This window comes from Petromyzon marinus, chromosome 31 (assembly GCF_048934315.1).
Source record: "Petromyzon marinus isolate PM22_M1 ecotype Great Lakes invasive population chromosome 31, UKy_Petmar_22M1.pri1.0, whole genome shotgun sequence".
NCBI lineage: Eukaryota > Metazoa > Chordata > Hyperoartia > Petromyzontiformes > Petromyzontidae > Petromyzon > Petromyzon marinus.
In genome coordinates this window covers 15,506,223-15,647,737 of record NC_133697.1, presented here as the reverse complement: position 1 = coordinate 15,647,737, position 141,515 = coordinate 15,506,223, and the positions used below count along the sequence as shown (strand labels likewise).

At 48.8% G+C, this 141,515-nt stretch overlaps 7 protein-coding genes and 2 long non-coding RNA genes across 16 annotated transcripts in view; 5 read left to right on the top strand and 4 right to left on the bottom strand.

The window, feature by feature from the left end:
- LOC142929588 (uncharacterized) overlaps positions 1-1,171 on the bottom strand; it is a 13,144-nt gene extending 11,973 nt beyond the window's left edge. Inside the window, exon 1 of the long non-coding RNA XR_012945749.1 lies at positions 146-1,171. This is a non-coding gene — a long non-coding RNA (uncharacterized LOC142929588). The remainder of the gene's footprint in view (positions 1-145) is intronic.
- Positions 1,172-1,520: 349 nt separating this feature from the next.
- On the top strand, positions 1,521-6,815 carry DLL1 (delta like canonical Notch ligand 1). Its single transcript, XM_032964223.2, has 10 exons — positions 1,521-1,839; positions 2,177-2,464; positions 2,615-2,672; positions 2,809-3,066; positions 3,490-3,550; positions 3,694-3,824; positions 4,201-4,370; positions 4,483-4,699; positions 4,898-5,748; positions 5,867-6,815. Exons 1-10 carry the CDS (start codon positions 1,783-1,785, stop codon positions 5,870-5,872), a joined length of 2,097 nt encoding a protein of 698 aa, XP_032820114.1. The 5' UTR covers positions 1,521-1,782; the 3' UTR covers positions 5,873-6,815.
- Positions 6,816-17,846: 11,031 nt separating this feature from the next.
- On the top strand, positions 17,847-33,571 carry ERMARD (ER membrane associated RNA degradation). 5 transcript variants are annotated; one of them, XM_032964222.2, is made up of 18 exons: positions 17,847-18,214; positions 22,115-22,296; positions 23,062-23,201; positions 24,224-24,256; positions 24,394-24,483; positions 24,604-24,701; positions 25,057-25,196; positions 25,857-25,971; positions 26,165-26,267; positions 27,148-27,177; positions 27,341-27,406; positions 27,800-27,970; positions 28,901-28,984; positions 29,280-29,359; positions 29,642-30,013; positions 31,043-31,234; positions 31,940-32,053; positions 32,912-33,571. In XM_032964222.2, the coding sequence occupies exons 2-18, from the start codon at positions 22,131-22,133 to the stop codon at positions 33,084-33,086; spliced, it is 2,169 nt and encodes a 722-aa protein (XP_032820113.1). In that variant the 5' UTR covers positions 17,847-18,214; positions 22,115-22,130; the 3' UTR covers positions 33,087-33,571. The 5 variants fall into 5 exon arrangements, with proteins under 5 accessions (XP_032820113.1, XP_032820109.1, XP_075927275.1 ...); XM_032964218.2 differs by having other exon boundaries at positions 17,849-18,214; positions 24,155-24,256; XM_076071160.1 differs by lacking the exon at positions 17,847-18,214 and adding an exon at positions 18,682-18,836 and having other exon boundaries at positions 24,155-24,256.
- A 1,021-nt stretch (positions 33,572-34,592) lies between these two features.
- VPS18 (VPS18 core subunit of CORVET and HOPS complexes) lies at positions 34,593-42,505 on the bottom strand. The gene is made up of 6 exons (XM_032964217.2): positions 42,334-42,505; positions 40,629-40,743; positions 39,497-39,638; positions 38,602-38,693; positions 36,399-38,263; positions 34,593-35,778 (listed from the first exon to the last, which is right to left on the bottom strand). The coding sequence occupies exons 2-6, from the start codon at positions 40,714-40,716 to the stop codon at positions 35,068-35,070; spliced, it is 2,898 nt and encodes a 965-aa protein (XP_032820108.1). The 5' UTR covers positions 40,717-40,743; positions 42,334-42,505; the 3' UTR covers positions 34,593-35,067.
- An 8,306-nt stretch (positions 42,506-50,811) lies between these two features.
- LOC116947912 (tripartite motif-containing protein 14-like) lies at positions 50,812-67,926 on the top strand. The gene is made up of 8 exons (XM_032964215.2): positions 50,812-50,972; positions 54,164-54,786; positions 56,406-56,501; positions 57,515-57,754; positions 58,343-58,511; positions 59,265-59,303; positions 59,442-59,600; positions 63,211-67,926. The coding sequence occupies exons 2-8, from the start codon at positions 54,175-54,177 to the stop codon at positions 63,744-63,746; spliced, it is 1,851 nt and encodes a 616-aa protein (XP_032820106.1). The 5' UTR covers positions 50,812-50,972; positions 54,164-54,174; the 3' UTR covers positions 63,747-67,926.
- Positions 67,927-68,115: 189 nt separating this feature from the next.
- PGBD5 (piggyBac transposable element derived 5) lies at positions 68,116-90,002 on the bottom strand. The gene is made up of 8 exons (XM_032964209.2): positions 89,562-90,002; positions 83,504-83,686; positions 82,674-82,921; positions 81,517-81,672; positions 79,998-80,184; positions 78,971-79,168; positions 76,919-77,033; positions 68,116-76,704 (listed from the first exon to the last, which is right to left on the bottom strand). The coding sequence occupies exons 1-8, from the start codon at positions 89,998-90,000 to the stop codon at positions 76,389-76,391; spliced, it is 1,842 nt and encodes a 613-aa protein (XP_032820100.2). The 5' UTR covers positions 90,001-90,002; the 3' UTR covers positions 68,116-76,388.
- A 4,113-nt stretch (positions 90,003-94,115) lies between these two features.
- On the top strand, positions 94,116-116,909 carry COG2 (component of oligomeric golgi complex 2). The gene is made up of 18 exons (XM_032964208.2): positions 94,116-94,335; positions 95,036-95,197; positions 97,408-97,473; positions 99,217-99,297; positions 99,640-99,746; positions 99,900-100,008; positions 101,067-101,246; positions 101,742-101,866; positions 102,918-103,047; positions 103,607-103,746; positions 105,654-105,715; positions 106,081-106,232; positions 107,304-107,606; positions 108,867-108,942; positions 109,752-109,894; positions 114,058-114,197; positions 114,775-114,964; positions 115,712-116,909. The coding sequence occupies exons 1-18, from the start codon at positions 94,258-94,260 to the stop codon at positions 115,814-115,816; spliced, it is 2,349 nt and encodes a 782-aa protein (XP_032820099.1). The 5' UTR covers positions 94,116-94,257; the 3' UTR covers positions 115,817-116,909.
- Positions 116,910-119,641: 2,732 nt separating this feature from the next.
- Positions 119,642-130,582, top strand: LOC142929587 (nectin-3-like). Its single transcript, XM_076071159.1, has 7 exons — positions 119,642-119,875; positions 120,316-120,666; positions 122,054-122,359; positions 123,212-123,326; positions 123,683-123,828; positions 125,848-125,952; positions 129,727-130,582. Exons 1-6 carry the CDS (start codon positions 119,824-119,826, stop codon positions 125,937-125,939), a joined length of 1,062 nt encoding a protein of 353 aa, XP_075927274.1. The 5' UTR covers positions 119,642-119,823; the 3' UTR covers positions 125,940-125,952; positions 129,727-130,582.
- LOC116947909 (uncharacterized) lies at positions 130,143-135,278 on the bottom strand. 4 transcript variants are annotated; one of them, XR_012945745.1, is made up of 5 exons: positions 135,140-135,278; positions 134,357-134,455; positions 133,852-133,950; positions 132,853-133,041; positions 130,143-132,422 (listed from the first exon to the last, which is right to left on the bottom strand). It is a non-coding gene; the product is annotated as an uncharacterized LOC116947909 (long non-coding RNA). The 4 variants fall into 4 exon arrangements; XR_012945747.1 differs by lacking the exon at positions 135,140-135,278 and adding an exon at positions 135,069-135,123; XR_012945746.1 differs by lacking the exon at positions 135,140-135,278 and adding an exon at positions 135,025-135,051.
- Between the last annotated feature and the right edge of the window lie 6,237 nt (positions 135,279-141,515).

The following is a 141,515-nucleotide window of genomic DNA, read 5'->3' as shown; positions in this document are numbered from 1 at the left end:
GGCGCTTCTGCCACAACCCCACCACCGCACCGGGGCGGGGCGGGGCGTATCCTTATCAAACACATCGGCTCATGCTTATTGTGTGCGTGCGTGTGTGGGGTAGGGTGGGGGGTGGCGAGTCCCTGTGCTGGAGTGTTCAACCCACCGGGTCAAGTCGCCTGCCATGCAAATCACGGGCGCCGTGGGGGAACAGATGGCCGCGGAAGAAAGGAGCGCGTCTGGGGAGGAGCGCTCCATTGGGAGGCCGAGACGAATCGCGCTCCACACGCCCGCGCTGCGCGCACCTCACGCGGGCCCGTAACCCCCCCGCTCCCCCCCACCCCGAGGCGCGCGCCACGCGGCCCAGGTGTGACCACGGCACCTGCGGCGAGAGCGGCCACCACCGCCATCGGCCGAGGAACCCCAAACGGGGGGAACAAAAATCACGCGCAGGAGTTTCGCAGAGGCCTTCTGCCCGATTACAGGAACACAAAACTGGGCACACGAATTAGGATACAAAGCCGAGGGGTTTGTCCCTTGACAGAGAAGCGCCTTTGTGCACACTGACACGCTTTGCTGCAGAAATCGGAAAAGCTGGGCAACGTCAGGATAATGTATACAGGCATTCTCTCCTTTGTGTTGATTGTAAACGTCTGTTTCTCATTCTTGGGTTAACTTAAACAATTGCAACTATTTAAATCCCGGAGAAATAGATCAAAAAACGCATATACATATTTCAATCGCCTTGCACTGCCTTGATGTTTTATTGCACTGTACCAACTCACCGACGCAAATCGTCTGGTGATAGAGCGGTGCGGGGTTTGATGCCCGCGTGTGGCACCTTTGATGTGGGTCACAAAATCCGAACCGTGCGGTGGGCACGGTGGGCACACCGGGCACACCGCATCGGGTCACGCTAACTGGGGGACTGCACTGGGATGCACACTTTTGTTGTTGTAGCAACTTGTTGCAGAAACTTGTTGCACACATGTATGTCGAGTTGTCGCTTGTCCGTGTGCGTAAAATAACTGCACAGCCCTCGACAGTGCACCAGTATTAGTTGCAGTAACTTTACGCGTAATAGGCTTTCGCATTGTGTCGCAGGCCACTCACTGTTCCATAATGACGCGAGACCTCTCGCACCGAGTGTAGGAATGACAGAGGACAGCGCGGTCCACCTGGCGCCCTCGGAACAGAAACCCGATTTCGGCTCTGGAACGAAGAGGCGAGCAAACTCACCGCGCTGCACAGATGTAACGGCAGCGAGCTGTTCATCTGGGAAGCCTGAACACAACAAAAATCATTCCTTTCCAGAGCTCACGCACTCCTTCCAGCCCTCCCCGCGCAACTCCCCCCCCCCCTCCCATCTGTTGTGCAGCGCAAGCATCTGTCATTACTACAAGTTAATGTATTCACATTTGTGAATACGGCCCGGAAAGGCAGTTGGGAGCAGGCGGGCCCTGGCTGCTCACGCCGCCCACCAGCTCACGCTGCATTGGCTCACGGCCTCGGGGCCCTCGCATATAAAGCGGGCGCGGGGTGAGTGCTCAGAACCACAGAGATCCTGACGCTCGCTCGGCGTAGCTCCTCCAGGATCCTACTGGGACATTGCTTCGCACGTTCCGAGTGAAGACGGCTCTTGAGTGAAACGCATGAGCTAGCTTAACCATCATCGCATCAAAACAGTTATTTTTTACAAAACACCCGATTTTTAAACACTGGACAGGAACATCAGTAGGACGCAGCACTGATGTAAATACCACACTGCGACTCTTCCTGGGAAAAGAGACATTGGATCTAAGGATGGCACTCTCGCACCTCCTGCTCACTTTGGTCGTCTCTCTCTGCCTGGTGCAGCTGGTAAGTTCCTCTCTTCCTCTGGGGTTGAAGTAGAACACCACGCGCTTGAGATTAATTTCATATTTTTGTCACGTCTAAAATACATTTTAGAATAAATTGTTAAAACGTTGGCTAAAAACATGGACACAAGTTGGGAATGCAATGAGAAACAGAGAATCAAGACGCTCATGCACAAAACTGGCAGGGTTAAACAAGATCACTGGATGCCACGTTACACATCGCGTGCAGGAGCACAGCGGACGCCTCCTTGTCACTCGGGACCGGTTGTTGAACGCGCCAGGACACGGCCCTGTGCTTCTGCGTGCGCCCTGGAACTAACGCACGCTGTGATTCACAGGCACTATCCGCTGGGATTTTCGAACTCAAACTGCAAGAAATCATCAACAGCAACGCGTTCCGCGCCAGCGGCGCCTGCTGCAAGTCTGGCTCTCCGCCGTCCTCGTTCTGCGAGTGCCGGACCTTCTTCCGAGTGTGCCTCAAGCACTACCAGACGCACATCACGCCCGACTCGCCGTGCACCTTCGGCAGCGTCCTCACCCCGGTGCTGGGATCCAACTCTTTTCGCGTCCACGACGTGCGCGGCTTCGCCAACCCGATCACCTTTCCCTTCAGCTTCACGTGGCCGGTAAGCAGCAAACTCCCCGTCCGTGGAGTCTCCCCTCACTAAATATTCTCGCGCACTCGAGCACGGGCATGGCACCGCGTGCGGTGAGTCTGAGGGTCTGATGTGCTCCGCGTCTCACCGTGATCCCTCCCAACACCGCTCCCGTTACAGGGAACCTTCTCGCTGATCATCGAGGCCTGGCACGCGGAGGCGTCCGATATGTCCACCGGTGAGTCTGGGTGTTTGCGTCTCGTCGCAGGCCGCGCACATTACTCGGTACCGATCCACTGCTGCACCGCCGCATATGATCCATTGCTCGATTTCCCAGAGTGGTGACAATAACCCCGCGTGTTGTGACCCCGCAGACCACCCGGAGCGCCTCATCAGCCGCCTGGCCACGCAGCGCCACTTGAGCGTGGGGGAGGACTGGTCCCAGGACACGCACGTGAGCCGGCACAGCGAGCTGCGCTACTCGTACCGCGTCGTGTGCGCCGAGCACTACTACGGCGAGGGCTGCTCCACCTACTGCCGCGCCAGGGACGACACCTTCGGTCACTTCTCGTGCGACGAGGCCGGGCAGAAGCTCTGCCTGCCGGGCTGGCGAGGTCCCTACTGCTCAGAAGGTGAGCACCACCCCCCACCCACCACCCCATACAACCCCCTCCCCTCCCTCTGTCCTCCTCCTCTAGCACGCAGTTTAATTACGAGCCGTAAAGTGGGCAGAGCCGCGCGCGTGATAATGGCTCCGAGCGATGGGGGCTCTGTAATTAGAGCGCGGCGCGTGCCCGGGACGCGCCGCGGATTGGCCGCGCTCTGAGCCGCAGCTCTGTCAGAGCGACCGCCACACAATGGGGGGACGGCAGCTGTCGCGCTCTCGGCCCGGGACTCGTCTCGCAGATGCCCCTCGCTTTGTGAGGCGGTGGCGACGACGCGAGCCCCGATGGCGCTCCGCACTCACTCCTCCCTCCCTCCCTCCCCACTCACGCACGCCTCCTTCCCTGCCCGCTCGTTCGCTCACTCACGTCTCCCTCTCTCTCTCGTTCCAGCTGTGTGCCTGCCAGGATGCAGCGACTCTCACGGATACTGCGACAGGCCCGGAGAGTGCAAGTGAGTGTAACATCGCAAAACACTCGTGGAATCTTCGTCGCTCGAGACTCGGTTGATCGCGACCTTCTTTCCATTTGAGTCTTGGTGATTCTTCGAGGAGCGCTTGTGGTTGACGGTCCTGCTCCGTGTGTCGCCTCTCCCAGGTGTCGCGTGGGCTGGCAGGGCCGCCACTGCGAGGAGTGCATCCGCTACCCGGGCTGCGTGCACGGCACCTGCCAGCAGCCGTGGCAATGCACCTGCAAGGAAGGCTGGGGCGGCCTCTTCTGCAACCAAGGTGACCATGCCGCGCCATAGCTGCTCTATCATCGTCAACATCGTCACCATCATCAGCAGCAGCAGCCACGATCTATCCACCGCTTCATTTAAGTTATCCCCCAAATCATCACCATCTCGCACAGCCAGGCGACGGAACAATCCACCTCGTTCCTGCACACGTGCTGATTTGTTCACTCCATCTCCTGCGTCGCACGTCCTCTCGGCCGTGTTCCCTGCTATGGCTCTCAACCCTCACCACCGGTCATCATCCCCGTTGAGCGACGATTCCCTGCCCGAGCACAAGCAGTGCGCGCTTGCTACGCCACTGTTCGCACGGTGCGAGCACGAGACGCGTGTGCGTGACCACGGCGCTCTTCCCTGTGGCCGCTCTCCAGATCTCAACTACTGCACGCACCACAAGCCGTGCCAGAACGGCGCCTCCTGCACCAACGTGGGCCAGGGCAGCTACAGCTGCATGTGCAAGCCGGGCTTCACTGGCACCAACTGCGAGGTCGACACCAACGAGTGCGAGGGGAACCCGTGCCGTAACGGGGGCAGCTGCCTGGTAAGCTGCCACCGCGCTCACCACGCGAGCTTCACGCACCACGGCCGCCTCTCGCTGTCTCTGTTGCCGCGAGCGGGCCGCTACATCCCTCTCGCTCCCCTCTGCCGTGCAGGACCTGGACAACGACTACACCTGCTCGTGCCCGCCGGGCTTCTACGGCAAGAACTGCGACCTGAGCGCCATGACGTGCGCGGACGCCCCCTGCTTCAACGCGGGCAGCTGCCGCGACCGCCCCCAGGGCGGCTACTCGTGCGCGTGTCCCCCCGGCTACACGGGCTTCAACTGCGAGAAAAAAGTGGACCAGTGCAGCAACAACCCCTGCGCGAACGGTGAGCGCGCCCCCCTCCCCACGCACACCGCACGCGCGCAGCGTCGCGCTTGATCGACGCATCGCCCGTGTTGAAGTCGGAGCGGTTTGCGCAGCGGTTAGCGCACCGCGCCGTGGCTCCTGCCACGACGGCTACGATCGTGACCGTGAAGGGTCGCTCTCGCGCGGTGACTAACCGGGCGTGCCCTCGCGACCGCAGGTGGGCAGTGCGAGGACAGCGGCAGCTCCTACCTGTGCCGCTGCAGGGCGGGCTTCGCGGGCTCCCGGTGCGAGCGCAACGTGGACGACTGCGCGCGCCTGCCGTGCCTCAACGGCGGCACGTGCCACGACCGCGTCAACAGCTTCGTGTGCAGCTGCCCCTCGGGCTTCACGGGCAGGGAGTGCGCCGTGGCCGTGAGCCCGTGCGCGCTCACGCCCTGCTTCAACGGGGGCACGTGCCTGCCCAAGCAAGGCGGAGGCGCGGCCTGCGAGTGTCCCCTGGGCTTCATGGGCTCGCGATGCGAGGAGAGTCTCATGTCGCCGCCGCTCGCCGTCGAGATGCCGGACGCCGAGAGGCAGGAGGCGGACTCGGGCTCCGTGTTCGTGCTGTGCGCCGCGCTGGGGCTCGTCTTCCTGCTGCTCATCGCCGCCGTCCTCACGTTCCTGCTCCGACAGCTGCGCCTTCGCATCTCTTCGGCGACTCACGCCCCGGACACGGAGACCATGAACAACCTGAGCGACTGCCAGAAGGAGAAAGAGCTGGCCATCAACGTGATCGTGACGTCCGAGCTAAAAAACACGAACAAGCAGCTGGGCGCCGAGGGAGACTGCGGCGCCAGGAAATCAAACTATAAAATCAAATACCAGGGCATCGACTACAAGAGCAGCGTCTCGGAAGCCGCGAGCAACCAGGCCGAGGTGGCGGAGAGCAAGGCGGCGGGGAAGAGCAAGCGGGCGAGCTTTGAGTCCGGCTGCACCGAGTCGTCTTCCTCTTCCTCCTCCTCAGCGCCGAACCACACGTCCGTGTACATCAGCTCGATCACGCAGAACGAGTGCATCATTGCGACGGAGGTGAGACCGCGGTCACTGCTCCCACTGCACCATCACCTGCCCACAATGCGCCGCCGCGTCGAGCCACCGTCATTGCCGCGGGCAGGTGGACTTAACGCGCTCGTTGTGTCTCTTGCAGGTGTGAAGACGGAGAGATCTGGCGACGCCTGCCTCCGTGTGACGCCGCAGAGCGCTCGCCCCACGCGCGGCGCGCGATGCGGGATGAGCTCATCGCGGTGCCAACGCAGACGCGGTCACGGCGCGCTGTACACGAAAGCATGGCTCCCCCAACACACACACACCCGCGCCTCCTTAACTATGGAATTGAATAAATATTTATACAGAACGAGTGGGCAGTTCCCCTGGTGCATTTGCACTATCGTGAAGAGACTGCAGCTTCTCTGGATCACTACTCTCAAAGCCAGGAGACGCTGCCCATCACCGCTGTTCACCCGACACCAAACTTTCACGCGAGAAGTGCTCACGGCACTTGCCGGGCTGCGCCTTTGCTCAATGTGACTTGGCCCTGCCGAGTTTATTTGTTTGTACAAACCACGCGAAGATGAAGACAAAACGCCGACCCGCTACTCCATGAGCGAGCAACGATGATGACATTGATTATGACGATATTGATGATGATGATGACATTGATGATGATATCGATGATGACGATGTAATTGTGAGATCTGTCATTAATGCAGAGACAAATGTCTTAAAGACGATTGGATATTTGGGTATTTTGTCAGTTTAATGAAATAATTGTAATATATATGTATATTTATTTGTAATATTTATGTAAATGCAAAGTACTGAAGCTTTATAAAAACAAATAAAAAATGACAAATGTAAATGTAAGTTATTTATTTTTGACTATTTTTGAAAAGAAACTGTTTTTAAAATATTTCTTTTATAGCTGCACGTGTTAGATGTTTAAATGCCTATTTAAATTATGAATAAATGAATAAACAAACATTTATGTGGCTTTACTCGTATGTATGGGATTCGTGTGTGTGTACGTAGGCTGTGTGGAGTTTGTGTGTAGGGGGTGTGTATGTGTATAATGTGTGTGGTGTGTGGTATGGGATGTGTGTGTATAGTGTGTGGTGTATGTGTGTAGTGTGTGTGGGGTGTGTGTGGTGTGGGTAGTGTGCGGTGTATGTGTGGGATGTGTGTGTGGGGTGTGTGTGTGGGGTGTGTGGTGTATGGTGTGTGGGGTGTGTGTGTGGTGTGGGTAGTGTGCAGTGTGTGTAGGGTGTGTGTGGGGTGTGTGTTGTGTGTGGGGAGCGGCAGTGTAGCGGTTAGCGTGCTCTGCTACGAACCTGGCTACCCGGGTTTGATTCCCGCTCACGGCCAACACCAGTGACGATTATTCGAACCGGTCCTGGGCCTCCCCTAGGTCGATTCAGCCTCAAATGAGTACCAGGTGCGATGTGTAAGCATCGTCACTGTGGAGACAAAGGCGGCCGGGCGTCGTGCTGGTCACCCACCCCCTCGCGTGCAGCGCCTTCATAGGTGCTCGCTAACAGTACTTGCCCCAAAATTCTGCTAAGGCTATACGGGGGAAATTTGTCTTTTGTTTATGCGTGGTGTCTAAGTGTGTCTAAGTGTGTGTCTGTGGGTGTGTAAGTGTGTGTGTAAGTGTGTGTGTGTCTGTGGGTGTGTAGTGTGTGTAAGTGTGTCTGTGTGTGTAGTGTAAGTGTCTGTGGGTGTGTAAGTGTGTGTCTGTGGGTGTGTCTGTGGGTGTAAGTGTGTGTGTAGAGTGTGGTCCTTGTGAGCCAGGACAGTACCAGCGACCAGTGGGATGTGAAGCTGCCTTGGCCCCCTGTAATTGATCCCAGTTTCTTTATGGCCTTCTTCCTGGGTGCTCAATAACAGCACGTGCCCCAAAAGCATAAATTGGGTCTCTTCTCGGTGTGCCACAACACTCCTTTCCATGCTTAGAATAATAATTATAGTCAAGGTGTCTGTAACTTGTCATACATCCACCCGGTGATTATGCATTGTATCAATTTCGGCAGTGGGGAGACGTAACCACGCGTGCTGTTTTTGTCCAGCCCCAACACTGCCTCGTTGTGGCAGCCCTCGGACAGGCTCTCCGCCGTAGAACACCTCCCCCCAAGTTCCACTGAGACTCGAAGAGCGCGCTTGTCGGCCACAATTTCAGCCACCTGTACATCCGTGCACGAGGGAATTGATGTGGGAAGCGCAGGCGGTGATCAAACCCTGGCAAGGTAATTGCAGTGAGCGATCTGCCCACGCAGGTGTAGGGTCCCCGTGTAAATACGACCGTATCAAATGTCACTGCGTTTTCTGGCTCGAGTTGATCGTGTGGCTTATACACGTCATGGAAATTGATCAGAGCGTTGTTGGTATTTGATGTTGTCGTGTGAATAGTGACAAATGCTCCTCTGATCAGTCGAGCCACAAACATCGCATCAGTCTACACGACTCCACATGCAGCGTCAGTGTTTCGACTATTTTGGTCCAAGCAAGTGCCCAAAGACCGTCGTTGTGAGCATGCCGTCGTATAACGAACCATGTTCGATGCTGCGGTCTTTAGATGTTTACAATTCCCGCCATACTTGCCAATACCATTCACGACTCAGCTATGCTTTGCTCAATGAGCAGGGAGCATCTCACCCCGTACTGAAGAACCATAAATCCGTTCTGACGTGCACTGGTAACCTCCACTCCCGTGCAATTGTGAGACAAACACGAATCCCATCGCTTCCTCCACAGGACTGGATTACAAGTCAGAGACTCCTGTGTGTGTGCGGACGCGTTTGGGTTGATACTTTTTGGTTCTTTCGGTAAAGTCACATAGGTAGAACAAATAATAGATCACAACGTTTCGATCGCAACAACCAGCGACCGTCTTCAGGTGCGATCGAAACGTCGTGATTTATTCCTGCAGTCACGAAAGCTTCAAATCAAGACCGTTTGAGTTGAGTGTGTTTGATTTGTTGCACGGATGGTCCCGCTTAGTCAGTTAACCGGTTGTTTTACACGGGAGAGCCGTGGTGCGTGAACACAGCAGCAACCAAAACGAAAGAGTAACACTGCAGAGAACGAGTACGGGATATTGCACCTCTTACCAACGAGGTCTTTGACTTTTGTGAACGAGGATGGTGATGTTAACACGTAGCCTTTCGCGACCAATATCATTCATAATACAGGTTTATTTGGCGTTAGATCGCGTAAATATAAATGTGTCGTTAAGCCCGGCACCACCCGACACAGCCAATTAGTAAGGTTTGTCACGTAAGCAGAACATGCCGATTCGCTACTAGTACATCACACCGGTGTGTTGGAGAGGAAATCACAACATTTATCATCTGAGTACGACGCTTCGCCAGAAATTACAACTAGCTTCATCAGGCGGACAAATCTGGCTATCCGTTGTGGATTTGCTCTCCAACACACCGGTGTGCTGTACTAGCAACGAATTGGCACGTTCTGATTACGTGACACACTTTACTAATTGGCTGTGTCGGGTGGTGGCGGGTTTAACGACACATTGCTATATTTACGCGATCTAACCCCAAAAAAACCCCTCTATTGTGGAGGATGATGACGGGGGTGCGTGTTGTGGCCACGCTTGTTTACACGTACGCGGTGAGCAGCGAGGAGCTTCTCTCCCGCAGGTGCAGGGCAGAGATTGATCCGGCAAAACAAACACCGGCTTGGAAATTCATCACCTGGCTGACTACAAGCACGCTCAGCAGTGGGTGGGGGGGGTGCGCGCACGCACGCGCGCGCCTGTTTACAACGCGCACGCGCACGCACGCGCGCCCAATGACTCCCGGGCGGGCCCTCGCGCCGCTCCGCAGGTGCCTCCATCGCACGCGGCGGTCGCTCGCAGCGGGCGCGGCAGGGCAGGTGAAGGGTGGATTACGGCAGCTTACGACGTGTTCGTGAACATTCGTTAATTCATTGGAGTCGGCCAAGTCGAGTTCGGTGCGAAATTCTTCTCGTCAGCCGGGGTTAATGGTTCGTCTAGAAATGGTTGGGTACAGCAGTGACGCCACTCCATATTGTTGTGCCGAGACGATTAACCTCAATTTGTGAAATCTTGTATATGAAGCAATAATGTGATCATTTACAGCCCTTTGTTGATAAGCTACTTTAGAAAGTCCTCCCCATGTTGTGTCGGCCATGACCATACTTCACCACGCTGGTCACTGGACTCTCGAAGTGGGGGCCCACTGAGCGCATGGCAGGCACTTGAGTGATCACAATAGTGCAATGTCCTTACCACGTGTACGAACCGGCATATTCCATCGTGTGAAACGCCATTTGACTCGGTGGAAACTGATGCAAGTGTTCCAAAGCCTCACAAAGCGAGACCTGAATAACACGTGCAGTGATTCACAAACTAGAACAGTGACAACCAGAGTGCAGTTTTACGGAATCATTAATTGTATAAATAAGTAATAAAGGCGTAGATCGCAATAGAAAAAAAACACAAACGAACCTTCTTAGATTTGCTGATGACAAAGTCAGTCATTAGTAGTGTAGCTGTATAGGTAGTGGACTAACTGTAGTCCAGGCTTTAGTGTATCTGTGGGTAGTTCATAACTTTAGGTCAGGCTTTAGTGTATCTGTGGGTAGTGAATAACTATAGGCCAGGCATTGGTGTAGCTGTAGGTAGTGAATAACTATAGGCCAGGCTTTGGTGTAGCTGTAGGCACAGCTGCTGCTGCAGCAGCAGCTGGCCGGCGCGCCGCTCTCCAGCCCAGCAGCAGGTGCGGCGTGACCGGTCGGACGGCATCACAGAGCCGGGGCTCATCTCGCGTAATCGCCACGTGCGGGGCCCGCAGGTGTTGCGAGTCCTGTGAATGCATCTCATCGTACACCCCACTAAAACAAACAACCACTATAAAAGTAACGTAACGCAGCCCCCCTCCCCCACGCACCCATCCACCTCTGCCCCCACACCCCCGCCTTTGTGAAGCTTGACACAAAACCAGAGCCCTCGCGTAAAGCGGTGTCTTGAGTCGAGCCCACGTGGCTTGGGGGACGGCGTGTGGATGCAGCGACCCCGTTGAGCCACGCTTGGGGTCCCTGCAGTAGTCACGATCGTGGGGCAGGCAGAGGGTGCCTTGGCCCCCCCTGGTGGCCAAAGCTACGAGTTGGGGCCCCCTTGAGAACCACCGTGAGATTTGTTTTCAACAAGAGCGGCGTCAGAGAAACGACGCTTTGTGTCACGACGTGATGAGGTCAGAGCAGCCGGGATATACACAATAGCCTAGGTGCGACTGTCGTCGTTACGTCGTGACTACGCCACTGATGACGTCGTCGTTACCACGCCACTGATGACGTCGTCGTTACCACGCCACTGATGACGTTGTCGTGACTACGCCACTGATGACGTCGTCGTTACCACGCCACTGATGACGTCGTCGTTACCACGCCACTGATGACGTCGTCGTTACCACGTCACTGATGACGTCGACGTTACCACGCCACTGATGACGTCGTCGTTACCACGCCACTGATGACGTCGTCAGTGACTACGCCACTGATGACGTCGTCGTTACCACGCCACTAATGACGTCGTCGTGACCACGCCACTGATGACGTCGTCGTTACTACGCCACTGGGTCGCTGGTATTGACGCCAAGTTGTGGGTGGGAGCCGGAGTTCACTTCTCTTCACATCTGGAGCGTGCCCAACACCTCTCTGTGTGTGCTGTGCCGCAGCATTGTAACCTCATGTTGCTTGTACAGCATTCGCAGTGGAGTCCGTTTTATTTTAATTTGTGTTTAAAGTCAAAGATACGAAACTCGGAACAAGGCAAGCTTCACAATAACCCTTTATTAATCCACTGCTGGATGAAGGCCTCCTGACTCCTGTTGCACATGATGACTGTTTGACCATACTTCACCACGCTGGTTTGTGTGGGTTGAAGAAGGGGTGTCCAGGATTGGTTCAAATGTCACCGTGGCACTGATGTTAGCTGTGGCCGGGAATTGAACTCAGGTCGGCGAGTGCATAGCTGCAGTGCGCTAACCATTTCACCACCACTCCACTCACTGTAAAGTTAACAACGCGACGACACTGCACTAGTACTGAGGTGTGACGTATAACACGTATTCTCTGCCTATACTTCTAATTGTTAAACCATTTTTAATTTACTTTCACACCTTCTGTTGGAGTTGCTTACTTTGGCCTCAGCGATTCTTTTATTTCTCCTGCCCCAGTGTCTCCTTGACACAAGCGGTGGGTTAATGAGTTCTCAGTCAGTTGGGTGATTAATATTTAACACACGACTATACGCCCAGACTGAAAGCATATATAATAAATCAAGCCGATTGATTTAAAATACTTCTTACCCGTGCGGTTCATGGAGTAATGGGCCAAGTTACAAAAACCTGCAAAACGTAGAAACAACCGTCCCTGATGTCCTCTCTCGTTCCCAGCTGGAGGTGATGGTTTATCTCATCTCCCGACAGAGCAGACCCCGCTGGTATCCATCTTTCAGAAATCTTAAATCCATCTCTAGTCCTGCCCTTTCAGCCTCTCTTGCCAGAAAAATATCCTCCTCCCCCCCACCCGTGACTGACAACCCTTCCGACCTCACCAACTACTGCAATGGAACACTTTCCACCAGTCTCGATCATCTGGCTCCCATCACAACTAAAACTGTCTCATTCACTCACTCTGCTCCCTGGTACACTCCTATTCTGCACAAAATGAAATCCCGTAGGCGTCAGCTTGAAAGGCTCCATAAGAAAAGTGGTTTAACTGTTCATCTACAAGCTTACACAGATTACCTTCAGCAGTATAAGGAAGCTCTTAACACTACCCGGTCCACCTACTACTCACACCTCATACATTCTGGTTCTACCAACCCGAAGGCTCTTTTCTACACAGTAAATAAACTTCTCAAACCCAGTGACAATATCGTCAACTCATTCACAACTGATAAATGCAACGCCTTTCTATCATTTTTTCAGACTAAAATTGACACCATTTACACCAACCTGTCCTCTTCTTCTGCCACCACTGTCTGCCCTGTCATTCCATCATTTGTTCCCCCCCTACACCTCTCAGCCACTGTCTCAGTTCTCCCCAGTGTCGCCGGGGGAGCTGTCTAAAATCTTGACAGGGATGAAAACATCAACATGTGTCCTGGACCCCATCCCATCCCACCTCATCAAAGACTGTTTACCAGCTATCTCCACACTCATCACAAAAATCATTAACTCCTCTCTCAGCTCTGGCTCAATCTCACGTTCACTCAAACTGGCTGCTGTCACCCCCATTCTCAAAAAACCTGGACTTGACCCCAACATTATGCCAAACTTTCGGCCCATTTCCAATCTCCTCTTTCTGTCTAAGATACTGAAACGCACTGTCGCCAAACAACTCAAAACCCACCTCTCCTCAAATGACCTGTTCGAACCATTTCAATCCGGCTTCCGTTCACAACACAGCACTGAAACAGCCCTCCTCAGAGTTACCAACGACATCCTCCTCTCTGCAGACTCTGGTCACCTCAGCATCCTCATCCTCCTGGACCTCACTTCAGCTTTTGACACTATCAACCACACCATTCTTCTCTCTCGCCTCAAATCTACCCTCAACATCACTGGCACTGCCCTCTCCTGGCTCCAATCTTATCTCACCGACAGACAACAGTTCATCCACATCAACAACTGCACCTCCTCCACCGCTCCGTTGTCCCAAGGTGTCCCCTAGGGCTCGGTGCTTGGTCCTTTGCTCTTCATACTATACCTGCTTCCCCTTGGCAACGTCATTCGCCACCATGGTCTTGACTTTCACTGCTATGCCGATGATGTCCAGCTCTACATTTCCACCAAATCCATTACCTCCGCCTCCCACTCCACTCTCTCTAACTGCCTCGCTGAAATTAAATCGTGGATGCACACCAATTTCCTTAAACTTAACTGCGACAACACAGATATGATCATCATCGGTTCCAAATCTATCACTTAATCCATTCGCAGTTTCTCCGTCACTGTCGACACCTTCACCCTGTCTCCATCCTTTCAAAGTCACAACTTTGGAGTCATTTTTGACAATAACCTCTCCTTTGAACACCACGTAAAATAAATCACCAGAACTGCCTTTTTCACCTCAAAAACATCTCCAGACTTCGCCCATCACTCTCTTTCTCCGCTGCAGAAACTCTCATCCACGCCTTCATCACCTCCAGAATCGATTACTGCAACTGCATCCTATACGGCATCTCAACCAAAACATTAAATAAACTCCAGTACATCCAGAACTCTGCTGCTCGTCTGCTCACTCACACCCGCACCGGTGACCACATTACCCCTGTCCTCCAGAACCTCCATTGGCTCCCGGTCCCACAACGAATTCAATTAAAAATCCTCCTCCTCACACATAAAGCCCTTCATAACCAGGCCCCTTCCTACCTCACTGACCTGCTCCACCGCCACAACCCATTCCGTAGCCTTCGCTCATCTGACGCCAACCTCCTGACTCCACCTCTCAGGACCAAGCATCGAACCTGGGGCGACAGAGCCTTCTCTATAGCTGCCCCCTCACTTTGGAACTCTGTCCCAAAACAATTCCGTGACTGCACCGACCTTCCAGCGTTCAAATCATTGACTAAAACTCACCTTATTAAAATTGCTTTTAATGTTTAGCTAAGTTTGATGTGTTTTTAGTGTTTTTAACATTTGATGTTGTTTTTGCTGCTTTTATGATTTTATGTAAAGTGTCTTTGAGTATTCAGCAAAGCGCTCACAAATAAAATGTATTATTATTATTGTCCTGTCTCGTGTTGCTCATCACGTGGACCTCCATGGATTCCTGCAGCCACGCGACTTCGTCGCAGTCACGAGCCACATCCCCCACTTCCAGTTTCCTTATCACGGCCATCCTTGCTCATCAGAGCTTCATAGCTCATCGGATTCCTCAAGTCTAAATAACGATGTTGATTCTGAGTTACCTATCACTGGTATTCCAACACGTGTTTAGTTGTCAATAGAGGCAATGAGGGGTGAGCTCTGTATTTGTGGTGCATTGTGGCGACAGTGCTTCTCAAGCGTCGAGTCGATGTAAACCGGTGCTGGCTGCAGGATTGTCGTCTCATCTGCTGGCTGGGTGTTCACACTTATCGAATATATATCGGCTCGTACTTTTTTTGTATGGTGGGGGGAGGAGGAGGAGTGGGGGGAGCATTTGAGCCTCTTCTTCTTCTTCTCCTTTGCTGGAGTGTTCAACCCACCGGGTCAAGTAGCCTGCCATGCAAATCACGGGCGCCGTGGGGGAACAGATGGCCGCGGAAGAAAGGAGCGCGTCTGGGGAGGAGCGCTCCGTTGGGAGGCCGAGACGAATCGCGCTCCACACGCCGCCCGAGAGCGAGCGAGTCCCCTAAAACCCGCACGCTGCCACTGCCTCACTTGCCACGTGTAGCCCTTGCCACCGTGGGTGCATCACCGTCGTCGTCGGCAGCACGGGCAACATCTTCCTAAAGTTACTCGAAATTAATCTATCAAGCGGTGAAGATCACTTGAGATTTCGTGCAGGAGTTTCGCAGAGGCTTTCTGCCCGATTACAGGAACACAAAACTGGGCACACGAATTAGGATACAAAGCCGAGGGGGTGGTCCCTTGACAGAGAAGCGCCTTTGTGCACACTGACACGCTTTGCTGCAGAAATCGGAAAAGCTGGGCAACGTCAGGATAATGTATACAGGCATTCTCTCCTTTGTGTTGATTGTAAACGTCTGTTTCTCATTCTTGGGTTAACTTAAACAATTCCATCTGTTTAAGCTCTCAACAATCAGATTCAGATATCTGCAAATGGAGCAAAAACAAATCAGTGCAAACCTAACGGCGGCTCCGTTATAGTGTTTCAATTACGGCCGAAGTTTGACGAGTTTCATGATAAACTTCGCGTTTGTGCTATGTATGCAAAATAATAATCATTTGTGAGTAGATAAAAAATAATCGTAAAGAGAACCTGAATATTTATATTATTAAATGCTCAAACCACATAGAAAAAACGTGCAGTCTGTCAAGGTCGAAGTATTTTATTTTACGTGATATTTGTTGTTACAACTGATGGCACAGGGACCATTTTACAAAACAAAAGAGCATTTTACAAAGCAGCACAAATCGCACTCGACATATGGTGCCATACAAAGGCAAGTTGTGTTTCAGATGTTCTGTATAAAGTACATCCGATAATTCCTGATTAGGCAATGTAACGATTTTCCGAACTCACACGTGGTGCGATCGATAAGTGGATGAATCGCACACAGCTCGAACGCCACATGGCTCCGCTTGCGACAATGGCTTGCGACGGCAAGGCAAAGAAATGCTGTAGCCAGGGCAGCAGGTGTGGGGCTGGCTTTGTCTGGCATGGCCCTATCCATTGATGGAATTCATGCAGTACTCGGCCCCTTGATTATTAATGCCGTGGCCAATTTCTCTTCGATCCTGATACCACAATTACATTATATAAACACGTACAACGACGCACACTCGAGTGTGTCTAAACCCTCTGCACCCTCAAACGTGTATCTGGTGCACCGCCCCATCCCTGCACAACTCCCATCTGCTACGCGACGCACAGGCAAGTGCCAATAGTGACCCTGTGTTGACATTTGTGACCGCTCGTCTCGAGGGCCTCTCGGGGTTGGGGGGAGTGCTCTGATCGCGTGGCCTCGCCTCCATTGGCTGGCCACATCGCAGACGATGATGATGAAGATGGTGGTGATGATGTTGGTGGTGAAGATGGTGATGATGTTGGTGGTGAAGATGGTGATGATGATGGTGGTGGTGATGATGGTGGTGATGAAGATGGTGATGAAGATGGTGATGGTGATTAAGATGGTGATGAAGATGGTGATGGAGATGGTGATTAAGATGGTGATGAAGATGATGGTGATGTATAAAAATGAAGCGTGTCCAGATGTCGGGTTTTGTGTTGTCGCTATTTCTTACGTTTAAAAGGGGTACTTGAGATGTACTGTACACATTCTGAGTGGAGATGCGTGCACACCGCTATACACGTCGATGCTACAGTTGTTTTTGTCAGTACATATAACACATTGTTGACCTTCAATTTTGAATGATATGCAATATAGAGCACCTTTTATTTTTTTTAAACTAACATTCTTAGACACAGACACTACTAGGCTATGTGCCGATGTTTGATGACTCATTCCATTTGTTTCATCTGGTCAGTGCAGGATCTGTTTGAGACGTAGACATTGAATAGAAAAATGTCATCCTTTTATAATTAACATCAGCCATGTTCGATGCACTCCTGGATGACCGCAGACTCTTTTTGTTCACCATCTTCCATGGTTTCTGAGATGATACAATCCGTCTTGCTCCTGCACACGGGTTGATTTCATCACTCCATCTCTGCCGTGGTCGTCACCTCTCAGGCAATCCACTCCGTTGGCTGACATTCTATCCATTCACTCGTCTTGTCCATCTGCCATCTCCCCTTCTCGCTGTGTCCTGCCCAAGTCCACGTTTTATAAACAATCAATGGCCTTGTCTCTTCTTGGCATGTTCTCTGATTCATCTGTTCCACTTTCTGTCTCTCAGTGTCATTCCCAGTATGCTGCTGTGCATGCTTCAGCTTTTATAAAATGTTGTTCTTTCACATGGTCCATGTATCCGATCCATGTGTCACGGCAGTGACGTTTGTGCAATGACTGAAGTCTCTCACCTTATCTTGTTTCCGATTATGAAATACATTCTCAAAATCACCCATTCTGCTGTCACCTCTTTCAGTTCGTATTCTGTCACCCCGGTCCGCCTGTAACGATGCCCTGCAGATTTAAACTTCTTGCGCGTCTTTAAAATCGAAGTCCTCGCAGACCATGGAGCGTGCACCAACACGGAGGAGGAAGAGGAGGAGGAGGAACAATAGGAGGAGGAAGAGGAAGAAGAGGAGGCATCCCCATCACAGTGATGATGATTCACCCCTCCGCTCCTCCTCGTGCATTCACCACCTGGCACATTCACCTCCTCAACGCGCAATCACAACATCACAGCTGTTGCCGCTCACCAAATCGGTGCATTCATCACGAGACAGGAAACGGTTATCGGTTCCTGACCTTTTTTACAAAACCGGTAATGAATTATGAAAACGGTTACCGGTTTTTCCTGCTGGGTGTCCCCTAATCGGTCTCAGAGCGGGGTGCGGTTTGCCGCGGTCCCTCGCCCCGCGGGGAGACCCCCGCGACTGCACCGAGTCTCACACCACAGACGAAGATCCCCGGGTAGCCTGAACAGACTGCTGGGGCAAGTGCTGTGAGCGAACAGCACCAGCAATGAGGGCCGACACGGCACACGAGGGGGTGGGTGGCCAGCACCACGCCCGGCCGTCTTTGTCTCCCTAGTGGCGATGTTTACACACCGCGCCAAGTACTCATTTGAGGCTGAGTCGACCTAGGGGAGGCCGAGGAGCGGTTCAGATAATCGTCACCGGTGTTGGCCGTGAGCGGGAATCGAACTCGGGTCGCCAGGTTCGTAGCGCAGCGCGCTAACCACTACACCCACCGCTCCCCTACTGTGCCACAGCACTCCGACACTCACTCGTCTACAGTCTCATCTACAGTCTCAGTCTCACTCGTCTACAGTCTCGTCTACAGTCTCCTCTACAGTCTCACTCATCTACAGTGTCCTCTACAGTCTCACTCGTCTACAGTGTCCTCTACAGTCTCACTCGTCTACAGTCTCCTTTACAGTCTCACTCGTCTACAGTCTCACTCCTCTACAGTCTCCTCTACAGTCTCATCTACAGTCTCAGTCTCAATCGTCTACAGTCTCACTCGTCTACAGTCTCATCTACAGTCTCCTCTACAGTCTCATCTACAGTCTCACTCGTCTACAGTCTCACTCCTCTACAGTCTCATCTACAGTCTGACTCCTCTACAGTCTCATCTACAGTCTTACTCGTCTACAGTCTCCTCTACAGTCCTACATGGTTACAGTTATACACAGTTACAGTCCTATAGAGCTACACAGTCCAAAACAATTAGAGTCTTCGCGAGCTACAGTCCTACACAGCTACAGTCCTACACAGCTACAGTCCTAGCGAGTTACAGTCCTACTACACTGCTACAGTCCTACACTGCTACAGTCCTAGTGAGCTACAGTCCTACACTGCTACAGTCCTACAACACTGCTACAGTCCTACATGCTACAGTCCTACACTTCTACAGTCCTAGTGAGCTACAGTTCTACACAGCTACAGTCCTAGCGAGTTACAGTCCTACACTGCTACAGTCATACACTTCTACAGTCCTACGCTAGTCCTAGTGAGCTACAGGCCTACACAGCTACAATCCTACACAGCTACAGTCCTAGTGAGCTAAAGGCCTACACAGCTACAGTCCGATAGATCTAGTCCTACACAGTTAGTCATAGTGAGCTACAGTCCTACACAGCTACAGTCCTATAGATCTAGTCCTACACAGCTAGTCCTAGTGAGCTACAGTCCTACACAGCTACAGTCCTATAGATCTAGACCAGTGGTTCTTAACCTGGGTTCGATCGAACCCCAGGGGTTCGGTGAGTCGATCTCAGGGGTTCGGCAGAGCCCCCGCCACGGAGGTCCGGACACACTTGAATTATTGTGTAAATTTGTGATGACACACACGGCCCGCTTGGCCATCACTGGCTGCAGATGATCATGCTACACTGCTTGGCCAATCAGCGCTGCGGGGAATTTAGTGCGTACTCAGTAGTCAACGTGTGACTGTTGTTGTCGTACGTCGTGTGATTTCTATAATATTTTATTCATACTAACTATGTCGGGCAAAAGAAGAAAGTGGTCGGACGAATATGTACAACATGGATTCTCATGTATCACGGAACGTGATGGGAGTGAGCGTCCTATCTGCATGATTTGCAACGCCAAGTTGAGCAACTCTAGTCTTGCACCGGCAAAACTAAAGGAACACTTCTTGAAGCTGCATGGAGACGGGGAATACAAGAACACAACACTTGCTGAATTCAGGGTGAAGAGAGCCAGATTCGATGAAAGGGCCACTCTGCCTGCTCTTGGATTTGTACCTGTTAACAAACCGATCCTGACAGCATCGTATGAAGTTGCTTACCTGATCGCAAAGCAGGGCAAGCCACACACCATTGGTGAAACACTTGTGAAACCAGCTGCATTAAAGATGGCGAATCTGATACTCGGAACAGCGGCCGAAGGTAAATTATCCCAAATTCCCCTTTCAAATGACACCGTCAGTGACAGAATAGAAGACATGAGTAAAGACATCTTGGCTCAAGTAGTCGCGGATCTGATTTCAAGCCCGGCAAAATTCAGCCTTCAACTCGACGAAACCACAGACGTTTCTGATCTAAGCCAGCTTGCTGTTTTTGTACGCTATGTGAAAGACGACATGATAAAAGAAGAGTTTTTATTTTGTAAGCCTCTTACAACAACAACGAAGGCAGCCGATGTGAAGAAGCTTGTGGATGACTTCTTCAGAGACAACAATCTTTCATGGGATATGGTTTCTGCAGTTTGTACGGACGGAGCTCCAGTCATGCTGGGAAGAAAGTCTGGTTTTGGTGCGCTAGTAAAGGCCGATGCACCACACATCATTGTGACGCATTGTATTCTGCACAGGCATGCGTTGGCAACAAAAACCTTACCTCCAAAAATGACAGAAGTATTAAAAACTGTGGTGGAATGTGTGAACTATGTGCGAAAAAGTGCTCTGAGGCACCGCATCTTCAGTGAGCTGTGTAAAGAAATGGGCTCTGAATTTGAGGTACTTCTGCTCCATTCTAATATTCGGTGGTTATCCCGGGGACAGGTGCTGAATCGTGTTTTTGCCATGCGTGTGGAATTAGCCCTGTTTTTGCAAGAGCACCAACACTGCCATGCAGATTGCTTCAAAAATCCTGAGTTCATTCTCATTTTAGCGTACATGGCTGATATATTCGCAGCTCTCAATCATCTCAATCAGCAGATGCAGGGTGGTGGAGTCAATATCATGGAAGCGGAAGAACACCTGAAGGCTTTTCAAAAAAAGCTACCGTTATGGAAACGACGAACAGAGAACAATAACTTCGCAAACTTCCCGCTTCTGGACGACTGTGCAAGTAAGATCGAAGATGTGTCTGGAATCGGAGATATTTCTGTATCCACGGAACTGAAGCAAACAATTGCCACGCACTTAGATGAGCTTGCAAAGTCTCTCGACGGATATTTCCCTACAAGAGAGTCATATCCAGCATGGGTGAGACAGCCGTTTACGTTTGCTGTTGAAACAGCAGATGTCAATGATGAATTCCTCGACGAAATCATTGAAATTCAGCAGAGCCAGGTTCAACAGCAACTCTTCAGAACAACAACACTCTCAACGTTTTGGTGTCGACAAATGAACAAGTATCCAGTTATTGCTAAGAAAGCCCTGGATTTTTTTATACCATTTGTTACAACATATCTTTGTGAGCAATCCTTTTCGAGGATGCTGGACATAAAAACGAAGAAAAGGAACAGACTTTGCTGTGAAAATGACATGAGAGTGGCACTTGCCAAGGTGAAGCCACGCATATCTGAACTGATCTCTCAAAGGCAACAGCAGAAGTCACATTGATTTCCAGGTATGTAATTTGTTGTGAGTTTATGCATTGTGTTGGTTTTATTCTTTGAACAAGGTAATGTTCATGCACGGCTCATTTTGTGTACCAGTAAAAAACATATCTATATCTTGAATTTGAAAAAAATCACATTTTATTTTTCACTAAAGAGGGGTTCGGTGAATGCGCATATGAAACTGGTGGGGTTCGGTACCTCCAACAAGGTTAAGAACCACTGATCTAGACCTACACAGCTAGTCCTAGTGAGCTACAGTCCTACACAGCTACAGTCCTATAGATATAGTCCTACACAGCTAGTCCTAGTAAGCTACAGTCCTACACAGCTACAGTCCTACACAGCTACAGTCCTATAGATCTAGTCCTACACAGCTACAATTCTCTAGAACTGCAGTCTGATGCACTTCAGCACGAATTCCAAGTGGATATTAAATTTGGTAAAAAAAAATTTAATTGTAAAAAAAAAATGAATCGAGCATTTACACGATGAAAAACTTGTATGTCGAAGTTAGTTTTGCTCATATAACAAGTGTTAACTAGTAGCTCTAGATCCTAGCGAGCTAGAATCGCTTCGATCTAATTTCTTGCTATCAGAATGCATTGTGTAGTTAGACGCGGCATTCTCCACTAGTAGCCCCAAGACCTGTGACATGTTCACAAAACTAACTTCACCTGCAGTCATGAACTACTTGCACACTTTACTCAGGTTGCCATGAGTGTGTTTTTTCTGTTTTGCGAATGCACGTGTTGAATAATTTTTTAATATTAACGATCGATTTTTTTTTAAATCTGCTGTGTATCAGACGATGCATCCTGGATATGGCTGAGACGAAACGTCAGACCTTTCTGTCTCCGTCTGTACGACGCATGGTGTGTGAGCTGGGATTTGAGGACGTGCGGAGGTTCACCACTGAAGATGTGATCACCTCGCTTGGACTTGTCAGCTGGGATGCTCTTCAATCTCATGTCAAATACCATCCAGACGGTACACCATCCGCTCTCAAGTCTTTTACCAAATTTAAATAATACGCATACTGTACTGTATATCCAAGCTCTGCACTATGCACTTTAAAAGTTGAATTTCATGGGCATCCCAAGGTTTTTGTGTCATTGTGTCTTGCAATATGTATTTTAGTAGCTACAGTTGTCAACCGTGTATTGCAAGGTACCTTTAATGAGAAATGAATTACCACACAAATATACAGGCGCTGAATACAGAAGTGTAATGTGATACAGTTGTTTATGTAATTTGTTCTATTAATCGTTTTAAAAGTGATACTGGAAATAGCTTGAATACAACAACTCCGTTTGATAAATTCAAAGGTTTAAATATGCGGTGCACTGGCCAGATATTCCATTGTTTTGACAGAACGTTGAAAAAAAAATAATTCTCACAAATATTTAGCACTCTTGCAAAGTTTCCTTCATAGAAGACAAATTAATCTCTAATCTCTGTGTGGAATTACCTACCGAGTAGCAAACAATACAATAAATATCTGGTAATGTCATTACCAGAACAGAGACACTCGTGTGCTGCTGCTCTGTAAGGCCATCGTAGCGCAGCGTTTTCTCAACCCTGATGGAGGATGTGTAGCTGTTACAAACTATATTATCAGTGCAATCAAGTAAATCTGAGGCCGCCAAATCGGTATCAATCAGATCTAGCCTGTCTATGAGATCACATTAAAAAAAAAACATCATCTTGAGTAACCAATGTGTCATGTTTATTTTTGCATGTTCAATATTCCAGGTGAAGATGTGGACTTTGTGGAAAGCGTCCGGGGTCTGGGCCCACTGTGGCGGGCAGCGCACCGCTACCTGACGTCTCTCACGTGGCCCCAGTTTGGCAGCGTCTATCATGAATGGCTCAAATGGACCAATTGCCCACAGGTGAGCTTCTGTGTATTAAACTCTGCACGAGGTAACGCGGTTTAATAAACGTTCCAAATACTGTTAATAAATTGTGACTTAAAACTTTCGTGACAGGAAGGAATTCATATTCTTTGGTTCTTTCGGTAAAGTCACATAGATAGAAGATAATAAAATAAAATATCTAATAAAAAAGCAAAAACTCAAGACGTTTCGATCGCAACACAAAGCGGTCGTCATCTGGCGGAGATGAAGACCGCTTGTGTTGCGATCGAAACGTCCTGAGTTATTGTTTTTTTTAAATTATATTTTCTATTTACGTGACTTTACCGAAAGAAACAAAGAATACTATTAATAACTGTTTGATATGTCATATACAGTGTATGTTTTGAGGCTGCGCAGCCCTTTCTTTTAGTTTACATTCCCCCCAAGCCCGTGTATTCACCTCTATACCAGATATTGTTAGTTACAGACTTTGCTCAATGTGCCAAAATACATTCCTTTGTTGATAGGCTTTTTTCAGTAGCTTCATGCTTTTCCTCGCAAGTCACGTGTTTATTGAGTGACAATTGAATCTTGGAATCACAATTGAGGGACAGAAATCGTATTTTATTCTTTTTGTAAATTATACATTGTGGTGATATTCATTGTTCATTTTTCCATATTCATTGCTTAACTTAAACTTGTGTTTATCCAGATTAAACATTTTCAATACTAATTTTCTAATCTTAAACCTGCTTTACATCATATGTATGTGCCATCAGTTGCTTACACTTTCCTGTTATGTTAGAATGTGCATTATGTTGTGTCCAGATTTCTTGCAAGATATACTGTAATAGCACTCTATCTTTGTTAAAAGATTAAACATTTCCCCTCAATTTTAACTGTTTTACGAAGTTAAACTGATCTTTTTTGCAAATTAAAACTAAAATAGGAAATGCAAGGCATTTAACTGCTCGTATGTCTTTTTATAGGAATTTGTGAATTGCTTTCAACTCCTCGATGGTCTGGAAATCACGGGAACTAATTTATGTCTGTTGAAGGTGACTGCTTTCTTGGAGAGAGCACTTGGAGACGTGAGTTCTCAGTTTCCTCCTTTACTTAATAGAGCCTTGCAACAATTAGGTTTTATTGCACGTTCTGAGTACTCTTCTGAGTCTTGTGCATTTGTGTTTTGAAAAAACGATACTAATTTCCACAATGCAATGCACAGGCCTTCCTGTTGGTCGGTAAAGAGTGCCCTTTTTTGCTTCGTGACTTGCTGGCCTCAAGCGAACTGGCTTCCATCTTTGGCAAGAACAAAGTGAGTAATGCTTTGCATCACCGATAGACCATTTTGTAATAATTGCATCATGCACAAGTGATGAATTAATGTTCTACTTTGAAACGTGCTGATGTAGTACTCCATTGCATCTGCTGTTAGATGGACGTTTTGCGAGTGCTGCTGGGCTCTCCACAAAGCCTGAACCTCCGGAATGTTCTGTGGCATGGATTTGCTGCCCCAGGAGAAGTGGCCCCTATGTGAGTGAGAATGCACCGCCATGCAGTGTTATCATGAACGTTAGGCACTTATAACCATCATTTACTACGCTAGACTGCATTACCACACACCAAAATAACCATCATTCAATAAAGTACATTACACGACCATGGTAAAGTATGCTCAAGCACCCTCCGTTACATGGCGTGGATGGGCCTTCATCCAGTAGTGGATTGACAAGGGCTTTACATTATTTTAATCATTTTAGAATTGACTTTCTCTTAGCTGTAACTGACATACCTCTCTGGAACACTGTGTGAAATGGTGTTAGAGTGATTGATTCGCCCTGTTGTTTTGGTAATGCGTATGCGGCATGCGTTTTGCGTTACGCTGTAGGTACGGGTCAGCTCTCCTCTTGATTGCAGCGAGTCTGGGATTTTGCCTGGGAGAGTTTCTTAGCCGGCAGAGGGCCTTGACGCTGACTCACCGGCCTTTCTTCACGCTGCCACACCTGAGCGAGATGCTTGTTTTCCCAGGTAATGCTCCTTCAGAATCTTCTGGATGTAAAATCCAACAGCTTTATTGACACTTGCATCCATGTTCGGGTTAGGGTCTTCGTCTACCAAAGATACCTTCTCCTCCAACCGACGCAGTAAGCTACTTTTCGATCCAACAGGTGGCGGAGAGACTACAACCCTGATTGCTGTTTTACATGGGCACACAAAAACGCACAGCCCCTGCACGCAACACAAAAAATCCTGCCAGACTTCCTGCACAGCCAGCTTCACCAGCCTTGGTCCACATTGGGATTGCAGTTCCGTTGGTGTCGTTGAAACCAATAACTCGATGGAATTTCCGGACAGCGATTTTTCCAAAATTCAATGCCGAAATTGAGGACAAGATTGAGAGCCTCGAACCTGACCCACAGAATTTAAACGGTTCTTTCAAGCAATCAAAGCCACTGCCACAAATAACAAATCCTGTGGCCATCGAAGCCTATTCACAGTGTTGGCTCCCGGGGAATTACGTCCACACAGGCTACCCAACGCAGCATTAAAATCAGCATACGGTGTCAAGCTCTACATGAGTGTGTGTTTTGAGAACTACATACAATATATCACGCAGCTTTAAATACGAACAGCCTACAGTCCTAACTAACACTCATTTTCATTGTTTCTGCTGTGTGTCCCTTTCAGACGTTGGCGAGGAGGAGTTGTGTGTGATGGAGAAGCTCATCGGCAGCTCCACATTCGTACCCGAGCCGATGGAACCTCAGTGGAGAGCAGCTGTTCAGGCCTACAGGCATCACAGGTACTCCACTTTGGCCCTTAAAATAGTAAATGCTATATGTAACAAACAATAATTTTATCTTAACTCCTTCTGATGTGTAGCGACATCACTTCTTTCGGAGTGGAGGAAGGCGTTTTACTGTGACTTCTGACTTGAAGTGCCGTTTAATTGAATGATGCTAAGAATGTTGTTCTACTCGATGCTTGCGTGCCAGGTTCTTTGACTGCGTGGTGCTGCTGCTGCCTCAGCTAGAGATGGGGCTGAGGGCAACATTCGCGCGTGTGAATTCCTGCCCCGAGAGGCTTCTCACAGCAGAGGTGAGGCTTGTTTAAACGCACTCGCTGCTGTCTGTGAACTCAACATGGCCTCCAATCACATGGCGCTAAATATTTCGCTTGAACCGGGAGGGTGGAGGAGCCTATGGCCAAGTCACCGGGAATGCGCCCGATCTCGTCAGATGTCAGAATTTAACCAGGAGTTGAGCCTGGATAGTGCTTGGATGGGCGACCACCCTACACAGCAGGTTGTTATACATTGTCGGGCTAATTGGTGGGCACCAGAGGGTTGTACTGCACTTGTAGTCTCCCTGCATTCACCAACCCAGCACTGACCAGCGTGGTAAGGTATTGTCAAATAACCCCCATGACCTGCACAGTGTAGGGAGGCCGTCATCCAGCAATGGATTGACAGAAGGCTTAACACGTGCAGAGTGAAGGTTGTGTGTTTAAAGGGTTTAGTGCATCAAATGGCATTATGTTCAGAGCTTGCCCACTGTGTGGTACGCGTGCTCACAGGCGAGTTCACTTGTTCTGGTTTGAGACACTTGAATGACCGTATAGAAATTTTTCCTTTTGCCATCTTTGCTTGAAGTACATTGCATTTCCACTGCATTACTAGTTACTTGCTAAAAACCTACACACTCCAATGGTGTGAGCTAATTATTAAATGACTATTGTTGACTACTCACAAAGTGGTACCCATCTTATAGGCCCTGGAGAGATAATGGAATGGGTCCACTCCCGATTAGGGTTTGATACCACAACTTTCAGACGGCGAGGCGGGAGCGCTGCCGCAGCTTCACGTCACTCGAGATGCAAGGTTGAAGGCCTGTATGGAAGATACGTTAAGGGAGACACTTGGCATAATTGTGATGTATAAAATGACTACAGTGGAGCAGATGTACTTTCTCTCTTCCAGAGCACGGTCTTGTACACAACGTTTGACGAGGTGAGTGCAACATGGTTTTTGATAAATCTGAACAAATCACTTTCTTTTTGGGTCGGATATTTCAAGGAAACGATTTGCCCCTGTTCCATGTGTGGAAAATGAATTTGATATTACGTGAGTCGTGATGCTTGTAATAATGATTGTTGTATGATTGTGTATTTAGATACTGGAGAATACGTTTAACGGGAGCAACAATCTTTTACCAGAAGAGCTGGGAAATCCACTCATGGTAAACTTGTATGAATGTGTGCTCATAGATATGTATGTCCCCAAATTCTAAATCTAACTTTCCCATGATCTTTTTATTTCTCAAATAATGTGCTGTTCATTTTTTAAATGATTATACTTGGTTTGTGTTTCTTTAAAAGTTAGAATTAGTCCCACAATTCACGCACGATGTACATAAAGTTCTCATCCTTAAAGCTACCTGAGGCAGGCTGGCTCACAACTGCTGCATGTGAGATGCCGTTAGGGTCGTGGTGAAGACGGAAGGGTCCTGTACGCACGTTATAGCGAAAACACAATGGTCCTCTGCGGGATTTAAAATGGAGCTAATATCCAAATGTGCACCACTGCCAACACAGTAACACCCAATCATGTGTGTTGCTTTGTGTGTGTGCAGGACATTCTCTTGGATCTGCTGAGTTACCAGGAAGGGCCCCGGCTGCGTGACCACCTCAGCCATGGGGAGGTTCCCGTGCCCACAGTCCCCATGGCTGTGGCTGCTCACATCCTGTCGGTCGCTCTGGTTCTGATGTGCAGGTGCTGTACACGAGGGCACGACAGGCTGCAGGTGCGACCCTTGCACCTGCAAACATTGTCTTATCTTATATAGATTTTTTTTTTAAATAGCGCCATATTCCAAGGCAGTTTACAATTATACAATTGTACATGAGATGGTCGTGGTTGAGATAAAGGGTGGGGTTATTAAGAGTGGTGGTGTATATATATACACCTGATGATGACTGTTTGCGTTACAGTCGAAACGTCGTGATAATTTTATTGTTTTATATATTATTTTGTTGTTTCCCTTCAACGTGAAAGAACCAAGAATATGAATCACTGCAGTCACGAAAGCTTTAAATCAAAATTTAGTGGTGGTGTAGTTATGATGGCAGGAGATGTGAAGGAAGGGTTGGGGTTGGCCTGGTCAAGGCTGGGGGCGTGAGGGTAGAGAGTAGCAGTAGGATGGCCGAGGGAGTAGAGATGGGAGTTGTTTTAAGGGAGGAACAGAAGCAGGTTCATGAAGGTGATTGTACATTCCCACTCGACGCGTTTGTTATGAATCTGAGGAGAAATCAACCGACGGGAAAGAAGGGTGGTGTTGTCTCATTATTTCATAAACATATGTGTGTGTATTTTGTGTGTATATTCTGTATGTGTTGTGTGTATTGTCTTTGTCGCTTGTGTTTGTGTATTGTGTGTATATTGAGTATATTGTGTGTATTGTGTTTGTGTATATTGTGTGTGCATTGTGTATTAATTGTGTGTTTTATGTATATTGTGTATGTGTATATTGTGTGTATTGTGTATACATTGTGTATTGTGTGTATATATTGTTTGTGTATTGTGTTTTATTTGTGTTTGTATTGTGTATTGTGTGCATTGTTTATATTGTGTATTATTTTGTGTATTGTGTATATTGTTTATATTGTGTATATTTTGTATATATTTTGTGTGTTTTGTCACAATGTTTTTAATGGTTACTTTCATCTTGTTTCAGGAAAATGGATACATAAAAACGCTCTTGAGCGTTACGGACACATACCGTTCTGTTTTCCATCCTGTTGGGAGACTCGCACAACAGGTGAGCCACCTGGGCAGGTGAGGAGCGTAGCTGTGGCGCTGGCGACGCAGCGCGGCGTGGGCTAGTGCCAGTTGCTTCTCCCAGCGCTGCAACTCCGTGGGAGACGCTTCACCGCGTTGCAGAGAAACTTTTTAATCTTGATTTGAAGCTTTAGTGACTGCAGGAATCCATACTCTTGGGTTCTTTCGGTAAAGTCACGAAGGTATAAAATAAAATAAATCACGGCGTTTCACGTGAGCAATAATATGTTTACATGTTTATTAATTTGCTTGGTAACCTTGTGCACTTTGTATAGATATTCGAGTGTGTGTCTTCGTTGAGAATGTGGAAAGACATTCATGGACCGAGTGAGGAAAATTTGGATTCAGAGTGGAGGTAGGAAGCACGTTATCCGTGATCCGCTAGTTACACATGGCAGGTGACGTTTTGGGTAATCACCCTTCTTCAGAACACGCAGTGTTATTGACAAACTTGTTGATTTTTTAAAAATATTATTTCAGATTTTTGCATCACTGCCAATGCAGCAGTTGTACCAGATAATTTGTTTAAATAGTACACATAATCATTGTTCCATTTACACAAGAGATGTATACTGATCATTGTGTCTCTAGCCTAAATAATGCTTTGCAATTTCATTTGGGTTTGTTTTTCCCTTAGCAATTTTCCAGAAGTTTTGTGCGCTGAAGGAGAAGATTCCACGCGGAGTTGTGTGATGAATATGTTAACGTCAGCTCAGGAGTCTGTGCCCTGCTTAGTAACGACGGAGGCGAGCGACTCCTGGCTACGTGACTGCGGCGATAACGAGCGGACGAGTTCAGGAGATGAGCGACGTCGCGCTGCCACCCATCAGGGACGGGGCGGCTCAAAGAAGCACAGAGCGGAGGAGTGCCCCGCTGCTCCAGAGGAGCAGCAGCAGAAGCGTCCCTCCGCTCAAAGACGCTTATTAGTCAACCATGGGCAGTGGCTTGTCCAGCCAGAGGAAGGCCACCGTCTCCTTGCCAGCGTGCAGCAGCACGCCCAGCTCCTCAGGTCTTGTGCCATGGCTATGAGTTGTATTAGAACATGGAATAAGGCGCTGTATAAATCTGTATATACGATAACATGTTTTTGTGGGCAGGAAGTGTTACTGAGGAAGGTAACATGATTGGCACAGATTTAATAAAAGAGTTTCTGATAGTTTGGCATTTCGGATACTCGGCATTTTTATTTTAAAACCAACATTATTTGTACACTTTGTACTGGTTTGAAAATTAATATATTATCAGAATATCCTTTGAGTTCATCAGCAGTGGATTGACAAAGGACTAAAACGTATTATTAAGAAATGGTAAATTACTGATGAGTGTAATTAGCAATGCATTTAAATAGCCGATTGTTTTATAATGATGTATTACCAAAGTGGAAATTCATTCCTGGATAAGTCTACGTCCAAATCAGTTGTGTGCCCAATATCAGATTGCGAAAGAAAAGTTGGGTTAGTACTTAAATCAGGGATTGCCTGAGGATGCCGCTCATGTGAGCCATGGCTGGAAATTGAATTCGGGTCAACCGTTCATAGCGCAGTGCACTTACCGGTACATCACCGCTCCCCAATTTATAATAATTTCATCATCCCAATCCATACTTATTGGGCCAAAAGTTATATACGGTAAGTCCTCGCTTCACGCGTGCTCACACGACGCGTTTTAGCTATAACGCTGTTCTTCCATTCGGGACCACTACGCACAATACGGGACGCGCACCGTTATAACAGTTTGAGCGGTTTACGATTAACTTTCTTGAGCTGCGCAGCTGAGCGGTACGATACAGAACAGGGAGTGATACAGTAACGCAGCGGTGTACTCTCAGTTATTTGTCCCGCCATCTTATTGTGTGCGTACAGCGTATCTCCCCAAACTTTGTTACTTTATATATGGGGAAATCGTTTTTGCTTAACGAGGCACTTTTCAGGCATGCATCTACCGCGTTAAACGAGGACTCACCATGTGACTATCTCGTATATAAAGTTGTGTAAACCTGGAACAGTTGTGCTCCGTGGTTTGACCCTTTGACGTGCAGCTTCCCTGTTCCGCCGACTCGGCAGCAGCCGCGAGTGGCGCTGGAAGCGGTGGCGTTGCTGCGGAGCGTGGCGCGCCACTGCCTCGCGGCCTCCGCACACACGGTGGACGGAGCCGCCTCACGGCACGACCAGTGGCTCAGGAAAGAGCTGCGCTCCCGGCAGAGAACCAACTACGTGCGCATGCTGAAGAGGTAAGACACGTGCTCTGACATCAAAGTGGGGTGTGCCTCCATTCTCGGGTGACGTTACAAAACGTTGTAATTTGTGACTGTGAATGATTGGCTTAGGACCTCATTGTGGGCCCCAGCACTTCACGTTCCATCTAAAACGATACATTATTTGGGTTGAGGTTACCTTGGGGTTTGTGATAAAATTGTCGGCATCAGCCAGGCTTGATCCGTGCCAATGTAACTGTGATTCATACTGCAAGCAAAGACAGTGCAGTACTTCCTAAATTGCAGATCTGGGGGGCAATTCATGTGGAGGAAATCGTCATTTTCTCACCTACTAGAAAAAAACAAGTTTGGAAAAATGTCTGCATTTGTGGAAAATATTTGCAGAAATATTGCCTGAAACCAGCACTGCCATGTTGTGGACTTGTACATTTGTACTGTGGCTAAATCTAGCTCTGCAGTTGTCGCATTTCGTGCTGACAAATAATCCATTTAGCAACCATCACATTTCCCATAACGTACAGCATTGGCAAAAATTGTTGAACTACAGTGACGATTCTTCATGCTTTGTTACATCATCTGACGCCAATTGGAATGCTTGGATGTCGCCACGTACTTACCTCACATAGTTCCAGGCATATCTTGTTACAACGGCCTACCCTCAAAGTGTAAAATTTGGCTTGTGAGCGTGAATTCACGCACGCTTCGCGATGACTCCCCCAGTGTCCCCAGCCTGTCGCGTGCCCTGTGGACGGTAACCGCCACTGTGGAGTGGCAGCTTCACCGCCTGCCTCGCCTGTCTACCTGCCACCCACGAACCTCACAGAAGCACATCAGGTACCTTGAGTGGTCGGAAGATACGGACCATGGAATCTATAATCTAATTTATATTTAGAGCGCCTTCACTCAACGCGCTTGACATAGCTTACAAAATGGTGACACAGAATGGAATGATGCAGTTGACCGGTGGTATGTGCAAGGGTTGAAAAATGTGGTAGCGGTGGAGGGGTACTTAGAGATCACAAAAGGGTAGAGGAGGGATAGGAAGGAGTGGAGTGTCGAGGGGAGGGAAGCGGTGAGGCTTTAATAGAGAAACGGAAGGAGATTAAGGAGGGGGGGATGCTTTATGCCCAAGGGAAGTTTATTCCAGTGGAGGGGTGCAAGGAGGGAGTAAACGGGATTGGGCACGTGGAAGAGAGATGGAGAAGGTTGGGAAAGAAAAGGACGAGAGGGGGGATATAGAAGCAGATGAGGGAGGCAAGATGAGGTGGGGCAAGGCCATGAAGAGATTTAAATACTCGCGTCCAGCAGCACCCTCGCCCACCTCCTATGGGCCAGGGTGCTACTGGGAGCAACCGAGGTCCAATGAGTGAACACAATGAGTGAACACAATGAAAGGATTGCCCTGGGAAATTCTTGAGGGCCCACGACATCTCATCGTCCAGCAAGGACACTTTTTTTGAAAGGCCGATTGCATGGAATCAAAAACTTAATTGTGAAGCTCATTGTGCAGCCAGTCTGTGGGGAGATGACAATAAAATAACGGATTTTGAAGTGGTCGAATAAAGCAGGCCTGGGTTATCGTAAATCACGAAAGCGCCAAATCAAGTTTACATGTGGGATATCAAGTGTTTCCAGAACACCCTCTCAATTACGTAATTTGCTAACATGTGATGTTGCTCCTTTACATTCTAGGTTATTAAAAGGGGTTCTTCAATGCATGGAGAACCTGGTGAGCTATACCAGCCCCAGCAAGAACAAGTGGGCAGAAACCGCAGAACTTCTCGACAAGCTGTACACTGCTGTGCACCGGTTGCTGCATCACCTCCCAAGCCAGCACGAAGCCGGTGGTGTTAGTGCTCCACAGTGAGGGCACCACGGCGACTTGGTGTGCATCGCTTGGTTCTTAATCCGCCCATGGAAATGGTTGTACACGTCGTTCGTAGGCATGAAATAACCCAATGTCCTGATCCTTTGAGTTTTAATTCACTGTTATTTGGGGTTGTGATCTTAATCAAGAATCTATTGTCTGATTTTGTAGTCATGTTGGTTCCATAGTGACCTCTTTTCAAAAACCGACTGCATTCCACAATATGGAGGGACCTTTTTCTAAGTTAATCTTTAATGTACTCAAAAAATGTTCATCATGCTCATCTCCTTGTTTGTACCAGATTTAAATCTTCATAACCAAATACATCCTACACAAATCTCAAATTATATGCCAATAATCAACACGAGATTCAGATGCTCTTTTGTTCATACTTAACAAACCTGGAATAAGCTCTTCTAAATTTAGCAATGTCCTCTCAGTTGGTTTTCTACAATAAACTAGATTTGATGCGAGTATAATTTTAATGTAAAGCTTGATTGGCGTTTTAGTCTTCATATTACAGATTCGTGTTAATATCTTGCACGGTAAAATGCTTAACTAGTATTGTGTATAATTTAAGGATGTGGATATTTAGTTTTTATAGTTTGCTCCTTAGTTGTTTTTGTAGTAGTTTTGTATCATCACATTTTGCACCTTTGTTAAAACTGTTTTGATGTCGCCACCCACTGGGCATCTTTTGAACATCAGCGACTTCCCTGGAGGTCTCGGAATGTGCAGTTTTTGGGGTGGGGTGCACAGCACGGGGCCCCTCCACTTCCTCTCCCCGAGACAGCTGCCCCACATCGTGCCTCACGAGCAACAAAGCCATTAGGAGACACTCCCTCTCCAAGAACACTTTTTTGGAGAAGCGGAGAGGTTGGAATCACACGATTTTTGTTTAGGTGTCAATGCCCCCAGAAGTGCGAAAGAAAACCGGGGTGGTCCAGAGAAACCAACGCATACAAGGGGTATATATTAAAATGTGCCACAGACGGATTCATGAACCCGTTGCTGTAAGCCACAATTTCTGGTCACCTTGCTGGCCCAGTTGATTGAGACACTACACAAACACGATACACCATTTAAACCAAAGTGTGCACCAACATGTGGCTCTGCTGATGACACAAGTTTGAAGAAAATGTGATCACGTTGAATTTAGATTTCACGCTATACATCGTTCCCACTTGAAAGAAATTAGGTGAAAGTATTCTCTATAATGCAACCATATGGGTTCCAATTGGGGATCACCTCTTTTGCATCAGATGCTTGTTTCCGTGGCCATTCAGGTGCCCTGCAATGACAGGTCACTCATATTGTGCATGCCATTTTATAGTTTGTGTATTGGGAATTTATACAAAGATTCTTGAAAAAATATCAGTGTTTAATGTCCGCTTTCCCAGAGACGTCATAATTTGGCAATCCACAAAAAATATAACAGGCATCAAATTCCACAACACAATGGGTTTCCAAATGTGTGAATACATTAAGTTAACATACTTCCCAAAATGCATATGAAGTGGATTTATTTGACAAAACAAGTGTAAATATACATCCTGGTATTGAGTAAGATACTTATTTGCAAGGTTTTTTTATTTTGTCTAATAAATGACTGGAGCAGCAGGAAAGCAGATGAACCCCGGTGCTACCCTATGGACGGACAATCCATTCACTTGTTCAAACCCTGATGTACGTGGTTTCTAAAACATGTACAAGCTCTGCAAATAAAATTAAAAATTCCATCAAACATTTTAACAATTACAACTACAAGAACACAAGCGAGTTCGTTAATTGCTGTTAAAGGATGTTTTTTTGAGAATCATCCGCTCAAATCGTTAATTTTTTCAAAACGTGCAAGCTGTGATATCACCATCTCAGTCATACATAAGCAGCATTCATTTGCTGCTGCTGCCACAAAGATTACAATTACTCTCTTTCCTGCACTTATTTTTATTTTATCGTTCAGGAACAGCTTCATAACGATTTACAGCCACTCCTTTGCATCAGACTCATCTATGAGAGGTTTGTCAATGGACTTGAGCATTATTTCCCCACAGTAGACGCACTCGACTGCGACGATGTCATCCAGCTCTTGCTTCAGCGTCTCTCGTGACTGCTGGGCATTGCTGGTGCTCGCCTCCTTCTGCTTGTGGGAGCGTCCCGGGGCGTCTCGTGACGTCTCCCCCAGCTTGCGCTGAATGTCGTCCAGCGTGGCTTTCTTGCTGCTCGAGAGATGTGGGTACACCTCCCGCACCAGGCAGTCTCCGTGGAACATGTGTCCGCAGGGGAAGAGGTAAAAGCCCCGATTGAGCAGTGGGAAGAGGCAAGAAGCGCACTTCTCTTGAGCATTCACCACACCGTACTTGTTCCTCATGTCTTGGATGTCCTGACGGATACGTCTAGCGCTCTCCGTCGCCTCCTCCATCTCTTCCTTTAGTTCCTCAATGTGCTTGTTGTATTCTTGCAGTGAGCTGCAGATTGCTTCTTTGAAGTGGTCAATGGTGACGAAGTCTGGAAAGAAGGGGAGAATATCTTCGATCTTAAGCAGATCACAGTTAGGCAGACATGCCATTGCCTTCCTCACATCCTTCTCCTCCTCCACCACGTGGCGTGCAATCTTCAGCCACAGCTTCTTGCGCAGGTCCTCGTCATCCTCCGGGCGATCCGCGTTCAGCTTAGCCAGTTCGACATCCTCCTACAAAACAAGAACACACGTGTCCATTACCGCTGCCTGAAGCTGGACACAGCATCTGTAATCACACGTCTGCTCCACTTGTACGTTTTTACGATGAAGTTTATTCATAAAGCCAAATCCAAAACGACTTCTGATTCATTATCCTCTTATCAGCAGAGAGCAGCTGTCAACCGCAATGCAATCATGTGCAATATTCTTGGCATGGGAAACGTTATTTAATAAACATTTTACATGGATTAAATTAGTTTTTCGAAACATTACATTTAAAAGTATCAATGACGTACTGCAGTATTCTCACTTCCTACACCCATATCTGCGAATAAAGTGGAAGAGCCTCATCTCTCACCAATGCCATAAGCCGAGCATTTGGAAAATTCACCTTCATGCCCAGAGTTCAGCATCAAGTGAAAACTGCCAACGGTTCTGATGTCCCAGCTAATCTCTTAGCCCTCACAAAACCTGCATCTGACACTCCATTCCATTACTCCTTGGCCTTCTACTCTTTCAACTCCCCGAGGTAGATTTTCAATATTTCACACCAGAACACAATTCGGTAAGCATGAATTAACAGTAAAATGAAATGTTAAGTGATGCATCAGCAACATTCAAAGCTCACGAACCTTCAGTGCCAAGTCGACAGCCTCCTCGTACAACTCCATAGTTGTGTAAATGTGCACACAAGCACGATGTAGGTTGTGCTCTGCACACAACCGCAGGGCGTACTTGAGGTCATACCCGACGTTCTGAGCATTCTGCCCCTGGCTTTCCAGGTACGTAATCAACTGGTGGGGTGCGTGCCGAGCGTAGAGAGACAGGAGGTAGTTGTGGATGGCCTGGTCTTCCACGTGCAGCTGGTTCACGCAAAACTCTAGATAGCAAATTGCCTGGTTCACTTGTTCATTTCCCTGAGCCTGGTGATGGCTAACCAGTGCTGGAATGAGCCGCCTGGGCTCCAGACGTCGGCCCATCTCTATCCAAGTCTTCACGAGCTCTCGAGGCACGTGCTGCATCAGCACGGGGGAGAAACGGTACACAAGGTCCCTGTCCCCATGCCTGGCCAGTACCTCCAGAGCTAACGTATAATCCTCATGCTGGATATGGTGCGAGAGGACACGCTCGTAATCTTGTATCAGGACTGCAAAAAAGACCAGGTCCTCCACATTCCCATGACTGGCAATCAATTCATAGATTGCTGTACGGTTGTTTTGAAGGCATTCTTTTAGCTTGCTTTGCATCAGGAACTTGTGAAATTCTTCCTGCGTAGCAGGGAAACTCGAGTCTCGGTCGTCTTTCAGCTGTCCAAGCTTGTTTAGATAGAGCTCTATGATCCAGGTGACCAGCATGGTCATCTGTGTCTTGTCTTCTGTCTTCAGGTTCGTGAGCTTCTTCGTGAGAAACACTTTCAGTGCTTCCTCTTGCTTGGCTTCGATGAATTTAAGAGCAATTTCTTCAAAGTAGCTGTGGGTCAGTGCATAGTACATGGCACTCTCGATGTACTTTCCAGTCTTAAAGTAATGTTCGGCCTGTTTTGTCTGAACCTTGTCCAGGCATTCTGGTCTGTCCTTGCAGTATTCCTTCGCGAGGTCAAACTTTCCCATGCCGAGATACATCTGCCAAACATCTCTCGACTCGCGAGCAATGTAATACCGGAAAACGGCATTCTCCGTATAACTCCAAACTGTGCCCTTCGTTGGGTCTTTGATCATTCTCAACAGGCGGCCAAATTTAACGGGGGCAATATCCTCGTAGGTTAGCTGACCATTCAGTGTGCATATTGCAGACATGCGATCAGGGAACATGAGCAGGAAGTGAAACTGAGTGAGGACGATGGAATTTGGCTGCTTCGTATCGCCATCGTTAGAGGTAGGGTAGGGCCACTGCTGTGCATCGGCCAGCATCGAGCCCTGCCGATTGTAATCGAGGGATCCAAAGTAGACACCGGAGCCGGTCATCCAAGCAAAGGCGCGAGGGGATGAGCGCAGCTTCTGGGTGTACAGCGCCAGATCCGAGTACCCGACCTCAGCGGGAAACTCAAGGAATCCAGGTGGCTCCTCCATGTAGTTGTTGAAGACCGACTGATACACTGGGTTCTCGCCTCCTTCGGGCATAACCGCAAAGAATTGGTAGAGGCGTTTATTTGTGGTAGCGATGATGAAGCACTTTCCCTCAACTATCCTCTCCACTTCAATGCAGCACACTGGGCTGGGACTGTCAACCTCCCCCAGGGTATACAGATGCTTGAAGTACTGATCTGGGTTGCTTCCAAAGAGACCCTGATCGGCGGAGCTGATCTCAGACTCCCAGATGGTGCCAGTGCGCGTGCCCACCAGAATGGGACCCGTAGAGACTTCGTTTCCTGCCAGCTTGTTCCAGCCGACACACTCAATCAGGTGGCTTCTCCATTTGGAGAGGTTTTTGGCTTTGCGGGAGTTTCGGCTGAGGTACAGGCACTCCTGTGATTCTAACGCAATTAGGAGATGAGAACCTGCAACAATAAACATCAGTTTCGATGGCTGTATCACAGTGAAAATATATGAACAGCAAGCATATGAACTTTTTAAACAGTCATGAATAATTATAAAAGGTAATTGATAACCACATATAATATTGTAAGATATTTTCTTCTTATTAAAAACACCCACAAATGTACTGTGGCATACAGTGCAGCAAATGAGTTCCATACTGATGGGTCTCTTGGTAATGCTGCATTGGGGAGACATGAGGTTTTCTTGACTACTGGGGGAAATGGATTTGGCAGTACCTCTAAAATCTTCACCAATTTTATTTTAATGAAACTGGTCAAATCTCAGCATCAGACAATACCTGTGGGATCCAAGAAGAGTTTATGTATCTTATCATCCTGGGCCCTGAGGACCTCCAATTCATCAATCTTGTCAGGGTTATCCAAATCAATTCTGAAACAAAAAAAATCACCGTTAATGTTCAATGCCCTAAGTGCAAGTTTCACATTTTTGGAATGAGCATCGACATTTAAACCTTCATTTAAAATCAAGGCAGTCATTGTAGCTGAGTTTTTTCAAGGCAGATCTAGGATAAAAATGCATGGTGATCGGTCAGAAGTGATAATCGTTTTTTCCTCTTTTCTCCGAATTATATTCCACTTTTGTTATGAGAAGAACAAATTGATATTCAGCACGCCAAATAGCGAGCACTGCGCCACTTTATGTGAATCATCAGTCCTGAAGATTACACCACAGACGTTTTAAGTCCCCTTGGCAGATATGACCATCAGCACAATGGATACCACCTGATATATTCCCTACAAAAGTGTTCCGTCACATGGCAATCACGCCAAAATATTTATTCTGGCAGCCAAAATAGCCATCACGAGCTGAAATAAACTGATTTTTTAGTCCCATCATTAGTGACAGGCAAAGACTATCAACTCGCTCTACCTGAGAACCGCGATAACTACGGGTGGTTGAGACCTGAAGTCAAAGCCAGGTTCCCAGCAGTGTCAGCTCAGTACAGCTCCCTGAGGGGGGCTACCTGGCCACCTCCGGACACAAAGTTTTTATTTTATAAAAGGCTTATTAACAGATAACAAAAAATACAATTTAATATATATTACACTGTTGCCCCGAGAAAACATTCCCACCCAGCGTATCTTCCATCTGAGATGATAAAATGCAAGTAGATAAAAGTGTTGTTCTATTGAGACTAAAAAGCTATACAATGATAAATAATTCTTATTCACCTCAACAGCATATTCTTCCCCATCGCCAGACACAGTTGGTTGTTGGAAATGACCAGGTAGGTGATGGGCTGGGTGGGTGTGAAATTGATCTTCTTTTTGCTGAAAATGGGCGTTTCATCCTCAAGCCGTGCACTGACAATACCTAAACAAGCCCAAACAAAACATCACAATTTAACAATGAACACTACAAGATTCATGTGTTGTTCAAACTATGTAAGAAATAAACTAAAGTGTGCAAAAAAATAAATGTTGTCACACAATTCCACAAAACAAAAGTTAAATGTATTAATTTATGTTAATCAGAAATTATACCGCAGCAGTGTAATTAGGATATTTATTAATATTCAGTGTTAAATAATTTTACAAGTTGGAGAAAAAAATGTAATGCCAGATGTAAGCCACACGTAGCAGCGCAGCACGCGTATTTGGATAGAAATACAATGACAAATGATTTGTATGATCATTAATAAACCAATGCATACTTACTGAAGTGGTTTACAATTGTGATTTGCTAAGCTTATATGGGTTGTTCTTAGATATGTGTATGACTACACACTTTCTATCTATGCTCTGCATGCAAGCTGATGTTATCGCTCCACCACCAACCGAAAGAGCTAAGAATATGAATTACTGCAGTCACGAAAGCTTTAAATCAAAATTTAACATTCAAGGGTTTATTGGATCATAATTTTAAAACTCAACTCTTCAGTTTTTCACAAGTTGTTAATTTTGTGTTTCAAACATAATTTGCAAAAGTTCAACAAAATTATGAGCAAATGCATATTTATTTTAAGAATGACTTTTGTGCAGTGATTTGCAGCCTGATCGAATCTTGTTAAAACGGCCAAACACAACTGATAAGTTTCCTTCATTCAAATGGTCATCTCAAGTTTAAACCAGGCCAGGGCAATACGAACTACGCATTGAGCATTACAAATAGCCCCTTGGAGCAACAAGGTCACTGCCACCAATTATGCACACTCCCGTGAGTTGCAAGGATTTAACATCTGACCAGCACAGAAAAGCAAAATTTCAGATCCACCTGTTTCATGCAAAATTAGCGATTATGAACTTCAAATGGATCATCAGCCAATAATGAAAGTGCGTTGTCTTCCTTGCATTTCGCGCGTACCAGACTGCATGAAGGGCTCGCTCGCCCGCTGCTGCTGGTACCCCGGCCGCGACTGCGCATCCTCGTATTGGTCGAACAGCGAAGCCATGACTGCGCCTGACGCAGCGCGGCAGCACTGTCAGGACACACACACACACACGGCACGTAGAACGAACCTTCATTATTACTCCGACTATTTTTAAAAGCTACCTTTAACCAACTGCCAAATGTAATGCTTAAATTGAAAGGCTTTCTGGAAAGGCATAAGGCTGTCCCTGCAATTCAGGAAGCATGGGACTGCAGCAGCAGGAGCAGCACGAGGGTGGGAGTGGAGGCGTGGCACGTTCAGCCACAGGCAGCGCCTCTCAGTTCTCCAAGCACAGAGCGGGTGACCGAGGTGCGAGGGACGGAATGTGGAAGTTTGCGGTCTGCTGTTGGAGTATTCGGTTCGCGAGGCACTGGGGGACGTGTGTGGGGGTGCTGTGTGCTGCACACACAACTATTCACGTGCACAGGACCCCCACTTTGTCAGGGGCCACACACTCGTCTCCCTCCTGTGGCTGTCTTACGATTACTTGTGTATGTCTTAGCACTGTAGCATTCTCTTCACGTCTCTCTGCATAGTTTTCCTTCTTTCAGTTTAATATATCCATGTTTGTGTCTCTCCTTTCCAGCGTTGTCCCTCTACTTATTTGTCGCTATCAATGTGTTTTTTCCCCCTCAATGCCTCTATATGGATCTCTATTCATTTTCGTTTGTATTCCTCCATACGTATTCCTCTTTATCCACGTCTGTCCCCGAGTCCCTCCGTAGATGTCAATATCTGTATGTGTCAATCTTTATTAATGCATCTGTGTCTAGACAGAGAAACTCAGGTGCGAGGAACCACAGACAAGCGGAAAGGCAGCAGCTGCGCAATGAGCCGGCGCAAATTATTTCTCCAAGTTCTGCGGTCCTCTACATATACATCTCTCTCCAGGTTTCCGTCTCTTCCCGTGTCTGCAGAGGACCCCCAGTCAGCTTTTGGTGCCTGCAGTCAGCACGACCAGCATGGGCCACTCGGGCAGCACAGGGAGAAAGAGTGGCGGGCAGAGTGACGGGCAGCGTGTTGAGGGCAACGATGGGCAGCACGGGCAGCGCAAAGCACGATGGGAGAAGCACGGGGCCACAGTGGCAGAGGGAAGAGCAACGAGCAGAGAGAATCAAAGACGGCGCGGCGCACGGGGAAGCACAGAAGGGCTCTCTTGCTGCACTGCCAATACCCGCCAGTGACTGTGACGTCACCACGGCGCCTGTGCCAGGCTAGGTACACATTTGAGGTTGCACTGCAGCACCAACCACCGCCATTCGCCACTAAGTGGCGGTGACGTCACCACGGCACTTGTACCAGGCTACGTGCACGTTAAGGCCCTAACTGTAGCACCACCCAGACTTACACACGTATTTGTACAAAGATAGCCAGCATAGCCTCGACATACTTTTGGGGCAAACGTTGTTAGCGACCAGCGGCTATGAAGAGCGGCGCGGCACACGAGGGCGCCACAAAGACAAAGATTCCCCGTGCAGTCGGCACGCACTGTCGGGGCAAGTGCTGCTGGCGAGGACCACGCCCGAGTGACGGGCGCCGTGGTTCGCGCCCTGAACCCCGCGCCACTCCGAGCTCCACTCCCGCTCACGGCCAACATCAGTGGCGAGCGAGCGAAGCGACTCAGCATTAATTGAGTACCTGGTCGTGGCGTTATAAACATCAGCAATGGGGAGACAAAGGCGGCCGGGCGTGGCTCTGTCCCAGCCGTGCCCCTCTGGCCGTGCCGCCCTCGGCAGAGCGACGCGGGAGACGCGGCGGGCCGAGACGCGGAGATGGCGGCCCCGGTCACGTGATAGCGCGCGCACGTGACCGCCGCGGACCGATTCCGCGATTCCAGGTCGAAATCGATTCCCTGTGAATGATGATTCGGAATCGTTAGAAAATAATCTTCATTGAAGCCCGCAGGAAGAATCCGAGGAGCTGTGAAGCTTTTTCTTGGGATGTCCAGTCGGGGCGGGATTGAGTGGGAGGAGTTGAGCGGCGTTGTCCGTGTGGGCTAACGGATGAGAGATTGAGACTGTATGTTACACTAAGACAACGATCCCCGTGTAGCCTTAACCAGACTATTCTTTGGGTATTTCGGTAAAGTCACGTAGTTTGAAGAAAAAAATATGACAGTAAAAAGAAAAAATGAAAATAAAGTGAATAGAAATAATAAAAATATCACGACGTTTCGATCGCAACACAAGCAATCGTCATCATCTGATATTTTTATATTTTATTCACTTTATTTTCATTTTATCTTATTTTTTCTATGTGACTTTACCGCAAGACCCAAAGAATATGAATTCCTGCAGTCACGAAAGCTTTAAGTGAAGACTTATTTATACCAGACTGTTGGGGAAAGTGCTGTTAGTCAGCACCGATTAAAGGCCGGTACGTCACACGAGGGCGTGGGTGGCTCGCACCACATCTGGCCGCCTTTGTCTCCCCAGTAGCGATTTTGTTTACACACCGCACTAGGTACTAATTTGAGGCTGAGTTGACCTAGGGGAGGCCCAGGACCGGTTCAGACAATGGTCAATGGTGTGGGTGGCCGTGAGCGGGAATCGAACCCGTGTGGCCGGGTGCGTAGCGCAGCGTAGCGCTAACCACTACACCACCACTCCCCACCACCACCACCACTCCCCACCACCACCACCACTCCCCACCACCACCACCACTCCCCACCACCACCACCACTCCCCACCACCACCACCACTCCCCACCACCACCACCACTCCCCACCACCACCACCACTCCCCACCACCACCACCACTCCCCACCACCACCACCACTCCCCACCACCACCATCACACGCACCAATTGAACCAATTGCCTGTTGAGGTGACGCACTCCGAGAAGGGACGTGTGGGCTGATGGGATGTGTACAAATAAAATGTTATAATTTTTGTGTGTGGAGGGACTGATATGGGGGTGGAGGAGATGATGATGTCTCGTTGTTTATTTGGCTCATGATGATTTTGATGAGAATGAATGCAACTGAAGCTTTATTTATTTAAACGCACCGTGGCGCAATATAATCCGTGTGAATAAGCACGAGCAACATCGAGCCAATGGGAAGCGATGCTACACAATGACCTGGGATCGAGCATGGGGTCGAGCAGGAATCGCTATTTCTGGTGTAACACGCAGCAGGCTTTCGAGATCAATATCCATAATAAATGTGTCGTTAAACCCGCCACCACCCGACACAGCCAACTAGTAAGGGTTGTCACGTAAACAGAACGTGGCCAATTCGTCACTAGTACAGCACACCGGTGTGTTGGAGTGCCAAGCCACAACATTTACAATCTGAGTACTGTTTTATTTCTAGACGGCTGTTCCAAACTCCTATGGCCAAGAATACGCCCAGGATAACCTTGTTTGGACATAGGGAACCTACTTTATAACGTATCCTTACATCTGTAGTGTCAACAATTCAGAGACAGAGTTTCTAGGAGGCACTTTCTTTATTAACAACTTTCACGGTCTTGTCCGCACACTCTCCACAGTAGCTTAGCCTAGCCTGTACACAACACCGGCCGTCTAACACTGACGGCGCTGACTGAGATAGCCAACTCCTCTCCTTCGTAGCGCGATGTCTAGCGGAGACGTTCAGCGACGACGGCGACGAGTCCACTCCCAGCACCGGCAGCCCCGAGCCCCCTCGCTCTCGGCTCCTTTTATGCTCCCGGCGCAGCCCTGGCCCCGCCCTGACCACGCCTCCCTTCTCGAACCTGCCAGCAGCAGGTTCCAGGGGCCTCCATCCGTGGTCCTCCGTGATCCTTGCCCCAGTTCCTCCGCTCTGCCCACACGCCGTGCTCACGCCCTCCCCGGCGCGCTTGCTGTCTGTCCACCACAGCTGCCGCTGCTGTCCACCAGCCGGCGCTATAACGCTAAACATCTATCACGGACTCATGCTGTACTTTACAGCTTCTCACCCGATTGCAGACTGGACCAGAATATATCTCGGAATGAAGCCCGCCTCTCAGACACAAGTTATGCTCGTGTGTTAGAGATAACTAGTGTCTTGTGTTGGCTCCCTTCAACCGTGCGTTTTTTGTAATTTTTTTGAGAAGTGGGAAGTCCCCGTCACGGTAAGTTACTGAAAAAAGGACTTTCGCATTCGAAGAGCTGTGACTGTAAGTGCCTCTCTGTCCGTGCCACGGCACCCAGTGCCGGCCCTGCTGGGACATCCTGCACGGACTTTGACGCGCTGTGGCCTGTCGCCAGGTAGACTCGCTTAAAACAAACGCTGGCGAACTGCCAGATGTTTGCCGGCACGTACCGTATCTGTTAGATATGGGTCGATATTATTGATTGTTTTTGTGTTACAATTAGTCGTGCTCTATCCGCTCCTCGGTGCACCGCTGACGTCTCTGACCGTGTCATCTCTACGTTCGGCTGGCGGCTATACGGGACACGGATATTCGGATTTATCTCTGTAAACTGCTGTCTGTGAAATAATGTGGGTGATAATATTCTGTCTGCAAGTTAAATAAAAACACGTTTCGTGAGGCATAGACTTGCTATTGCTGCGCTGCCCTCTGGCGCCCAGCACGAAGGGCGCGTATTGATCCATGGCTGGAGTCCTGTTCACCTCTAACGCGTGAGACGGGCAGATCGCAGAGTTTGTGGACGCTTACAATCACACTGTGTTTGTCATCTGCGCTCATTTTACAAAAGGCGACAGTGGTTTGCGCGGACAGACTTGACCCCGCCATGGGAATGTGAATTCACCAGTGCAGGTGAGCACGGCCCTACTCGCGGCTGAGCGTAGAGATTGTGTTGATTTGTTAGCGGTGATAACACAGCCCTAATGCGGTTCGAGCAATATAAAATATAACACATTCTTGGTTCTTTCGGTAAAGTCACGTAGAAGGGAAACAATAAAATAATAAAAATATAAAACAATACAATTCTCACGACGTTTGTTTCCCTTCTACGTGACTTTACCGAAAGAACCAAGAATATTAATCCCTGCAGTCACGAAAGATTTAAATCAAAATATAACACGTACTGCAAAAATAGTTTTCGATGTGGGTCTCTGCTAGTCAATAGTTTTAATCTGGGATGGTAAACACCACCACCATTTCACTCTCATGAATCGTAATTGTCCTTCCCCGGCACCTCCGATTAGCACGGTCGGCTACGTACGGTGCGGAAGAAGTTCAACATACGCACACACAATCATGAATCATCGATGGCGTCAGGGAAGACAGCGACTATGTCACCTTCATCCATTACCGTCATCATAGCCAATGCACTGGGTACAAACAAGAGACATGGGGATATTGAGAGATATATAAAAGTCATTGCCAATTGTATCATTCATCATTTGTGTGGCCAAGTTGGCGTACAGCTGCGTGGGCGGTGTACAGTGTGAGCACAAGCGTGGCGAGCAGCGGAAGCCATAAGCCGTGGGTACACAAGTCATAGCTACCCGGGCACTATACAATACCACAGCTGCACTGTACCATGACAAGCCTGCCCTACAGAACCCAGCACTGGCAATTTAGATGTTTGTTTGCCAAGGTGCACTGCAGAAGTCGTTTGTGAGTCTGCACTGCGAGGCTCACCTGTGCGACCGTGGAATGGAATGTGCCCCTCAACTCGCTCTGCAACCCTCATCCACAGGTATGAGAGGTATGTCATGGTTGTGTTGAATTAAAGTATTTGTTTTAACACAAAAAACCCACAAAAAACTTGATAAGAACAAAATATGTTCGCCCCATTCGATTATGAAGATGTGAATGCAAAGGGATGTCCTGTAAAAAACGTAAACCCATGTACACAGCATCAGGATAACCCATGCTGCTCGCTTCATTGGGACACTTCACAATCCACATTCGTATGGCTTTCATTGCATATTCTCATCACACAGATAGGCAAACAAAAAAAACGTAACATTCAACTTTACTCATCCACTTAATCTGCCAATTCTCAACAAAAATTCGCGTTCTGAACAATGTGGGTTTTGGGGGCTTACCACGCATTTTCAGCACGTGCCAGTTGTTCACCGTGCGGATAGCATTATTATCGTTTTCAATGTCTTGCACACGCATCGTCCCAAAATTGTCACGAGCAAAGGTCAAAATTGATGCTCAACTGCTTTGTCGGCCCTGGTCGAGTGGTAGAGTGTCCACATTCCTATGGCAGAAGCGAGTCAAACTATAATCGGGGTTGTCGATACAACCCGTCATCCCCCCTGAGTCAATAACATGATAAGCGCTGTGCAGGTAGCCAACAGCGGCTGTCCTATGGGTTAATCCGTTCCTGCCATAGGAATTAGGAATGACCACCCTGGTTCAGGGCAGTATGTGTGTACGTTGAACGTCTTTCGCACCGTACGTAGCCAACCGTGCTCATGGGAGGTGCGGGGGAAGGACGATAAACGAGAGATGAGCACTGACTCAGGGCTGTGAACACCCTACGCACCATACTCTTTGGTTCTATTCGGTAAAGTCACGTAGGTAAAAAATAAAACAACAAAAATCACGTTTCGACCACAACACAAGCGGCCTTCATCAAACCCTACGCACCGTCGACGTGACACTTTTGAAAACAAAAATAGCGAAGTGTTTGGTGCAATACTACGTGGGTTTATAGCTGCCTGGGTGTGGTGGTGCACATCTGTAAGGCAGTGGAGTGGAGACAGGGAAGTGGAGTGGAGACAGGGAAGTGGATTGCACTGAGACACTGTGCATGAGATGCCCCCCTACAGGAGCAGCAGCAGCAAGGCGGCTTCATGAATAACTACATCTACGTAGATGTTTAAGTTGATTTTATTTTCTCGTAGGTTTTCTCCCAGAACAAACTTTGATTTATATTCATGTTCAGAAATACTTTACGGAAATGTACCAATCATTTCAAGCAGGGACACTCCTTGTTATAGTCTTACAGACTCATTGAATTGGTTCTGCGTGAATGTCATTGATAATGTGGTTGTAACTAAAGAAGAGAGATCACAGGAGGAGAGGCTGGGGGGTTACAAGGCTCAGGGCAATGTGGGAGAGTGTTGTAGATCATGTGCAGCGTGGTACGTATACAGACAAGAGCAGAGACGCCTTGTTTGCGTGATCACTGTGAAGCTGCTGCAGCCAGACTGGGCTGGAGCACGTGGAGTTTGAGGCTTTTAGGTTTCAGGAATGGAAATGCGCGAGGCTATCTCTTGTCTCCAGCAGCACTGGCTGGTAAAATCTTCCATCGACGTTGCGGTGAAGGGGTGGCGATGAGTGCGTGTGTGAGTGTGACGATGGCATGGATGTGTGTGAAAGTTCGTGGCGCATGATGGTTGTTGTTGATGTGGGAGGGTTATGTGTGCGTGCGAGGGCGGTGGACCGCGTGAGTCTCGCACACCGGGTGAGTCTTGACAGCCCCTGGCAGGGTCTGTCTCCAAGGAGACCCATTTTGACAAATCATTGCTGTTCTCAAGCGTACTAAATTGCTACCCCCTTTCACCTGAGACGACCCCAGGACGAGTCACTCACACGGCGACATGGGGTCACTGCAGCGACGAGGCACGTGCCCCACGACATCACTCGCCTGGTCATGTTCTAAAGCATCCCCTTACATTAAAGCAACCCCTTGCATTAAAGTGACGTGTTCTACTGAAGAGTTTGTTTGGAACGAGGTTTTTATCTAATATTGCTCCGGAACCATATCCCCCAATCCTAGCTTTCTGTCCAACGAAGCACACACCGTACACCTTCAAGGGGCACGCGTTGGGTAGAGATAAGATTTGGTCGTGCGGGGAGGGAGGGGGTTGGGGAATCTAGCAGAAGTGGCCGAGGAAACGGGGCCTCATTTACATCCGAGGCGTGGGGACTTCTGCCCGAGTGCTGCGACTGAGCCTTGAGCTGCCTTCTCGGCGAGCACATGCTCAGGCATGCACTCACGCGGTCGTAAACTACTCGGTCAATAAACAACTGTACAAGAGTCTCACGTGTGCAAGAGTCAATATGGTCATCGAGCGAACATAGCTGGTCTTTAATATCGGCTTGAACGAGAGGATCAGGTCATGACTGCTGTGATGAGCGGAGTGGGTGCCGGGTCACGGGAGCCGCAGGGGAGCAGGTGGGGTGGGTTCATTGGGAGGATTTGAGATGCGACGTTGCTTGCTGGAGTAAAAGGGAAGCAGAGGTGAAAAAAATAAAAATAGGTTTTCTGTATCGACACAAGCACTGCTTCCCCCTAATGTTCTGTTTGGAATTGATAAAAGCTACCATACTGCCTCTACTTGACTACTGTGACATTGTGTATAAATCAGCACCAAGTACTGTACTGAAGAAGCTTGATTCCATCTATCACTCGGCCTTAAGATTTGCATTGAACTGCCCATATAGGACTCACCACTGTGATCTCTACATTGGGTCAAACTTAACATCTCTTAATGTTCGACGGCTTGTGCACAAGATCTTTTTTATTCACGATGTACTTACAAAAAAAATCCGCAGACTACCTGCTGTATCTCCTCTCTGTTTCAAAGAACAAATTTGACCTCAGGTCTTCGCTCATTTGCCTGCTTCACATTCCTTATTGCCGTACAAAAACCGGAGGAAGAGCCTTTGATATTGATGCCCCCAGGGTCTGGAATGCTATTGCCAATAAACGGCAACTTGAATCACTACCTAGCTGCCACTGCTATTCAGTGGCCTAAAATATAGCTCTAGGGTTTGGTGTTATAATTTATTTATGTAGTTTATTGTTAAAAATTCGGTCACAGTCCCTATGATTACTGTTACATTGCATGTATGGCTTTTATTTTGGTGATTTCGAAAAGTTTTCTTGGTTTGGCCATGTTTTTGTTTATTGTAGTACGGAGTTAGACTGATGGCCTAAATCTTAGTTGTCTTGTGGTTGTTGTTGTTTGACTTGCATCCCACTGGGATATTTGCACACAGCGTTGGTGTACGGTGCTATTTCAGAAATATTTTGATGTTTTTTTCCTGGATTTTCTGTTTACACAGTCACATAATCACTTTAAGATGTTTTCTTGTTCATGTTTTTGTTTTTTGTTTGTTGCGGTTGCACCCGATTCAAGAGCCGAATGGCTCACAGGGCTATACCAAATAAATGGAAATGGAACTATGGAAGAAGCGTGAGGCAGCATGGAGCAGCACACCCATACCGTCAATACAGGACTTAAACAAAAAACACTTTTAAATAATACATTTGCAGAAAACTAAATTATTACACGCAGATCTACTTTGGCCAATAGCCAAAAACCGGAGATACGTTTGAATTGCCTCCTGCTAGAATCCTGGACACGAGAGCGGACTCCTGAACTGTCAGCATCTTAAGCGGAGAGGTCACTGCCCCACATGATGCTGTCGTCCAACCACTGGGAGGCACTCGGGCACGATCACACCCCCACATTCACAGATAATGAAGGCACTGACTCAATTATACATTTCCTCGAGATCAGTTTCATCATTAGACCGTGCACGTGACCATCCTTCACAGTCGTGCAATGCCACAAAAGTCGTCCAACGTCTACGGCTGAGCCTATCTCATCGCTCATCCTCTCAGATGGGGTCATCCCTTCTAGCTATGATGTGTCCTGCCCTGGACAACTTATTTATCTTAAACTTCACAAAGCGATGTTTCAAGCTTGCATGTGTTCCCCGATCCTGTGCTCCGCGTGTTTCTGCCTCTTGGAGATCGCCAGTGGTGGGTTTCGTGATATCCACTGCTCGGTTTTATCATCACCAGTTGGAGTTCGAGAGCAAGGCAAATGCGTTGTTTACATCGCTGTGGTTCAGGGATCACGCTGTGCACCGAGGCACGCTGGACTTTAATCAGAGGCCTAAGTTCAATACCGGCACGGCGATAACGTGAGTGGTAAATGGTATCTCGCCGGCCTGGCTCCCCCACAATCGTCCCCTTCATTGGCCTGCACTCAGCAGGGTGGCCAGCTATGGGCAAGCAGCCATCATGACTGACAGCGCGGGATATACGGATGGAAATGCGCCTATTTCGCGTAGCTCGTGAGCGAGACGCACGTGATGACACGGAGAGTGGGAGGGGAGTCCCGTGTCGCGCGCGTGAGAGTGGGAGGGGAGTTCCGTGTCGCGCGCGTGAGAGTGGGAGGGGAGTTCCGTGTCGCGCGCGTGAGAGTGGGAGGTGAGTCCCGTGTCGCGCGCGTGAGAGCGTCGGAGCTGAGCGGGAGGAGGAAGAGGGCCCCGTGGGTGTCGCGCGCGTGAGAGTGGGAGGGGAATTCCGTGTCGCGCGCGTGAGAGCGTCGGCGGCGGTGGTGGCTGTGCGGGGTGAGGTTTGCCTGCACGAAGCAGCAGGTGAGGCGAGCTACGGTTGCTGTGAGCGTGGCCGCTGGTGAGCACGGGTGAGTGGATGGAAGATGCTCCTTCGGTGAAACTTGTCACCTGATTGATATCGCTAGACGGTGACGAAGTGCGCGTGAACGTTTTACCCCGGGGCGTTTTCTTTAACCGGACATGTGCAGAGAGACGGAGATGTGGAGTCGCCCGTGCTGTCTGTGCCGCTGCTGCTGCTCGCTGTGGCTCTGTGCAGCAGCAGCAGGCGCCGCGGGCTGGGCCATTGCAGTGGCACCGCGGGCGCTGGCAGTGAATATGAAAGTGGAGTTGTGGAGTTGTGGCGTCCGGGGTGATTGACCACCATCGCACTGCGCTGCTGCATTGTAGCATCAGCATGAGAGTGTTTTAGTGTGTGCGGAGTGAGAGTGTTTTAGTGTGTGCGGAGTGAGAGTGTTTTAGTGTGTGCGGAGTGAGAGTGTTTTAGTGTGTGCGGAGTGAGAGTGTTTTAGTGTGTGCGGAGTGAGAGTGTTTTAGTGTGTGCGGAGTGAGAGTGTTTTAGTGTGTGCGGAGTGAGAGTGTTTTAGTGTGTGCGGAGTGAGAGTGTTTTAGTGTGTGCGGAGTGAGAGTGTTTTAGTGTGTGCGGAGTGAGAGTGTTTTAGTGTGTGCGGAGTGAGAGTGTTTTAGTGTGTGCGGAGTGAGAGTGTTTTAGTGTGTGCGGAGTGAGAGTGTTTTAGTCTGTGCGGAGTGAGAGTGTTTTAGTGTGTGCGGAGCGAGAGTGTTTTAGTCTGTGCGGAGTGAGAGTGTTTTAGTCTGTGCGGAGTAAGAGTGTTTTAGTGTGTGCGGAGCGAGAGTGTTTTAGTCTGTGCGGAGTGAGAGTGTTTTAGTCTGTGCGGAGTGAGAGTGTTTTAGTCTGTGCGGAGTGAGAGTGTTTTAGTGTGTGCGGAGTGAGAGTGTTTTAGTCTGTGCGGAGTGAGAGTGTTTTAGTCTGTGCGGAGTGAGAGTGTTTTAGTCTGTGCGGAGTGAGAGTGTTTTAGTCTGTGCGGAGTGAGAGTGTTTTAGTCTGTGCGGAGTGAGAGTGTTTTAGTGTGTGCGGAGTGAGAGTGTTTTAGTCTGTGCGGAGTGAGAGTGTTTTAGTGTGTGCGGAGTGAGAGTGTTTTAGTCTGTGTGGAGTGAGAGTGTTTTAGTCTGTGCGGAGTGAGAGTGTTTTAGTGTGTGCGGAGTGAGAGTGTTTTAGTCTGTGCGGAGTGAGAGTGTTTTAGTGTGTGCGGAGTGAGAGTGTTTTAGTGTGTGCGGAGTGAGAGTGTTTTAGTGTGTGCGGAGTGAGAGTGTTTTAGTGTGTGCGGAGTGAGAGTGTTTTAGTCTGTGCGGAGTGAGAGTGTTTTAGTGTGTGCGGAGTGAGAGTGTTTTAGTGTGTGCGGAGTGAGAGTGTTTTAGTCTGTGCGGAGTGAGAGTGTTTTAGTCTGTGCGGAGTGAGAGTGTTTTAGTCTGTGCGGAGTGAGAGTGTTTTAGTGTGTGCGGAGTGAGAGTGTTTTAGTGTGTGCGGAGTGAGAGTGTTTTAGTGTGTGCGGAGTGAGAGTGTTTTAGTCTGTGCGGAGTGAGAGTATTTTAGTCTGTGCGGAGTGAGAGTGTTTTAGTCTGTGCGGAGTGAGAGTGTTTTAGTCTGTGCGGAGTGAGAGTGTTTTAGTCTGTGCGGAGTGAGAGTGTTTTAGTGTGTGCGGAGTGAGAGTGTTTTAGTCTGTGCGGAGTGAGAGAGTTTTCGTCTGTGCGGAGTGAGAGTGTTTTAGTCTGTGCGGAGTGAGAGTGTTTAGTCTGTGCGGAGTGAGAGTGTTTTAGTCTGTGCGGAGTGAGAGTGTTTTAGTGTGTGCGGAGTGAGAGTGTTTTAGTCTGTGCGGAGTGAGAGTGTTTTAGTCTGTGCGGAGTGAGAGTGTTTTAGTCTGTGCGGAGTGAGAGTGTTTTAGTGTGTGCGGAGTGAGAGTGTTTTAGTGTGTGCGGAGTGAGAGTGTTTTAGTCTGTGCGGAGTGAGAGTGTTTTAGTGTGTGCGGAGCGAGAGTGTTTTAGTCTGTGCGGAGTGAGAGTGTTTTAGTGTGTGCGGAGTGAGAGTGTTTTAGTGTGTGCGGAGTGAGAGTGTTTTAGTGTGTGCGGAGCGAGAGTGTTTTAGTCTGTGCGGAGTGAGAGTGTTTTAGTCTGTGCGGTGTGAGAGTGTTTTAGTGTGTGCGGAGTGAGAGTGTTTTAGTCTGTGCGGTGTGAGAGTGTTTTAGTCTGTGCGGATGTTCTCTGCCTGTTCTGTTTGAGTTTCATCCGGACCGTGTCATCTGGTTTCCTCCTACAAGACAAGAAAACCCCACACTGTAAACAGCATTGGCTGAACAACCACTGCTGAAAGATTACCTAAAAATCACTCGATTGGCATTAAACATAGAAACGACATCAAAAAACTTGACAGGACCCTCCTGAGGAGGGGTCTTGAGACTCGGCGAGACTTGCCTGGTTAAACAAGCGAAGTGATAAATAACCACGATAGCTGTGGTTTAACTGGTTGTCTCTTTGTTCATGGGGAGCGGTGGCGGAGCGATCAGCGTACCGCGACAGGAACCCGGCCACCCGAGTTCGCTTCCCGTCCACGATTATCCGAGCTGGGCCTTCCCTAGATCGACTCAGCCTCAAACGAGTACCTGGTGCGGTGTGTAAACATCGCCATCAGGGAGACAAAGGCGGCCGAGCGTGGCGCTGGCCACACCCACCCCCTCGTGGGCCGTGCCGGCCTTCATCGGTGCTCGCTAACAGCACTTGCCCCAACAGTCTATTAAAGCTATACGGGGGATCTTTGTCTTTGTCCACGACGTCTCGAGACAGAAGCAGCACCTCTGCTGCCATGCGAGCGACGTCCAATCGCAGGGCCGCCGCCGTCGTGATCGAGCTGGACACCATGGCACTCGCCCCAATTTCCAGATACCGTTCCTGTACGGTACTAGAGGAGCATAGACGAGCGATATGTGAACCGGTTATGATGATACACCACCCACTCAACTTCAGCCAACTCAGGTTGACCAGCGTGGTGAAGTATGGTTACACAACCCCAATGACCAACAGGGTTTGGGGGAGGAGACCTTCATCAAACCGTAGCTTTTGTCTAGCTTCTGAATCTGATCCCCGATGCTTAATCGAGCATCGCACATTGGACGAGTTTCACTCGGGAGTGTCTCTGTTGACAGGCGTGACGAGAATGGAGCACTCTTCGGAAAGTGGCTCGCCCTGTTCCATCTGCGAAAACGTTTCCACGAACGCAATCCGATTGGACTGCAACCACAACTTCTGCTCCCAATGCACCAAAGGCATTTGCACCACCGACGCGGCCGGCGCGGGCAGCAGCAGCAGCAGCAGCTCGTGCCCTCTGTGCCAGGGCGACGCGAGGGCCCCCCGGCGCGTCGCCCCGGAGGAGGGGATCGTCCACGCCGTCGCTGCCGCCGGCTTGGACGATCGCCCGGGCGGCTCGGGCCACGACGCCGCCGGGTGCCCTGCGCCGGACGCCGGCTCCCTCCCGTCCTGCGACTTCTGCCTCGTGAGTAAGCTGCCGGCCGCCAAGACGTGCCTCACGTGCCTGGCCTCGTACTGCGAGATGCACGTGCGTCCCCACTTGCGCAGCCCGCCGTTCCGGGGACACAACCTGACGGAGCCCGTGCGCGACCTCAGCGCCATCCGCTGCCCCGAGCACGGCAAGGCGCTGGAGCTCTTCTGCCGAGACGACGGCGTCTCGGTGTGCGGCCTGTGCCCTCTCCTGGGGCGGCACAAGCAGCACCGCGTCGTCACGGTCGAGCAGGAGTTGCTCGACAAGAAGGTGAGAGGTGCCAGGACGCGGTTGGCATAAGCCTTCACTTCCAGCGCCTTCAGCGGAGCGGCTGACGAGTCGAGCGTTTGGGAGGGGCGGTTGCACCAGGCCGGTGTGCTACAAGGGCCTGGGCTTGGGTTTTCTTGTTCCTTCCCCACACCTCGAATTAGCACGGTTGGCTGCGCTCGGTGTGAAAGCAGTTCAACGTACGTACGTACATGCCTGTCCTGAGATTGCCCAGGATCGTCCTCGTTTTGAGGTGGCTCTTCTGAGACATCTGTTTCATCTCTCCTGGACCTTAAAAGTCCAAAGATTTTATTTAATTTTAAAAACAGTTGCTGAGCAGAGGCCCAAATGTCGAGTGAGATATGTAATAATAAAATAGTAATGTAGAACTCCCCTCTTACAGTATTCTCACCATGATGTGCCCCAGATATGTTTACACATCAGAGGTGGAAAATCTAGCCCAGGTGCGGGGCTACAAAGAGGGGGATAATGGACAGAGGGGTTGCCCCAAATCATTCCTTGTAACAGGGCCCACGACAACCTCGCCACGCCACTGAATGCACTGATGGCTACACCCACCCTGCTCAAGGTCCTCTTCTATGGCTTAAAACCATTGGGGGACCTGGGGAGTTGATGACAGCTCTAGAGTCTGGATGGGACCCTCAGAGGTTGTGTGCATTAGCTATAAACATGGCCTGAGTCTGATCCCCGGCCATGGCACCCCCGATTAACACGGTTGTCTACGTATGGTGTGAAAGAAGTTCAACATACATACATTGGTGGCAAGTAATATTTAAATTTATTCTGGGCTTCTGTTCTGCACCAACCTGTACCAACCTGCACTTAGCAGTGTGCTTAAGTGTGGTCAAACAAGCACACAGATCAGCGATAGCTTCAGTCAGCAGCAGTTTGACAAAGGGAAGAAATCTAAATGTATTTATCCAGGAATTCCTCACTCTCTTTTTCATCGAATGTCATCATCACCTGCAAGGGAGTAACGCTGAAAGGTCAACACGGAGCTCGCAAATCCACTTGCTCGACTTTCATCTCTGCCCAGTGAGCTTGTGTATTTCACAAATTTCTCTGTGATCCATCACCCCTTGCCTCTGGAGCGCTCGATCGCAGGTGTGCGCCACCACACCTGGCTCACATCCTCCCCGTCCTGTGTCGGGGCATGGCTCCAAAGTTTGTTTTGTCCTTCACCCCAAATCATATCCCCGTGGAGCCTCAGAGTTCCCATCAAGCAGCCTCTGGTCCAAACAGTAGGGGACGGAAATATCTCAGAGAGTTGTGTTCATCGCATAACGGTCAAACCGATACTTTCAACTTCTTAAGACTTGACTTTAACGAAATAAAGTGCAGAACCAAATTAAATGTGTTACAAAAAACAACAACCGTGCAATCATTGATGAACGGGCGGAGGGCATCCCCTCTTCACTACACTCGAGAATGTGGTTTTAATCACAGGAGGCAGCCGCTCTGATGCTAAGCCGGGACCTCAGCGGTACCAAATCAGTGCTGTAATGTTTGAGCCGCCTGGCCAGCTATGAGGGCGCCGTAGTTAATTAACAAGTTGCTGCATTCAACCCGTGACTGTTGCTGCGTTTGTGTCTCTATTCTAGAAATCGCTGCAAACCAAATTGACGTTTCTGGATGAGACTTCCCACAGGAAAGAGGAGAGCATTTCTCAATTGAAGGAGATCACAACTGGAATTAACGTAAGAGTGCACCCCCTGTTACAGGAGTGTCGATATCTGCTGTCGTATGTACAAGTTACAAAATAAATCACGTGTGCATACAGGCCTGTGGCCATGTTATGAAGTCTTTCTTCCAATTTAAATCGAGTGCTTGTGATCTATAGATGGTAACAGCAAATTACACAACCTCGTTTCCTCTTGTTTAAGAGAAACCATAAGTCTCCCATTGTTGTGATTATGCTTTGGCTAAACTCTGGAAGTTAGAGTACATTCCGTAGAGCTCTGTGTTCCCACATGCGGTAGCTATATACTGTACTTCCGTAGGGTTAGTATATTGGAAATATAACCAAAAATATATATTGCTGAATTCTACCACGTTTAAAACAAATACGGTAACATGCTAAGCTGATGTTTTTATATATATAACTACGCTGTCCTCCCAAGTAAATTCTAGTTGTGTCATCGCTGTCGCGTCGTGAGACAAGGCGTCCACTTGGAGATCTCGCAAAGCGGAGAGTTAGAGCAGCTCTTCCCAACTGGTGTGCCGCGGTAGACCGGTATGCCGTAGGAGACGGGTGTGCTGCGGAAAAGTCCTTGGTGTGCCGCGGTATTTTCGGAATGATAGTAAAGAAAAGAACCTCATCACTGTAGTTCAGAACGGACGAAGTCTCCTTCGTGCCGTTCAGTGGCCGATCCGACCCCCACTCCCGCACCTCCCACCCTCCCCTCTCTGTTGGTGGCGCGTGTGCAATCCAGCAGCAGCAGCAGACAGCCGTCAGCCCCAACCCCCGGCCCTCTCAACTCCGTCGCCGTGGAATGAGCAGGGTTGAGAAGCGGAGCGTCAGGGGATTAGAAGCACGCCCTGAGTTTGGCCCTCAGAGCAGGGAGAGAACACAGCCACCACACAGAGATGCGCCCGAGTCGGAAATACAACCCAGGAACTTCTTCTTGTGAGGCACGAGTATCAGCACTGCACCACTCTGCTGTCCTGAAACTATAATCGTGGCTGTGTGTGTATGTGTCTTTATCTGTAGGTGTCGTGTGAAGGCTTCCACGGTAAGCTGTTAGTGCAGTTTCAAGGCCTGCAGAGGGTACTGGAGGACTATGAGAGATGCACCATGAAGGCTGTTGACATGGAGAAGCAAATAACCCAATTAAGAGTTGACAAGGAGATCAAGAAACTGACGGCACAAAATGCAGAAATATCCGAACTACGGAATAGGATGTTGAATGCGCTGGCAAGCATCAACATTTGGAATCTGGCCAGCATCGAGGTACGTCAAAGTGAACAACTTGAACTTCACAGCAACTTTTACCTGTGTGGTCATGAATACGTCCAACACTTTAGTAAAACAAACATGAACTAACCTTGTAAATAAACACAAAATGAAATTTTCAAATTCACCAAGTATAAATAAAAAAAATCTATAAATTTAACAATCTCAATATGGAAGCTCAGTTACCCTTTTGTTTCTCAAGTCTGCTTGAGTTGAATCTAGTATCAACTTGAATTAAAAAAATGTTCAGCCATGTGACAATCCACTGCTGGATGAAGTCATCCCTAGGCCATGGCGTTTACGGGGTGATTGACCATACTTGACCATCAGTGCGGATTCATGAAGGGGACGTTTCAGGGCCCGTACAGAAATCACATGCTACTGATCATAACCATGGCCAGAAATCACATGCCACTGATCCTAACCATGGCCAGAAATCACATGCCACTGAGCCGAACCATGGACAGAAATCGACCTCTGTTCACTGGGTTCATAATGTTGGTGGTTTTTGTTATTTTTATTATTAACATGGACAATGATGAGGAAAATAGAACCGAATGTGAAACGATTCGTGTCACCGTGCAGGACTTTAGCGACGCGATGCCCCCGGAAGCCGAGGATCTGGAGGTGCAGCGTTTCTCCCTGGAGAGTGTGAAGCTGCAGAAGATTCTGGAGGCGGTGGATCACTTGGAGGCGTTTTGTGGGGACCACGTCAGCCACCCCAGCCACGGACAGAGACACCCATCCAGCAGAGGTCTGCGGCAGTGCAAATGCTGAAATCACTAGGTTCTTATTAACTTGTATTCTTGGTTCTTTTGGTAAAGTCACATAGAAGGGAAACAATAAAATAATAAAAATATTAAACAATAAAATTATCACGACGTTTCGACTGCAACACAAGCAATCATCATCAGGTGTGAAACCCACAGCAGTCGAAACTTTGTGAGAATGTTATTGTTTTATATTTTTATTATTTTATTATTTCTCTTCTACTTGACTTTCCCGAAAGAACCAAGAATATGAATCCCTGCAGTCACGAAAGCTTTAAATCAAAATCTTATTAACTTGTTAAACGATTCCATTGAATTATTGACCTTGCCATTGTGATCAGGAAATGCAGACGTGAGAGTTTAGCCTTTCTCTTCAAATAAATGTAAAATCCTTAAACGGGATGAAATTCACGGGGATTATTGGTCCATTAGGTTGGTGTTCCCAGGAAACTGGGAAATTTTTCACTCGCAGAATTGCCTGAGTGGCATTACTTTAAGAGGCTGGTTTTGAAAATACTTTACGAAGTATTTTTACTGCGACAGAAATTAACAGAGCAAAGCCGGAGTATGTGTGCGATCAGAGTATACTTCAAACCAGCTGGGATTGGAACCAGACTAAACATGGCTGAGTTTGTTTGGACACCTAACCCGCACCCCAAGTTTAATATATCTCCAGAAATGTTTGTGTGGCCAACCAGGAATTGCGTGACGTTAATGCTCTGCGTTGTGTCGTGCAGAGCCGCAAGCAAGTTCGGCGCAGGAGGTGCCCGAGTGCGGTAAGCGCTACCCCTGCATCTCCTCCACCGTCACGAAGCGCACAGTGGACATTAAGAAGCCTTTTCATACGCACAGGCATTGAGCGAACGCAGCGGCGGGAAGGTGACACCTTACAACTGTCGATTGTTTCTTGACAGCTCAAGCGTCCTCGCGTAAACCGGCACGGACGATGAGGCACGGCCATGGGGCACGTCCGACCAGGGTAGTGGTGGGAAGAGCTCATTCGACCGGCGACTGCGAGCCGCCCGCCGCCGCTGCCGCCGCCGCCACCACCAACCGACAGAGATACCTGCAGTGTGAGAGACCCCATTGATTCCCCTGCCGCTCCTTCGTAGAGTTACGGACGTGATTGGCGCAGGGCTCCATTGTGGGCAGCAGAGGGCAGTGCAAGAAAAACAATCGTCGTTGTATAGTACTCTTCTCTACTCCAAAACAACCTCGATGCTCCCCCCACGCCTTCCCCAACCGTGAAACGGCCCTGGGTCCCCTCCGCCCCCAACCCTTTATCAATCTGCACTCACCAACGTCGTGAAATATGGTCAAATTAGGCCCCGGCAAGGTACGGTAATTTACCCTTTTCACGGGGTAAAAGGGTAAAGGTGTCGACCATGCCAAGGAGTAACGTAAAGGGTAGGGTAAAGGTAGCGCGAAGTATTACCTGGTAAACACCTTGTTTACCGCTCGCTAATAGCTCCGTGGCGCAGTCCGTGGCCTCCATCTTTAATTGTAATCATTGATGTGGGACCAGATGGAGACGGACCACGTTCTTGAGGTAGAGGATGAGGTCGAGGATGCCAGCAACGGCATTTCCGGGGCCGTTGCGAACAGCAATCGAACGAGGCAGCAGCATGCGTTCCCGTGGGAGGACACTCACGATTGGATGGAGGGTGATCCCCATGTGCGGCAAGGAAAGCGGCAGTGCGTGCACTGCCACGAGTGGTTTTCCTCCCACACGAACGCGTCGGGGTGGAAAGCCCACCTCAAGAAGCACAACGTGCTCGCCCCAGGCAGCGAGGTCGGGACGTCGGCGTCGGCGAGCCGCCTAATGCGGCAAACGCTCAGCCGGCCAGCGATCCCGGATCGCCTCCTGGTAAAGTTTGAGAACGTGGTGGTTGGATTTGTTATCCAAGGTGCAATCTCTTTGCGAGCCGCCGGCAACGACAAGTTCAAGACCTTGGTCCACACATTGACGCAGGGATACGGGGGCCCGTCGACCCGCACCATCATTCACAGGATTGTGGAGCATCACGCCATCATGCTGCCCATCGTCGGGGCGTTCTTCTCCAACCTGGACGTCGCTATCTCGCTCACCATCGACTGGTGGTCGAACCGCAACCTGAAGGGATTTTGGATGGTCACGGTGCACTGAATCGACACCAAATCTGGTGCGTTGAAATTCATGCTGCCGACGATCCTCAATGTGCAGTCCTGAAGGGGTGTTGGCAAGCGCATTGGCACCGCTCTGTTTGAGCACCTCCAAAGCCTCGGGCACAATGTCTCGATCAAGCTGTTCGTTGTCACCAGCGACAATGGCTCCGATGCGATCAGTGCTGTCAAGACTTTGTTCGCCATGGTCAGCGTGGACGCCAGATATGAGCAGTTGCAGGCTTGCCACCATATTCGCTGCGTGGATCATTCGGTCCAGATCGGCGTCGTCCAAGTTCTCAAACTGATCAAGTCGACCAAAGCCGAACTGCGCGAGGCGCTCGTCAATATCACGCGCAGCAAGGTCGTCCGGCAGTCGTACCGCTGCGAGGCCGAGATCGCCAAGCTCGCCAGCAAGGAGCCGACGCACCAGGACTCCCCGACCAGGTGGAATTCGACGTTTTACCTGGGCGACGACGCCATCAAAAAGCGTGTCCCATTGGACATTATCATGGCGCACTTCCAGGATGTGATCGGCGTCGGTGCTTTCTCTGAACTGCAGTGGGCAAACATCGAGGGCGTGACAGCATTCCTGCGAATGCCGCGCCAGGTCATGACCTCAGTGTCGGTGGACCGCAAGTCGACATTGGATCTCGTGCCGGTGACGATGGAGCACCTGGTCCGTCATTGCGATCGCGGTGAAGCCGTTCTTAGAGCGCTCGATGAGTCCTTGACCGCGACAGGGACGAAGGCCGAGCTGGTGCGGTACCGCACCAGCCATTGTGGCATCCTACTTGAATCCACAGCTGCCGACAACGACAGACCAAGACGAGCTGGCTACACTGAAGGCCATGATCCGCTCTGTCCTGCGGCATCGCTACTCGGACGTGCTCACGATCCCGCCGACGGCAGTCGCTGCCCACATGGAGGAGCGGTCGCTGGTCAGTGCCCTGTTCAGCAACGTCGGCAGCTCCATCGACGACGGCGATGAACTCGATCGTTTTCTGAGCACGGACGTCACGACCGCCAGCGCCTTCATTGACGTAATGCAGTGGTGGTCTCCCAGCAAAGAGCTGCTCCCTGTCCACTGCAAGATGGCCTGCGACTGCTTGGGAGCGCCGGCGACGTCAACTCCCTGCGAATGTGCGAATAGCGGAGCCGGGCGAGAGTTCACGCGCGTTCGCCAGTCGCTGTCGTCGATGCTCTTCATCCAGTCCATGTGCTTGCGCTCGTGGATCGAGCCGGAGCGGCGCAGGATCTTATTGCCCGTCGTTCGTCCGAGGACGATGACAATGACGAACTTGATCAGGTTGTTGATGAGATTGTCATCGACCAAGATGACTGGGACGAGGAGGTTATGGAGGACGGTGTTGTCGACAGCCTCAACGCCCGATTCGAGAGTATTCAATATGAATAAAGCGCTCTACCTCGCATTTACCTGTTATAAAACTTTTTAATGTGTAGTACTCCGGTAATTACCCTGTAATCGGGTAATTTGTATGGGGTAAGGGTAAAAGGTAGGGTAAAGGTAGGCTCGTTGCTTTTACCTTTTACCTTGCCGCGGACTAGGTCAAAGAACCGGCGCAACCTGCGCGACTTGGGGAGGCCCTCATCCAGGAGTGGATTTAAAGGAAGGCCGTGCGTGTTGCTGCTGCGTGTACCGAACGGCGTGTTGTAGTACACCTCCGGGCTGTCCGACGCGCTGCCAGTTTGAGGTTTCGTGCATGAGCCGAGGCAGACGTCACGGTGGCCGTGGGCCGTGCCGGAGTGAGTTGGCGGTGCCATCACTGTCGTTGTCGAGTTACGGCATCACCACGGCGATGGCTGCCAGGCTGTGCCCGTGAGTCTGGTTCCTCACGTCGCGTACGAAGCCTCAATCTAGCGCCAGCGCAGGACACACGGCCTCGGTGAGGAGCTGAACGATGCTCGAGCTGTTGGTCTCATCTTCCTTTTCGCTTGCCACCCTTCACATGTTTACGTTAGTATGGGACTGCATGTCAAAAAGCTACACAAATCAGTGAGATGCATTTACCACATGCAAATATAGGCGTATAGGTACTGTATTATACATGAGTCAGTCTGAAGCAGACGAGAAGCGGATGGTCTCAATCCTGGAATTGAACAGGGGCAGGAAGTCGAGAGCAGGGAATGGCTGAGGAAACGGAATTACAGACCTCGCGGTCAGCACAGGAAAAGGAGCAACCTCCCAATGAGCACAGTGGGTCTACAGTGCTAATATGCAGCTTCTGCTGCATTGTGTTTGTGATAACTGATTACGTTTTGGGGTGCGGTACAATCCCCGTAGAGCAGCGTTGTTCATTGCAAAGCCCACGGGCCACTGGCGGCCCCTGGGAGCTTTTAGTGCGGCCCTCGACAATACACAAATGTGAAAACACCCTCGTTTATCGTGCTGTCAAACCCAATGGTTTCAAATGTGTGGTGGCCCTTACACCGATGATATGTTGTCGCCGAAAGTGAAGAACGCTGCCGTGATGTAATGACTATCGATATTCCATGCCACCCCCCCCCCCCCTCCTGCAGTCATCACGGAGGTGAAGCTGAACCCGCGGACTGCTCACCCCAACCTGACGGTCACCCCCGACAACAAGATGGCGTCGTGCGGCCGCTTCCGCTGGTTCTGCGACCGCGCAGCCGAGCGCTTCGAGAGCGTCATGCAGGTTCTGTGCGCCCAGGGGTTCTTCTCGGGGCGCCACTACTGGGAGGTGGACGTGCGCGGCGCCGGCCGGGGCTGGTGGGTGGGCGCCGCGTACGGCTCCATGAGCCGCAAGGGCAGCGACGACGCCTGCAGCCTGGGCCGCAACAAGATGTCCTGGTGCCTCAAGCGCTTCGACGTGGAGTACTGGTGCTTCCACGACAACCAGAGGGTGCCCCTCGTCATCGACGAGGAACCGCAGAGGGTCGGAGTCTTCCTGGACTTTGAAGAGGGGATTCTGTCCTTCCACATTGTTTTTCCTCAGATGATTCCCCTCTATTCTTTTAAAACCAAGTTCACAGATGTTGTCTATCCTGCCTTCAGGCTATGGGAGGGGTCCGTTAAGCTTCCTGTGAGTCTCTAATAATCACCATTATAATCATCAGCCGGGTTCCATCCACTGCCGGACGAAGGCCTTCCCAAGCCGTCGCCATCTCTCACGGCCTTGCGATGCGACCGAGCTCCTGCGCGTGAGATGATCCCATTGCTCCGTCTCCGTGGTGGACGCTCTTCTGGGGCAAGCTCCCTTCTTTGGTTGCCGCTCTGCCGTCAGTCTCGACCCACTCCTCTCGAGTCATCGTATCTGCAGCAGCACGACCATAGCGCTAACTGACCAGTGGTAGAACCGTGTTCTTGTTCGTACAGATGACCCCTTTTCAGTGCCGCATTAGGGCAATGGCACTTCTTTCGCCTTTGTTTTCAATTTATACCAATGCCAAGCTAAAAGGGAAAAAGTATTGCGAGCTTCTTTGTGCCATGGCTGGTCGTTGCTCAGGGGCCTGATCCCCGTGGCCGCCGTGTGACTTGCTCCCCATGTGACTGGCTCCCCATGTGACTTGCTCCCCATGTGACTGGCTCCCCATGTGACTTGCTCCCCATGTGACTGGCTCCCCATGTGACTGGCTCCCCGTGTGACTTGCTCCCCATGTGACTTGCTCTTCGTGTAACTTGCTCCCCGTGTAACTTGCTCCCCGTGTGACTGGTTCCCCATGTGACTGGCTCCCCATGTGACTTGCTCCCCGTGTGACTGGCTCCCCATGTGACTGGCTCCCCATGTGACTTGCTCCCCATGTGACTTGCTCCCCATGTGACTGGCTCCCCATGTGACTTGCTCCCCATGTGACTGGCTCCCCATGTGACTGGCTCCCCATGTGACTTGCTCCCCATGTGACTGGCTCCCCATGTGACTTGCTCCCCATGTGACTGGCTCCCCATGTGACTTGCTCCCCATGTGACTGGCTCCCCATGTGACTTGCTCCCCATGTGACTGGCTCCCCGTGTGACTTGCTCCCCATGTGACTTGCTCTTCGTGTAACTTGCTCCCCGTGTAACTGGTTCCCCATGTGACTGGCTCCCCATGTGACTTGCTCCCCATGTGACTTGCTCCCCGTGTGACTGGTTCCCCATGTGACTGGCTCCCCATGTGACTTGCTCCCCGTGTGACTGACTCCCCATGTAACTGGTTCCCCTGTGACTTGCTCCCCGTGTGACTTGCTCCCCGTGTGACTGGCTCCCCATGTGACTGACTCCCCGTGTGACTGACTCCCCATGTAACTGGTTCCCCTGTGACTTGCTCCCCGTGTGACTTGCTCTTCGTGTGACTTGCTCCCCATGTGACTTGCTCCCCGTGTAACTGGCTCCCCATGTGACTTGCTCCCCATGTGACTGGCTCCCCATGTGACTTGCTCCCCGTGTGACTTGCTCCCCGTGTGACTTGCTCCCCATGTGACTTGCTCCCCATGTGACTGGCTCCCCATGTGACTTGCTCCCCGTGTGACTTGCTCCCCGTGTGACTTGCTCCCCGTGTAACTTGCTCCCCATGTGACTTGCTCCCCGTGTAACTTGCTCCCCATGTGACTTGCTCCCCATGTGACTGGCTCCCCATGTGACTTGCTCCCCGTGTGACTTGCTCCCCGTGTGACTTGCTCCCCATGTGACTTGCTCCCCGTGTGACTTGCTCCCCATGTGACTGGCTCCCCATGTGACTGGCTCCCCATGTGACTGGCTCCCCATGTGACTTGCTCCCCGTGTAACTGGCTCCCCATGTGACTTGCTCCCCGTGTGACTGGCTCCCCGTGTGACTTGCTCCCCGTGTGACTTGCTCCCCATGTGACTTGCTCTTCGTGTGACTGGCTCCCCATGTGACTTGCTCTTCGTGTGACTGACTCCCCATGTGACCGACTCCCCGTGACTGACTCCCCGTGTGACTGGCTCCCCATGTGACTGACTCCCCGTGTGACTTGCTCTTCGTGTGACTTGCTCCCCATGTGACTGGCTCCCCATGTGACTTGCTCCCCGTGTGACTGACTCCCCATGTGACTTGCTCCCCATGTGACTTGCTCCCCGTGTGACTGGCTCCCCGTGTGACTTGCTCCCCGTGTGACTTGCTCCCTGTGTGACTTGCTCCCCATGTGACTGGCTCCCCATGTGACTTGCTCCCCGTGTGACTTGCTCTTCGTGTGACTTGCTCCCCATGTGACTGACTCCCCATGTGACTTGCTCCCCGTGTGACTGACTCCCCATGTGACTTGCTCCCCGTGTGACTTGCTCCCCGTGTGACTGGCTCCCCGTGTGACTTGCTCCCCGTGTGACTTGCTCCCTGTGTGACTTGCTCTTCGTGTGACTTGCTCTTCGTGTGACTGGCTCCCCATGTGACTAACTCCCCGTGTGACTGGCTCCCCGTGTGACTGGCTCCCCGTGTGACTTGCTCCCCGTGTGATTTGCTCCCCGTGTGACTTGCTCTTCGTGTGACTTGCTCTTCGTGTGACTTGCTCTTCGTGTGACTTGCTCCCCGTGTGACTTGCTCCCTGTGTGACTTGCTCCCCATGTGACTGGCTCCCCATGTGACTTGCTCCCCGTGTGACTTGCTCTTCGTGTGACTTGCTCCCCATGTGACTGACTCCCCATGTGACTTGCTCCCCGTGTGACTGACTCCCCATGTGACTTGCTCCCCGTGTGACTTGCTCCCCGTGTGACTTGCTCCCCGTGTGACTTGCTCCCCGTGTGACTTGCTCTTCGTGTGACTTGCTCTTCGTGTGACTTGCTCTTCGTGTGACTGGCTCCCCATGTGACTAACTCCCCGTGTGACTGGCTCCCCGTGTGACTGGCTCCCCGTGTGACTTGCTCCCCGTGTGATTTGCTCCCCGTGTGACTTGCTCTTCGTGTGACTTGCTCTTCGTGTGACTTGCTCCCCGTGTGACTTGCTCCCCGTGTGACTTGCTCCCTGTGTGACTTGCTCTTCGTGTGACTGGCTCCCCGTGTGACTGGCTCCTCGTGTGACTGGCTCCTCGTGTAACTAGCTCTAGTGACGCTCCCAGAAGCGCGTTGGGGTCCGGTGCCATTACTGCAGCCTGCTGACTGTGGACCCCAGACTGCACACTGCTGCTGCCCTCCTGCACCTCCAGATGGTGGTCGGCTGCCAGGGCAAATCTTGGAGGTTCGATGCATGTCTCCTGTGCAGCAAGCTGCAGGATCTAGCGGAGGAGAGAATGCATTGGTAGCAAGGAGGTGGCATCAATGGTCGTGGCCATGGTGGCATCTCTTGATGCTGGAACCACCGCTATTTTACGGTTGTCGTGGGGTCCGTGGGCCCCAGTTTAGAACCCCCGAAGTGGGGGTTCCCTAAATGGGAGGAAGGGTGGAGCCCTGACACGCGCCAGAAATGTCATCGGTTGGATACGGTACTCTACTTACCCTCCTGAACAACGGACTCCTCCATTAAAAGCGGATTGGTACGGGCCCAAGGTTACTGAAAGACGAGCTGTTCAATAGCCCTTGATGGCATCTCAGTGCCTAAGAATGGACCGGTTAAAAAACTGGGCGAGTTGAATTTTCATTGTGTGAATTGAAGGTTGTGATATGCTAGCGGTCGTGTGAAGAGGTTTTAATTAAGCTTCGTCCCGAATTGAATGAACAGGATTCACTGGATTGTCTGTTAACCAAAGGGTAAATGTTGCAAAACAAACAAGAATCTGCTGATTGATTGATGTCAAATTCGTGCAATTTTAGCACCAAGCAATGCATGTAGTAATGCTGATGTATCCATGTGCTGGTTTTATTGGAAATATATATTTACGATGTGTCATCTATGAAAGATGACTGAACTATTGTGACAATTTCAGTATTTACTATATGCTGGCTTGTGCAATATTTTGATAAGTAGATATCGTGAATGCGAGCAGCATATGGACAGAAATTGGTTACCATTGCTTCTTTGAGCTCGGACATGTTTGAGTTTAACGTAATATTGACTACAGCACAGTGCGTACATCGCAGCAGAGTGTATCAATGTTAGCGGTGAGTCTGGCTACGGTTTTTTCCATATCAAAATAATTGCGTGCCTTGGTTTTGTTGCAAAAAAAAATCTAATTATATGAATGTGAAAATACTTACCCAAAGTAATCATTCATACTGCCTTCTCGTGGAATAATTCGCAATCAGCTGATGTCCCAAGAAATGGGCAGAGCTGAGAAAAAATTGTGGCTTGGAATTGAAGATGGAATTTTACAATACTGCCATAGAAATAAATGAAATTTGGGAGGATAGCAGCCTGTGAAGTTTTATCTGATTACTCCCACGATTATGGGATTGAATCATCCCACGATCATGCGATTAATCCTATTATGTGATTTCAACCCATGTTTTTCTATTCCACGGGCAGACGCTTTTGACCAGGGAATCCAGTTTCAGGGTTAATCTCTCAAATCAGCAAATTAGAACCCGTCACCAACGCCTCAACATCTAAATTACATTTTATTCATCGGAGGCGTGATTCCACATTTCAGCAGTTACAACACTGGACAGCTCCATGTAATTACAGTGGCACATACTTGCACAAGGGCTGGAAAAAAACACCAATCGTTCACACCTACACCACGCCGGCGGATATCACAGTTTACCGAGTGGGAGATGCACGCGTGCACAGGTGTCCGTATCTACATGGCACGAGTCCATGGCACGTGTAAAGCCAGAAGGGTCACAGAAACGTGAGGAGTCTGAAAAACGCTTCGCTTGCAAAAACTCACGAGTTTACTGTTCCATGTGTAGCGAACTCTGTTATGGAGAGTGCAGATATTGCCATACCAGACATTGCTAGTTTTTGTAATATGTGAACATCTGCTTCGTAAGTGACTCGGGTAATTTAAAATGCGCAGTTAATATTGCAATCATAATTCTCCGAATCATGCCTGCCTGTTTAACAAATCGCCGTGCTCCGTAAACCTGGAGAGCCTGGTAACTACTGTGTACGAGGAGCTTTATCTTAACATAGGACTGGCCAACTACAACTCTCACAAGCTGCACATAACCATCATGTTCTACCAACATGGTCCATTTACTTGTGAAGAGTGATAATGAATTACACATCCCTGTTGATCGACTTATACCAACAAGTGGTGTTTTAGTCCACAGAGGCGAAAACCTTCCCATCTCTTAAAGTAACAGTTATGACCCGAGTCCTCGCCATCCTTCACAAACGTTTCACATCATCGAACATGACCCACACGTATAGCAATCAACGTGAGCTGGGCAGTAAATATCGAACGGGCCGCTTAATTGTTTGACTTGCGAAGCTGGGCTGACGGCTCTGGGGCATGGTGGTGATGAAACCGAGAACCACTGCTCCAGTCCCATCGTGGTTGTGGTGATCACCAAGTGTGTGCCACCATACATGGATTGAGTATATGGCTTGATCACTGCCCCGGCAGCCCTGCCACACCGACAGGGCCATTATTGCACAAGACGACGACCGCTGCATGCAGACCCGTGGAGTGGCGGGTCGCGTGGCTTGACAACATCGACCTCTCGTTCCCCCCCCCCCCCCACGCGGTCACCGTCACGGCTCTCACCCGGCGGTCCGAGCGAGCGTCACCACGCGGTTCAACACGGGCAGCGTTCACTCGTTTCCTGCGCGTGTGGCGTTGGAGACCGCACGGAGGGCCTCGCTCCCACTCCGCGCACAAGACCGTGGTTTCTCTTCATGGCTGCGGCCGGACATTGGAATGGGATATATTCTCATGGGATAGATTCCCATGAGCAAGATTCCCATGAGCAAGATTCCCATGAGCAAGATTCCCATGAGCAAGATTCCCATGAGCAAGATTCCCATGAGCAAGTTTCCCATGAGCAAGATTCCCATGAGCAAGATTCCCATGAGCAAGATTCCCATGAGCAAGATTCCCATGAGCAAGATTCCCATGAGCAAGATTCCCATGAGCAAGATTCCCATGAGCAAGATTCCCATGGAATAGATCCCCACATCAGCCGATAATTGACAATTGGCAGCAAGCAATGCAAATCCCACGTTCATAATCTCAGCGAGCTGCACCGTGACGTCTGTGCAGTGGCTGCGGAAACTCGCTGCCTTTTTACAAACGACAACATTTACACAAATCATGCAAACACAGGCACACTTACAGCAACAGTGGTCAGCACCAGCCACCAAGTCACCGATGGGCGCACGCGACTCTACACCGATCCCTACACATGGAATGCTTCACAACCGATCACTACCCGCTACGGTGCTGTACAAAGACTGATTCGCTAAAGTGACGCAGCTCGTGGAGGTAACGGTGCAGGCGATCGCCACGTTGGGAACCTGTCGGGGTTGCTAGAGGCGTGCGTCTGTTTCTATAGCCCCCCCCCCTCCCATAGCCACTCGTGCGCTTGTTTTTTAACCAATTGCATAGCCGATGCATAATGCCGCGAGCCTTCGATTCCGCGCAGCGTGTCCAGGCATACGAGAGCGTTGCACGCTTTCCGGGATGTCCCGAGCACGCGTAACGACGCAGTTGCCGTGACCGCAAAGAACCGAGTCGCGCCAGCGAGATCCACGGACGGCAATCGATGTCGGCGCGCGCTGGACTCGCGCGTCGCTCTGCACGTGGAGAGCGACGCGCGAGCTGGACTCGCTGCGCTACGGCGGTGGAACATGCAATGTGCTTGGCCACCGTCGTAGCGAGGGGTGGGCGTGGGGAGACCTTTCAACCGCACTCCGTTCACTTATTGTAGAGGCGGAGAGCAGGAACCGACTGGAGCGGGAGTCCACAGGGTCAAGGTTCACCATGCACACGTCCGCGCGCACTTGGGCGAGCACGGTCACAGGGGGCGACGTTGCTACTCATTGTAGTCGACTTCCAATGTGCGTTTTTACTCTCACTCGCAGTCTCCGGCGAGCGATACGTTCAACCCACAGACGAACTGAACACACTTCATGGGTAGACGCAAGCGTCGCTTTCTTGTAAAAGGGGAAGTCAAAGACCGCCACTGACGTTAGAGACTGCGGTGAGCGCAAAGTGTGGCGCTGAAGCGGTCTGACAGACACCACGCCCCAGTGGCAACAGACAACGATCGGTGACTTTGCACGGTACAGGGACGTGACAGGCACCAGCGAAAGCAAAGAAGTTCACTGGCCTCTCTGAAAGCTGCACTCTGGGCCAAGGCCGCCAGACTCGAGAGGAAGCGGCGCATTGTGCTGCTGTGCGTCTCTCCGCTTGGTCGGCTCGCCAGTGACGCCGTTCAGAGTGCCCGCGTCTGCCCACTTGTGACAGGAAATGTGCACTGGTTTTATAATGGGCTCGTAAAAGTGCACCAGTCCCGAGGGGCCCTTTCTTACATTTACCCAAGAATGTCAGTGTGCAACGCGCCTGACGTCACTCCATCAGCCCCCCCTCATTAATAATCATGAACAGGTTACGTCCTCCACATGGACCCGCCCACCATTAATAATCAAGAGCGAGTGACGTCACTCCGCATAGAGAACCTTCATTAATAATCACGAAGAGGCGACGTCTTCCAAATGGACACCCCTCCATTCATAATAATTAGCGGGTGACGTCACTCCACATGGGGGGGCCGAGGCGCCTCCTCCCCCCTCCTCGGCGTCACTTCCAACCCTCACTACAAAGGCAGAACCCTCACGTCATCACGTGATCTCCGTCACGCTGTTGTTGAGACATCAAAGTAAAAAGGACGTCGTGATGAACAAGGGATTAGAACCTTTAAATGAAATAAGTCTTCTTGGTTATTTCGGTAAAGTCACGTAGAATGAGATTAAAACAATAAAACAAAATAAGACAATATTCTCACGACGTTTCGGTCACAACACAAGTGGCCTTCTTCAGGTGACGAAACAAGTCTGTCACTGCGCCCTGACAAATTGCACACGAATTGATGCAATGAATATATATGACGTCACGGTCTGATTTTCCTTTGCAAGTTTCACATTTACTACAATGCACCCGTCCTTGGACGGACTAAAGGCTCGTTTTCCTTACGAGTGGAACAGGAGAATAAAACTAGCGCCACATTTAATTCCTGTTTGCATCTCTTGAACATAAACAAGATGGCAAAACTAACAACATCTCCGTATAATCTTTGGCTCTTTCGGATAAGTCACGTAGATACAAATTAATAAAAAATAATAAACATAAAATAAACAAAACTACTACGTTGCGATCACAACACAAACGATTGTCTTTCCTCCTGATGACGACCGCTTGTGTTGTGATGGAAACGTCGTAGTTTTTTGTTATTTTCTTTCAACCCATCTACGTGACTTTACCGAAAGACCCAAAGATTATCTCCGTAGTGAGCAAGGCTTACATATACAACAAATTAATGTGTAATTTGATGCAACGTTTTGTTAAAATAGTAAAGTGCATGTTGGGTAAAAACTAAGTTTGAAGTGATCATTATGAAATAGGTGAACGTTGGAGATGTTAAAATCACAAAACCGAACAAAATTGACTCCAACTGCTTGTGGATAATAATAATAACAACGATCTAATGCGCCGTACCGCATTCACCATTTTCACGACTTGAGGCTGACCAACTCGCTCGTGGGTTACTGCCAGCGTCGTGGTGGACAATTCCCCGCCAGGTGATCTCTCTCTCCCTGCTGTTACCAATGGAGAGATTTGTGTTTGGATCAGCACATTCAGCACTCGGGTTGCATTGCCAAGGCCTCAACCGCAGAGGGTATTGCTCGCAATTGAAGCAAACCCCCGGCAGCAATAATTAATTCATGTGCTCTTTCCGTGACAAACACCCACATTGAGCTTACTTTGGTAGCCATGGCTATAACATTGGAAGAGCGCCAGCCAACGGACGTTGTAACATGTTACACGTGTGTAACATCAAGTGCAAAATACATGTGCGGTTCACTAACGAAGTGTGCGGCGACGCACGGCAACACGCACCGAGTGTGGACTAGCCAAGCTCCTTTATTGCAGCGACACGGGCCGGCGCTGCGAGCGTCTCTCGAGGCGTCGTGGCCGCACAACCGAGCGGCAACGCCGAGCCACCACCTCCCTCGGGGTTGGAGTCAGGAACAACGCGCGGTGCCCATCTCGGATTTCCACACCGATCCTCGCCGACGAGCGCATATCCATTGTCGGCAGGACAAGTACCGACACGCTGAGACACGTGCACGCTGAGACACGTGCACGCTGAGACACGTGCACGCTGAGACACGTGCACGCTGAGACACGTGCACGCTGAGACACGTGCACGCTGAGACACGTGCACGCTGAGACACGTGCACGCTGAGACACGTGCACGCTGAGACACGTGCACGCTGAGACACGTGCACGCTGAGACACGTGCACGCTGAGACACGTGCACGCTGAGACACGTGCACGCTGAGACACGTGCACGCTGAGACTCGTGCACGCTGAGACACGTGCACGCTGAGACACGTGCACGCTGACCAATGTCCCCTCGCCTGTGGAGCCTGCTTGGTCTCGTGGTTATGCATCTTAGCTCCACACTTTCCCAGCTCGTGCCCCGATATTGAAATGCTATACATTAAACCAAAACATCCGTAAGGGAACTGCATTGGCAGTCGTGGATATATTAGATTTCGCGATATAGATCAGTAACTGTGCAATAGAGCGGGCAGAAGTAATGGGCAAATGCTTAGGGCAATGTCCCTGCCGTTCTACACCAAATAAAGCAACTACCCAACACTTGAGATTATCATCATAATTTTATCATGATGATGAAAATAAGTTTACAGCCTTTTGTTAATCCACTACTGGATGAAGACCTCCCCACATCGTGTAATTGAGGGGGGGGGGTGACTGACCATACTTCACCATGCTGGTCATAGTGGATTTGTGAAGGGGTGCGAGCGATGACTCGCCACCTGTGGGAGCAGCGGCCGGGGCTCATACCCAGGCCAGCGGGTTCGTAGTGCGGTGCGCTAACCGCTGTGCCACTACCCTACCACCTCATGTGTGTTTTTTTATGAGGCAGCAGTAATGATGAATGTGGCAGTCACGTGTGGAGCGGCGGTCTCTCTCGCTGTGCCGTGGTGCGGCCGCAGGGGACGTCGTCGCTTCTGCCACGAGGGGGACAGGCGCGGCTTCCAGCGATTCTGCGTCCACGCGGAACGAGCGAGGGTGGCACTCCAGCATGAGCCGCACTACTCCCTTCCACAGAGGACATTACGAACACGGTCACCACTCGAGTACAATGTACAACAGAGACTTGATTTTTTGGGAAATCACACGGTATAGGATACACATTTTTTTTCATTAAAAAAAATCTAAATGTTTTATCTTCGAATTGAAAACCATGGCACTGGGCACCTGTATAAATTAACAGACTTAAAGAAGCATAAACAAACCCGCGAAATTAGCAGCACTTTTAAATCTAGATATAAAGAAATGTTTTCAAACAGCTTTTTGTGTTTATTTTGTTGCGCTTCCCCCGCACCTGATTATCACGGTTGGCTCCATATGGTGCGAAAGAAGTTCAACATACAACAAAGGGGGAGTGCTGAGTATCGGTGTGTCTGGATTCATCATCAGCCATGGGGAGATGATGATGATGATGAGGCTGGCTGAGGCGCAGGCACTGCACGGACTGCTGCTGTTGCCTCCCGAGACCGTGAGAGTATTGACGCCTCAGGCCAGCCTTGATGATGAATGGTCTCAGAGTTAACGAGGTGAGAAGAGCCCATTTAGAAATTAACGACCATGTTGGCAAGCTCACACGTAATTATGCAGAGTTCTTTAGTGGCAATTATTCATGTTTACAATTTAATTTTGAGGTTAATGTTCAAATTTAGGACTTGCAGGGACAATGACATCAGCTGTGAGCCACAAAGCCACAGTGATCGCGGCACGGCCGACAATCGCTTCAGAGCGCCCTGCAGACACCGCGTGGTGGCATGGGGTGGGGGGCAGAGTCGCCCCCCCCCCTCCCGCCCCACATGACTGCACTGCCCGGCCTCTCACTCATGGAGAGGCCCACGGTGACACCACGAGGCAGAGCCACAGGACGCAGTGGAGACCGAGGTCCAGATGACCGTAGTGCAGGGATCACACGCTAATGCGTAAAGACAAAGATCCCCCGCATAGCCTGTAACAGGCTGTTAGGGCAAGTGCTGTTAGCAAGTATCTTTGTGTTACACACACACTAGAATCTCAAGGCAAGGCGTTTTCTGACATGGAAGAGGGGCGCTTTTGACGTTACTGTAGATGCGTTATGGGGGCATTTTCCACTTAGGATAGAAGAAAAGTGGAAATCCAATATTCATAATTTTATCCGATTTATAATCGGACCAATAATTCTGTCATCGATTACTTGCAAAAATGGGAGAGCCCAGCCCCCTACACGCACGCGCTACCACTCGCCTGCAGCCCTCTCGTGCAGTCGTCCATGATCACCACCAGACAGGTACCGCCTGTGGCGCATCGTGTGGGTATAGCGTCTCTCCGTGCCATGCACCGTAGACTCGGCATGCAAAGGTGATCATCGGGTTTGCCGGCCGCCGTGACGTCTTGCTCTCCTGCCGCGCTCACAGAACCAACGTACTTCCTCAACGCTAGATTTTGCGTCAATTGCCTAAACAAATATAATCGCGTGGGGAGTAGTGGGACAACGGTTCGTGCACCGTGCAAACAGCTGGCGACTTCAATGCACTGCACCAACCGGCATGGTAAAGTATGGTCAAACAAACCTGGTCACTGAAACGGCATAGGGAGGGCCTCATCTAGCAATTGATGTACACATTTCTGAGTTATTTTTGTAATTATAAAAAAATTGAAATAACAAAAACATTATTTATCAATCCAGTAGACGGTTTATATAAAACACAATTCTGGTATAAGGGCAGCATAGTGGCACAGTGGTAACGTTTGTGCCTCACAGCAAGGAGGGCCTGGGTTACATATCTGACTCTGGTGGCTTTCTGCGTGGAGTTTGTGTGTTCTCCCTCGTTTCTACATTGGGTATCCCCCCTCTCTGGGTTCTCTGGTTTCTTTCAATCGCCGAAAATAAACTACACAACGCCACCGGTATTGGTCAAACATCCCAATGCTGAACAATTACCTGCAAATGACTCAATTGGGACCACACACAGCAACATCGCCCCCTACTGTGCAAACTTGGCAGGACCCTCCTGGAGTCTTGAGACTCAGTGAGGCTTTCCTGGGTAAACAAGGACCATAATATTCACAAGTGTAAATAAATAAAGACATCCTTACGTTACACTGATGAGAGGCAGGTGGGGAACGGCTTCTGATACAAGCACACTATTTTGGATATAAGCACACGTGGCCTTGCCACCCGAGGTGTGTGTTTATATCCAGCCTCTACTAAAAACCTCTCAGACGAGTTTTCAATCACGACACAAACACACGGCCGCTAGTTCCACCGAGCCGAGATGTCTTTGGGACCCAGAATGGGAATTCAGAGAAACGCAGAGCACGCGATAAAGAGTTGGATATGCAAGACAACACGAGAGAACGAGCTCCCTGTCAGTCGCACGTGGCATGGTATAATTGTAAACCTGGCGATAGCTTCTCTGCCCGTTAAGCGTTGCATCCCAGACGCGGCAGAGCGACGAAGACTCCGCGCTTCGCACAGCGCCGCACGTGCCACCCAAGCGGCGGCGCGGACATTTTTTTACGTTCGCTTTTAATCCCGGGAAAATAAGACAAGCACTGGTAAACCGAAAATAGTCCATAGGACCTTGCATCCCTCGGAGAGAGCCACCGGTCTACGGAGCGGCCGTACTCCCCGGAGCGGCCGTACTCCCCGGAGCGGCCGTACTCCCCGGAGCGGCCGTACTCCCCGGAGCGGCCGTACTCCCCGGAGCGTCGCCCGTGCCCGGGGAAGGCGTGGCAGGGCCGTTGGCCTCGGGGATGCGCAGCAGCTGCTGCACGAGCCGCTCGCCGAATTGCGCGCGGCCGTAGCGCTGCGCCTGGTAGGCAGGGGACAGCTTGTAGAGGATGTAGGCGTTGTTGATGGCGATGCTGAGCGCCAGCCAGAACACCTGCTGCCACGTCTTGTTGGGCTTGTGCGATATGAAGTACCTTCGCGCGTAGAGACAAACGAATGACACGTGGTGAGCATTGCCGCGCCGAGAGAATGCAAAGGGTAAAAGTGCGGCCCCCCAATTGCTTGCTCGCGGAGAGGCCTCGGGTAAAGGGGGCCCTTTAGAAGCCCTCCAGAGGGTACTACCATGATGGGTTTGAGATGACGATGCGAGCGTGTGCGTGCGTCAGCATTTGGGGGTCACGCTCCTACCGGCTATATTTGTCGTCATATTTACAGATGTAGCCCAGGTGAGCGGCGAAGGCTTCCACAGCTTGTGGGCAAGCCACCTCCATCAGGTGTCCACCCTTGCGCTTGATGATGGCTCCTGGCAGAGGAGACACACGCAGGGGTCTGCTGTTGGATCCGAAGGCCCTGCACATGTTCAGTGGTATGGTTGGGTAAATCGGTTTAGAGGAACACAACCCAAAACGTGCAAAGCTCTTGTTAACGCATGAAACTGGGCTGCCTGTCACGAGTTAAGCTTCATTCATGATTTTAATCAACTAAAACTGGCGACGCTGCTGCGTTGGCAGCGGAGCACAGGAACAAACAACAACAAAAACTCTACACAGTAGTCATTGACACTGTGGCCTGACAAGGAAACATACAGTATATATACTGTATGTGTAGATTGTTTTCTGCTTTGCAAAGCATCTTGAGACGTGGTTGCATCGAGACGCTCTCCTGGCCCCAAGCGCTGGGGTGGAGCCATGCTGCTGCTGGGTGGGGCCATACCGACGACAGATCGGACCTCACCACTCCCCCTCGTGAACCTCACATTGACAACTTATGAATCATATCTACAAGATATTAATAATACCTACATGCTCTACTGATTAAACCACCGCTTAGCGAAGGCCTCCCCACGTCGTATTGCGTCATTTCTGCAAGCAGCATCTCGCCACGTTGCACGATCCCCACACACACAGAGAGTGCAAATATACAGTAAATATATTTTCAGTTAATTAACGATGCGCGTTTATACGCGTGGGAGGAAACCGCAGCACTTGGAGAAAACTCACGCGTGGGAGGAGGTAACACTCCCTTACCATCTCTCTCGGTGGCGAGGAGTGGCTCAGGATCAGTTTAAACATCATTCGGTGCTGACGTTGGTCCCGACCCGGAATCGAACTTCGGACGCTGGGCTCAGAGTGCAGTGCGTGGATCGCTGCACCACCATTCCACTCCCAACATTTTTCATTTGGAAACATTTTTCACGCACATTTCGGACGCCAGAATTACCTTTACGACTGTGCACAGTGGTGGATTGAACAAGCATGTCAAGTTATGACTACAACTGCCACACACCTCTTCTTGAGACGTCTCAATCTTTGCAGGCTATGCAGTAATTAATAAAATAAAATGCACAAGAGTGATGAATATTTTACCCAAATAAGATACGTCAACATGTTGTGCTCACAAGCCAGACAGCAAGCCAGAAAAACTGGTCCCACAGCACGAAAACCACAACAGCATTCCATTCCAGAGTCAGTCGGTGTCGGTCTATATTGACAGCTATAGTCAGCTTTGCAACCCGAGGAGAATGCACAGTTTAACAAGTAGGCTTTCGCGACCAATACCATACATAATACAGGTGACGCAATCTAACCCAAAACCCCTGTATTATGGAGGAGAATGCACGATGGCAGAGGACATTTACTGGTGCTTGCTCAATACGCACAGCTGCAATGCCCTGGCGGCGACTCAATCTGGGACTACCCGCAGCTGTTGCGATCACGGTCGAAATAAACAGTGGTCACTAGCCCTGTTCACGTGCACCACGCTTCACATTGTGCCCCGCACTTTGGGCGAATCGCTTGGACGCGCCGACAGGGAGCGGACGGCCAAGGGACAGCGCGAGCAACAGCGCGAGCGATGGACACTTTCTCCAGCGCGTGAACGTGCTGGCCAGAGGCGACGCCATCCGGCGTGCCTGGATAACACCGTCCTGGCACGGCAGCAGCGTCGTCCCATTCCGTTTCTGAATGGTTGCATCCAAATGCCGTAGGGATCCAAACCATGTTTACCGCTGACATCACCCGCCGTGAAAATGTAACGTCAGTGGTGCAGCCACTGAGGACTTCCCCAGCTCTGCCCATCGCATCATTACGACACCCGGCACCACACACGCGTGTCCATCACCCATTCCACACGGACCACAAACAGAGTTCGCACTGCCGCTACTCGAATCCAGAATCACGGTCCAGTAATCCCGGTGGCTGCCAAGCCTCAGTGTGCGTCCTGCCATGGTTGGTGAATCACCTTGCTTGAGTGGCGAGTAGGCGTTGGTTAGGAATCTGAAGAGGCTCTTGTTGGACCAGCAGAGCAAGGAGGTGCTGCCCTTGATGAGGGCGCTGTGCTGCCCACGAGCCAGCGGGTGCTTCGGCCCCGTCAGGGCCATGCGGGGCAATCCCGTGCAATCACTCTTCCGTGGGCTCAGCAGGCCGCAGCAGTGGATGCCTGCACATTGTCAACAGGCCACATCGCGCTCATGGCTCCCACTTACTTTTAGCACGTGACTATCTAGAGGATGCTGCCACGGTGGTGCGATTTTTTTTGGACACTGGAACCGCAAGCCAGAGGTCACCGGCATGGCGGTTGAAACAATGGTTGCAAGTTTTTTTAAAATCCCCCACCCCGGTTCACACAGCAGGGTAATGAATACACTACAGTTAGTCGATTAGTATGTCACGTGTGGTGGGGTAAATTGTCAGTAGTCTCACCTCCACTAAAGGTTGTTCTAGAGAGCCCGTCTAGAGAGTATTTGGCCTTCTTTTCCACGCTGGCCAGATGTCTTAGAAGAGGTGGGACAACCCACACTTAACCCCTCCACACGTGACCTGCCGATCAACTGGGTAGACGGGCGCGGGGATTCAACTGCCGCACCAGAAGATAGAACCGGCAACCTTGGGATTGCAAGTCCTGTACGCAGAGCGTTGCACACTTTTGCAAGAGTGATCTTTAACCCTTTCCCATTTCGAGACGTCTAAGTTTCAGGGTGGGTCCTGTTCACCACTGAATCTCGGAACGCGCAAGCAACTAGCGTTAATCCTATTTAGAGAGGAGTCGCACTGCCGTTTTAAAGACATTGTATTGTACGCACCTCGGAGAACTGTAGCGAATCGACCACTCTATGGTAGCTGGCGCCAAACTGTGCCACATGCCCTCTCACATGGCCTTTAACTTCCGATTCCATTTGGAATAGATTTCATTCCGTTCTGATGACATAAACGTACGTAATTAGAATCGGAACGGAATCGGAAGAAAAACCCGGCGACGGGTGACGCACCCTTTTCCTGGAACTCTTGGAAGAGTGGCAGGCTGGTGATGCTGGGCCCACAGAAGATAACGTAGCCGCTCGGGGGGAGGTTGTGGCACAGCCTCCTGGCCACCAGGCCGTGCAGCTGGGACTTGCTGCGGAAGGCGTCGAGGCAGTCCGAGCCGCTGCTGCCGCTCTCCTTAAGATGCACGTGGATCTGCCAGGAGCGCACAAAGTTGTGAACCGCATTGAACTTCACGACGTTACACAGACTACTTTACAGCTTGTACTAGGAACGAGTTTCGGATAATAAACATTCTGAAATAACATTTAGTAGTTTTGGTATTATCTACATTAAGTAATAATTGAATGTGTCTTTGTGCGAAGAAAAGTGATGTCTCCCGGTAGAATGTGATGCCACGTTTGGTTGAATCGCTGAAATAAAGTCGTAGTTTTCCAGAAGTCATACTTGTGGATAAATCCAAAAGAAAGGTTTTTTTCAGATTTTGAATATTTCATATCAAGTGACATTTTTGGATTTTTGAAATTAATACAAAAATTGGGAACACATCCCAAACCCATGTTTGTCAAAGTTGAAAATTGAGCAGGGTAGAATTGATCAGACAAGGTGCATCTAATTTACTGCCAACAGCGACAAAGCCGTAGAGGTTACAATGGCCACGTATCCATTCAATAAATTGTAACAATTTGGAGTCGTGATTTATATCAATAATTTATTTTTAAAATATCTCATTATTAGTCTCATTTGTGTTTTTATTTAAATGTTTATTCTGGCTTACTTGTTCGGTTTCATTTGTTTCATTAGCCTAAATGTAACATCAGCATATCGCACGATTTCGTTAGCTTTGATCAGCGCTATCCGACTGCTACACACACAATTCGATCCGTGTATCTTGAGCGTAAACATTGATTTTAGACTACGAATCAATTAATTGTGACATGAGTAATATAGAATCAGTGTCACACACGACGCTGATCATATATTATGAAATATTAATAAGGTAAGTAATTTTGAGTGAAATAGCTTCCCATGATTGTCTTAAATTTGACCAGAAATATAGATCACTATCCACTGAGGAAGCAAATATTTCCCGAAAATAAAGTGTAAAGAACACGAGATGGAAAATCGAACCATTAACCTGGGAAAAACACAGGCAGCATTGTAGCCAGAGGGCATTCACCTCGAACATTTGGCAGCGTAACTGTATTTGTCTGAATTCTGGAGGGGGATGGGTTGGATTCTGTCTCGTGGCATTGGTGGCTGCCCGTCTCTCTGCCCCCGTTTGCAGGAATTTGGTTTGGGCCTTCTTGGAAGTTCTCAACCTTCTAGAAGGCGACGGCCCAGACTCACCCTCACACAGGGAGACACAGCTGCATGCTTCCTGATGCACCCGTCGTCTGATTTTTGTTGAAGTTTTCGTAATGCATGCATGCTCAATGCTCTACGACAGCGCACAGCGAGGAGTTTATTTCACATACACGTGTGTGTGTGTTTCCACGAGTGACCTTCGCATTGGCGAGGCCGCACCTGGCAGATGAACCCTGTCTGCGAGCACTGCCGCACCCACAGACCGAACTTGCGCTTCTTCCTACGCCGCCGCTCACCCCCCTCGGACGCGCAGCCGCCGCTGGCGCACGCCGCCAGGAAGGTGGGGTCCTCCTCGATCAGCGGCTCGTGCAGCACCTGAGGGGCAGCGGGGGGGGGGGAGGGGCTCGTGAACCCCCCCACTTGTGCCGCTTGGAGCGCCCCCACTGCAGAATGCTTGTCTGATTCGACCGGATTCTACGAATTATAGGACGCACTTTCCCCCCCCCCACCCCCCCCCCCCGGTGTTGAGTGTTTATTGTGAATGTGTGTGTATGTTGAGTGTGTATGTACGTTGAGTGTTTATTGTGAATGTGTGTGTATGTTGAGTGTGTATGTACGTTGAGTGTTTATTGTGAATGTGTGTGTATGTTGAGTGTATGTACGTTGAGTGTGTGCGTTGAGTGTATGTACATGTTGTTTACATTTTGAGTGCGTGTATATGTTCCAGATGTGCTTGTTTATTGACATTGGGTACACGTTTTTGGGTGCATCTTGCTTTCCGGGGCACCTTGTAAACCGGAGAATACGGCAACAAAGTTTGTGAATGCCGCGCAGGGACACGCTGTGTACCGCCAACCCTCCAGAGAGAGCGGCAAGTAGCCGAGTTGCTCGCGCACACTGTCTGTAAACCGCAACTTGCCAAGGTCAATCCTCTGTGACAAATATTGTACGTGCACAGCAAAAACATGGTTTACGAGTTGATATCACTGGAATGCCTCTGGGACCGCAAACAGGCCGTGCGAAATGCAGCCGACCCATAATATTGTATTCCGCTGCTGCATTAGAAGCTCAAGTGCCTCTCGCGTGGGTGACGTGTGGCAAGAGACGCCACCCATAGACCCTGACCAATAACAAGCCCTATCCGAACCATATACACCAATCTTACATCTAAACCCCTAACCGTAAACCACTACTCCATACGAAAACTTGATAAGCAGCATCAACTAGTAATTCAACCAATGAAACCAAGGAAGATCTGTGGATGAAGCTCTGGTTTACAATTGGACAAAATCTGCGGGGGAAGTAGCGATGCCAGAGACTCGGATCTGCGAGGTGGGGCGGTCACCTCGGTAAGGGGAGCGATAAACCCACCGCACCTGCGTCTGGGAGGGCATGAAGGAAGCTTCGAAGGATGACTTGAGCGAGTCGAGGAAGGGCTGCACCTTGTAGAGGCCCGGCAGGTCCTCGCGGGCGGAGCGGAACGCCACCACGTGAAAGTACTTGAGCAGCTTCTCGAAGCGAATGCGCGTCATGGCCACCGCCACGCTGCGGTTGCCGTAGAAACCGCCACCCCAGATGCTGAGCACCGACTCGCAGTGGTGCGTCGCCGTGGAGGCCACCACGCCTGCCACGCTCGGACGCAACGCGCGCCAGATCTCGTTACGCACAGGCACACGCACACTCATCATCGCCGTCAGCAGCGCCTTGGTCTATCCACCAATGGATGAAGACCTCCCCAAGCCATTGCAATCTCTCATTGTCATGTGGCTCGTCAATACATCGAGCTCATGTGCACACGCTGCATGGTGGGCGTCCTCTTTGTCGCGTTCCCTCTCCTGGCTGCCACTATTATTCGTCTCGACCACCGGCCATCGTCCCTTCTCGTGACGCGTCCTGTGCCCAAACCCCACCCTTCTTTAGGGTCAGTGTGATGTCTCTAACTGGGGTGGGTGGGTGTGGGTGGGCTCTTCTATGTAGGCAACATGAAGGGCAGATGACATCACACCTGATGTGACCAGACACTCCAGGATAAAACACAGCTCTTGATTTTCACGCTTCCTCTCCTTACTTTGACCGCCCCTTAACACGCAACTCATCTCCGGTTCTCAATCCCCTTGTGTCCTCCTGACACCAGTGGCAGTGAATTCCCCATCAATGCGCTGCGAGGAGGGGGTGCGGTCATCTGCTCTGCGCGGCGCTCTCTCACCAAGGAAGGCTCGCATCTCGGCGACGTCCACTTCGTGCCAGGCAGGATCCTGCCCGAAGCGCTCCTGGAACTTGCGAGCGTAGGCGTTCGTCTGGGAAACCATGATCTTGAGGAGGCCATCGGGCACGAACAGCTGGAAGAAGTCCGCCGGAGTGGCCGACGCGGGCATCTGCAGCGTGGGGCCTGCAGAGACAACGACGACCGCTGCTCTGAGTATCAACGTGTGACAACGGCGCCGAGATTCGCGATCGCTGCCCTCTGACTCGCACGCCGCGTTGGGCTGTCGGCATGCCTGGCAGACGTTGGACACGCAAGGTTAAAGCTGCGCTTAACACGATCCAGTGTGCTATCAGAATTGCACAAGTAATGAAAGCACGGAGCACATCTCATGCTGGTCGTGACAAACTCGCGCGGCGCTCTGTCCAGGTGACCGGATAAACGGCATCACCGCTTGTCGCGTTAACGTTTCTACATTACGAGCGAGTACGGCATTTGTGTGGTATCAATAAATCACCAGCTTGTTGTAGACATTGGCTTTCGTAAACAATATCATCCAGTTTCAGAATTATCCATGACAGTATTAATAATCCAATTACAATAACGTTATAGTATTTTATACAGAAATTTACGTAATCATGTGGTCAGGAATATCCACCTCACTGAGTCATTTTAAATCGATTGACGATGCCAACTCTGTTCTCTTATTCCTCTTCTGCGGATGCGGCAACAACCTAAGAGTTAATTACATAAGATTTTCTGAATACTGTAAGAATTCACTTCAGATATTCCCACGTATTGTTGGTCTGTCACCGTTCTTACTTCAGGATATACAATGTGTGATTTCAGAGATCACTGAGCTGAAATCCCATTTATGTGTGAGCCAGTATTATCTTACACTGATACAAAATCTATTCTGGCCACAGGATTAGATCACTGTACAACAGGCATTCGTCGTGTTAAAGCTACTATTGAATACCGTAAAGTTAATAGCTACACTCTACAACATTCACGAATCGCACAGCTTCATGGAAACAAACGTTTCCGTTAGAATATTACTCTACCTGTACATCTGGTCTAAATTTACCCTGAAATCCATAGCTTCATATAATTATGGAATATAATCAAATCATATAAAGACACATTTAAGGTTGATTTACTATTTAAATAATATATGTGGCATATTGTCATAGAGTTGCACCTTGCACGATTGTTTTATTCAAAGAAACAACAGTGGATGTCTGTACGGCAATTGCTATGGAGTCGAGCTCCGTTCACAATACGCTACCGATTTACATTCACAAAAGCGGCGTCCAAATACAACCGCATCCCCAGACGCTTCACCAGGGGTTTAAATTAGCTCTATACGCATGAAAACAAATGGGGTCTTAAATACGTATGTCGAACTTCTTTCGCACCGTACATAGCCAACCGTGCCAATCGCAGGCGCAGGAGCAGGGAGAGCAAACCAAAAACACAAAAAGTAGGTCTAAAGAAATGAGTTTTCAATGGAGGTTGTTGACTTGCGGCAGGCAACAAGAAAAAAACGCCTCAACCGTCCTTGTTTGATGCGTGGCTTCAGCATCCTTGCGTGGCGTGCGGTGCTGGGAGGTGAACGAGTCTGGCATCAGCTGGGATAGAGGGAACTCGAGCCAGGCACCTGACCTTGCGCAGACAGCTGAAGAGGACCCGAATCAATAAGAAATAATTGGTATTGAGCAATTATGTGAACTCGCACAATCATCATCACCATCGTGGTGACAGAGGGGAGTGCCGTGATACTGCCAAGACATCACGAAGGGGTGATGCGAGGGAGATGAGACTGCGATGGTAAATTAACGGGTACTCTCTCCTCAAAGGGCTCGTTCCTCGTGGTCAGAAGGGAGCACCGGTGAGTTAACAGCACAGCGGACAACTCAGCCGTGCGGTTAATTGCCCCACTGCTCGATACTAACTACCTAATTACATTTCATATCGGGGTCATAATTATTCCATATTTTGTTAAACAGCGCGTGCTCTTTACGTCCTTCCGAATGGGGTAATTGAACGTTACGTCGTCATAAGTGCCACGCGATAATCTAGGATAGCTTCAGGGAATGGCATGCCCTAGTCTCCCACCCCGGGAACTTGGGCGATCCATCAACACGCGTCTCCTCCTGCATCGACACAAATGGCCACGTTTGCCCCGTCACGGTGACATCTCTGACCTGCGTGTGTTCTCTGATCCATCCGTTCCTCTTCCCTTATCTCAAGAGTAATTCCAAGCGTGCATCTCTCTGGACTTGTGCACTTTTCGGGTTTTGTACTTTTTTTGTCAATGCCGACGATTCTAATTCATGTCATAGCAGGTGAAATAAACATTTTGCTTTGAGCTCCGTGTGCATGTCTATAACGCGTCGTGCATGTTTGTCTTTTGCACGTTAAGCTTTGAACGTGTTCTTCATCAGGGTCCATGTTTCACCCATGCATTATCACATCCCAGCCATTAGTGTACAGTATCTGATAACCACTTCCCGCATTTTGCCACGGTGCACAATTAATCTCTGCACCAACCAAAGGTTACTTTCTAACAAAAAGCAACTGCCAGATAACACATCTCATCACCTGCTGTACAGTACAGTACTGTACATCACATTACCTGCTGGAGGGATAAACATCACCCAGAGTCTCCATGGCCCAATGCAATCAGGGCTCCTCCACGGTCATTCAGCAGAGGCGGCTCTCCTAATTGCAGTCAACGACCCTGCCTCTTGGTAATGGGTCCCCTTAACTCTTCGCACCTCTAGACCTCACTGCTGCGTTTGACAACATGAGCCGATCCTTCCCTCAGAGAGTCTCTAATATGGTGTAGGCGTCTCAGAACACTTCCCTCTGGAGTCCGGTCTCTTCTCTCAAGCCGCCCTCTCGATGCTGCCGCTAAAGCACCGCCTCCATCTATGAAATTCAGGTGCCGAGCTGTGCCACATCCAACTCATTCCTCTTGGCAAAATCATCTCCACCAGCAACACCGAGCCCCACCACTCATGCTGGTGACACCCAAGAGCTACATTCCCATCGACTCGACAAACCCAACCCCGCTGCTCACTTATGCATCTTACCGGGACGTGGTGACATCTTGCCAAAATTGAAATCCACATAATCAATAATATAAACTCCAGTTCGAACATGCACCTCGTAAAACTTCAACAGCACGTTGGCAAAACAAGTGCAAACCCTTTGAGTTGTCATTGATCCCGAAGGCTAATTTTCCCTTCAAAAATATCTCCAATCTCTCAACTCTGAAGGACCTCCTGCAACACCTCTCGTATCCACCGCTCCCTCATCCCATCCGCTGCCGAGACCCTTGTCCACGCCTTCACTAGCTCTCACCGGGCCTACTACAATCCTCTCCTCCACGACCCTCCCCCCAAACGCCAATCGTCCAGAACGCTGCTGCAAAACTCTCCCCGTCCAAACCCGTGCACGGAACCACGGCACCAAAGTTCTCGGATCTCCCCACTGCCTCCAAATCCAGTTGAGAGTGAATTCCAGGATCGCACTCACTGTATTCAAGACCCTACATATGCTGTCCCTCCCTACTACCCATCTGTTCTCCATTGCAGCACCAGGCCCTTCTCTCACAGCCCGGGTGACCCTACACTCAATGGGAGGTCGCTCCTCTGCTGCCTTTCCCGCAGTCTCGACTTTCCTCACCCCCGACATCCGTGATATCAGCGCCCTGCGATTTTTCAAATCGAAGGCTCAACACTTTACTCCTCTCTTGTGCCTATGACGCCCCATCCCTCTGACGATGACCGTCGGTTTGGCTGTACACTACTACCGATTAGATATGCTTCCTGTTTTCGGCAATTATCTGCAATGCACACGTCCTACTTTCTGCTGCGTCTTGATATCCTGCTGCATTTAGACGCTGTCAATCCAATGTGTATTCTTTATTATATCACATTACCTGCTATTGACACCTCACTCGCTGTATGAACATCACATACTGTGCAGGCATCATCTGCTATATAATAAAATCACAACGGCTTCAGCACTGCCATCCCATCACCTGCAAGTCGTATCGTTTACAGGAATCACACCATCTGCCGTACAACACATGTAGTCAAATCACCTGCTGTATAGACATCACATCCCCTGCCATCACATCCCCTGCCATCACATCCCCTGCCATCACATCACCTGTGAGCGCAGCCCAAAGCTCAGCGCAGGACCCCCTGGCTTGTGGGAGGTGGCCGCACAGCCAGAGGCTTCGTGAACCTGTCTGTGGGGGCATTCAAGTGGTGGTATCCCCCCCTTCACGTGTGTGCGAGGTGGGGTTTCTCCGGGCACTCCGGTTTCCTCGCACAAGAAAACCGCTACTGCTAAATTAATTGGTCAAACATCCAATGTAGGGGACCTCCTGAAAGAGAGGCGAGGCTCATTGAGGCTTTCCTCGACAAATGGCATCATTATGATCGTTGTAATATTATTGTACAAGTATGCATTGTCCGAGTGCATTGTTGGCAACACAATGATCATGAACAGGCCTGTTTAATAACCACGTAAAAATAAAATAACTTAATCCATCATTCGCTGTATGGCCGCGTGGATGAGTGTTTTAGCAGCACTAGTCTATGGCCAGATCACTCGGAATGCGCCCAACACAACAAGATAAGCATGTTTAAGCCTGCACGGTGCTTGAATGAGGGACCACCATTAATAAAAAAAAACCAGCGTGCATAAACACAGGTGCTATAGGCTGCTGCGGTAATCTAGAATTGAAGATTTCGTGACTGCAGGAATTACTATAGTCATTGGTTCTTTCGGTGAAGTCACGTATATAGAAATAAAATTTTAATAAATCAAATACTGCAATTATTATTAAAATAATAATTTAAAAATTAAAATAATTTTAAAATTATTTATAGCATTTAAATAAATCACTAAAATTATTTAAATTTTTAAATTATTTTAATAATAGTAATTGTATTTGTGATTTATTTAAATTGTATTTTATTTCTATATACGTGACTTTACTGAAAGAACCAACGAGTTTGTACGGTACTTACATCATATGCTACAATCCACGTATATGCTCTGCTCCTTCACCAACTCGCACCGACCAGCGTGGTGAAGTATGGTCAAATAACGGCGTGGGGAGGAAGCTTTCATCCAGCAGTGGATTCAGAATCGGACCGTTACGTGTATTTTACATGTTAAAGCAACCAAGCAAGCGCTGCTGGGACCGATTTCCACTGCACTGGGTCTCATCAGCAGGGCTTCTCGGGTTCCCGGTTGAGCCGAGTCACTCGAATGCCGTCGTGCCTGGCTATGGCCTGCTGCTGGCATAATAAATAATAGCGATATTAGTTCAACATTGGTCCTCAAGGCCAAGAGCGACGGCTATCCGTGGCGATGGACTTGGACGCCACCGTAGCAATTGCCACTGCGAGCGAGCGCGGCTCTCGCCTCCGTCCCCCGCTCGCACCCCGCAGGCCCCGTGCTGTGTGCACGCTCGCACCCCGCAGGCCACGTGCTGTGTTGCACGCTCGCACCCCGCAGGCCACGTGCTGTGTGCACGCTCGCACCCCGCAGGCCACGTGCTGTGTGCACGCTCGCACCCCGCAGGCCACGTGCTGTGTGCACGCTCGCACCCCGCAGGGCCCGTGCTGTGTGCACGCTCGCACCCCGCAGGCCACGTGCTGTGTGCACGCTCGCACCCCGCAGGCCACGTGCTGTGTGCACGCTCGCACCCCGCAGGCCACGTGCTGTGTGCACGCTCGCACCCCGCAGGCCACGTGCTGTGTGCACGCTCGCACCCCGCAGGCCACGTGCTGTGTGCACGCTCGCACCCCGCAGGCCACGTGCTGTGTGCACGCTCGCACCCCGCAGGGCCCGTGCTGTGTGCACGCTCGCACCCCGCAGGCCACGTGCTGTGTGCACGCTCGCACCCCGCAGGCCACGTGCTGTGTGCACGCTCGCACCCCGCAGGCCACGTGCTGTGTGCACGCTCGCACCCCGCAGGGCCCGTGCTGTGTGCACGCTCGCACCCCGCAACGCCCGTGCTGTGTGCACGCACCGCAGCTCCCCGTGAACTCAGGGAAAGGCGCCGCGTCCCGCAGGCAGCTGCTCCACCCGTCTTCTCCGCACTCCTCCGCCTCCCTCTCCCCGTCATCTCCCCTCTCCTCGGCATCCTCGGCCAGCGGGTTTCTGAAGAACAACCCCGCGTCCTCCGCTGCCTCGCTCGCCTCGCCCTCGTCTCCCCCGGCCGCCTCCGCCACCGCGGCGGCCACGGCGGCGGCGCCTCCGCCGCCGCGATCCGAGGAGCTGTCGGAGGAGCTGTAGAAGGGGTTCCCCGCGCTGCTGTCGCCCCCGTCCGTGGCGTCGTCCCCCGACTCGCCGAACACGTCGTCCGATATGTTGAGGCTCTCGTAGCGGCACTGCGCCTGGCGCAGCAGCGACAGCACCGAGCGCCGCTCCTCGCCTGCGCACGGAGCAAGGGCGGCGGTGGCAGCCATGGCGATGCGAGATGATGGTGCAGACGACGACGATGATGTGCGCGGAGCGAGCAAGGGCGGTGCGTGATGGTGCATGCGCAGCGCGGGCTGTAGTGAGCGTGCAGGCGGGCTGGGTGTGTGTGTGTCTCTGTGTGTGTGCCGGTGTGATGAAGCACTGCTCGAATAGCTCCGCCTGTTCGCGGCAGGGCGTGCGTGTGAGATGTGCGTCTGCGTGGGTGTGTGTATGATTGGGGTGGGTGTGTGATTGTGGTGTGTGTGTGATTGGGGTGTGTGTGTGTGATTGGGGTGGGTGTGTGATTGGGGGGTGTGTGTGGTTGGGGGGTGTGTGTGATTGGGGTGTGTGTGTGATTGGGGGGTGTGTGTGTGATTGGGGTGTGTGTGTGATTGGGGTGTGTGTGTGTGATTGGGGTGTGTGTGATTGGGGTGGGTGTGTGATTGGGGTGTGTGTGTGATTGGTGTGTGTGATTGGGGTGTGTGATTGGGGTGTGTGTGTGATTGGTGTGTGTGATTGGGGTGTGTGTGTGGTTGGGGTGTGTGTGTGATTGGGGTGTGTGTGTGATTGGGGTGTGTGTGTGATTGGGGTGTGTGTGTGATTGGGGGGTGTGTGTGTGATTGGGGTGTGTGTGTTTGATTGGGGTGTGTGTGATTGGGGTGTGTGTGTGATTGGGGTGTGTGTGTGATTGGTGTGTGTGATTGGGGTGTGTGTGTGATTGGGGTGTGTGTGTGATTGGGGTGTGTGTGTGTGATTGGGGTGTGTGTGTGATTGGGGTGGGTGTGTGATTGGGGTGGGTGTGTGATTGGGGGGTGTATGTGATTGGGGTGTGTGTGTGATTGGGGGGTGTGTGTGTGATTGGGGTGTGTGTGTGATTGGGGTGTGTGTGATTGGGGTGTGTGTGTGATTGGGGTGTGTGTGTGATTGGTGTGTGTGTGTGATTGGTGTGTGTGATTGGGGTGTGTGATTGGGGGGGGTGTGTGATTGGGGTGGGTGTGTGATTGGGGTGGGTGTGTGATTGGGGTGTGTGTGTGATTGGGGTGTGTGTGTGATTGGGGTGGGTGTGTGATTGGGGTGTGTGTGTGATTGGTGTGTGTGATTGGGGTGTGTGTGTGGTTGGGGTGTGTGTGTGATTGGGGTGTGTGTGTGTGATTGGGGTGTGTGTGTGATTGGGGGGTGTGTGTGTGATTGGGGTGTGTGTGTGTGATTGGGGTGGGTGTGTGATTGGGGTGTGTGTGTGATTGGGGGGTGTGTGTGATTGGGGGGTGTGTGTGATTGGGGTGTGTGTGATTGGGGTGTGTGATTGGGGTGGATGTGATTGGGGTGTGTGTGTGATTGGGGTGGATGTGATTGGGGTGTGTGTGATGGGGTGGATGTGATCGGGGTGTGTGTGATTGGGGGGTGTGTGTGATTGGAGTGGATGTGATTGGGGGGTGTGTGATTGGGGTGGATGTGATTGGGGTGTGTGTGATTGTGATTGGGGTGTGTGTGATTGGGGTGGGTGTGATTGGGGTGTGTGTGTGATTGGGGTGTGTGTGATTGGGGTGTGTGTGATTGGGGTGGGTTTGATTGGGGTGGGTGCTGGTGTGATCCACTGGTGATGGCGATGCACGACTCTGTGATGCGTGTTGGAGAGTGTAATGAGTAATAGTGATGCGTGCGATGCACTGGAGTGTGTGTTGTATGTGGTGTAATTGCGATGCACGATGCACGAGTGTTTGGGATCCACGCGTGGGAGGAGCGGAGCGGTGTATGGATCGTGCGGTGTGGGCTGTGCATTGCTGATGGGACAGAATTTATTATTACTCATCTGAGTGGATTGTGGACAATCCATCACAAAGAGCCAAGGGTCTGTCTCACCATTGAATGTGAAATATACTCGAGCTCCATCGGCTGAAAGGTTCGGTAAAGCAGTGTCATCTAGCAGCATTTGTTTGAGCAACTCATCAATATGTGGCTTGCCATCTCAAATGTCAGCGTCTTTTAAAAAAAAATCCCCGAGGGTAATCACAGCGATGTGAGATGCAGGAGGGACCTTCTAGGGGTTCGTTGTAGGGGGCGACAATAGCCGTTTCCCTGTGACCTGTTGTCAAAGTTGGTAAATATTGACCACGACCCCGGCACACAATGGCCTACTCGTCTTCGAATGGTGTCACGGGATCTTTGAAGCCCGCTGTGGAGCATTTAAAACGCCCGCAGTATTAACTGGGCGGCCTTCCGGACTCGAACCGCAAACCTCTGCAACAAGCGACGAACTCCCTCCCGCTCGGCCTTGTCGCCGCCTGTCGAGGCCACGAAAACAACAACAACAACACGTGGACGACACGGGGTAGTGTGGCCAGCACCAAGCCCTGCCGCCCGCCTTTGTCCCCACGGCGTTGGATGTTCACCAGGCCAATCAGTCGTGGTCACGCACACGCACGGGGCAACTTGAATGAGTCTGGAGGGTTCCTGCACCCTTGGGAGGAGAGCCGATTGCCGGGATAACCCCCACGCGGGCATTAATCGAGATCGCAGCACGCAGCCTCCCTCCACCAAACATCAACCGTGAGTCATCCCCTCGACTCACAGTGTCACCCTCAACCCCACCTGGAGCAAAGACAAAGATCCCCCGTATAGCCTCTGAACAGACTGTAGGGGCAAGTGCTGTTCGCGAGGAGCACCTATGAAGGCCGGCACGGTACACAAGGGGGTGGGTGACCAGCACACGCCCGACCGCCTTTGTCTCCCCAGTGGCGATGTTTACTACACACCGCACCAGGTACTCATTTGAGGCCGAATCGACCTAAGGGAGGCCGATAACCGGTTCAGATAATCGTCACTGCGGTTCGCCGTGAGCGGGACTCGAACCCGGGCCAAGGGGTTCGTATCGCAGCGCGCTAACCGCTGCACCACCGCTCCCTCCGAGAGCATTCACATCCACACCGACAACCCCCACCCACATCTCTAGCCCCCCCCCCGCCCCTTCATTTCGCTCGAGCTCATTAATCGCCCCCCCCCACATAAGCTCCCACACCCCCACCCACAGCACCCCCCCCGTCTCTCTCCCCAAGAGCAGCCCACACCGCCAGCGAGCTCCCCTCCCTTGAGCCCCCCTCATCCCGTCAACCCCCCCCCCCCTACAGAGCCCCCAACACCCGCAGCGAGCCCTGCATTCCCACCCCACAGCCCCGCCCCCATCAGAGCCCCCCCCCCCCTACAGAGCCCCCAACACCCGCAGCGAGCCCTCCATTCCCACCCCACAGCCCCGCCCCCATCAGAGCCCCGCCCCCATCAGAGCCCCCCCCCCGCCCCCATCTAGAGCCAACCCCGCCCCCCAGGTTGGTCCCCCCCCCACACCAGAGGCGGGTGGGAGGGGGGATGCGAGGTTGCCCAGCAACGCCGTGACGTCACGCGCAAGACATGCTGCCACAAACACCGCTGGGGCGATGCCCCCCCCCCCCCCATGGGCTCATGTGTCTACGTAGTTCCCATTATTAATGCTGATTTTGTGATTGCCTCCAATCCAATTGATGTATCTGAAGGTTTAAAAAAGACTGCGGTATATTTTACGGTCCATTTTCATGTTTAACACACAGCGATACTGCGTGTGACATGCGGGACTTATAAGATAGGCGCTTCAATCGCTGCTCCAGCAACCAAAGCTTTGAGTGGTCAACCTTCATCTTCTTTGGTTCTTTCGGTAAAGTCACGTAGAAACGTCTTGAGAATTTTATTGTGTTATTTTATTAATTTATTCTCATTCTACGTGACTTTACCGAAAGAACCAAAGAAGATGAATCCTTGCAGTCACGAAAGCTTCAAATCGAAATTTGGTCAACCTTCACTCAGCGGGTAGGTCGCTCATTGGCTTCTGATGCCCTCACGGTCTGGAACATTCCCCCCGCCCCTGCCACTCGCGCCGCAACTCCCTGCCACTGTTTCAAGTCCAGGCTCATCTTTCCTTTCGCATTGACCGACTCTCTTCCTCTCTTGAGATTCATTTGCCACGTCCATAAATTGTCGCCCATTTCTAGGCGCCAACGTCACACGCCGCTTTCCCTCGTCGCGATGACGTCACGGCCCATCTCTGTGTGCCGCGATGACGCCACTCCGTCGCGTGCCGCGATGACGTCGCTCCGCTGGCGGCGAGTGCCCCACGTGACGGTGACGTCACGGCTGTCTACGTTGCAGGTGCCGCGCCGCGATGGCGCCGCGAGTCCCGGGCGCCGCGCGCGTTTCGCGGTAGCGACAGCGACTCTCGACCCCACGCCGCCTCGAGCGACATGGCCTCGGAGCCCAGGGGCGTCCTGCTGCCGGGCAGCGGCAGCAGCTTGTGCTTCGACAGGGAGCAGTTCATGAAAGTAAGCGTGCATGTCACATTTGTTTCTGACGCAGGGTCGGGGAAGAAGTCGGGTCGTAGCGGTGGTGGGTGGGTGGGGGGCAGGTTCTGCCCTCCACTTTCCCCGAGATCTCGCCTCGTTGTCCGTAGTGAAACTAAGCAAGGCCCAGGTTGTGGCCCGGCAGCAGGCCTGAGAGGCGAGAACACACGGGAGAGACGGGCGAGAAGACAGAGGCTCGTGGAGCACGCTGCTGAGGCGCGCAGCACGGCTGCTATGGCAGCTGTGTGTGGTGCCACATGCGATAGATTAGAGTTCCCCTGTTGGAATATGTAGACGTGTCGGTGTCTTGTATCTAATATTCCTCGCCTACGTGTCAAGCTGAGAACTTTGCGATATACGCGGTCGTTGGGCTGGGCTCTCAGCCGGGAAACGTCCCGTAGGGGGACGAGCTACTGACACGCAGATCTGCCCGTAAAATCAGTTCTACATGCGCCACTCTGTCCCTAGCAACGCAGGCTCAGACAAGGGGGACACTTTGACTTGGCGGACGCGCTGAAGAATCGTGTGGGTTGTCTTTAAGTGTACGACGTGAATTACTTTCTTGACACGTCACCTCCGTATCAGCTGTAATGCAGGCAAATATCAAGCCAGCCTTGTGGTTTGTGTTATTTGCATTTAGCAGAACGTATGACGTTAAAACGTTTCGTGAAACATTCCACAGGACGGATTTGATGTGGACAGCTTCGTGGCAGAATGCAAGAAGCACGTGCAGCTGGAGGTGCTGCGCGAGGACCTGGAGGTGTATTACAAACTTCTCAAGAGCTCCATGGTGGAGCTCATCAACAAAGATTACGCGGACTTCGTCAACCTCTCATCCAACTTGGTACGCGGGCCCATCACATGGTTACTTACTTCCTGCCAGCCTCCATCAGTCGAGTCGACTTGCACTTCATTGTCTTGGCTGGCAGGGTGGCCATGGTGTTCGGTTTTTTTTTTACTACATCGCCGGCTTTGTTTGGTCAATGATATTGCATAGCAAACAGGATATGGTGGCACAGCAAACAGATGGCACTGATCCTGCCACCCCCACCTCGCAAGCCACCCACATCCTTTTGCCTTCCACGACTTACCCCCTGCCCTCGAAAGCCCGTATGGGTATGCTATTGAATGCTGCATGCAAGCCGTGTGTCTAATTACAATTAATAATTTTCCAAAGCCGTCATCTATCGACGGCTGAATAAAGTACTACCATCGGCTTTTCTCATTGCCTTGTGAATCCATGATCTATCTCTTGCACATCACCTGATTGAATCACTCCGTTTGAAGTGGTCTGTTTAGCCCTATCAACTATTTTGCCTGCCAATCTCTCACCATTCACTTCTGTTTGCAATCATCGCAAAGAGTTGAGTGCTGCCCCAACGCATATTTATTAAGAGTTATTACGTCTTTAATTTGGAATAACAGCTTCTCTGATCAACGTGTTTCATTTTCTGTCGGTGTAATTCCCAGCATGCATTTCTGCACTATTCTTGAGTACTTTTCACCATTTGTTCAATTCTATACACATGTCATTGCAGATAATATGCAATGTCCCCTCCCGCCCGCCCCGCTCTCAATCTCTCCTACTCTTCACCGTTTCCCCCTTGTGCACAATCCCGTTTCCGCACCTTTTCCCTACTCGCCCCCTTGCACCGGAACACACTTCCCCTCCACATGAAGCAAGAAGCACCCTCCCTGCCTAGTTTCTGCTCCTCCCTCAAGACCCCCACCTCTTCTCCCTGGCCCATCCTTCCCTCCATCCCTAGGTACCCCTGTAATTCCCGTTCCCACTAACTTCCCTCCTCATCCCTATACTCCTCTCTTTCCCCTCCTCTCACATGCCACCATATCACCTTTAGCTAACCTGATTGTACCATTTACAACCCTTGTAGAGTGCCTTGGATATAGGGCGCTCTGTAAATGTAGATGATTGAAAGCGTTCTTATTTATGAACATTGATCTCTATTGTAAAAAAATAATTTTACAAAAGCACTCTAACCTACTTTCATCTGCCTATTTCATGGTTTTCCTCAGTCCATGTAATAATTTTATATTTACATATTCTACTTTCTTTTCCAGTGGTGTCTTTTTTCCTTCACCAAACTAGTACAGTACATTCTAGTACAGTACATTCTAGATTTAGTACAGTATATGATTTTTCACCTCTTTAGTCCAACTTTTCAGGGATAAGGATGCATCAAAGCTGTGATTGACAAACCACCACAACACCATCAAAGTGTGTCTTTAATAACATACCAAACATAACGTGTAATGGCAAGTACATGGGGGGAAATGACTTCATATTTAATGTATGCAGTTATATAGCATAATTCATAATAAAGGTTTTTGTTGGGTTAGATCGCGTTTTTTATAAATGTGTCGTAAACCTCCACCACCCGACGGCCAAACAGTAAAAAATGTGTCACGTTTACAAAAGAAATATAGTTCACTACTTTAGCCCACCGGTGTGTTGAAGAGTGAATCAACATCATTTAAAATTTGAGTACGACGTTTCGCTGGTAATTACATCCAGCTTCATCGGGCAATTTGCCAGAATGGTGGGGCCCTCCACTTGCTCCCGGTCTTAAATAGAGCAGCAGCAGGGTGATGTCATCATTTAATTCATTCACGTGCAGTGATTTGACGCGGGCAGGGTATTGTAATTATATAATAGATTGGTAATCATTCAATTGTTATTCGTTGGTATTTGTTTCCCTATAAGAAATTGTCATTGTATTATATATTTTATTTAATAATACGCTTCCAGGCCGCACTAAGCCTGTAGCTGTCAGAGCGATTAAACTTATTTATATTTCTCTCAATTTCAATGGATTTTCTAATTAGTCTTGGCTAATAATAATTAGTTATATATCAACAAAAGTTACACAAGTTACAAGCATTTGTGAAATTGAAGTGCAAATTGCAGCAGTGACTTATGGTTATGGGATATAAGTATAAATTATAACACAATTTCGTTGTCATGTTACTGCAGTTTCCATGTTTTTATTGTGTTTATCTGTAACGCTTTCATATGTAATTACGTTTTTCTATCAGGTTGGAATGGACAAATCATTAAATCAGCTTCGAGTACCCCTGGGGCAGCTGAGAGAGGAAGTCCTGGTAATATTTTTTGTCTCCACATTAGCTCTGCCTCCCTCCAAGGATAATGCACATTAAGTTGTTTTATGATTTTACTTATTATGACATGTATATTATAAACTAGCTTGTTTGCACGTCCTAGGACGGAAGCTGTAATATTTACGAAAAAAATTGAGCAAAGTATAAATTTTATCTTGTGTTAATTTAATGTCAGTGAATCTTGCACGAAAGTAAGTCATCAAACACTTCACTGCATTTTACTGTAGCACTGTATTAATGGCAGTGATTGGTCCACACCAGAGACAACTTTCTGTCTCTGGTGTGGACCAATCAGTTTCAAAGACGATGCATATATAATCAGTGTGTTTTTTGTTTGCATTCTGACCACAAGTATTGTGGTTAATGCAGACATGATTCCTTGTAAAAGGTTTCAGTTTGGTGTTTTAACATCTTAACACCTGTTTTGTTGCCAGAAAAAAGGGGAAACCTATTATCAAATCCACTTTGTTGCTGTGCAGAATAATTTACTAGATTAACTTTCAATAAAGAAACGTTAAACTTAAAGCAAATTTGCGAAAAAAATTACTTCCACTCGACCTTCTGCGCGAGTGTAAAAATCCACCCACTCATGAATATTAATGACGGGGGGGGGTGCAGCATGTGGAGTGACGTCAACAGGCATTCTTGGCTCAGAGTCGTAATGCTTTAGCAAATTTCTGCATATATTTATGAAGGTTTGGGTTTATTATTGCACTGTTTTATCATTTTTTACTGGTTTTATGAAATGGAATGGAATGAAATACACATTATAGAAGAGCTGTCAGGAGATATCCTCTGTCGAAGGCTATTAAAAGTTGAATTAGAAGATAATTTGAAAATTAGGTTGAAGAAATAAATAAACAAATCAAGATCATATTCATAACATAGTTATAATAACACATGGATGTGAACCACAGGAAATCATAGACAATTGTACAAATAAAAGAAGGCTGCAAAATATGACAGGTGGCATTATCAAAAAGGTAACCATTGGTTGAAAAAGGCCTTTGAATGTTAAGGTAGAAAATGAACAGTCTCTCGGAACGTTAAATTATCAAATTTACACCCTAGGTTGCCAGTAGCTTTCAAGAAAGCAATAGTTAAGGCATGCATCATTGATTTTGGTTAAAAAAGGCTTTCACATTAACAGGTCCTCTTGATTCAAAAGGCATTGTTTAAGAAGCGGTCTGTTAAATTCACTTTAAGTATACAAAGAGAGATGCAATGCTGGTTAATGTTGACAAAGCAAGGGAAGCAAGACTGAGATGGTATGGCCATGAGGTGCGGAGTGAGAAAGGAAACGTCATGCAGGAAGGAGAGGAAGATGCAAGGATAACGTGAATAGGGAAATGCAAGTAGCTGGGTGACGAGGGAAGCCTTCCACAGACAAGTGGGAGGGGGGAGACTGGGCAGCCAGCCCGATAGCAATGTGAGAACAGCGGCTATAGGAAGGAAAGAGAGATGCATTATGGGAATCACATTGAGAGACCTGAAAGAGGAATACATGGATCAACACCACAACATTAACTTACAGTTTGCAGAATCTTAAGTTTGTAAAGCACACGTGGCAAATTTAGTTCTGTTGTGGACAAATAAACATCAGTTCTCTCGTAGGCTGCTGAAAGGCTGAGAGTCGATTTGTGTTTTTTCCGCTCATTGTTAAGAAATAATGTTTCATTAAACATGTATTGGTACATAAGGTAAATCATGTTTTCTTTGCTGTAGTGTGTGAGGTCTGCACTAAACGAAGTCATTCAAGCCTTTGATGACAGGCTGGCCAAGAGGACAGATATTCGTAAGAAAAAGGTGAGGTGCTAACAAACCAACCAAAATATTACCCTGAATAGGGTTGTATATATGTTATATTGTTATTTCTGTATTCTCTGGATTAAAAGGTGCATATTTTCCCTCTGCATATAAAGCGAAATCTGTGAGTGTGCCTTATAATTTAGTAGGTGTGTGTGCATACAGATTTATATACATTTCATGGCACCAGGGACAAGTTTGGTGCTGTATTAATCATCGCACACCTAATTTTTCACGTCTTTCACTAAAGGACCTTTCACATTCTTCATGACTTCAAATCACTGAGGTGGTTACTGCTGGATTGCTAAATTGTGCTAAGTGTGCATTGTCTTCATATCCCAGGCTTGCCTGCAGAGGTTAATGCACGTGATCCGCTCAGTGGAAAAAATAGAGAAAATCCTTCAAACGCAAGGCTCCAGGGACGGCCTTTCTGCTTCTGACACCAACAGGTATCCTATGGTGATACCACCACCACCACCACCACGCACTTGCCCGCACGCCAGCCAGGCAGCGAACATTTTTTCTATATGGTGTAAAATGTTGAGCTTAAAATGCGACTCAATATTAGGTGTTTGTGTTTTTTGTATCCTTGTTTCCAATAGCGTTCCACTGGCTGGGCAGACCCTGGAAAGAATCGCCACCGAGTTTAACCAGCTGCAGTTTTACGCTGTTCAGAGCAAAGGCATGCCCCTACTGGACAATATCCGCCCGGTAAGAATGAGCGCACAACTGACAAGGTCCTCGACAATCAAGAGCAGCGTCAGAGTTGGTAGAGAGCTGTTAATCCTCTTTAAAATCTTTGCACATATGGTCAACTATATGGGCAGTTCCATTCATTGGGGAAACCCAGAACATGTTTCTAAATTGTCCTAATAATACAAACGGGTTGCAATTGTTAACATCATTATCTGTAGTTTTAGAAAATATATCTGAAATATGTCGGCATCGCAGCACAGATGAAACAGTTTAAGTGTAAGTCCAATGCCGTGATATTTTGTGACCATTTCCCCTTAATCAAGAAAGGTGGACACATACTATTCCGAAGTAAAACACGACTTTGTAATTATACTGATGACCTAAATCTTTTAAGTATCTGACTTGTATCTCTGACAACATGGAACTGCCCACGCGTTCTGTATGTCTTCATATTAGTGTGATACATGGTGTCCAAACATGTTGAACCTCAATCCACATGTTGCTGGAAACTTCTTTGCATGGATATGTGGCAGTAAATATTATGTCAGGAAACTAGTGTTGAATTAGGTCCGTTATTTATATTGTGTGTGTGAGAAGTTAGGCCGTGCAATTATTTCATGGCATTAACAAACCATAGAGCCAGTTTCGTTGCGTAGCTTCACTCATCAGTGACAATGGTGCCCCCATACAAAGACCCAGCTGATACGTGTAACATGTGACAGGTGCGATATGTACTCCCCACACACTGCGTACCAGCATGTGCCGCCTGCGTGTGCCCACGTGTTGGTATGTAGTGTAGGGAGCGGTAGCGTAGCGGCCAGTGTGCTGCTCAACTAATCCGGTGACCCAAGTTCAATTCCCGCTCACGGCCAACACCATTGATGATTATCTGAACCGGTCCTGGGCTTCCTCTAGGTCGACTCAGCCTCAAATGAGTACCTGGCACGGTGTGTAAAAATATTTCCACTTTGGAGATAAAGGAGGCCGGGCGTAGTCTTGGCCACCCACTCCCTTTTGTGCCGTGCCGGCTTTCATAGTATGTTTAGGCTATATGGGGGATCTTTATCTTTCAGCGCATCGCGGGCATCACGGCCACGCTGCAGCACTCACTGGAGGGGCTGCTGCTGGAGGGGCTGCAGGCGGGCGACGGTGGCGTAGTGCGGCAGTGCCTGCGCACGTACGCCACCATCGACAAGACACGTGACGCAGAGGCTCTCGTCTCGCAGATCCTCGTCAGGCCGTTTGTTGAGGAGGTAGACCGCGCACAGCCACCACCGTGACGGGGAGTCAGATGGGTGTTGCATTAGGAACAGTTAAGGTGGACGAGCACAATTGAAATCGTGATCATCATGGGGCAGTGATATGGCCCAGCAGTAGCACAATAACAGCTGTTGCAGAGGTTCACGGTTAAAAGCCAGGAGGTGGGCCTGGTTAAAACTAATTCGTACCATAGATGTGCATTTTATGTTTCACAGTGGATACTAAAGATCACTTGACGGAATTTGAATAATAGGGCATTGTGTATAGGAGTTATGGTCCAATGAACAAAATTTGAAAAATAACTTGGAAATTACTTTATTGGGAAACACAGCAAAATTTTAGTTTGGGTGAGTGATAACTTTTATACCAGAATTCCTGCATTTATGATGTCCCATGTTATCACTGTGTAACGATGACTTTGGCGGTACATCTTAAAACTAATGCGGTGTCATGTGCTGCTGCTACTGCCGCCGCTGCTGTTCTTACAGGTCGTCTCAGAACAGTACGTACAGAGCCACCCCCAGGGTCTCAAGGGCATGTACAGCAAGCTGCTAGAGTTTGTACCACACCACTGTCGTCTGCTCAAGGAAGTCACAATGGGAACACTTGTCAGGTACACCTACTATAGACGTTCTATTTAATTCGGTACTACCTGGCCAGGTGGCTCAGCAGTAGAGCAAGCGGCCCGCAACCAGGAAGTTTCAATTTCATGTCTTGGTTGAGGGTTGACTCTGGGGTCGATAAAGCGAGTACCACTGGGGAAATGAACAGTGAGGTAGTCCTACGGGTATACTGACTTCTGCCCTCGGGACATGGAACTTCCACCACTGGCTCAGTCTTGTTAACAGGAGATGGGGCACCACTGGCTCAAGGCTCATTTGAGCATGAGATCCCTTTGACTCATTTTTGAGTGCCAGTAGCTTTAGTTAAATGTTATTTAGTCCAGCATGGTGAACCGTTTTACTGTTCAATTGCAAGAACTTATCAGTTGGGCATCACCTATGATGAGTTGTCTAATCAGTTTTTTTGTGCCAGTTAAAAGGGTAAAACCTATTCCTATATCTTGTTTCTGGCAAAGGAGGTCTCATAATGTTAATGCTCACCCCGAGCCCTCAATACTCTGATAGTGCGCTGTTTTTGAGTTGTACGCCTTTTGGCGTCTTCTGGTCCCACACCAATGGAGACTAGGCTCTAAGAAAAGCTGTCTCGGGTGTGGACCAATCAAATTCAAGGACAGTGCATATTATTATCAGAGTTGTCTTTTTTGTTTGCATTTTGACTGCTTGTGTTGTGGTCATTGCAAACATGATGCCTTGAATAAAGGTGTCAGTTTTTGTGCCAGTTAAAAGGGTAAAACCTATTCCTATTTGTCTAATCAGATTATAGAGCAGTTGTATTGCTCATTTGCTGTTCATCATAGAATGAACAGTCAATAATGTCTGTACATGTGTTTGGAGTCGGGTGTGAGGTTACTTGAATCCTTTTTTATCAGCAATTGCACAATTTTTGTATTAAAAGGAACTTTGTTATTAAACTCGCAAAGAGGTGGCAGTGAAATGATGAAGAGTGCAATACCTCGTTCATCATGCCTAGTCTCGACACTGGTTAAGTGGAAACTGCCGTGGTTGCGTGGATATAAACTGACGTGAGTCTGTTGCGTGCAGCGGGGAGAGAACGGAGGTTGTGCATGGCTACGACTTCCCTGTGAACTCCGTGTGGCCTGAGATGGTGCGGTGTTTGGAGCAACGTCTCTCTTCCATCTTCAATGCGGGGAATCCCGATGTCTTCCACGAGGTGGGCCTATTCACCCTTCATTCGCATCTCAGAGTTACACTGACAGGATGCTGCCGTGGTGGAATGGTGAACGCACTGGACTTTGTAATCCAGAGGTTGGATGTTCGATCTCCCGGCACTGCAGTCAAAACTTTAGTGCAAGTTGCATAAATCCCTGTTCCTTTGCAGACCCAGCAGTTTAAACGGGCCCAACCACAGTCGATCGGCAGGTCCTGTGTGGTGGGGTAAATGTGGGGACTCGCCAGTGTGAAAGAGTAGGCAAAATACCCTCGAGGGGAGCCCTCTAGAGCTCCCTCTCGTGGCGAGGCCCTTCCACCAGCAGTGGTTGTGAGTAAGCAATTGCAGGGTTGCATCTTTACCACATCTTACTCAGTGTGATTGTATTCACGTAGAACTCAGAGATCCTGAGTAAAAATGTCTTTCAGGCATCGTGAGACTGTGAAGGATAGCGACATCCTTCACAGTCTTTGTCCAGCATTTGATAGATCTTGGCTGATGATGACGATGGAAAATTTTGTTTTGTTTTTACTCCCAACCACAATGCCCTTGCTGAAACCAGAAATACAACATGAGCATGGAGTTTGTGTCTGCCTTTGAGAGGCAGTGCGCATCCCAGGCCAGTGTGCGCCGGCTGCGTGCACACGCGGCCTACGAGAGCTTTTCAAACAAGTGGAGCCTGTCCGTGTTCTTTCAGATACGGTAAGTGTACCCCGCAGGATTCTGCCTCAGTGCTTAATTGAGGAGAAAATTACTTTGACTTTTATATGGTGCATTGGCATGAGCGTTTGTCGTTATGCCTTTCCAATGTGTACACCACAGTCCCTGATAGCAAATCACATTACCTAAAGAGTAACACTAATTTGTAAATCCCATGCATGTTATGCAAAACAATTCATCATGTGTATTGATTTTTCATCAATCTTTAAGTTTGGGATTCTAATTATTCAAATATTCCTAATAGATTTTTTTTGCCAAGGCCGTGTAATGATCTCGCCAAATCTGTGCTAAGAACACTTTACCACCCGACATAAAAACAAATTAAAAGCCACGAATACAAATCTGAAATGCACAAATGTTTATTGTTTTAGGTCGCTCACCGGTGAGTTTCAGAAAAATTCCCACAACCAAATTAAGTGATTAGGTGCAACGTTTTGTTTAACTTTGTCAACCATAATCAGGACAAGGTCCATGTGGGTTGCTGAGCTATCTTCAGTGCTATCTTACCTTGTCCATGGAATGTCTGTGGGTACACCACATGAAGGCTATCCCTATAAAGCCTACGAGAGACTCGAAGTGATCTCTGTCTGGGCGGTTGTGATTTTGGACGTATGTTTTAGACACGTTAAATATATGGGTAATCATTAGTATAATCATGAAGTATTTTTTTACTTAGGCATAGAATGTCAACCAATGAAGACTGTACTTCAGATATAAATAATGTGTCCACGTTTCTTTCAAAGGGAGAAATGCTCACACAATACCACGGTGTCGGACGCACTCATACGAACTGTGTCATTTGTGCTGGGATGGGGACGGTGCATTCATTTTAATATACGTGTCAATCCATTGACCAATTCCATCAGGCATATTTTCCAAAATTATCGGTAATTACCTTCAAAATGACACCATGCATATTATTAGGATGATCCTTAAATTTGTTTAAAATGTTCAAAGTGTGGTTGCTTATTTTTGCCCATCTTCTGGGTCCACTTCCTTGTACGACGTGATCTTGTGGTGGCTGCAAGATGTTCCATAAGACTTGTTGTACACTGCATGGCTCCACTGCAGGTGTATCACTCGGGCGCGGGGGGGGAAATAACTGAAAGTAACAAATAAAGCAGAGGAGGCTCATTTTCCTTTGTTTACCGTGAAGGGACAAGGCAAAGCATGAATAACATCCCATCATTCAGCACCATTACCATTGTGTGTGGGTTTCATGCACCACGATTGATGCACGTGCTGTCTATGGCCTGTAGGGCCTCGTGCTCGGCTGACAAATTTAGCTGTCATGTACAGATTTTTTTCCATAGCTTGCACATCTACACGCTTGGTCTTGCCTGTTTTAGAGAAGGTGTATGTAATCGCTTGTTGTAGGTGGATTATATTTAAAGATGCAATTATCAGATTAAGTCATGTATAAATAGGACTTACTCCCACCAACATTTCCCTTTGACACATGCCCCTATGTACAAACTTTAACTGTAATGAAGGAAAATACATCGTTAATGTTGTGATCAAATGATAGTAATATAATGTTTGTCACGATCGATCCACTGTTTTTTTGTGTTTAGTTTGTTTTCCTTCCCCCGCACCTCCGATTAGCACGGTTGGCTACGTACGGTACTAAATAAGTTCAATAGATATACGTAACAATCCACCCAGCACCCGCACACGAGCTGATTCCCCGCTCCGCTTTGGTGGATGCTCTCTCTGACACTTTTTATCCCTCAGCTGCTACTCCATGATTATTGTTGACCATCGGCCCTCATCCCTTCTAGCATCATGTCCTGCCCAAGCCCACTTACGGCGATGGTTGGTGATGGGGAATGTACTGTTAGTGATGCTGACACAACCTTAGGGATTGGATTTTTGTTTCGGCTATACAGGTTCAAGGAATTGGTTGAAAACCTGGAGAGCGCGCTGCATTCAGGGCTCCAGCTGGCACCAGGTCAGTCGTCTCCACCTGATGTTACCCACACACAACACCACAAAGGTTTTACGGTGCATTCGGCTTGACCCTGTGTATCGCGAGGGTCATGCTTTTCGATGATGTATTTCTCAAGCTTCATACATTGTGCCGTTCTTTAATAGCTGCCTACGTTTGAATATTGGTAGAGCTCATGCTGTGCAGTATATACTGTGCTTTATTTTCTATTTAAACATTTGTACATAATTTTGCATGAAAAAACTGCATGCTTGCCTTTTTATGCATTAAAAATATGAATTACTTACAGCATTTAAATGTAATGCCTATTTGCACGCAACAATGTTGTTGCATGTAATAACCGGCTCTCTGCCGTGTCCCTTGTGTAGCTGACAGTGAGTTCCGGCTCCACGCTACCCACGGGCTGTGGATGTGTCTGCAGAGGTGCTGGGCCGACCCCGTGTACCTACCGCCCCTGGCTCATCGCTTTTGGAAGGTCACGCTGCAGATGCTGGCTCGCTATGCCATCTGGATGCAAGAGGTCAGAATGTGAGACCACGTGTGGGTCCTCAGAGTGTAGAGCAGAAATAAACCAAATCTGGCAATTTCACTTAGAAGTGGCATTTGTGACTTAAATTGTGTTTTTCATACTCTTTGGTTCTTTCGGTAAAGCCACGTAGGTGTCTATCTTACGTTTAGAATCCAGTAGCATCAGAGCGTCTCTCACATCAGGCCACAGCAATACTGCTGGAGTCTGAGCCAACACTAGGTGGCGATCTGGAATGTGCCGTCATGTATTGCGATGCTATTTATAGCATCGCAATACCAATAATTATTTCCAATAATTATTGGTAATATAATGCTAATTATAATTACATTATATTACCAATAATTATTGGTGATACTGCCGAGGGGAAGTGGTGAACAATCACAAAGGTTCATCTCATGTCTGGTTACATGTTTAATCTCATTAATTTAGTGAATAACTAAACCTATTGCTTAGTTTGTGTAGGCATTGGCATCCTGGTTTGATGATTGAGGGGCTGCCCTGGTTTCAAACAGAGTATTTTTGTGGTACAGGTTCTGACAGACATGAACCTTCTGCTAAAATGTGAGGTAGAAACACTCATTTTGGAAAACAATGACCATTGAAAAAACAACATAAAAACTTGAAAATGTACTTTGTGAAAAACCACCACAGATGTCAATGGTACGAGTCCCTACTCAGTGCTCATGTTATTTACGTAAACGCCAAGTCCCCGTGAACACGCCACACATTCAGAATGACAGATGTGAATTGTCGATACGGGCGAGACAGTATATAATTGTAATCGTACTGTATTACAATATATCATTGTAATCGTACCGTATTACGGTACAACATCGTAATAGTACTGAATTACAGTATATCATTGCAATCGTACCGTATTACAGTATACACGTACCGCATTACGTATATCATTGTAATAGTACTCAATTACAGTATATAATTGTAATAATACTGAATTACAGTATATCATTGTAATACTACCGTATTACAGGTTTTCATTGTAACTCAGGTGGTGCGATACTTGATTGCCCCTCTGCATTATTCGCTGTGACTTTCATGCAGCTGCTGGAGCCTCCGGCCCCCAACCCGCACGACCATCCACCACGGGAGGGTGGAGGGCTCAAGCCGTCGCAGTCCACCCCCGGGTTTGGCTCCATGCTTCAGCAGCATCAACATCAGCACGAGCCTCACGGTGCGGTCAACGCCTACGGTGGCGCGGGGGTGAAGCGGTCGCCCTCGGTGCAGATCCTGGGTGGCGAGGAGAATCACACGGGCAGGACCGCCTCTGATGTGTCGAGCTCCAAAGCCCCGTCATGTGGCCAGCTGGCATCAGTCGTTGGTGATAGTGACAGGATACAGAAAAAGGTACGTCAGATGTTGATATGTTTTCGTAAAAGAAATTAGTCCATACTTTGTGTGTAGCTATGTTTTGTATTGTACAGGATTTGTTTATATATTTGAAAGCTAAATAAAAATTAGCGTTTGGTAGGTTTTGTGGGTGGCACAGTGAGTGGTTTGTGCACTGCACTCTGATTAGTTCAATCCCCAGCCACGGCTAACGTCGGTGGCGAGTGATATCTGAACCAGTTCCGCACCTCTCCCTTCACCAGCGCGCACACCGAGCAGCATTGTGTAGAATGGTCACACACCCACTCACACAGCATCAGTGGTTACACACCCACTCACACAGCATCAGTGGTTACACACCTACAGCGGTTACACACCCACAGCGGTTACACACCCACATTCGGTTACACACCCATTTACACCCCACAGTGATCACACACCCACTCATGCAACTACAATAGTCAAACACCCACTCGGCCCACGTGACATGGCTGGACAAAGTGGCTGTAAATTGAAATAGAGGGTTTTTCATACAAAGGTCAAGACGTCATCACGGGCAATGCTGATGTTCCCACACCCCACCATCACACCTTTCCATTTGTTAGACCTCTCTGCTATGGCTCAGTGGACACACCCAACCACCACAATGATTGAAACTTACAAATGTTTGAATTGTAAGCTAATATCGTAGGGAATTGAAATTGGATGCACGCAATAGGGCAGGGAATATGTGTGTTGATATAGGGTCTCTTGAATAGTTTTACCTCCACAAATACTTTTAAACTATGAATAGCCTAGAATGAGTGCAGTTAATTTGGGTGCGTCATCACAATGGTAATCTCCTGAAAGTGATATCTTACACTGAGAATAGTTTGACTGTGTAGTATTACATCATATTGAATACTACGGTGTGATGTAACTTGCCTGCCAAGACATTAGCATATTGATCATACACCCAACCAGTGATGCATCATACTTTTAAAGTGTGAATCAACCGTATTCACGTTGGCTGTTATCATTTATAACATCCATTAATACGCCATGGAAAGTGTGCAGCCTAGTAATGGTCTGCTAGTAAGTACTATGAGCATACAATGGGAAATCTGTTGTTTGGTTACCAATGTAAAATATTGACGTTGACAACACCGAAACCTGATGGGATAAAAAAAAATTAGTTTGAGCAGAGTAGCTTTGTTTTATAAAGTCATGTGTAATGCAATTATGATGTCGTGCTACATTATATGGGCCCCTTGTGAAACATGCCTTTTTCTTTTTCAGCTTGAAGACTTTTTGCAGACCGTGATCAAGCCCCGGTTGGACCTCTTGGGGTTCAAAAACTATGACAGCCTCTCCGGTGGGCTCCATTGCTCCGGCACGCACAATACCGCACTCACAGGACCTCGCGTGGGTGGAGGGTGCTGCTGATGGGAGACGTGCATGAGAACGGGGCTTAAATCTTGACTTAAAGCTTTCGTGACTGCAGGAATTCATACTCGTTTTGTCTTTCACTAAAGTCACGTAGATAGTAAAATGAAACGTCGTGATTTATTTTTATTTTTCTATCTACGTGACTTTACCGAAAGACCTGAAGCGTAAGAACAGGGCTTCTCCTCTTAGTGTGGTCCATGTCTACACACTTTTAGGTGCCGCCATGCTAGTGCTCATGAAAGTACTGATGCTGTGCACTCTAACATGTGACTTTATTTGCCTCGTCTACCACGTAACCACAATCACCACTCGGGCAGGGCTGCGTGTTTGCACAGTGGTTGGCGCGCCCTGCACTATAAATCCGGTGACCTCGGTTTGATTGCCAGGCACGGCTTACGTCGATGGCGAGTGATCCCGGAGAGCCCTCCAGCAAAACTGCGAAAACCTACACAGTTGTAAATGGTACATTTAAAAATAAAATCACTGCAGCTTGTTCTGCTGAAATTATTTCCTTTCAGTTAAACAGAAAGAAAATCAGTATTAATTGAAAACATTGTTTTAAACATAGGAATAAAATAGTTTGCAACATTTGTGAAAGTTACCGTAGTCGTGATCGTCTCGTGGAATGCGCCTCAGATCGTGACCCCCTCGGCTCCCGTCACTTTGCAGTGGCACGCGCAAGGTGCCCCCGCACTGCGGCGTCACGTGATGACGGTGTGCTTTCCTCCGCTGTAGGCGCGCTGGCGGAGTCGCGAGCGGCCCTGGAGGGGGCCGTACCGGCATGCGGCACGCGCATCACGGGGGAGCTCGCCGAGCTGTGCTCGGGCTGCCTGCGTGGTGCCCAGGAGGTGCCGCGGCTCTACCGCCGCACCAACAAGGCGAGCAGGCGCGCCGCACGCACCACGGCGCCCCGCACGCACCACGGCGCCCCGCACTCACCACAGCACCCTACCCTCCACGCACCCCTTCGCCGCTCCTTAACAGGGCCTGTGTGGGATTTGTATGAGAGCTGCAGGCAACCAAATAGCCTTGTAGGAATTGTTTGGTCACAATTAAAATAACACGGTGCAATGTAATTTGAAAGGTGTCCTATAGCAGACTGCTCGGGGCCTTGAGTTGGCAATGCATTCTGCATGGCATGACCCTTTGTCAGCCCACTGCTGGGTGAAGACCTCTCTCTCCATGGCATGTTCCTTGTGGGGGTGGTAAACTTGCGAGTGTCTTGCTGCTCAAACGAGCACGAGATGCATTGCTCGTGTCCATCGACGATTCTCAGCCGGTGGTGGAAATTCCATGTTCCTATTACAAGGGCCAAACTCTCTCAATAGGCTATATACTGGTAACTTGCTTCAAAATATGTGGACCCACAGCAACAACTAAGTGATGCTTGCATATCCAAAGCACTGTATCAGGTCGCCTAGATAGTTATTATTAGTCTTAAATGGGATTGACAGAAAGTGTTGTAAATTATTAATAATATTCTCAATGTTGAATGCGCACAGTATTCACGCTCAAAGAGAGAGAACGACTCGGAGAAAACCACAGACAAGCAGGAAGGCAGCCGCTCAGTGAGCCGGGGCCAACAATTACCCGAGCTCTGCAGTCCTCTGTATATTAAGGTGTTAGCGGCCAATTAATGTGGAGTATCCTCCGAGCTGGATATCAGAACTTGTTTGTTGGCGGCTGAAGATCAAAAATGTGTACTTACTTGCACAGCCTTGTGTCTGGGAAGTTATGAATGTCTGGCAGTTCCAAGAATGAGTCTGAGACGTCGACCAAGCTTGTATTTTTTTTTACAGAAATCAGTGAAAATGTAACACAACATAGGAGGCTGAATTTATTAGGAGTGTTCTTTACAACCTTTTTGTTTATGCCAAAGCGTACAATATATTCAGAGATAAGCCGAGCTTTGACCATAGTCCAGAATGCAGTGGTGAAGAAGTTTATGGTCGTGCATTCCCAGCTACATGACTCGTGGCTTATTATGATGGGTGTAGTTGTTGACGGGTGTAGTTGTTGACGGGTGTACTTGTTGACGGGTGTAGTTGTTGACGGGTGTACTTGTTGACGGGTGTACTTGTTGACGCACCTTTTGCTGCTTAGAGTTCAAGGAGATTCTTGTAAATGGAGAAATTGAATCTCAGAAGATGATATCAGAATTCAGTGCTTTATGGCAAATGCACTGAGCACGGAGCCAGGTGATTCCCCTTTATTACCGTGGGCTATGTAGACGTCAATGTACACATCAGGGGAAGCTATCCTGAGGCTAGACTGCAGACATTTAAGAAAACGATACCTTACCCTGGAACTATATCCCTTTCTCAAATATTATCTCAAAAAGTGGGTTCGAATCTTTCTGTTAATTTGGAAGCATCGCAGCTGACATCTACTGAGGTATTATTCAGGGCTGCGTTATCTCAGATTGAATGGACGTGGCACTTTAGGCGGCAGGGTAGATTATGGTAACACTTGTGCCTCACAGAAAGAAGGGCGTGGGTTTGATTCCTGACTCGGAAGCTTTTATGTGTGGATTTTGTATGTTCTCTTCTGCACGGGTCCTCCATGTTCTCCGTCTCCTCCAATAGCTAACACATATATATGCAGTGTAACCCGTATTGGACAAACATTCCAGTGCTAAAAATCACCTGCAAATTACTCAATTGGGATGACTGATTGAGTACTGCCTCCTACTGCAAAAACATGACAGAACCCTCCCCATCGAGAGGCTTGGGACTCCATGAGGTATTCTTGGGTTAACAAGCATAATAATTATACCTCCGATTAGCACGGTTGTCTATGCACGGTGCTAAAGAAGTTCAACATACACATGTATCACTGATTGTGAGACTTGAGTTCTCTTCAACTGGAAGTTGCTGATGATATGTCAACGCCTACTGTGAACCTAATCACCATAAGTAATCCAGAATGAGAATGGTAAAAGTGGTGACTTTAGATTTGGCCGAAAACTGGAATCTAGTGGAAAACAGGTTGGTGATGAGTGCCAGAGTTTATCAGCATGGCTATACAGGATGAGGCAAAAGCACTTTGCGGCAGTTGGTCAGTAAGCAAGCGCAACTTTCATGGTGAGAGGAAGGCCGGTGGGAAAGGGGACTGCGATAGGCATAGATGGCTTGGGGATGCATGCATCCAGCAGTGGCTTGGTCATGGCTGATAAGGAGAACTTTGTTTGATTTTAGTCCCTAACGTGGCAGTTGTTCAATGTGCAGCCTTTAATCAAGGAGGAAGTGGCCATGTAGAGGTTACAGCACTGCTGTGATCCTGGCGACCTGGGATTATTGGTTATGGCTAACATCAGCTTTGAGTAATATCTGAGCCCTCCGCCCTTTACCAGAGGGCTGGGAGGCGAAGTAAGTAGTAGTACGATCGTAATGGAGAAGGGCAAAGATCCCTCGTATAGCTGTAAGACTCTTTGAGCAAGCGCTGTTAGCGAGCACCTATGAAGGTCGGCACGGCATATTAGGGGGTGGGTAGTCAGCAGGACGCCCGGCCGCTTTTGTCTCCCGAGTGACGATGTTTACACATCGCATTTGAGGCTAAGTCTACATAGGGGAGGCTCAGGACTGGTTCGGATAATTGTCACTGGCGTTGGTTGTGAGCAGGAATCGAACTCGGGTTGCCGGGTTTGTAGCGTTGCACGCGAACTGCTGAACCACCGCTCCCCAAAGGAGAACCCCACCCAAAACAAACAAAATATTCATGAGCCATCCCACACACATGGATCTCTTTATTATCCCTAAACCTTACATTCATGGTTAGTTGTATGTTTTTATCACCTTCGGGATGTCACAGAACCCTCCATTACAGCTGCAATGTCTACAGCCCTGTACTGGGCCATCACTTCTCAGTCTGTTTTTAACAGCAACAAAACTTGAAATGTACGTTAGACAGTCACTGTTTTGGTATTTACAATAGCAGAGCGGCTTTAGTTTTAGGATTGTCTTCCAATATAGATTGCACAATATTGAACAAATCCTTTCTGATGCCCATATGGAACTATCTGATACACATTTAAATGACCTTAACCGTGCTATGCGAGGAAGCAAAATACAATTAAGGCTGTGTGTTTATAGAAACCCCATTCACGCATGAATTACCATAAGTTCCTAAATAGGGGCGGATGTTGCAATGATGAGCACACTCAAGTTCTGAAAAATAAGAATAGGTGTTTACCCTTTCTGGCAATAAACCAGGTGTTAAGATGTTCAAACACCAAATGGATACCTTTTGCAAGGAACCAAGTCACTGCATTAACCACACACAGTGCTTATGGTGAACATGCAAACAAAAGCGCTTTGATAAAATATGCATTGTCTTCTAAACTGATTGGCCTACACCAGAGACCGTCTTCTTCATGGCATAGTCTCACATGGCATAGTCTCACCATTGTCAGACCAGAGAACAAAGACAATGCGCGTGTCATAGCATTTCCAGCTCTGGGTGAGCACTGAAGTTCGCAGGTTCAATCTCCCGGCGCAGCGGTTGAAACGAAGGGCAGGTTTCTTAAGTACCCTGCCGGCCTCTGCCCCCGCAGCAGTTTAAAGGGGTGTCCCACAGTTGATCAGCAGGTTGTGTCCGGTGGAGTAGTGTGGGTAGTCTGTGTGGGCGAGTCAACAAAGTTCCCTCGAGAGAGAGAGGCTCTGGAGAAAACAATTGTAGTGGTGCACCTTTACAGAACTGTTTGTGTGTGCACCGCAAATGCATGTGTTCTTGATAAGCTTGTGTGTGTACGGTTTGGGGAGTGATGGCATAGCGGTTAGCATGCTGGGCTACGAATCCGGCAAACCGAGTTCGAATCCCGTCCATAGCCAACACCAATGACGATTATTTTAACTGGCCCTGGGTCTCCCCTCGAGTACCTGGTGTGGTGTGTAAAACATTGCCACTAGGGAGACAAAGGCGGTCGGGCATGGTGCTGGCCTTCCACCCCCTCGAGTGCCATGCCGGCCTTCATAGGTGCTCACTATCTTGCGCCAACAGTCTGCTAAGGCTATATCGGAGTTCTGTGTCTGTCTCTTTGCAGGATGCCCCCAGCAGGCCCTCGCCCTACGTGGAGAATGCGCTCCGACCCTTGGAGCAGATGCTGAGCGAGCACACGGGCGCCGTGGAGCACGCTCGCCTGCACGCCTGGATCCTCGACTCGTTGCGGAAAAGCACGGAGAGGTGACACATCGAGAGCAATGCAGCGCGGACTCCCCCTACGTCTAGACGCGACGGGAGTTCCAAGACGCCGTACGGAAACAGTTGAAATTTTTATTTTATAGGCAGTTGGTCATATGCAGAGAATAAAAGTAAGGTCCTGAGCCTGGACTGGAACAATGAAGTAAGCCATCATTGTGTGGAATATATAATTGTTCAATGGAACTAGGTACTGTTTTGTAAGCGAGATACACGCATGTTTTAATTTGGGTCACATTCCAGAGGAAAGAGAAACAGACTCATCTGGACTAGTGGGTGATAAAATGTGTATAGGTGGAGATGGGATAGTTACCATTGTTACAGTTTTACATTCGATTTATCCTCGAATTATCTCATCTTGACCACCAATGGGGTTGCATTCAACTCTGATTGCATGGGAGCACAGCTTCATCATGGCCTTGGAGGCGCGCACCCTCCCTGCAGATGGGAGGGGACCGGTTTCAGAAGCCACCCAACGCCAGTAGTGCAGCCACACAAAGCCATCGTTACCACCTCACGCGTTAGAATGCATCGGTGTGTTTATTTGCCGCGATGCGCGCAGGTACCACGAGACGGTCTCCGATGTACTCACGTCCGTGCGCAAGATGGAAGAGAGCCTGAAGAGGCTGAAGCAGGCGAGAAAAACGGGGGTAGGGGTGACAGCGGCGGCAGCAACAAGCGGTACAGGGCTGACGGACGATGACAAAATCCGGTTACAGCTCTACCTGGATACGCAGGCCTTCCGCCAGCAGGTAACGGCGGAAGGACAGGGAAAGTCTCGTCAGCACGTAAATGTGACCGCGTCTTAAGACAACGCAGACAAACAGCGGGCCTTGTTTTTAACTCGGTGAATGTGTCGAAATTGTGTGTGTGACTTGTGAAATTAAAACATGTTGAAACCGTGGACAGCCATCGCAGGCATTTTTTATGTGAAGGGCACTTGATGCACGCACATCCACTTTTGTGCTGCACATGTATGCGTAGAGCTGCCCCTCGGCATAACAGCGTGATGGAGAGCATTCTGTCCTTTATAGAATAATCCCATTGAACCAGAACACACGTGTGCAGGGCAATCAAGGTATTCCACTTAGGCTTGCCGAGAATTAAGATTTATAGATAACAAGGTGGCTTTGGTCGTAGAGCATGGTCCAAGTCTCGCCTCTCTGCAGGGGAGTGTGGAGCATGAAGGGGGCAGGTCTATTGTGCCGAAGCAACAGCGTTGTCCCTGTTGTCTTGGTTGACATTGATTTGCCTGCGCATACCTGAAATATTTTATCCAGCACTCGGAGAGAATGTGTTCGCGTCGGTAACGATTCTATTTCACAATGACAAACAGATTTTGTGTTAGAACGTTCATGCTGAACGCAGTTGTGTTAAAAGTATGGTAACGGGATTTATAAAATGTTAATATGTACAAAAAAATTAGTAGAATGTAAATATTGATGATGTTTTCTCTCCTTCCCTTTGCCGACACGGCGTGTGTTTTTTTTTCATGGCAGATTGAGAAGCTTGGTGTTGAAGCATCGGAAATCCCAACACTCCATTCACTCATAGACACTGTACAAACAGCCAAAGCGCTCGTCACTACAGAAAGTATATCATGACCTTTTGTTTTGTTCTTAAGTGGCACTGGAGAATCATTCTCTGTTTATAAGTTACTGAAATAAAGACGGTACAAGTTACGGATATAGTGTGGATTTTTGTCAAAAAATGGGACATTGTACCACCAAGGGGGGGGGGGGGTATGGTGCTTTTTACAGGTGTAAAATAATTGTAAATTAAAAAATTGTGTAATACTGTATAGTTAGTATTGGTGATTGTTCTTATGGATTCTGAATTAAATTCTCCACTTTCTGGGTTTTAACCGAAGTGCGTGTGGACGTTGTGCTGTGCGAGTTGAAGCTTCGTGGCAGTGAAGGGAAATATGCTGAGAGTTGTGACAAGCAGAATTGACATTTATTTTGAACTTGATGCAATCATACAAAAATATCTAAGATTACAAACACGTGTATCAACTTACGGCAAATGTGCTTATATGCTGTTAAATGTTTTTTCGTGAGTGGTTTGGATTTAAGTGCGGGTTTATTCATTTGCTAGCATGATACCCACCACACCCACAGGCTGCGCCCCTGTGATCATTTCACTTGCTGCAGTGCTGTTAGCGACGACAATATTTAATGTCTCTTTCACTCAAACTTTGAGTGCCCTTATAACTGGTACACGCAGGTTCTGCGCAAGGGACCTCATGCTCATTGTGCTCCGTGATGTTTATTTAGGTGATAACAGCGCTCTGCGTATCCGATTCCTAATTGCTATTTGTACACTCGCGTTCGCGCCCCTCACCTGTACACAGCACTTATAAAAGTGCTGCGAAGGTTAACGTTGCTTTTAACTTCCTCTTTTAAATAACTGTGTTGAGGAATATACGATGTTGGCTAATCATGGCCGGCGTAATCTATAATTTGGCTTCTAAATAATGGATATATAATTTAGAGTAATTATTTTTTCAAACAAAAGATAGTTCTGTTTATAGCAATAGAATGGGTATGGGAATTAAGCATATACATGGTGGTATACAGTGTCTTCGACTACACATCCTTCCTATGCACTACAAAGTGAAAACGAAGCAGTTTTCCCTTTATTATGCATCTTTTTTGAAAATGCTCTTGTGACAATAAATCGCTTTACACGCTCAAACATTTAAAGTTTTTCGTGTAGATACTGACTTGGAAGAAAATAAGAATGCATTCCAGGGTGTGTTAACAAGCTTGCCGTTCGAACAGGGGGAAATCGTGTGAAGTTTAGACATTTCCTGTTATTTCACAGTTGGAATATTTTTACTACAAATAACGATCGTAGTTGGCACGTTCTCTAATATCACACCTCCGCTATAGAGTTGAATAGACAACTCATCAGGGAGAGGAAGGGGGGGGGGCAGATACTATGAACATATTTGACTTTGCAAAAGTACAAAAAAATCCGATTGCAAAGATGTTTATTATATTTTTAACCTGATGTCACCAATTTGGGACATCCGATGTTTGACATTGAAGTTGAGGTATTAGACACGACAACCTGAGAAAAAGGCACGACGCAAATATTCTGGCTTCTTTTAGAACGCAGAGTTTCCATCGCTCTCAATTTGCATAATGATGTAGGGTAAATAAAATCTACCATTGTGCCATCATTGAGATGAAAGAACGATCTCGGTGTTTCTGCCAAATTGCCTTCAAGAAATGTGCACTTTTACCGAGTCCATGATGCTGGGGAGAAAGCATGGGGATTCGCGCCGCCACCGTTAATCGGCAATGATCAGCGATCAGCGATAGGTGGGAGGTGTTTGGCTGTGTGGAGACGAGTTCGGTCCCACTGAAGTAACCCGTGCGTTTGAGTCAGAATTGTAGATAGTGAGGCTGGTTCCATTTTGAAGTTCAATTGACGTTTTATTTTAGAGACGGCAACCTGTACAGGTGAAGTCAACACACCAACACATTCTATTCTTGTGTATGGCAGTAACGTGTTCAAGGGCTCCATGCCAATGTCGAGGTCTGCTGGCCACATCGTGTCGCTATCATACAATGTCATGAATGAAACGATGGTAATTTCCATAGGATTGAATTCCTTGAGCCACCACAAGGCACGCGAATTAAGGCGAGACTGCGTGTCTTAAATAATGGCCCGGGGTACCCAAGAGCAATTTATGGTATGGAATATGCATGTGCCGTATGTTGAACTTCATTCGGACCATACGTAGCCAACCGTGCTAGTCGGATGTGCGGGGGAAGGACAATAAAAAAATGGTTATAAGACATTTGTTTTCTATTTAGATTTAAAAATGCATAGTTCCAATGGCTTCCTATATAAAATAAAATGGAAATGTGTAGCCCTGCAATTTCTTCCTCACGCCACTGCTGGTTGATTGGCCTCCGCGAGAGGGAGTTCTAGAGAGCCCTTCTCGTGGGTATTTGGCCTACTCATCCACGCTGGTCAAGCATCTTGGAAGAGCAGTCCCCACCCTTTACCCCACCACACTTCCAACACTTATTTTAACAGGGAAATCTTAATGAGCTATGTAGCTCTTTTTCAGAAGCAACTTGTCCACAAATGATAGCTCAACGAAGTGGCTTATTGCGTGGAAATGTATCGCAACCCAATGATCTAAACGTCGTAATTATAATATATATTGGGGGGGACTTTTCCCACCCAATATTAAAATATGCTCAAAATTTCACCCCCAATATATTGCTATAAAAAATAATTGCTATGCTATGTAAATAAAAACAACAATTGCTAAACCTTGGCCACAATATCTGGACTTGTCTTCATATAAATCAATGCATAGATTTCTGTTTATATGATTGTGGTTATGGTTGTACTTTATTATACCCTAATCTCTGCCATTACATACAATGCAACAAGAAATGGTAAAAAAGTAAAAACAGAGCAATGTAATACAATACACTATTAGACACCCTGGAAGAATTGGTCCCCCCCCCAATGTTGACTCCATGGCTACGGCCTTGCATGTTTCTAAATGTGGAAGGAAAAACAAGAGGGCCCAGAGAAAAATCCTCTCGACCACGGAGAGAGAGAGAAATACACGCAATCTCCAAATATACAGCAGGCGTCAGGGTCGTTTTATCCATTTATACTGCTGGGTGGACAGTCAGGGGAGGGGTGTGAGTGTTTAGAGCCCACGCTCCCATTTCAATAAAGTTCCATCTTTACCGTATAGCGGTGTCCAAAGTATGTTATATTGGTAAGAGCACGGATATCGCATTAACATCCTCATATAACCCCTACATGGCTGCACTCGATCCCATATAGATTAAACAACACACACGAGGGGGGTACAGCATTGCGTGCACAAAAGCTCTGAGCCTTATTCAGACCACCAGCTGGAGAGAACTGAACGTGTGGACATTTTTTCAAGTGGACGGCCGACTCATACAGTTGAGAAAGTGTGGCCGTCCCTACAACAGGCAGCATTGAAATAAAGACAACTGTAGGGCGGTTCCGTCCTCGTTAGGACTCATCGGTATAGTACATACATCAAGGGTCGCTGCTACTATTTTCCTCTGGAAGCAAAATGGCTATGCATTCAGTTCTTTCGAGTTGGTGGTCTGGATAAGGCTGGGGAGCGAGGGGGCTTTTATACATGCAATGCTGTACATCTGTGAGTGTTGTGGATCTGTGTTCCGGTCTGCACTCATGTTTCCGCTGACATTTTTTTGCGTCAATGGCAGATTTTTAAATCCATACTCTTTGGTTCTATTGGGTAAAGTCACGTAGGTGAAAATAAAATAGAATAGATTCTGAAATCCTCCATCATCACCGTCAAGTGTCGTTTGCTGATCGACAGGGGCCCGACTCGGATCCCTGCCTCCGTGGACCGCTTGGGGCCACTCCCCTCCCCTCCCGTCCCCCTCCCCTCCCCCTCCCTTGTGAATGACCCGCAGGGAAGTTCGCCCTTTTGAGCTCGAGGCCGATTCTTAGATCTTCATTTGCGTGGTTGACTGCCACCTGTAAAGTTTAAAGTCCAAAAGCAAGAATCTGGTCGTTTACACACGAGAAAGGTGTTCGCTAAGGAGACATTTTGGCAAAGGTGAAGATGATGCGTCTGGGTACGAATGGTGGGCCACTGCTGGTACTCTTCATTCACGGTAAGAATGTTTACGTCTGGACACATTCTTGGAGTTTGAATAAATTGCGTTCGCTGTTCACACCCAACATTACAATTCCCTGTAATGTATTTCCTTCGGTTATCATTACTTCACCATTGACAAATCTGAAACGGTCAATATGTTATACGTTTATAATTACGGTCTGCGTTTATTTCTCCAATATTGTTTTTTGGAAAACACCTCACGATTAAAGCAGCTCGTCTACAGGTGCTCGGTAGCGAGTAGCGTGTCAGAACAGTGAGAGCGATGGTAGAGACGGATTCACGAGGCCTTCATCCAGCAGTGGATTGACCATGGCCGATGCAGCTTATAACGTCTCAATTCTCTCCGTGCCTTTCCCTTCGTTACTTCTGTCCCCCGTGTCCTTTGTCGTCTTCTCTCCCTCTGTGTGCCACCCTCTTCCGCTTTGCCACTCTCAGGAATCCTCCTGCCTCTGACCGAGGCCGGGCAGGTCAACGTGAAAGGACACCTCGGCGGATCCGTCACCCTGCGTTGCCTCTACCCAGGGTCCGAGTCGCCAGACAGCATCATCTGGTTCAAATCAGAGTACGGGGACCGCGTGCAGATTGCCTACAGGAACAGTCGCGGCAAGAACTCGACCGACTTCCACGGCAGCTACTCCCGGCGTCTGGAGTTCACCAACATGGACCCCGAACTTAAAGACGCCTCCATCGCCATAAAAAACCTGGAACTGCAGGACGACGGAGACTTCTTCTGCTTCATCAGCGCCATGGACGCTCGGGAAATAACCTTCACCCTCGAACTCTACAGTGGGTGGCACGCACCTCGACGCGAGCCGTGAGAACTTCCCCTCCTCCCAGGGCGGGTTCACGGCCTCGATCTTTCGCTTTTCTCGCGCGCGGATGCTGCAGCAGCGGCAGCAGCAGGAAGACGTGCAGGAGCTCGATGCCAATGTCGAGGTCAGCTGCTGGCCACGACGGACGGAGAGGGCTTCAGGAGAGAGAGATATATCGTGTCGGTTTGATGTTCCTTCTCCGTCGGACTACAGTGGGGTTACTGTGCGGTCCTTAGTTTGGAGCTGCATGGCCACAGGCGCACGCACCACTGTGTTGTCTTTCATGTATTCCCGTGAGTCTCTATGTATCCCTATGAGTCTCCATGTACGGTCTCTCAAGGTGTCTCTATGGGGTTTGCTTTACGGTCCAGAGTTTGGGATGCATGGCCACAATCACACGACGTGGCTTGTCTTTAATTTTGCACTTACGTGTGCATCGGCCTGTTGATGTTCTGACGAAGTTGTTGGTTCCACCAGTGTCTTGGAGTAATGTGAAAGGCAGGAGGTGCAATTATGTCTATTCTGGAGCACCGCATTGTCAACTCTGTTTGGACGCCTGTGATTGGGCATCTTGGAGGCGAGGCTTGCTGAAGGATGTAGAATAGAGCGAGACTTCCATCTCTCCGGGATGCTAAGCGGCCAGGTGATTGTGTAGCATGCTTTTGCAAGTGTCGAGTCCAGGTACAGTATGGGATTACATTAATTGCTTTTAATTTAAAATCTAAAAGTGATCAATGCAACGTGGAGTTCTTCGACACAGCGGCGACTCCACAGATTTCAGCGCCAGGCCGCTGTGCCCGGCACGGCCACGCGTCGTGGTGGCCGCTGCTCCCTGCTGACCGTGCTCCCTGCTCCCTGCTGACCGTGCTCCCTGCTGAGCGTGCTCCCTGCTGACCGTGCTCCCTGCTCCCTGCTGACCGTGCTCCCTGCTGACCGTGCTCCCTGCTCCCTGCTGACCATGCTCTGTGCTCAACTTCTCAGAGCCAACGCGCCCAACCAGCGTTGGAATTGTGCTTTGTACGTTCTGGCGGTGTCGGGAGATTTTGCATACTCAAAAGTGGCCAGATGATTACAGTACAACAAGTGGGTTTGCGAACCGGTCCGTATGGACATTTCATGTCATTCCCTCGCATTCAAGGGTTTTCTCCGGGCGCTTCGGTTTCCTTCCATGTTCCAAGCACTCCTGACATAGAATTGGGCAAATATTCCATTGTAGCAGCACCCTCTTGAAACAAGTCTTGAGACTCAGTGAGGCTTTCCTGGATAAGTAAATAAATATCGCTCTTGTACTTGATGTGGCGCTGACATCCACGCGGTGTAACCAAGCCGCATATCACCCACACCCCCTTTGTGTTTCGCAGTTTCACCGAAAGCCACCCTAGAGATGAGCAGCACTGATCTGGTGGATGGCGGTGCAGTGGAGATGGCGGTGGCCACGTGCGTGGCCTGGAGCGGGAAACCCGCAGGCCTCATCACTTGGTCAGAGCACCCGAACGTAGGGCGCGTCTCCCAGCTCTTCGAGGTCAACGCCAACGACACAGAGACCCTAAAGAGCCAGTACTGGATGGTGCCCACATTTGAGAATCACGGGAGGAACCTCACCTGCAGGGTGCGGCACCCTGCCATGACAGCCGACGTGGAGATGACCATCACCCTTAACATTAAATGTAAGCTAATGGGAAGCGTTTCCAAAATATAGCTTGCCAGTCTCATCTCAACAAGTTCACAGCAGCGTAGTAAGGGAGGTAGAACGGTAGTTCTGCAGGGGTCAATGCACCCCGGCTGACAATTGCGAGTGATGTCCTGGGGGTTTTTTATTTTATCCGTTATTTTCCAGAACGCTGCTAGGCTGGCTTGAAGTAAAGGTTATTGGCATAGAGTACAATAATTATCCTTGCACCCTAATTTCCAATAATGTTATGGCCACTGTACTATTGGCGAGATAGATGTGGTGTACCGATATAATTACCCCGAAACAGCATTCCATCTGACCTGTCAGCAAACCAACAACGACTGACTATCGCAGCAACGATGGCTATAGTGGACATGCCATGGCGAGGCCATCATCCAACAGTGGATTGACAAAGGGCTGCAAAATTCTACCAAGGCGCAAAATTAAGCCGTAAACATTGCATGACAAACGAACCTACCGATGGCACACAGCCTAACCTTCGACCTCGTGTTCACACACCTTGTGCTGCTGCTGCATCCTCACCACCGTAAGTGTGCCCCAGCAATGCCACCTATACCTTTTAAAATGTTATGATGGTCGTGATTGGAATTGAACGTTAAAATATAAAATTATAATTTGTTGTCACAGTAATCCTCACCGTAAATGTAAAACCTGAGCAGCAGATGATACTGCACGAGACTGTGAGCTCGGTCTCCTTGAGAAAACCACTGCTGCCGGTCTCCTTGTTCACCGTGCGGCCCACGGGAGCGCAGATTAAAACCGAAGATTCGAATCCACAACGTTTCAGTTGAATGACAACGTCGTGAATGTGTCGCTTTCTCCGTAGATCAACCAAAGGTGACGCTCACTGGCTACCAGAATGATTGGTTTGTGGGCAAAGAAGGAACCCTGACCTGTGCAGCTGATGCCAACCCAGCGGTTACAGAATACACGTGGAGCAAGTAAGGCTTTCTATCTAACGCCCCAGACCTGACTCTCTAGCGCCCCAGACCTGACTCTCTAACGCCCCAGACCAGACTCTCTAACACCCAAGACCTGACTCTCTAACGCCCCAGACCTGACTCTCTAACGCCCCAGACCTGACTCTCTAACGCCCCAGACCTGACTCTCTAACGCCCCAGACCTGACTCTCTAACGCCCCAGACCTGACTTTCTAACGCCCCAGACCTGACTCTCTAACGCCCAAGACCTGACTCTCTAACGCCCGAGACCTGACTTTCGATTCGGTTGACTGCGGTTGTGCCCACGCGTTCGTCTAAAAGATCCCTCGGCATAATCTGCGTTGCGTTTTCTGAAGGAATGATGCAATGCTCGATGGCCAGAAGGGTGAAGTTCTCAACTTTGGGCCACCGCTAACCACGGCTGATAGTGGCAGCTTCTCCTGCCGGGCCGGCAACTCGGTGGGCTTCGGCACGGCGACGGTCACCGTCACAGTGCATCCAGGTACAGCAACCGCTGCCACCACCACCACCACCATCTAGCACCACCACCATCATCACCACCACCACCACTCTAACAACAAGATTGACGGTCCTGTCTGTCATGAGCACAACATCTTTACTACAGCCTTGCACTCCTATGGTTCTCAATCGGTAAAAGTGTATAATGTAAATAAATACATCGTTTTGATGAAACAAAGTAGTTGTAATAATAGGGTTTTTCCCCTTCTTTCTGGCAACAAAACTGAAACCTTTTTACAAGGATTCATGTCTGCATTAACCACAATACCTGCAGTCAAAATGCAAACAAAAAACATACAATGATAATATATGCATTGTCCTTGAAACTGATTGGTCCACACCAAGGGACGGCTTTCTTTTGAGCCTCGACCCAATTGGTGGTCGAAAAAAGGGGAAAACCCTATTATTACATTTCGGTACTGGCAAAGGAGGTCTAATGAAAGTTGTTGTATTTAGATTTAAAGCTTTCGTGACTGCAGGGATTCATATTCTTGGTTCTTTCGGTAAAGTCACGTAGAAGGGAAACAATAAAATAATGTTTTTTATTGTTTTATATTTTTATTATTTTATTGTTTCCCTTCTACGTGACTTTACCGAAAGAACCAAGAATATAAAGTAGTTGTACTTATGTGCCCGTGCTTAATTTGTGTTTCGATTATTTACCTTTAAAACAAATCTGGCCATGTCTCGCACCCCCAGAAAGGGCATCTCGCACCCCCAGGGGGTACAGCGTGCACCCCAGCTTAAGAAGGAGCACCACTGTGATAAGTCAGAGATTGTCTCAAGCATTTGAGAGCTCCCCACCTCTCATTCGCGGGGTTGTTCTCGACCTGGCGATGGAGCGGTACATGTGACATGCGTGCTTCTTTTCCTTAGCAAGACACGTCTCATGTCACTTATTGTATCCCATTGTAATCGCGCGTTCTTCTCTGAAACCTCTGCCTCCTCTCATCGGTGTGGATGTTCTCTCTGCACATCGATGTCTTCCCACTTGCAGTTTAACAAACATCGAAATGGAGTGGTGTGAACATCGCAAGAGGAATTTTGTATGGCACAACTTAGGGAAAGAGCGCAGAAGCGTGGTCACCACATCTACCCCTCTATATAAAGAACGAAACAGTTAGACTTCTCCACAAATCTGTCTGTCGCCTGATGAAGCTAGTTCTAATTACTTGCGAAACGTGGTACTCAGATTGTAAATGCTGTGGCTTGGCTCTCCAACACACCGGTGTGCTGTACTAGTGATGAATTGGCAAGTTCTGTTTACGTGACAACCCTTACTAGTTGGCTGTGTCGGGTGGTGGCGGGTTTTTACGCGATCGAACCCAAATAAAACCTCTATTATGGACTCTTTCCAATGCAGACGGAGCAGGTAGAATCCACATTTTTGCTGTTCTGCCATCTCCTGGCAAGCCAGGGCATGACACACCTCAATGTCCACGGGAAGGAAGTTTCAAAACATTTGTTGTGATCCACTAACCCTCGTTGCCTCCACGGCGCCGGATTCCAGCAACGTGCAGTTACCACGGCTAGGATACAAAATGCACTGAAGGCAAAAACACTGCGTACACTTCATAAACGATCCATGTGAAATGTGAATGAAGTACACAATGGCATATAATATAGAATATAAACGATGGCAACACCGTTGCACGTAACTGAAAATTATATCCTCAACTATGAAGGCAAAAAGTTTAAGTATTTAATGCAAACAGACAATGTGTGAAATTGATGTCGAAAAGGTCTTAAATACTTAATAGAGCTCTCTTGGGTAAAAACACCACGCGACTTACCAGAGTAGCACGAAGACGTTTGGGTTCTGAAGACGTTTGGGTTCTGAAGACTTGTGTTTTATCTGACCACTTAACTCCCTCTCCGATGTTCCACCAAGCCAGCTTGGCCTGGACAGCTGTCAGATTGATCTTCATAGCTCGTCGGGTTTGTCGCAGCTCAAGTCAAACATCCATCAGTGCCCGAGTGTCTGCCTAATGTCTCACCGCAGGTAAAAACCGGAGCCCCGCGCTATTCCATGCCTTCAACCTGTTGATCGCCACAGCAGTCCCACTGCTTTTGCAGCACATGATGGAGCCATAAAGGGCATCAGCTGGTAAGATTAATTTAAAGAGCCGTTCAGAAATCGAGTATTAATGGATCAATTAATTCATTGGATAAGCAATGTGTATGCAGTTGTCTTCACAACTTGTATTCGAATTTATATTTACCATTCTTTGTCTTCTTTTTCCACGCGTTTGTCCCACTCATGCGGGGTGTTCCGCTCTCCTTGCCAACCTTCTCCACGCTGCCCCGTCCTGCACCATCTCTCTGTCCCCATCTCTCTGTCCGCTCCTCGTACATCGCCCCCCCCTCCCCCACCTCTTCTTCTGCCTTCCTCTTGATCTCTTTCCTTCCACTTGCATCGCTTGCACCTTCTGACCCACATCATTTTAAAGTCGTCTCTCAACATGACCGAACCACACCAGCGCCTTTTTTCTCTCGTCTTCTCTGCGATGTCTCCCACCTTGAGTCTTCCTCTAACCTCTTCATTTCTCACCACCTGTGTCCTTCCTTGTTAAACCCAACATCCACTGCAACATCCTCGTCTCCGTGACTGACGTAGCTCGATCCTCCCTCTTTCTTGTGCCCCAGCAATCGGCCGCGTACAACAGCACCGGCCTCACCACCGTCTTGTACTCTACACTACGCTATACACTACACACTTTTCCCTTAAACCAAACTGGGACCCCCTTATCGCACACCACACCGGTCATCTCTCGCCATTTCAGCCACCCAGCCCTTGTTCGTGTTCTCATCTCTCCTTCTGGTGATCCATCAGCACCACGTAGTTGCACCCAGCCACTTAAAACTCGTTCGTCTTCATTAGCTGGTCACTTACAATTTGCAATCCTCCTGCATTATTTATTCTGAAATTTGCCACCATATATTCAGTGTTTTCCGACTGATCCTCAACCCATTCCCTTCAATCTTTTGCACCCAGATCTTCAAATCATCTTCCACTACCCCTCTGCTTTAACCGCATAGCACAATGTCGCCTGCAAACAGCAGCATACACCAGGGGGCCTCCCTTTTAATCTCTCGTGTGTCCAGCACCCGGATGAACAGGAAGGGGCTCAAGGCGGAACCTTGCTTCACTCCCGCTTTGACTTGGAAGCTCTCCGGCACTCCGCAGCTGCTTCGCACTTGCATTATCCCTCCTTAATACAGTCCCTGGATCAGCGAGACATATACCTCACGAATACCTATTCTTCTCAAACACCACCAGATGAGCTCTCTAAGCACCCTGTCATACGCTCTCTCTAGATCAATAAACACCGACATGCAGGTCCCGTGTCTTCTCTCTGAACTTCTCCAACAATACTCGTCTCAGTACAAAGATCGCATCCATTGTTGACCTTCCCTGTCTGAATCCAAAGTGACTCTCGCTAATCTCCACCTGCCACCTCAGTCTCCTTTCTATGATGCTTTCCCAAAGTTTCATGGTGTGACTCGTCCATGCTATTCCTTTGCAGTTCCCACACTCGTGTTCATCACCTTTCCCTTTAAATATGAGAACCAATGTCCTCTCACCACCCTTTTCCCCCATTAATGTAAACACATCAATTGGAATCACATCTGGCTCCACTGCCTGTTGATGTTTCATGATCCCCAGAGCCTCCACCACCTCTTCTCTGGCTATAGTATCTGGCTATAGTCTCTGGTTATAGTATCTGGCTATAGTATCCAGCTATAGTATCCGGCTATAGTATCCAGCTATAGTATCCGACTATAGTATTCGGCTATAGTATCCAGCTATAGTATCTGGTTATAGTATCTGGCTATAGTATCAGGCTATAGTATCTGGTTATAGTATCTGGCTATAGTCTCTGGTTATAGTATCTGGCTATAGTATCTGGCTATAGTAACTGGTTATAGTATCTGGCTATAGTATCTGGTTATAGTATCTGGCTATAGTATCTGGCTATAGTATCTGCTTCTAATTCTACTCTTGAATGTTCCTCAACAATCTCGCGTCTTGGGTGTTCCACATTCAGCAACTTCTCAAAGTACTCTTTCATTTCTCTCTCTAACCTTCATCTCATCCAAGATTGTTCTTCCTTCACTGTTCTTAACGAGATTCACATGCTCGATGGTCTTTCTCTCTCTGGCTCTTGCCAAACGGTGTACCATCTTATCGCGTTCTTTGCTGTAAAGCTTCTGGTAGAGTTGTGCTAACACTGTTGTTGTCTTTGCCATTGCTACCACTCTCTTTGCCTCTCTTCTCGCTGCCAGCTATTCACCCAGATGGTCCTTCTCTCTCTCTCTCTCGTGTCCTGGCACTTCTTAAACTTGGCCTTTTTCTCTCGTTGCCTTTTTCACGTCATCACTCCGCCACCACGCGTCCTTTTGTTGCAGCTTCCTTCTTTTGCTCACTCTACCACTACCTGCTGCTTTCAGTATTCCACTCGCCAGCTGTTCCCACATTCCATTCGCGCTCCCCCTAGGCCTTACGCTTTTTAAGTTCTCCACAGCTTGCCAGCACAAGTTTTCTTTCTCATTGTTTAGTCGCCACAACTTCACCCTGCTACAGTTCTTGTCTCACCGTGCTCTTCCTAAATCCTTTCACTACGCAGTCTGCCACCAGTAGTCGATGTTGTCCAGTCACACAACTCTCCAGGGATCACTTTGCAGTTCTCCACTCCTTCAGGTGCTTCCTCCTCACCAGAATAAAATCTATGTGGCTCATCACCTCTCCACTCTGGGAGGTCATCAGATGTCCCTCCTGCTTCTGGAAGGAGGTATTCACCACTTCAAAATCATTTGCCTGGGCCATTCGAAGAATGGCATCTCCTCCCTCATTCCTACTGCCTCATCCACATCCTCCAGGGTTCCTTGCATATCCGTCCTTACCTCTTCCCACTCTTCCATATAAGTCTGCACCCATCACCACTGCTTCATCTACCGGGAAGCTCTGAAACTCCTGGTCTAAGCTCTCCAAAAATTCACCCTTCTCTTGCCCACTGCAGCCCATCTGCGGGACATACGCACACACCACATTCACAACGCCTCTGTCCAGTACTCGTCTATCATCACTGTCATCCACTCTTCTCACTTCCACCACCTTCGTCTTAATCGCCACAATCAGCACAACTCCAACCCCATTTCGCCTTGCTGTGGTTCCATGGTATAACAATTTAAAACCACAACCAATCTCTTTCGCTTTGCTGCCTTTCCATTGTTTCCTGGATGAATGCGATTTCGACTTTCTTTCTTCTCAAGCGGTCCGCTAATTCCTGACCCTTTCCTGTCATCGTTCCAATATTCCATGTGACCAAACGTATCTTCCTCTCGAACAACCTTCTGCTCTTTCCGTTTTGTTTCTCCGTCTCGATATGTGCAGACAACGTAGCTACCACGGCCCGGGTCTGCACTCCCTGCAGCGGCAGTCATTGGGTCCCGAGATTCTTCGCACCCTCTGCCTACTTACGGGCTGCGGGGGACTGAGGGCCACTTGTTTGCAAGGACTTTCCATGTTTTGGATTGAGGGTTTTACGGTCGGTTTCCACCAGACGCCAACCCTCCTCCATTTATCCTGGCTTGGGACAGGCAGAAACACATTTCTGGCGGAGTTATTTGTAATGTATTGCTAATTATCGCCGAGACTCGCACCAGCAAGGTTGACCGAACTCTCCCTTTGGTGGTATCTCCTCCCCACGTGTGTAGCCGTGCCGTCAAACAGGTGAGGGGTGGGCCTCGATGTGATATACTTTCAGGCTAATAGAACAGTAACATGAAACAAATGATATACGAACACCAACATTGACCTGCATTTAACACACACGACACACACACAAGTATATATTGTAATGCAGAGTCTACTGTTTAGACCCGCGACCCAACCCGACCCACAACTCCGTGACCCGGATTTACCCCCAAGCCTGACCCGCACGTCGACTGACCCGGACCACAAGCCGCCTCGCTTTCGTGAAACCTGCAACCCGACCCACCCCTGCGCATTTCTCTCATCAACACTCCTCTTTGAATGCCATGCGATTCTCAACTGAACACGTTCCACTATCATCACACCACGGCTGCAACCCATAATGAAGCAAATTGTAAATACGATGGCCTCCCAAATTGCGGTCTGTATCTTGGCAGCAGTGTCAAGATAGCAAGTGCTCCCTCATCTAATATATTGTAGTTTCAGGGTTCCTTCTCAGTGTTCATGTTTGTCCACAGCAAAATCTCGAAAATCAGTTTTGTACTTTAAACATACCTTAACAAACCCTGGATGCTCCAGAGTTTGACCAATAAAATATAATTTATTTGAAAATATGTATCCAACCATGAGCATGACTGGACAGTACATTCTCGATATGCATGAGCTTTGCGTAATTACACACAGCATGGACATTTTTATTCTAGATTTTCTTACAAAACAGAATAAAAGTTATCAATGTACTACATTTTTAATCACACACAAGTGCTCGTGTTTGGTTGTAATAATTTGGAGCAAGTAAACTAAGCCGTTGAAATGGTGTCCTTGTGTGGGTTGCTGCAGGACTTGTGAATGCACCTAGGGGACGTTTCTACTGCGTTCATCCCACGGTTGGCTGCCAAGTACAATTGAGTGGCATCAATTGACACAATCCCTTTTAAATCACATGCCCTCGATCAAATTAACCATCCAATTAAAGTTATTATTTGCAAGCCATCGGTGGATTTAGGCGAATTTCGCATATCGTCGTATGAAAAAAAGTTACCAATGCCTATTGAAATAGATGCTTCCCTCACCGTGTCGAGAAAATGAAGAGATAAAATAAGTGCATCCTTCTACTCAGTGTGATGTGCAAGTTTGGCTACGTACGATGCGAAAGAAGTTCAATATACATGCACACAACATAAGTGGCACATGACAAGGACTCTGATAAGAGCATTGCAGGGAGTCTCAAAAGTGTTGCTGTAATAAATACAAAAGAAAAGTTAAACATATCTTATGACCCAAACAGTAAGTGCAAAGTTGATAAAAAAAAAGTATTGGTAAAATGTCAACCACCTTCATCACTAAAATGGTTGTATAAGCAGGTATCTACTGCAGTAATCTCATTCATTAGAGCAGGAAGGGGATCAATAGCCATAAAATATCCAAATGTATGTTTTAACTTTCATAGCATATCATATAATTGAGTTGTAGTGGTAAATCAGTGTCTGTCAATGATAACTGCGAAGCAAATTCCCCAACCTCTGCTTTTACATAGTTCCTAAATATGGACGACATGCTGAGTGGATCGCTAAGTCTATTCCCGTAACAATAAGTCATTATATTTTTATTTAAAGCTTTCGTGACTGCAGGGATTCATATTCTTGGTTCTTTCGGTAAAGTCACGCAGAAAGGGAATAAAATAATAAAAATATAAAACAATTAAATTCTCACGTTTCGACTGCAACACAAGCAATCATCATCAGGTGTGAAAACCACCATTGCTTGTGTTGCAGTCGAAACGTCGTGATAATTTTATCGTATTATATTTTTATCATTTTATTGTTTCCCTTCTGCGTGACTTTACCAAAAGAACCAAGAATAATAAGTCATTATATTTATTTTATGCGGGAAAACCTCAATGAGCCGCGGACTCTAATTCAGAACGACCGCGATTCGCCATGTTTGACCAATTTGTTTGACGTGGAAGCAACCCTGCAGAACAGCCAGGCACTACACGAGAGGTGAATGCTCGAGAGGTCAGCCCAGCAGGTTTGGCCATTTCACAACCCATCTGCCCTACCAATCCTTGCCTGCAAAGCGCCGAGACCACCGCGCGCAACTCAGTCTACTTGTGTAGTGCTCTTTATAAAAAAAAATACACTTTTAATTCTGCTGGGTTATGCTGTGCTTAGTGTCACTGTGAGAATCAAGAGTGGTTGTCCTATGGATAGGCTGAACACTACCATGGGAATGGGGAATTTACACCATAAGCTCAGGGCTGTAAAGAGCAGATGACTAATGGCCAGTGACTGATCAGAAAACCAATTTGACTTTTTATGTTGCCATTTGAAGAGACTTTAAAATACCTGTGCAAGGTAAATCACGCACTCTATCATCCCGTTGTGCATTACACTGCATCGTCTTGTGACCATTCACACCATAAATTACTTTGTACATGAAAGTATAGACCTGAATGTCTCTGGAATATGTTCAATCAAATCTCTACCATAGTCTTCTCTCCTTTCCATCTGCTCTGTAGCATTATACACCTCACTCCCTTCATCCTAAAGGATCATAAAACAAATATATAATTCAGTCGATGTGCACATTGCATTTTATAATGCATATTGAGCTGTGGTAGCTTGTAGAGGCTACATGAATCCGAAGTGTATTGTATGACAATTGCATATTTCAAAGCTGTTGCCTCATAAAAGTAGCAATTAGAAAGGTATGTTTGCAGTAATTCTCCCAAGTTCTCTCTCAAAAATCATTCCCCACTCATTTACACCCATGGGACACATTATATTTTGGGCCTCTTCAGCTGAGCACAAGTGGCTGTTGTGTCCATTGAACCAACGTCCGTACTTTCTCACAAGATCCTAAAGCAGAGGAAAGCACAAACCATAACGGCGTGGAATGGTTAGCGGTGGAAAGACCAAGATACGTTTATCATGATAACCAGTAAATGTATCCGAGTGCTTTGGAAACAGAGGTGCACGAAGACAACAAAAAACCCGTTTCAGTCAATAAATTAGCACATTTCAACAAAGGTATGCATTGCCGTGTACCGTTAACGATATCTTTTGAAATATTCACCTTTTAAAAATTATTCTGCAATCTTGCCTCGCAATTATCTGTATGCGGCCATATACTGTATGCCAGCTCGCCCACATTTTTATTAAATCAATGATGAGATCACTATTCTTTGCCCGATAAAGTAAAATTACAGGTAAAACTAAGGGTCAATATCAATGTCACAGCGCAGCAACTTTAAGGGCAGTGATTTTGGTCAGATGAGGTCTCGAATACCTTGTAGGTCCCTGGAGCTCCTGTTACTGCCCTCTTCTGCCTCATGTAATGTGTACACAGAATGCTTTTCCACAGAGGTTCAGCCTCACTGATGAAGTCCTTCCAGGAAAGGCACACTTGCATCGACTGGCAAATGCTCTGTGGATCCAAGCACACCAATATCTTCAGGATCAACTCCTCAGGCAACACCTGCAGTAAAAAAGACAAAAATAACGTTTTAATTAAGAACTTGTGGTCGACACCCCTGAGAGTACGTCCACCGTACAGATGGAGTGACGAGTTCGCGTAAGAGCTCGATTGTTGCATTGTAAAACTGTGAGCGATGGTAATGACTTGGGCAGACTTCCATGCAGCAGTAGACAGATCATGGTGTAGAGTTAATAATAATGAACGCTATATTTTATACAGCGTCGTTCATGCCAACAGCATCCCACAACGCCGCAAGGAGTTATAAGGATTCATACATTAACGGTCAACGAATCACACACAAAAGTGGTTGAACCGCATCTGTATCTGATGAGGCAGGTATAAGGAGATGTGCAGACAGTGGTGCGGTGCTCATGTTGAGCGGATACATGACCCCAGCTAGGAGCGTAGGGGCGGCACGATTCTCGCTTTCTCGAGATTCAGAAAATCGTCTCGACTAAGGGTCACAATTCGAGAATCGATTTTTTTAAACACCGTGAATATAGCAGCTTCTGGTGGCTCGAGGGGTCACGTGAACCATCACAAACAACATACATAGGATTTTAACATCTATGCTTAATTATGGTATTGCGTCATGAGTTGAAGCATCCTTATTTATTCATTAATGAAGGCATAGTACAAACTATGTTTATTCTGATGATGCTGTGCATATTAAAAGCCTTAATATTCAGTATCTGAAAGGTTTCCTAACGTGTACTCATAATTGGAGATCCTGAAGATTTGAATTTGCTGTATAAAAACATTGCAGCTGTACAACATGACATTGTCTTCTCTAACACGTCCACCAAATACCTTCATAAAATCCAAATGTTCTCCTTGCAGCTGAATGTTATCGTTAACATCTCTTCCAGATTTCATTATCAAGTTTCTGCTGCATTTATCCGGTCTTTTCTGAAAAAAGAGGAACACATGCTCCAGTTAAATATGGCATCATTCATCTCCGAAAGGGTGGGCAAGGCTTTCGTGCACACCCAGCGTTGTACTTGAGCAGCCCCGTTTGTCAATCCACTGGTGGATGAGGGCCACCCCACACCGTGCAGGTCGTGGGTGTTGATCTACAATTCCCCACTAGAAACTGTTTTCGTTTTTTTTTATGATGCCGTGCAACTGGAAAGCTTTAGCATTCAGAATCTGATGTTTGCATACACATTTTTGGAACTTCTGAAGATTTTCATCAGCTGAATTAAAATAATGCAGCTGTACAAACATGACATTTAATTCTCCAACACATCTCAATAGAGCTTTCACTACTCGATTACACAGGTACAAACAATCTGTGCACCTCCGCCAGCTGTACCTTCGTAAAACCAAAATGTTCTCCTTGCAGCTGAATGTTATCGTTTATATCTCTTTCAGATTCCATTGCAATCTTTCTTCTGCATTCATTGGGAACTTTCTGTAGAAAAGGGAACACATGCTTCAGTTAAATATTGACGTCAGGCAATTATATGACCAAAATAGGTTGCATCTGGTGTGCACCATGCTTTGCACAATCCACTGCTGGATAAGGGCCGTCCCATGCAGTGTGACAGTTGTCTTGTATGGAATGGTAGGCCGGGAATACAAAACACTGTTTCTGATGGCAACTGGAACAACTTGTCATTTCTCTAAAACTGTCTAATCTAGACAGAGTTTGTGTGTACACGTAAGTGTGTACACAGTGTTTATGTGTACACCTGAGTGTGTACACGGTGTTTGTGTGTACACCTGAGTGTGTACACAGTGTGTGTACACCTGAGTGTGTACACAGTGTTTGTGTGTACACTCGACTATGTTCAGTGCTGCATGTCAACATTGAACGCACGTCCCAGCCCTTTAAACTGCGCGACAGCCACCCGTGTCACGAATATGTCACGCGTTACCTTGACCCGTGACCATTACCTGCTTCCCTCGCCTCGCCCGCCCGTCAACGTCGCCTCGCTCGCCCGTCAACGTCGCCTCGCCCGTCAACGTCGCCTCGCCCGCCCGTCAACGTCGCCGTAGTCGCCTCGCTCGTCAACGTCGCCCGCCCGTCAACGTCGCCGTAGTCGCCTCGTCCGTCGACGTCGCCTCGCCCGCCCGTCAACGTCGCCTCGCTCACCCGTCAACGTCGCCGTAGTCGCCTCGTCCGTCGACGTCGCCTCGCCCGTCGACGCGCGTCACCCCGACGCCATCGCTCGTAAACACGGACGGGGAAGTTCCCCGAGTGACGTCGCCGTCTTCCGGAAGACATCTCCGTGTTTTATCGCTCCCCGGAGCAATCTTCACGCGGTGCGAACGCCCGCCTCGCGCGCCTCTTCCGGTGGTGGTAGACCCATCTCGTCATTCCTCTTCCGGCAGAGGAAATAAAACCCAAGGAGGGAGTCTTCCGGTGGCGGCAGAGATCCTGGGTGCCAGCCGCGTCCCGCGCGCGGATTGGCTGGCGCGCCGTCGGCGTGACGTCACGGTTAAAGCCCAGCGCTGCCGCACGTGGTGCAAGTTCAGAGGCTTCACCTGTAGGGCCGCAGCTCGCGTGTTGTTTATCGTAAAATTTAGGAATAGGTTTTACCCTTTTAACTGGCACAAAAACTGACACCTTTATTCAAGGCATCATGTTTGCAATAACCACAACGCAAGCAGTCAAAATGCAAACAAAAAAGACAACTCTGATAATAATATGCACTGTCCTTGAATTTGATTGGTCCACACCCGAGACAGCTTTCGTAAAATTAATAAACGTTTTTTTTACCCTTTCTATCTAGATTTGAAGTTTATACTTGTGGTGAACATTAAATAAACATGCTCTGATAGTATATGCGTTGTCTTTGAAACGAGTCGAAGTATATGTGTTTAATGTAGACGTGCTTCCCTGCAAAAGGTTTCAGTTTGGTGTTTTAACATCTTAACACAACTGTTTTATTACCAAATAGGGTCACACCTATTGCTATATTTAAGGCTATACTACACACTAAATGCTTATTTGAATCAGTTCAATATAAATGACGATTTTAAGAGTCCGCCTTACCTTAACCCATAGCTCCTTGTCAATCGACGTGCAGCAAATGGCCACGATGATGACAGTGCCACCAACTCTTACACGAGCACTACTAAGCAGTACGTCTTGTAGAACGCCTCTTGAGCGGCGGGCCAGATCGGTGCACAGAACGTCGTGGGGTTCACCCTCTCTGACCTCGGTTGGAGCAGAGAGCTCCCACGGGGTTTCCGTGGTGTAATAAGCGGCTGGGAACGCGATGAGTAGAGACGCACTCCAGATGATTGCAATGAGAAGACGCAGGCAATCTCCTTGTTCACACGTGGCTGGAGGGGGAAGGCGATGACAATATACCTGCAGGGACGCGGCGCGGCAGATTTAGCAACGCTTTTGACGTGTAAGCAACCACGTGAGTCACGGGGTGGTAGTTGTGGTGTGGAGAGCGGTGGCGTAGTGGTTAGCGCACTGCGCTACGAATCCGGCGACTCGGGTCCCAGTCTCGCTCACGACCGGCAACAGCGGCGAACACCTGGACCGGTCTTGGGCCTCCCCCAGGGTCGACTTAGCCTTAAATCAGTCAGCAGCGGCCAAGGGGAGACTTTGAGAAGGGGGCCTCGGAGGTGAAGTGAAGCGAACACCTCTGCTGGGTTTAGCAACGGCGAGGCGAGCCGGCATGAACAACAACAACAACCGTATTTACGGGAACGACCTCGTCGTGGGCTTCCTCTGACCCGAGCGAGCTGCGACGCGTGATCTAAGGCACGGGGGACGAGTGTGTCCGTGATGTGTGTCATGCGTGGCGTGTGTGATGTGTACTCTGTGTGGTGTGTGATGCACTGCGTGCAATGTCTCGCGTGTGATGTGTGCTGTCATGGAATGTTGTCGTTACCCCGCCCAGCCGATTCGCACGGTCGTATGTTGAACTTATTTTCCACCGTCGCAGCTACCGTACGTAATACGTGGCCACATACGGTGCGAACTAAGTTCAACATACATCCGTGGAATGTAATTGTTGGTGTGATGTGAGCTGTGTGTTGTGTGCTGTGATGGGATGTGTGTGTGTGTTGCGCGCTGTACGCTATGACGAGTGGTGTGCGATGATAAATGTGGGAATGCATGTGATGTGGAGTGCTATCATGTATAATATGATGTATAATATGATGTATAATGATGTATAATATGATGTATGCTATGCTGTATAATATGTATAATATGATGTATAATATGATGTATGCTATGATGTATAATATGATGTATAATATGCTGTATAATATGCTGTATACTATGATGTATAATATGATGTATAATATGATGTATGATATGATGTATGATATGATGTATGGTATGATGTATGCTATGATGTATATGATGTATAATATGATGTATGCTATGATTTATAATATCATGTATGCTATGTATAATATGATGTATGCTATGATGTATATTATGATGTATGCTATGATGTACAGTGAGGGAACAAGTATTTGATCCCCTGCTGATTGGTACGTTTGCCCACTTACAAAGAAATGATCAGTCTATGATTTTAATGGTAGGTTTATTTGAACAGTGAGAGACAGAATAACAACAAAAAAATACAGAAAAAACGTATGTCAAAAATGTTATACATTTATTTGCATTTTAATGAAGCTAATAAGTATTTGACCCCTCTGCAAAACATGACTTAGTACTTGGTGGCAAAACCCTAGCTGGCAGTCACAGAGGTCAGACGTTTCTTGTAGTTGGCCACCAGGTTTGCACACATCTCAGGAGGGAATTTGTCCCACTCCTCTTTGCAGATCTTCTCCAAGTCATTCAGGTTTCGAGGCTGACGTTTGGCAACTGGAACCTTCAGCTTCCTCCACAGATCTTCTATGGGATTAAGGTCTGGAGACTGGCTAGGCCACTCCAGGACCTTAATGTGCTTCTTCTTGAGCCACTCCTTTGTTGCCTTGGCCGTGTGTTTTGGGTCATTGTCATGCTGGAATACCCATCCACGACCCATTTTCAATGCCCTGGCTGAGGGAAGGAGGTTCTCACCCAAGATTTGACGGTACATGGCCCCGTCCATCGTCCCTTTGATGCGGTGAAGTTGTCCTGTCCCCTTAGCAGAAAAACACCCCCCAAAGCATAATGTTTCCACCTCCATGTTTGACGGTGGGGATTGTGTTCTTGGGGTCATAGGCAGCATTCCTCCTCCTCCAAACACGGCGAGTTGAGTTGATGCCAAAGAGCTCCATTTTGGTCTCATCTGACCACAACACTTTCACCTAGTTGTTCTCTGAATCATTCAGATGTTCATTGGCAAACTTCAGACGGGCATGTATATGTGCTTTCTTGAGCAGGGGGACCTTGCAATCGCTGCAGAATTTCAGTCCTTCACGGCGTAGTGTCTTACCAATTGTTTTCTTGGTAACTATGGTCCCAGCTGCCTTGAGATCATTGACAAGATCCTCCCGTGTAGTTCTGGGCTGATTCCTCACCGTTCTCATGATCATTGCAACTCCACGAGGTGAGATCTTGCATGGAGCCCCAGGCCGAGGGAGATTGACAGTTCTTTTGTGTTTCTTCCATTTGTGAATAATCGTACCAACTGTTGTCACCTCACCAAGCTGCTTGGCAATGGTCTTGTAGCCCATTCCAGCCTTGTGTAGGTCTACAATCTTGTCCCTGACATCCTTGGAGAGCTCTTTGGTCTTGGCCATGTGGAGAGTTTGTAATCTTATTGATTGATTGCTTCTGTGGACAGGTGTCTTTTATACAGGTAACAAGCTGCGATTAGGAGCACTCCCTTTAAGAGTGTGCTCCTAATCTCAGCTCGTTACCTGTATAAAAGACACCTGGGAGCCAGAAATCTTTCTGATTGAGAGGGGGTCAAATACTTATTTCCCTCATTAAAATGCAAATCAATTTATAACATTTTTGACATGCGTTTTTCTGGATTTTGTTCTTGTTATTCTGTCTCTCACTGTTCAAATAAATTTACCATCAAAATTATAGACTGATCATTTCTTTGTCAGTGGGCAAACGTACAAAATCAGCAGGGGATAAAATACTTTTTTTCCCTCACTGTATAATATGATGTATGCTATCATGTATGCTATGATGGGGTCCACGCTGTGGGCAAGCGCGTGCCCTCCCGGGCTGTGTGATGAACGATGTCACGAGGAGGGATGCGATGATTAGGAGCGATGTGATGAGCGATGTGATGATGGTGAGGAGCGATGCTGGAGGTGTGCACGGTGTGTGTGTGCACGGTGTGTGTGTGCACAGTGTGTGTGTGCACGATGTGTGTGTGTGCACGGTGTGTGTGTGCACAGTGTGTGTGCACGATGTGTGTGCACAATGTGTGTGTACGATGTGTGTGCACAGTGTGTGTGCACGAAGTGTGTGTACGGTGTGTGTGTGCACGATGTGTGTGTGTGTGCACAGTGTGTGTGTGTGCACTATGTGTGTGCACGGTGTGTGTGCACGATTTGTGTGTGTGTGCACGGTGTGTGTGTGTGTGCACGCTGTGTGTGTGTGCACGATGTGTGTGCACGGTATGTGTGTGCACGGTGTGTGTGCATGATGTGTGTGTGTGCACGCTGTGTGTGTGCACGATGTGTGTGTGTGCACGGTGTGTATGTGTGTGTGCATGGTGTGTGTGTGCACGCTGTGTGTGTGCACGCCAGGCGGTGCCACGCGAAGTGGTCCACAGCTGCACGGGGCAGCTCACGGTGCCACGGCCAGGTCCGACGCCGCGAGGTTGGCAATCAGCGGCGGTGGCGGCCGCTGAGCAGCGCGTCGCGGTGTGGCGACGGTGCGGCCGGGAGGGTCGCACCCCAGGGCCCGCGGCTCCAGCTCGTGGCGGGGGTCGTCGCGGGTGGAGCCGTAGCCGGAATCGGAGCTCTCGTTGAAGTAGCAACCCCCGGAGGGGACCGCGTGATGTCCAGCCACGGCGCGGGGTGTCGGTGGCGATGCGCAAGGTTCACCCGGAGACTCGGGTCGCCGCGTGCCCGACAACACCACCACGGCGCGTTTCCCGTGGACCTCGCCACTGACGTGTAACTTAGAACGACCGATCTGCGATATCGCTCGAGTACTTGGCGTAATTACCTGCGGGCATCACCGACCGCGCCCTAAACACGTGGCGCGCTTTTCTCACGCGGCGCACTGCGTGGCTGTGCGGTGCCGATGTGCCTGCCGACTGTCTGCAGGAGGACGGGGAGGGGGTTATGGCAGGAGCCGGGGTAGCAGGAGCCAGGGCTGCGGGAGCTCGGCCCGTGGCTCCGAGGCGCGGGGTCGCGGTGCGCCACGCGCCTCGCTCGCCCCGGGGAGGAGTCCCACCCCCTCGTCGTGACGCCCCGTGCATCTCCTAAGCACCCTGCAGCACCTAGACACCTCCACCACTCCTCGTGGTATTGTTATGCTGCTGACCGGGTGACTGGCTCGCTTGTTGTGAACACTACTACTGCTCGTGTTTTTACTGAAACTATAACATCCCGAAACCGAGCGCTGCGACAAACTCACAACACAGCTCGTCAACACCAGTTGCCCGCGTGTGTAATGTGTCGGTAATGTTTGCATTTAAATGCAGCACCTTACTTAAAGAGTTTCACGCTTGATGTCAATGCCAGATATCACGCGCGAGTCTCGCTACGTGCGGAGTCTCGCTGTATGCGGAGTCTCTCTGTGTGCGGAGTCTCTCTGTGTGCGGAGTCTCTCCGCGTGCGGAGTCTTGCTGCGCACGCGGAGTCTCGCTGTGTGCGGAGTCTCTCCGCGTGCGGAGTCTCGCTACGTGCGGAGTCTCACTGTGTGCGGAGTCTCTCCGCACGCAGAGTCTCGCTGCGTGCGGAGTCTCTCCGCGTGCGGAGTCTCGCTACATGCGGAGTCTCACTGTGTGCGGAGTCTCGCTACAAAATGCAATTCGTTGTGGAGACGGAGTGCGGGCGATTAGTTCCAGAGTGGAGCCAGTCAAGGTGCGCAGAACTTGGTAAAATCTCTTTACACCACAGGACAGCAAGAGGAGCAAAGAGAGACGAGGCTGACACTGCTGGCTCACCAGTGAGGCTCTGTTGCTGCCTTGCCCAAGCGTAATACATGGGACAATATAATTCATGTATTCAGTATTTCTTTTTAGTGACTTGCTTATCTTCTTCCCTGTGTTGCACTCGTGTCGTGTTTTGTCGTCTACTGTTGTAACGTGTTGACCCGCTCATATGGGACATCTGTGACAAAGAGCTTCGCAGCTCATTGGATTCCTACTCCCGCAGTCTGAACATTCTGATTCTCATATTCTTGGTTCTTTCGGTAAAGTCACGTAGAAGGGAAATAATAAAATAATACAGCATACATTGTTTTATTTGTATTATTATTTCCCTTCTACGTGACTTTACCGAAAGAACCAAGAATATATATCCCTGCAGTCACGAAAGCTTTAAATCGAAATTCTGATTCTCATTCCGCTTGTTTTAATTAGACTCCAACGTGAACGATGGGGGTGCTTGTAGAGGCGTGAAGGCTCCGA

What these genes read in the sequence shown, in the direction of transcription:
- DLL1 (XM_032964223.2), top strand. Translation starts at nt 1,783, where the DNA reads ATGGCACTCTCGCACCTCCTGCTCACTTTGGTCGTCTCTCTCTGCCTG. An exon ending in CTCTCTGCCTGGTGCAGCTG is followed by an intron (nt 1,840 to 2,176) that starts GTAAGTTCCTCT and finishes TGTGATTCACAG; the next exon opens with GCACTATCCGCTGGGATTTT. An exon ending in CAACAACCCCTGCGCGAACG is followed by an intron (nt 4,700 to 4,897) that starts GTGAGCGCGCCC and finishes TCGCGACCGCAG; the next exon opens with GTGGGCAGTGCGAGGACAGC.
- ERMARD (XM_032964218.2), top strand. Translation starts at nt 22,131, where the DNA reads ATGGCTGAGACGAAACGTCAGACCTTTCTGTCTCCGTCTGTACGACGC. An exon ending in CAGGCCTACAGGCATCACAG is followed by an intron (nt 25,972 to 26,164) that starts GTACTCCACTTT and finishes CTTGCGTGCCAG; the next exon opens with GTTCTTTGACTGCGTGGTGC. An exon ending in AATTTGGATTCAGAGTGGAG is followed by an intron (nt 29,360 to 29,641) that starts GTAGGAAGCACG and finishes TTTTTCCCTTAG; the next exon opens with CAATTTTCCAGAAGTTTTGT.
- VPS18 (XM_032964217.2), bottom strand. Translation starts at nt 40,716, where the DNA reads ATGGCTTCGCTGTTCGACCAATACGAGGATGCGCAGTCGCGGCCGGGG. An exon ending in CGAGCCCTTCATGCAGTCTG is followed by an intron (nt 39,639 to 40,628) that starts GTACGCGCGAAA and finishes GGGCTTGTTTAG; the next exon opens with GTATTGTCAGTGCACGGCTT. An exon ending in CTGTCGACTTGGCACTGAAG is followed by an intron (nt 35,779 to 36,398) that starts GTTCGTGAGCTT and finishes CTTGTTTTGTAG; the next exon opens with GAGGATGTCGAACTGGCTAA.
- LOC116947912 (XM_032964215.2), top strand. Translation starts at nt 54,175, where the DNA reads ATGGAGCACTCTTCGGAAAGTGGCTCGCCCTGTTCCATCTGCGAAAAC. An exon ending in GCAGGAGGTGCCCGAGTGCG is followed by an intron (nt 59,304 to 59,441) that starts GTAAGCGCTACC and finishes GTTTCTTGACAG; the next exon opens with CTCAAGCGTCCTCGCGTAAA. An exon ending in CCGACAGAGATACCTGCAGT is followed by an intron (nt 59,601 to 63,210) that starts GTGAGAGACCCC and finishes CCCCTCCTGCAG; the next exon opens with TCATCACGGAGGTGAAGCTG.
- PGBD5 (XM_032964209.2), bottom strand. Translation starts at nt 90,000, where the DNA reads ATGGCTGCCACCGCCGCCCTTGCTCCGTGCGCAGGCGAGGAGCGGCGC. An exon ending in AGACAGGGTTCATCTGCCAG is followed by an intron (nt 80,185 to 81,516) that starts GTGCGGCCTCGC and finishes CGCTCCTGGCAG; the next exon opens with ATCCACGTGCATCTTAAGGA. An exon ending in CTACTCGCCACTCAAGCAAG is followed by an intron (nt 77,034 to 78,970) that starts GTGATTCACCAA and finishes CTCCTCTGCCAG; the next exon opens with GAGCCATCATCAAGCGCAAG.
- COG2 (XM_032964208.2), top strand. Translation starts at nt 94,258, where the DNA reads ATGGCCTCGGAGCCCAGGGGCGTCCTGCTGCCGGGCAGCGGCAGCAGC. An exon ending in ACAATGGGAACACTTGTCAG is followed by an intron (nt 101,867 to 102,917) that starts GTACACCTACTA and finishes TGTTGCGTGCAG; the next exon opens with CGGGGAGAGAACGGAGGTTG. An exon ending in TTGCGGAAAAGCACGGAGAG is followed by an intron (nt 114,198 to 114,774) that starts GTGACACATCGA and finishes CGATGCGCGCAG; the next exon opens with GTACCACGAGACGGTCTCCG.
- LOC142929587 (XM_076071159.1), top strand. Translation starts at nt 119,824, where the DNA reads ATGATGCGTCTGGGTACGAATGGTGGGCCACTGCTGGTACTCTTCATT. An exon ending in GCTGGTACTCTTCATTCACG is followed by an intron (nt 119,876 to 120,315) that starts GTAAGAATGTTT and finishes TGCCACTCTCAG; the next exon opens with GAATCCTCCTGCCTCTGACC. An exon ending in ACAGAATACACGTGGAGCAA is followed by an intron (nt 123,327 to 123,682) that starts GTAAGGCTTTCT and finishes CGTTTTCTGAAG; the next exon opens with GAATGATGCAATGCTCGATG.